General features: G+C 39.8%; 9 protein-coding genes and 1 long non-coding RNA gene across 13 annotated transcripts; 4 read left to right on the top strand and 6 right to left on the bottom strand.

Moving 5' to 3' along the window:
- Positions 1-6,804: 6,804 nt before the first annotated feature.
- mib2 (MIB E3 ubiquitin protein ligase 2) lies at positions 6,805-43,638 on the bottom strand. 2 transcript variants are annotated; one of them, XM_083895211.1, is made up of 19 exons: positions 43,581-43,636; positions 32,738-33,133; positions 31,452-31,623; positions 24,560-24,666; positions 23,187-23,381; positions 22,851-22,993; positions 21,814-21,921; positions 21,580-21,684; positions 20,708-20,870; positions 19,933-20,066; positions 18,042-18,190; positions 17,371-17,527; positions 16,593-16,747; positions 11,476-11,602; positions 11,019-11,279; positions 8,489-8,667; positions 8,092-8,285; positions 7,859-7,924; positions 6,805-7,661 (listed from the first exon to the last, which is right to left on the bottom strand). In XM_083895211.1, exons 2-19 carry the CDS (start codon positions 32,958-32,960, stop codon positions 7,420-7,422), a joined length of 2,880 nt encoding a protein of 959 aa, XP_083751337.1. In that variant the 5' UTR covers positions 32,961-33,133; positions 43,581-43,636; the 3' UTR covers positions 6,805-7,419. The 2 variants fall into 2 exon arrangements, with proteins under 2 accessions (XP_083751337.1, XP_083751338.1); XM_083895212.1 differs by lacking the exon at positions 32,738-33,133 and having other exon boundaries at positions 43,581-43,638.
- A 4,063-nt stretch (positions 43,639-47,701) lies between these two features.
- ubiad1 (UbiA prenyltransferase domain containing 1) lies at positions 47,702-51,170 on the bottom strand. Its single transcript, XM_083895679.1, has 3 exons — positions 51,041-51,170; positions 49,644-50,262; positions 47,702-48,549 (listed from the first exon to the last, which is right to left on the bottom strand). Exons 2-3 carry the CDS (start codon positions 50,200-50,202, stop codon positions 48,062-48,064), a joined length of 1,047 nt encoding a protein of 348 aa, XP_083751805.1. The 5' UTR covers positions 50,203-50,262; positions 51,041-51,170; the 3' UTR covers positions 47,702-48,061.
- Positions 51,171-55,658: 4,488 nt separating this feature from the next.
- Positions 55,659-63,135, top strand: mmp23ba (matrix metallopeptidase 23ba; the record flags this gene model as incomplete). The annotated part of the gene is made up of 8 exons (XM_083894474.1): positions 55,659-55,793; positions 58,441-58,577; positions 59,217-59,356; positions 59,841-60,008; positions 60,112-60,276; positions 61,287-61,397; positions 62,746-62,872; positions 62,961-63,135. The coding sequence occupies exons 1-8, from the start codon at positions 55,665-55,667 to the stop codon at positions 63,133-63,135; spliced, it is 1,152 nt and encodes a 383-aa protein (XP_083750600.1). The 5' UTR covers positions 55,659-55,664.
- Positions 63,136-64,457: 1,322 nt separating this feature from the next.
- Positions 64,458-78,771, bottom strand: cdk11b (cyclin dependent kinase 11B). Of its 3 annotated transcripts, none has more exons than XM_083895685.1 (20): positions 78,675-78,771; positions 77,650-77,780; positions 77,293-77,432; positions 76,939-77,066; positions 76,696-76,840; positions 76,410-76,570; positions 74,631-74,756; positions 74,404-74,502; positions 73,366-73,515; positions 73,206-73,280; positions 72,057-72,268; positions 71,788-71,878; positions 71,578-71,699; positions 71,379-71,484; positions 71,093-71,214; positions 69,407-69,514; positions 68,983-69,099; positions 68,442-68,590; positions 65,669-65,858; positions 64,458-65,072 (listed from the first exon to the last, which is right to left on the bottom strand). In XM_083895685.1, exons 2-20 carry the CDS (start codon positions 77,758-77,760, stop codon positions 64,980-64,982), a joined length of 2,445 nt encoding a protein of 814 aa, XP_083751811.1. In that variant the 5' UTR covers positions 77,761-77,780; positions 78,675-78,771; the 3' UTR covers positions 64,458-64,979. The 3 variants fall into 3 exon arrangements, with proteins under 3 accessions (XP_083751811.1, XP_083751812.1, XP_083751813.1); XM_083895686.1 differs by having other exon boundaries at positions 76,410-76,546; XM_083895687.1 differs by lacking the exons at positions 77,650-77,780; positions 78,675-78,771 and having other exon boundaries at positions 76,939-77,064; positions 77,293-77,414.
- A 1,359-nt stretch (positions 78,772-80,130) lies between these two features.
- smim1 (small integral membrane protein 1) lies at positions 80,131-80,514 on the top strand (the record flags this gene model as incomplete). The annotated part of the gene is made up of 2 exons (XM_083895625.1): positions 80,131-80,225; positions 80,391-80,514. The coding sequence occupies 2 exons, from the start codon at positions 80,131-80,133 to the stop codon at positions 80,512-80,514; spliced, it is 219 nt and encodes a 72-aa protein (XP_083751751.1).
- Positions 80,515-83,128: 2,614 nt separating this feature from the next.
- szrd1 (SUZ RNA binding domain containing 1) lies at positions 83,129-88,998 on the top strand. Its single transcript, XM_083895094.1, has 4 exons — positions 83,129-83,260; positions 85,827-85,876; positions 86,696-86,965; positions 87,130-88,998. The coding sequence occupies exons 1-4, from the start codon at positions 83,213-83,215 to the stop codon at positions 87,239-87,241; spliced, it is 480 nt and encodes a 159-aa protein (XP_083751220.1). The 5' UTR covers positions 83,129-83,212; the 3' UTR covers positions 87,242-88,998.
- Positions 88,999-89,621: 623 nt separating this feature from the next.
- On the bottom strand, positions 89,622-109,243 carry atp13a2 (ATPase cation transporting 13A2). The gene is made up of 29 exons (XM_083894571.1): positions 109,147-109,243; positions 104,819-104,895; positions 104,131-104,298; positions 102,820-102,878; positions 102,659-102,725; positions 102,495-102,574; positions 102,233-102,310; positions 102,079-102,148; positions 101,844-101,978; positions 101,684-101,750; positions 98,909-99,040; positions 98,509-98,670; positions 97,619-97,729; positions 97,436-97,482; positions 97,148-97,336; positions 96,834-97,040; positions 96,403-96,513; positions 95,773-95,929; positions 95,370-95,481; positions 95,087-95,211; positions 94,820-94,998; positions 94,099-94,191; positions 93,893-93,972; positions 93,203-93,355; positions 93,012-93,108; positions 91,474-91,697; positions 91,171-91,322; positions 90,837-91,009; positions 89,622-89,897 (listed from the first exon to the last, which is right to left on the bottom strand). Exons 1-29 carry the CDS (start codon positions 109,157-109,159, stop codon positions 89,730-89,732), a joined length of 3,486 nt encoding a protein of 1,161 aa, XP_083750697.1. The 5' UTR covers positions 109,160-109,243; the 3' UTR covers positions 89,622-89,729.
- A 1,156-nt stretch (positions 109,244-110,399) lies between these two features.
- LOC310932352 (succinate dehydrogenase [ubiquinone] iron-sulfur subunit, mitochondrial-like) lies at positions 110,400-114,025 on the bottom strand. Its single transcript, XM_083895659.1, has 8 exons — positions 113,867-114,025; positions 113,005-113,138; positions 112,817-112,902; positions 112,549-112,685; positions 112,330-112,446; positions 112,070-112,171; positions 111,121-111,243; positions 110,400-110,819 (listed from the first exon to the last, which is right to left on the bottom strand). Exons 1-8 carry the CDS (start codon positions 113,933-113,935, stop codon positions 110,736-110,738), a joined length of 852 nt encoding a protein of 283 aa, XP_083751785.1. The 5' UTR covers positions 113,936-114,025; the 3' UTR covers positions 110,400-110,735.
- A 2,560-nt stretch (positions 114,026-116,585) lies between these two features.
- On the top strand, positions 116,586-120,884 carry LOC310931349. Its single transcript, XR_014592915.1, has 3 exons — positions 116,586-116,680; positions 118,115-118,191; positions 120,711-120,884. It is a non-coding gene; the product is annotated as an uncharacterized lncRNA (long non-coding RNA).
- Positions 120,713-139,162, bottom strand: tmem240a (transmembrane protein 240a; the record flags this gene model as incomplete). Its single annotated transcript, XM_083894480.1, has 4 exons — positions 120,713-120,867; positions 131,127-131,335; positions 138,566-138,672; positions 139,106-139,162. The coding sequence occupies 4 exons, from the start codon at positions 139,160-139,162 to the stop codon at positions 120,713-120,715; spliced, it is 528 nt and encodes a 175-aa protein (XP_083750606.1).
- Between the last annotated feature and the right edge of the window lie 5,017 nt (positions 139,163-144,179).

Raw genomic sequence — 144,179 nt, 5'->3', positions numbered from 1 at the left:
ATCTGACAATTTTTATGACAAAAAAATGATTGTTCAAAATTTGACAAAAACGACATACTATACTATGTCGTCCAAAATCTGAAATTTTTTTGAATTTTTTTTGTTTAGCCCAAAATGTGACCAAAACGTCATACTATACTATGTCGTCGACCTCAATGTCATACTACACTATTTCCTCAAAAATCTGACAATTTTTATGAAAAAAAAATGATTGTTCAAAATTTGACAAAAACGACATACTATATACTATGTCGTCCAAATTCTGAATTTTTTTTGAATTTCTTTTTTTTTGCCCAAAATGTGACCAAAACGTCATACTATACTATGCCTTTGACCTCAATGTCATTCTACACTATTTAGTCCAAAATCTGACCATTTTTTTGAAAAAAACATTTAGGTCCAAAATTTGACAAAAACATCATACTATACTGTCTTCCAAAATCTGATAATTTTTTTGAATTTTTTTTTTAAGCCCAAAATGTGACAAAACGTCATACTATACTATGTCGTCGACCTCAATGTCATTCTACACTATTTAGTCCAAAATCTGACCATTTTTTTGAAAAAAACATTTAGGTCCAAAATTTGACAAAAACATCATACTTTACTATGTCGTCCATAATCTGATAATTTTTTTGAATTTAGTCTTTTAGCCCAAAATGTGACCAAAACGTCATACTATACTATGCCTTTGACCTCAGTGTCATTCTACACTATGTCGTCCAAAATCTGACCATTGTTTTGAAAAAAAAATGTTGGTCCAAAATTTGACAAAAACGACATACTATATACTGTCGTCCAAAATCTGATATCTTTGTGAAAAAAAATTTTTTAGCCCAAAATGTGACCAATACGTCATACTATACTATGTCGTCGACCTCAACGTCATACAACACTATTTCCTCCAAAATCTGACCATTTTTATGACAAAAAACGATTGTCCAAAATTTGACAAAAACGACATACTATACTATGTCGTCCAAAATCGGAAATTGTTTTGATATTTTTATTTTTAGCCCAAAATGTGACCAAAACGTCATACTATACTATGTAGTCGACCTCAATGTCATACTACACTATTTCCTCCAAAATCTGACCATTTTTATGAAAGAAAATGACATTTTTTTAGCCCAAAATGTGACCAAAACGTCATACTATACTATGTCGTCGACCTCAACGTCATACTACACTATTTCCTCAAAAATCTGACAATTTTTATGACAAAAAAATGATGGTCCAAAATTGGACAAAAACGACATACTATACTATGTCGTCCAAAATCTGAAAATTTTTTGAATTTTTTTTGTTTAGCCCAAAATGTGACCAAAACGTCATACTATACTATGTCGTCGACCTCAATGTCATACTACACTATTTCCTCAAAAATCTGACAATTTTTATGACAAAAAAATGATTGTTCAAAATTTGACAAAAACGACATACTATACTATGTCGTCCAAAATCTGAAATTTTTTTGAATTTTTTTTGTTTAGCCCAAAATGTGACCAAAACGTCATACTATACTATGTCGTCGACCTCAACGTCATACTACACTATTTCCTCCAAAATCTGACAATTTTTATGAAAAAAAAATGATTGTTCAAAATTTGACAAAAACGACATACTATACTATGTCGTCCAAATTCGGAATTTTTTTTGAATTTCTTTTTTTTTGCCCAAAATGTGACCAAAACGTCATACTATACTATGTCGTCGACCTCAATGTCATACTACACTATTTCCTCCAAAAGCTGACCATTTTTATGAAAAAAAAGATGATGGTCCAAAATTTGACAAAAACGACATACTATACTATGTCGTCCAAAATCTGGATTTTTTGGGATTTTTTTTTTTAGCCCAAAATGTGACCAAAACGTCTACTATACTATGTCGTCTACCTCAATGTCATACTACACTATTTCGTCCAAAATCTGACCATTGTTTTGAAAAAAAATTAAGGTCCAAAATTTGACAAAAACGACATACTATACTATGTCGTCCAAAATCTGAATTTTTTTTGAATTTTTTTTTTTTAGCCCAAAATGTGACAAAAACATCATACTTTGTCGTCGCCCTCAATGTCATACTACACTATTTCGTCCAAAATCTTTTTTTTGGTCCAAAATTTCACAAAAACGACATACTATATACTATGTGGTCCAAAATCGTACAATTTTTTTGAATTTATTTTTTTTAGCCCAAAATGTCCAAAACGTCATACTATACTATGTCGTCAACCTCAATGTCATACTACACTATTTCGTCCAAAATCTGACCATTTTTTTGAAAAAGAAAATTTTGGTCCAAAATTGGACAAAAACGACATACTATACTATGTCGTCCAAAATCGGAAATTGTTTTGATATTTTTATTTTTAGCCCAAAATGTGACCAAAACGTCATACTATACTATGTAGTCGACCTCAATGTCATACTACACTATTTCCTCAAAAATCTGACCATTTTTATGAAAAAAAATGACATTTTTTTAGCCCAAAATGTGACCAAAACGTCATACTATACTATGTCGTCGACCTCAACGTCATACTACACTATTTCCTCCAAAATCTGATAATTTTTATGACAAAAAATGATGGTCCAAAATTGGACAAAAACGACATACTATACTATGTCGTCCAAAATCTGAAAATTTTTTGAATTTTTTTTGTTTAGCCCAAAATGTGACCAAAACGTCATACTATACTATGTCGTCGACCTCAATGTCATACTACACTATTTCCTCAAAAATCTGACAATTTTTATGAAAAAAAATGACATTTTTTTTAGCCCAAAATGTGACCAAAACATCATACTATACTATGTCGTCGACCTCAACGTCATACTACACTATTTCCTCCAAAATCTGACAATTTTTATGATAAAAAAATGATGGTCCAAAATTGGACAAAAACGACATACTATACTATGTCGTCCAAAATCTGAAATATTTTGAAAAAAAAAAATTTGGCCCAAAATGTGACCAACACGTCATACTATACTATGTCGTCGACCTCAATGTCATACTACACTATTTCGTCCAAAATCTGACCATTTTTATGAAAAAAAGAATGTTGGTCCAAAACTTGACAAAAACGTCATACTATACTATGTCGTCCAAAATTTGACAAAAACGTCATATGATAGTCTGCGTCCAAAATTTAACAAAAACATCATACTATACTATATTATGCCGTCCAAAATTTGACAAAAACGTCATACTATACAGTGTTGTCCAAAATTTGACAAAAACGACATACTATAGTATGTCATCAAAAATTTGACAAAAACGTCATACTATACAGTGTTGTCCAAAATTTGACAAAAACGACATACTATAGTATGTCATCAAAAATTTGACAAAAATGTCATACTATACTGTCGTTAAAAATTTGACACAAACATCATACTATACTATGTCGTTAAAAATGTGACAATTTTTTTGAAAAAAAAATGTTGGTCCAAAAACGTCATACTATACTATGTTGTGCAAAATTTGACAAAAACATCATATTATAGTATGTCGTCCAAAATTCAACAAAAACGTCATACTATAGTATGTCATCCAAAATTTGACAATTAAAAAAATAATAATAATTTGTTCCAAAATTTGACAAAAACGTCATACTATGCTATGTCGTCCAAAATTTGACAAAAACGGCATACTATAGTATGTCGTCTAAAATTTTACAAAAAAGTCATACTATACAATGTTGTACAAAATTTGCCTTTTTTTTGGAAAAATAAATGTTGGTACAACTATAGTATGTCGTGCCAAATTTGACAATTTATTAGAAAATGTTTTTTGTCCAGAATTTGACGAAAACGTCATACTATAATATGTCGTACAAAGTTTGAAAAAAACTTCAACCTATACTATGTTGTGCAAAATTGGACAATTTTCTTAAACCTTGTCAGTCTTGACTTGGGACTTGAGGGCAAAGACTTGAGACTTACTTGTGACTTGCAAAACAATGACTTGGTCACACCTCTGGTAGTTACAGTACCATTATCATATGTAAATCTGACGATATGTCATCAAATCAAAATGTATGTGTAAGATATTTTATGTGCAGACATTCCCTCAGTTTTTTATGCTGAATAATCACAACAACAAACTGTGTTGACTGTATACTATAAGTGTTTAAGCACATGCCACACCTGTATGTACAACCTTTGTGTTTATTTTGGTTTCGTGAATTACCCTGGACGTGTGACATTTGTGACAAGAGTGCTGTGTGTTTGTGCTCGTGATCAGGACTCTCATCCTGTCCTCAGAGAAGACGTCACTGCTAAAGCGCTGAGTCATATGCCAAAGCCATCTGAGCTGTAAGACAATTAGGACTAAGAAGTGGCACGTAGCAACAGCAGCAGCAGCAGCAGCAACAGCAGCAGCAGCAGCAGTGGCAGACACCAATCAGATCAAACAGGTAAAAGAAAGAAGCTGCGTGTCTGCTGTTTCACCTGAACTGAGAGGAAACGCATGAGAAGAACATTTGTTTTTCAATAGTCAATATTGTTTTTCTCCATAAGGGAAATCAGAATGAGTTTTGATCAACATGCAAAGGTACAGTGTTGTTAAGTTTAACACCACCAAACAATCATTATCATTTATAAATGAACAGTAGTGATTGAATGTTAATAAGTTTTTTTTTGTTTGTTTTTTACTGAAAACAAGTCTCTTGTGATCAAATTGAGCAAAGCTGTGGTTGTGAGTGACATAATGTAAAGTATAATGTGATCTACTGTTTTCCTGTGGGTTTGGGCACTAACACTGTAACACCCAAGGTTCATGAATTCTTCATTTCATGCTACGTACAAAAGACTTCAGCACAATATTTACGGGAAACAGAATAAAATAAATCAAAACTCTGCACCAAGTCCTTAGAAAACAGTTCCATATTTATTGCAAAATATTTTTGTACAGAATACAACTGAGAAAAAAACATCAACAGAGGAGGAATGGACAGTAAGGCCAACATCAGAACTCCAAGAGCTGAACTGTACAAACACCAAGAGTAACATTTGCTGCTTTAATAGTGTGTTTATACATAAATTGTTTCCCACCTTCGCAGAAAACTCCATAAGAGAAAGGGGGAAAAAAAAACTCAAAACATCTTCCATTTTCTAAAAGGTTATTGCCTTCACCTATGGATCCATCAACTTAGAACACCAATGGACAATCCTCAAAATGGTGCAATTGTTTTTTTGTTTTGTTTTTTAAGAAACTTGTTGCTCGACTGATAATGTCTCACAAAATATAAATATATATACTCGTAAAAAGCTCCAAACAATATGGGACTGATAATGTTTTGAAAATGAGAGAAGTATCACCTGTCACTGAGGACACCAGAAGGTTTCGGAGCACTACAGCTAGCGTTAGGAGGCTAACGCCATTAGCTCAAATGCTAATGCCAGTAATGGAACCAAGTGTCGAGATAACTGCCTGCTTTTGAACTAAACCAAACGACGACGTTAACAGCTTGCTTTTAGTTGAACTTCACACAACTGGAATAACAGAACCCTCACTTTAGATGGGAGGTTTTTTTTTTTTTTAGATAAATTCGGGCGTTCATGCCCATGCACATCCTCATGCGATTTGGCACTGATGTAAAACTTTCTTTCCTTAAAGTAAACCACATGGTAAACAAATCTCATTCTCTCCAGTTCCTTCTCTTACGTATTTTCTGTACACATAAAAAGGCAAGAGTAAGACAGGATACATTCCCTCCCCCCCCCGCCCCCGACATTCAAATGTACATCTTTAACATTGGCTCTCCCAAAATTTGGGATCTAATGAAGACAAAAAAAACAACAACAAACAAACTCCTGTTTCTGGAAGTTTAGTGTAGAAAATTAAAATTAAAATTAAATAAAGATTTAAAATAGAAACATTTTTTTTCTTATATGCATAAGCCCTTCAAGAAAACACACCAAGACATTAGAAAGGATGGTGATGATGATGATGTACAATCCTGACCTCAAGAGGAGAGAGAGGGTTTCTTTCTTCTCTGAATTGACTCAACTTAAGAGGGCGGACAAGGTACTACAAATGCAACGTCAAGATTTTCTTTGCCCTTTTGAATTTTTTCTTACAATAACCTTACAATTCATTTGGGATCCCGACACCAGTCACATGACTGAGGTCAGTCTAAGACAATGCTCTCTGTCTAAAGTTAAACAGAAATGCAGCAGAGTGGTGATTCCTGGATGCTTTTTTTTTGCAATAAAATGCAGTAGAATGACAGTTGTGTTGCAGAAACTTAACTGCAAACATTCATTTCACCAATAAAAGTAATAAAAAAAAAACACTTTAGGGTTCATAAAATGTGTTTTTGTTGTTTTTAATGACCTTTTCTTTCCATGGCCCTCCACTAAAATTATCTGACAAACTAGCTCTGTGTGTGTATGGAGGTGTGTGTGTGTGTGTGTTAGCATGTGTGGGGGCTCTTCAACCTTTTTATGGATATCACAAGTGCTTTCAATAGTTTGATACCCTGAGTAGAGGACATAGGCTTGGGGTGAATTTCAGTAGAAACAATAACACATTTTGCCAAGCAAACACCAACAGAGAAAAGGACATTACTAAGTAACACCACCTTTCACACATAAATAAAAATCTGTACTTATCCGTACATGAAAAACCACAAATGTAACGAGAGAGAAATAAAACAACAACAACAACAACAAATCACCCATGACGACACAGTCATTTTCAGCTTTACAATATGCATATACTCATGCATATATAGTGTGTATTTCCCCCTTGCATACAGCGAGTGGCTGGGGAATATGAAGAGAGCCTTTAGTTATAGCAACTCCCTCTGCAGAGACTAACACTGATTATTAAGAGATTATTACAAATGAGAGCAAACAGAATTCACAGGACAGGCCGAGGGGGCGAGAACATGGGGACTGATTCTGTGCAGCCTTGTAAACAGAGGAGGGCAGACAGCCAGAGAGGATGATGGGTAACAGACATCCCCTTAAAGCAGCAAAGATTGGACAGATTAGAGGAGGCGGAGATGAAGATATTGAGGACCTCCTTCTCCACACTTACCAGTGTTATCAAAGTGGCAACTTCTCCTCGTCCGCTTCCTGTTGAGCTCGACGGGAGAAGTGACGGCAACAAAACAGTTAACATGATCAATGCTTTCCTGCCTGCGCTGCTCGAGAGCGAAACGACTCAAAATGTAACAAACGAAGGACGATGTAACGCAGCGTCTTATGGTAAAGCAACGTGGAGAGAGTGAGTAATTGATTGTGTGTGGTGAGGATGATCAGGAGGGTGCGACAGGCAGACACAGGTTTCTGGGTCTTTAAAAGAAACGGCTGCGCCCCCCTCACATCCTCACCCTCACTCCTTTCCAGCCTCCTTGGACATCCCAGTTCTGGCCGTTAAGAGCTGAGAGAACAGAGAAGCTCAGACAAACAACTGGATCCGCTCCCGGATGGTCTGCCTGCAGATCGGGCAGGTCTTGAGCGCAGCACTGCAGTCAATGCAGGAGGCATGTCCGCACTGGAAGACCAGCTTGATGTGGTTGTCGATGCAGATGGGACAGGTGATGCGCTCCTCCATCTGGCGGTAACGGGACTGCAGCTGCTCCAGCAGGTTGTGCTGCTCTGAGTTCTCATTTCCAGGGCTGCAGTCCACCTCTGTTTGGTCTGATGGGGAGGAAACCAACAACATGAATGAAGAGTCGATGACTGTCAACATTTGCTTAACAGCAGTAGATTGAAAAACATGAATGTGTGTGTTATTTTATCGTATTTTTGTTCTGTTGAAATTACCATACATTTTCATGGAAAAATGTCAGCATTAAATACAAAATACAGAATAACCTAAATTAGCTTAGTCTTACCTTGTCTAATTTTCTTAGTGATTGTGACTTGGCATTTGATGCATTTCTTCATTCGATGGGCACATTCTGTTTCAATGAAGACCAGGTCAGCAAAGAGACACACAGGGAATATTAAGCCAGGAACACCATGTGTAATTTTTACATTGATGATGTCTATAAAAACAGTTTATGACCAAATTATTATTATTGTTATCAGTCTGAATTCCCACTCTATGGTTTCCCATCAATCGCACCTTCACAGGCCACGCTGTGCTGGCAGGGGCAGAAGAGAACCAGCAGAGCCAGCTCAGAGCAGATGAGGCATTCACTGGGCCCCGGCGGTGTCGGGAGAACCAGGTTGGTCATGGTGTTGGGTGTCGTGTGGACCCGGCGCATGCTGGCACTGCTCAGGCCCTGTCCACTTGTGATGGCCTGCAGACGCTGCAACCTAAAACACAACGGTCAGATGTAACAGCGTACAAATTCAATAATTTTCATTTATATCGCAACTTTCAATGTCACAACCTTCAGTATCTACATACATCAGTCTGCCATTGTTTGATCAGTGGTTAACTGATGGAACATAAAACATGTGTTCAAAAGTGTATCATAATTGTTCAGCCCATTTTCTTTTTTTTGCTGATAACTCACCTGTGTTTCTCAGAAAAGCCCTTGATGACCTGCAGCATTGTAGTGTCTGAAACAAGGTCCAGTGGACTCTTGCCCTTGTGGTTGGCATAGTTGATGTCAGCTCCTTCCTGTGCTAGAAAACAGGCCATGGCCGCCCCAACACTCAGCTCAGTATTCCCCAGAAGACCTGAAGCACTCAGCTGTGGACGGGAGAAGAGAGTTAAGAGTTAAAAATCTCAATCATGTTTGAATTTGTGCAAAATTAGGGGAAGCTCAAGGCCGATGATGAGCAACAGAGGGGTAATTAAAGTAAAACCAGAGCAATTTGATACATGACCCCAAATCTAATCAGCACTGAAAAATACAATAACTCATCTGCTGACAATGGCCAAAACAGCTCTGAGCACCACCTTCAAGGCTGTGTGTGTGTGCATGTGGGCTTGGCAGGTTCCCAGGATGTTGAGCAGAGCTGCAGTGTTCGCGGTCGTGTAGAATGGAAAGGACATTCCTCATTGGTACAATGATATGGATGATATAACAATGATTTAACAACTGATGTTTAAGTATTTAAAGGGCACAAATACAAAGCACTGCACTGAGCCGAGAGTCGAGGTCTTTCAATGGGGGAATATTAAACAAGTTATTGCGAGTCTCAAAAGCATGAAGGAGATTAATTCATGAAAACTCTGATCCCCATTACCAGATGGGCTCAATTACAATCATAACATATTGTGAATGAATCCCTAAGTGGGCGTTTAAAGCTGCACTAATCAATATCTTTGTATTAACAGCAGATGAGATGACAGTGTGTAATAATGGGAGAATTACTGTATGCTCACAGTGATGAATCCATAGAAAATGATCAAGCAGCTCTGAAGTGTTTGCTCATATCTCAGCTCATTTACTATTTAGATTCCCTTCAGTTGATCCACAGCAGCAGCAAGCAGCACTTTCCAGCAAAGACACTGGTATAAACCTGAAGTGTAAATCAGGTATAGGCTATCACCCCAGCAGAAATATTTCCCCCAGGAGTGGATGAAAACATATTAGGGCTTAAAGTGAATATTAGACTTGCATTAACTAGGTGACTTTACAAACAACTCCAAATGAATGTTATCATAATGCTGTTTCTGTGTAAACACTGACTCTAGCAACTTTATAAGGTGACAAACTGTAAGTGATGTGTTAACAGCTTGTTGCTCTGTCTCTAGGCAGCGAAAGAAAACCAATAATGCCGATTTAATGTTACACAACTCCAGTGAAGAGTCACATGCAGCCTACATGGGCGTCATTAAAAACAAATATCAATAAAAAACAATAATATGTTGTTTTCTGTTGGCTGCGACAGTGATGTGTGGAAACTTCCTACCATAAAATGATTTTATAGAGAAACAAAACAATAACCCAAAATGTAAAACTAGACTGCAAAAAAGTAACAACAAAAGACTAATTTGAAATTCCCTGGATTCATACAGTCCTCTGAGGGAATATGACACAACTATGTGCGTTTACTCCTAATTTATTAGACATCTTAACTAAAGCATATTCATCTTGACACACTAAGTAGGCCTTTTTCACTTCTCGTTATGAACCTTTCAGCATTTCATCTCTCCCTCCTCATCACTTAGTATTTCCTTTTAAAATTCTTACTTGTTGTAATCCATGTGGTTATTAAGCTCTTAGGACTTTTGTTTCCAGACAAATTACAATATCGTGCCGTAACAATGATTTTAACTTATACACAGTATAATATCACTCCAGAGAGCACCCATTCAATCCCTCCTTCCAACCACGTGTAGTCTACTTACTCTCTCCTTCTATTTTTACACCTCTCTGAATGTTTGCTGTTCTCCTCTGCCTTTATTTACTCTCTCGCCTGTCTGAATTTAGCCACTACTTCATCCCGACTCGTCTTTTTTAAGTTTTGTTGTGTCTCTGTGGAGATCAGTCAGTCCCAGTGATTCCCAGAATGCAGCAGTAACACAGATTAGGTTGCATCATAACTGTTCAATTTATGTCAGTAATGACAGAAGAATGAATGGCTAGTAAAAAACAACAAATAAATGATTAAAATGAATACATTGATTAGTTTGGCTTATCAATGTATTAAGTCATAGCCTCTGCAATACTGAAAATTAAATATAGTAATAGACAGTGTTGTAATGTTACAAAGTACGTTGTTACTTTGTACAAGACTGGTAACAGAGTTAGATTTATTTTTCTTCTTTTTTAGTTTCTCCTTAAATTACATAAAACAAAGCAAAACCCATAAACTCCAGCAAGATTTACTGAGAGTGAAAATATGTGTTTCTTCAGTTCTAGCTAATTTAAAAAATAAAATAAATAAGGTAATCAGAGATGGCAGACTTCATCCCATTCATGCATCAAGCTGCTGTGGTTTATGTTGGTCATATTGGAAAGTGCAAGTGTGGAAGCACAAACAAACAGGCAGACAGAGCCACTGAAAATAATACTTCACGGCAGGGGAACACACAACGTTAACAGTTTGACAACATGTTACTTGCCCCCTTCCCTCCCTGTCAGTTCTCACCCTGCAGTAGAGCGACGTGGAAGAACAGCTCTCACTGCTCTCCTCGGTGCTGCTGGTTCCCACAGCAGGGTTGAGCATAACATTGGCCAGCTGTGGACGAAGGAGGGCCACGTGCATGGCAGTGTCGCCGTCCTCGTCCTCCATGTTGACGTCAGCGCCCTCGGCCACCAGAAGCTGCACCAGCTCGGTGTGGCCCTGCGTCACTGCCAGCTGCAGTGGCGTCTGATTGCGGTTGTTGCGGATGTTCATGTCACAGCGTCCCTGTGTCAGAGGCGATACGGGAAAAGGTTGTGATTTCCAACCACATATGTACCACAACATAAACTGTTGCATTGAATGTATTAAAAAGAAAAAGTGTAATAATAATTTACTATCCACAAATGTGGAAATTTGTTTTTGGATTCACAAGTAAGTTCACAAGTGTTTAAGGACTCATTTGCTCCTGTCCTCAGCTCACCTCCTTGACGAGGATTTCTGCGACGTCTCTGTGGTTGTTGAGCGCAGCCAGGTGCAGCGCTGAGAAGCCGTCCTCCTTCTTAACGTCCACTAGCTGCCGCGCTCGGGCCAGGATCTTCTCTATGGCCCTGCCACAAGGACAAAAGACACGACACATAATTAACCTGTGTCCAAAACAGTTCTCATGGTCCCACCTAAGTGAAGAACAGTTTTCATTTGTTGCCTTGCACATAATAGTATTAAATAGTCTTTATTTCATTATTTTACTTCTACTTTTCTACGTTGTGATTGTATGCTGCTGTAACACTGCAAATTTCCCCACGTGGGACAAATCAAGGATCATCTTATCTTGTCTCTTTGCTGTTAATAGCTGCCTGAATGGTTATACCAGTTTCAAAGAATTGCAGAATAATGAAGGTTATATATATATATATATATGTGTATACATATATATATATATATATATATATATATATACATACATATATACACACATATATATACACATTTTGATTGAATGTGAACGTTTTCATGCCAATAACTGAATGGATATTAAATATTTTTTTATTTATAATATTTATGTTTTATATTATATGTTTTTCTGTACTTATATCCTAATTTAGGTCTAGGCGTACATACTCACTACAAAGTATATAACAGGAAGAAAATGTAAACTTCTCAGAATGTGAAGCTTATTCTGTGTCACAGTGTACTTGACATGAGCTTGGACAGAGACGCAGCTGTTGTACAACTGTTAACAAGCCGATCTAACAAGAAAACACTGAGGCACAACAGGCCGCCAGTTCTGACTAAATATAGTCAACTGTCCTCCTGGAGAACAAGTAACCACACTGAAGAGGACTGGCCCTTTCTCTACTACACGCCTAGAGCCAGAGTGTTCAATATAAACTGTTGGTTTTAAACCTGAAATACCAGCAAATCACTATCATGTCTATTAAACAGCACATTAAAACATTACAGCACAGTTTGTGGCACAACTGCAGACATTACACATTCTTGTTTCTCAAGGTTAGAATTTTGAATTATCCTAACTGTGTCCTGTTAGCTTTATTGTGAGACTTAACAAAGGAACAAATGTCAGCTGCAGGGCATTGTGAAGCCACATCCGGTAAAGTGAGACTATAAGAAGTTTTTTTTAACTGATTTATGCAGCGGGCTGATGCTGCATTGCCCGGCTGGGCTGCACTGTTGAGCTGTCCTCTGTTTTGTAGCTGAGTTTGCTTTATGACGTGTGAAATTGAAGCCGACAGCCTTAGTGGGCTTACCACCATGGAGGCTTCAGTGTGATGTGACCTAAACTTTCTGTGGATGATAGGTTCATTTTTTAAAGTTAGCTCTGCTTGAGTTAACCATTTGTTTGCACCACAGGCTACTGCTGGTGATAGCAGCTGCCTGTAATAGAATGGAGCCATTAAAGCATAACAAAATGAAGAACACGAAAGATGCTTTCTGTTAACATATCGACTTTCATCACCAACCAACGCTACCTTAAATATAGCAAAAACTACAGGATGTCTTCAAAATACAGAAAAAACAATACATGTGGCATTTATCCAACACTACAACCCAAGCTATATAATTGACAGTCCTGTGATAAAAAGCATATTACTATATAATGAAATACAATACTTAAGTATACTCAAGAGCTGGAAAAACCAACAAGAAAATCTACTAACAAATAGTATTACCTCATTTTGTGAATTAAATAATAATATATAATCTCTCAACCACAAAAATGCCTTCTTCAAACAATACCGTCTCTTAATTTGTGTATTCATTTGCTTTTTATTTATCTGAAACTAGCTGATGTAGAAAAGATTAAAGATTATGTAAAGATTAAATATGCATTGGCATAAATTTCAATATCAACTGACTTTTACTATACTGAAAGTCAAGGGGAAAATTCAAAAATAAATCCCTTAATCTGAACAAAACCCGCAAAACTCAAATAACCAACATAATATGAATTTGAAATCATCCATTCATACACACACACATTCACACACAGGAGCAGATTAAGACTTATGTGCCTTGCTAAAGGACATTGTAACACACTCTCAAGGAGCCTGGGATCAAACCACGATTACTCGACAACTGCACTACCACGTGATCCACACCACATGATGCAGTACTGCAAAGTGCACTGGTTTGCTACATGTACACTCATACGCAGTTCATAAAGAATGATTGTTTGGGAGAAACTGTGATGAGGTCATTCGTACTTGCAATATGTGTGTGTGTGTGTGTGTGCGTGCGTGCGTGCATGCGTCATCTCCAGACAGAACTTGTTAATTTACTTACAGCTCTGAAGCAGCCACTCAGATAAGATAACAGTTGTCTCAGTTGTGCCACCTCGAGACCCACAATGCCTCACTCATCGGCATCATTTCCATAATCATTATTCTGGTGTGTTCATGAATATTCAGACTTAAGCTGATATTTTAAGTCCATTTTGTACCCTGTCTTCACAGCCAGGGGACATCTTGTGCACACTGCTAATGACGCAGGTCATCATATGGATATTTTGGAGATTTTGCATCATTCTTGTATGAAACTTGCTTCTTCATAAAGCCTGCTACAATCAGAAAACAAGTAGTAATTCTATGCCTTTGTAAGTGACAAAATAAATAGAAACAAAGTATTTTCATTCCATGTATAATTAACTATGAGAGTGATTATGCTGTGAAATTTGAAGAGAATGTTGGAAGAAATAGTTCAGCATCAAGGAGGTGAGATTACAGAAAAAAGAGCGAAATCTAGCCAAGTGCACCCTCTTCTCAAGTAGAAACCATCCTCTACATCTATTTGCTTCTTCTGTCGAGCTAAAAGCTACTGGAAAAAGTATGGCTTCTTGCCTTCCTTAATTTCTTTCCCAGGACTGTTTGTGAACTTGGCCTCTGGCCCTTTTTTCCATTTCCCCACAATAAATAAATAGACTAATAACTGTTCTCATCTTTCTGTCACAAAAAAAACAACAGACAGCCACAGCTGCTAACAGGAGCTCCAGAGCAGCATTAACGCTGAGGACAAGTGATCATCGATTTACCCAACACAGAAATATCCAAGGCGGAGGTACAAATCTTACTTAAACCCCTTAAATAAATACTCTTAATCTTCAATACTTCTATTAATAAATCTAATGTCTGGATATATATTCAACAGTTGATTACAATTTGTACAATTTAAGCCAAAACAAACTTGGAAAATGTACAGAAAACCCACTGAACCTGGACTATATCAGTGTAATGTAAGGCCTGCTGGATGATATATGAATGAACTGGTCCTGAATGTTGTAAATCCTGTGTCTCCGCTTTTGGCACAGCAGTTGATGTCAGGTTAAATGAATGCTGGTGGACACAGTCTCAACTCCCTACACTGCACATATGACACTTGCCAGAACAGACTGGACATATAATAAATTATTGTCTACTGTAGCCTCAGTTGCCTTTCTTTTCCCTCTCTCACAGGTATGCTTGCTGAAATCTTTCCCTCACTCAGTCAACATATTACACTCGTGCATACATCGGATCATTTCAAGAAGTGGCTGGTAGTAACAGTGACTTCAAGTCAGACTATAGATATTCAAAGTTTTCCTTTAGTGAGAAATATGTTAGTTTAAAGACCATGTCAATCTATGTCACAGTTGGAGAATCTTTACTGATGACAAGAACAGTCATCCCACTGTAAATTTCCTGTATATTATCCATCAAATCAAGCTAGACCTTGAGTTAAGTGTCATCTCTCAAGGGAGGAAATGTATGGTGAAGCAGGTGTTTTTCATTTTTGCTTCCTTCCCTTCATGGCATTTCTTTAAAAAGACTCAGGGATCTTGTTATAATTTGAGATGGAAAGTTCACATGCAGTTGTATAAGACCCCAAAGCTGAGAACCAGATACCTCACCATGGGCAGGCAGACTCAATCAGTATACTGTCAAAACAAAACAAAACAAAAATCAACTCTGACTCTAAATCCCTCAGACATTTAAAGAGTTTTTTTTACAGGTGAAAAATAGATTATTTAATCTGAGCATATGTGATGGACCTCACTTTGACTAGTCCTTGTCTGCATTAAAAACAATTCTATTTCACCACTAAGGTCCACAGATCATCCATTCCTCAATGTGTTCTATTGACATTTCCAGGCTTTTCATGGTGTGGGAGCTGATGTGGTGCACAATGCACAGGGGCACAGGCTGCACACACAGAGGGAGCCAGACATAACAATCATGTTGGGGGAATCAAACCTTATCACTGTGAGAACATTCAGTTATCTACTGCGTTTCTGCCCAGACAGGTTGGTGCCTTGTCTAGGACTGCCTTATGATTGAGCATCTACAGTGTCAACCAGCATCAAACCAGCGGCGTCAAAATACAATGGAGCTTTTGTGACAGGTGTCAGGGAGGCAGCCTTGATATTTGGCCTCAAGCACATTGGTATGGATTAAAATGAGCTGAGCTCAGCTGGTCTTTCGACAGCCCTAAAATGTTATTAGTTGTAGTTGCAATTTTCATAAAAATATATATGTTTTACCCATGACTCCTGCTAAGCTCCATGACTAAGCACAAACATATCCAATTGTCAAGTGCTGTAGGTGTTTCCTTATAAAGAATATCAGGCACACTTGTCTGGATGCATGTCCGTTCATGAATACCAAATCCACACTTCTATAAATAGGTTTGGGGGAAGACCTGGAGGACAACTGAGTGTGTAGGGAAACAGGATACAAAAGTAAATGCTGTTGCATTTTTGTCTTATATTGACTATCAGGAAGCCGTGTGGGAGATGAACTCTCTATTTGTAACGGATAGTGCTGAGATTTAACCATTCAGTTCTCAGTTAAACATGTGGGAGAGTTTCCCACACAAGCCTATAGGTGCCACTTCCACATGGGTATCACCTCCACATCAGATCCACCACTCACATCAAACACAGCTGAGCTGAAAGTACAAATATTACACTACAGGGACTGGTTTTGAGTGAAAAAATGGATGTAATCAGTGACGGTCACTTCTTATTTTCACTTCTTCTGACACTATATGGTTCAATTTCCAAGTTCAAAAGCAGATTTCTTAATTCAGTTCATGACTCCTACTCACAGTTTGTTTCCTTTAAGGGCAGCATGGTGCAGAAGGTTGAAACCTCTGTGGTTCTGCTGAGTGAAGTCAATGTTGGGTACCAAAACCAGGATCTCAATTATATTGCGGAAATCTTTAGCAATGGCGTCATGTAGAGGTGTGTCCCCATATGAATCCTGATTGGAGAGAAAAATGTTCCATACATTAATAATGGTGATGCAGGTTTTCTGGTTTCTTCTGACATGTGACATGATTCAGCAAAACAGAAAAAAAAAATCACATTAACTTCATAGAGAGTAGGATGCATTATTGTTTCTATAACAGTATCATTAGCCACTGAATATCTTCAGTATAACAGTATTGTGCTAAGGCTATTTGCTTTGATATACTAAAAATATTATATCACATACAGCATTAACTGGTACACTAACACACATGATTTTAGTAAAACATATTTTGCTATGACACAAAAACATTTATATATGCGAGACCATAAAATGACTGTATCACATCTCTGGACACCAACCCTCATATCAAATGTAAACAATGTTTACAAAGCCAATAGTATAGTATGCAGTCTAAAGTATTCAGTTGGCTGCATATTACACTATAAGATAGCAGGTTAGCACTCGTTTTTAATGCCACAGTGCAGAATTCATAGAGAGTAGTTGATGTAAAGAATGAAGGACTGAAAACAGACATTGAGAAAATCAAAACAAAAAAGTAACCAAAGCCTTGCTTGGGGTGTCAAATTCATCTGTATACATTGTGCAGGGTTAAGCAGATTTGGTCCTCTCACCTGGAGATTGACATCAGCTGAATGTTCAGTCAGCACCCGCACCACGTCAGTGAAGCCCTTGTTGACAGCAATGTGGAGCGCTGTGCACATGGAGTTGTTCCGGAGGTTGACATTTGCCCCCTTGCTCAAAAGCAGCCGTGCGATCTCTGCCTGATTACTAATGCAGAAGACCCCATATAGAGAAAAAGATAAATGCACAAATGAATCCTCACTGTCCTTCATGTACACTGAGTGATTCAGCTTGTTAAAACTGTATTTTGAATTACGTTTATAAAACCTCAAAAAGGTCTCAATGTTTGTTCAGAAAACACAAGACTGGAGATACAAAAAGCTCCTGGGCTGCGTTTTAAACACTGTCATTTTGTTCACATGGTTTACCACTGCTGTGAGATATCAGCATCACAAAGTCATTTTCAACAACAAACACCGACTTTCTGAGCAGGTGTTAATCTTGCAAGGGTAGGAAGGAGATACAACGGGCTGATTAATGCTGTCACTTCTGTGAATGGATTATCACATTACATGGGAAACGACAGGCTGGAGCTCTACTGCACGTGTCAGACAAAGGTTTTCTAAAGCCACAAGGAACACTGTGTGAATGTGTGCTACCTTTATACCTTTGTATTATGAAGTGTGTGTGTGTGTGTGTGTGTGTGTGTGTGTGGCCTCACCCAAAGGCAGTGTAGTGCAATGCCGTGTCTCCATCTTCATCCTTGACCTCGATGGAGCCATTGGCCTGCAGCAGGGCCTTCACCACCTCCATGTGGCCTTGATGAGCAGCAACCTGCAGTGCAGTCTTACCCTGGTTCTTTATATCCACCTGCCAGGAACACACACATGGTCGAAGATTCATTACAGATTATGGAGGCTGGGACACGGACACATCTGAATACAGACTGGCTAGAAATAATCTGAGCATTAACAGCCACTAATGTCATTCACCTGATACATCGTAATCCCAGGATGTTACATGGATAAGTAAATGGAAAGTTCATTTTGATTTAAATACAAAAATAGAAACATATCTCAGAATATATTCTGCTTTATATAAAAGTTTAGCAATATAATTTAAGCAATATGTTATATTAGAATACAAATCCACAACATGTTGTGCATACTGTAAATTTAATATGATAACTAATTAGAATTAAGAGTAGGCGGATTTACAACAAAATTGTAAGGCATCAAAAATTTGGTCATAATATACTATGGATCTATTAATTCTCGGTTGGTTTTTACTCAACTCTCATTTACATTTTGCGAGTTGTATCAGGATATAGATTGTGAAACATAGGTTTAGTATTAGGTTTTGTATTAATGTTGAAAAACAATTAAAATCTTCACACATTAATGACCTTTATTACAATATTATGTGTAATCCACACACGCAAACTCCCCTCATTCACATAGGATGATGTGGGGACTTAACTGTGACTGCTTCTACAAAATGACTGTGCCTGTTCTTATCTTTACTGAATTAATTATGAACAATACAGAGGTGGTGATATCTTAGCTCGAGATGCTTTCTTACTTTTATGATAGACATTATCATAATAACATTACTATTAATTAACATTTCCCACTGTAGCTATGAACAAAAAGTAAAAGAGATTCAAAGGCTGTTTCTCCCAAGTTAAATCTGCCATAAGTCTTAGAAATCGTCTTTCTCTTTGTCTCCCACCTTTGATCATTAATAATTACTATTGAATAAACAGGACCATATCATTATGAGAGACAGTTTCATAAATTAATTATAGACTGTTGTCTTTGTCATTTCCAGTCCATTCTTCATCTAATTTCCATGTTTATGTTTAAATATCACACATTAATGACCAAATACATGAAAGAAGATGTTGACTCGTGTGTGCCGATATGGGAGTCCCTGAATTTTCTGAGAATGAGGAGGGTGATAAGATATATTCACAAGAGTGGGAAGAGGAGTGCTACACTCTACGTTTTGATGCAGCTTTGTGAGATAACAGCACTGAAATTAGATTTTCTAAAAATAGTGGAGAGCATTCAGACTATTCAAAGTGTGCACTAGCATTTGCCACCCTGCTATACCCCGACAAATTATTCTGTGCCCCTGGAAAGTGAGCAGGCCCCAACCCTTTGTTTGGTTGGGATAGAATTGATTTTATGTATGTATAAGCTCAGATATTATTCACTTAACTTAATTTCTGATTCACTTATGGAGGTTTACTATTATTATTATTATTATTATAATAAGCATTATTATTTTAACTTTCTTTTTTATGAATATTTCTTGGTTACATGCTTCTGTGTGACCCTGGACAATGGGATGGAGGTAGAGGTGTGTGTGTCTATGTGTCTCTTATCGGTGCAAATTCAATGAAAAATAATGTAAACATGTATAGAGAATTGTGCAGCGTGAACATTTTAACACTAGGGGAACATTAAGGGATCTTCAATCCCTTTCGACTTGGCTTCCCATGTTACTCCAGCCCCTGATTTCCCCACTCCACAGCCTTGGTGGCATGGTGGAAGGAGCTCTTGGAACAAACAGTGGACTGCAGCACAGAGAAAGAGTGCTGCACTAACCTTGTCAGGATATTTCTGCACCAATTCCCGCACTTTGTTGGCACTACCGTGCGCTGCCTCAATGACCAACCGGCTGGGGTTGTCCTGCTCTGTGGACTGAGACAGTAGCTTCTCCAAAACTGAGATGACAGTACCTGCACACAGATGAGGTAAAAAGGGGAGAGAGACAAGGGAATTAATTTAGCTTATTTGGCTCAATTTGCCTGATGTGAACATGATTAGAAAAGACCTGCAGGAGGCTAAAATGGCACCACAAAGTCATGCTGGTTAATATAATTATCAGGAATGAGCTCAATGCAAATACCCCAGGAATGAGTCAAAATGTCCCTCCATGCAGTGCAATCTGACCAGACACACACACACACACACAGAGAAACACACATCACTTTGTGACAAGCTTCAATCCAGTGAAGTGAAAACATGCAAAGAAAAGGTTTAGTCACAAATAAGAGACTGCAGAGAATTTCTGACATGATGCCAAATGTCTGCTGTGCTGCCAAAGCCTCTTGTTGTCAACATGCAGGATCATGACATTTTTTGACACAAACGTTCCAAAAAACAAACACCCTGCTCACAGGTTGTTGAAAAAGACAGACAGGAAATGGCCATGACTGTAGCCAATCATAGCACAGCAGCAATCGGGTTATTCTGAGAGCATGCAAGGCAGAGGACAGAGCTCAAACAAGGACACGATAGGATGAATGAACGCATGCAGAGGTTAAAGCTTGGGCTGGAGGTTTAGAGATGAGTCCCCTCCTCCCTGTAGAGGCCTTACTTCCAGATTCGCTGTGGTTCTCGGCTGTCATGAGGTTGGCATCCACCTCCACAGGCTGTGCCGAAAGGCAAGCTGGATTAAACGTCCACGTCTGAGCTCCAAACGCCACCCGTAGGTCACCATCAGCATAAACTTTCAACACCTTCCCGACCTGGCCAAGCACCTAGGACACAAAAACAGAACAGTCATTTAAGTGGATGTGGCATGGGTGGGGATGAAAAGGTTTACAGGGACAAAAATAAGAGCGGAAAAACTAATTAACCAGCAACTATTTGTGGTTTTACAGGACATGTCTCTATGGCTCTTAAATTTTAGGTAAACAACCAGGCTGCATTCAGGAAACAGTTTTAAGCCTGATTATTTCCAGATGTACAGCCAATGTTTGTGAAGTGGCTAAGTCTGTCTAAGGGCCTTACTTTGGCAAGTGACACAGGTAACGTCACGCACACAGACAGCAACTAAGTAATTTGAGAGGATATCAAAGTACAGAGTTATCATGGTTTTGCAATAATCAGTATTTACAATATCCAGAAATCCACATCATGACCGTGTTCTAAATAAAGCATTACATTGTTTTGTTTTTTTGTTTGTTTGTTTTTTAAGCTAGTATAGTTTTTCAGGAACTAATATAATCTTAGTGAATTTAAAGCATCACAATTCTGTAAAGTAAAGGTGGATGTGTGAGTTCAAGTGAAATAGCCAGTTGTTACAGCCAGAGCCTGGTCTTTTTGTGTACATTTTGTAGAGTTAAAGTCACCAGTTAAGTCCAAAATCAAGACTCAACTCCACACCTTTGCCAGAATGTGACATAAAGTGAGCATTCAAGCTCTAATACAAAGAAGAGCTAGTATTATCAGGCTGAATGAGCATACAGGAGCCATGCTGTCTGTCCACTCTCCATGGCCAGCCTGCAGTCTCTTCACACTGTCCATATCCTCCAACACTCGTACGAGTTCACCAACTCCAAAAGTGTTCACCTAGGGGAAGGACGGATGGACACATTATGAACAAAGTAACACAGCAATTAGAATTAACTTAAGATACACTAATAAACCAATGACAGTTTATCGCTACCATTTAACAGAAACTCATCTATAAGTCAGTACCTTAGTGAGAGCCCCAGGATGAAAAGTCCAGCGGATGTTGTTGCTGTACTGGACTCTGACATCTCCTCGGTCAGTGATTCTATGAACTGTCCCGATCCGACAAATATACTGCAAACACAAATAGTCTAGACATTAATGTCCATCTGAAATGGACAAAAGTATTTGGACGCCTGAACATTACACCAACAGGGACTGTAATGATGTAACATACATATACTTTACTTTACAGTACATTGATAAGTTGGCCCCCCTTTTGTAGCTATAACAGTGTCCAGCTTTGAATTTGTGCCCATTCATTATGTGGAGCATTTATGAGGTCAGGCACTGATGTTGGAAGAGAAGACCTGGATCACAATCTCTGTTCCAGTTCATCCTAAAGATGCTCAATGAGGTTGAGGTCAGGAGTCAAGTTCTTCCACACCAAACTCAAAGTCAAACCATGTCTTTATAGTCCTTGCTTTGTGCACTGGGGCACAATCATGTTGGAATGCCTGAATTCAATATATTTTAATGTAAAAAGTCTATATGCCAGGGTTAATAGATGAGTTTGTTTTAACTTTACAAAAAATACTCGAACCAAGTGTGCCATTAGATCAGTGAGTCACTTCATGAGGTATCGAGACCCCTTCATTTTCTGCAGATCGTGTTACAGTCTTGTGAACACCAGTCACTGCTCATCACCCACATGACAACAACCATTGCTCTGGTGAAGCATGGTGGTGGCAGCATCATGCTATGGGAGGGAATTCTCAGCAGCAGGAAGAGGAAGAGGAGAAGACTCGTTAAAAAATAAAGATGAGGATGAATGCAGCCAAATCCAGAGAGGTCCTGTTCCACAGTACATGAAACAGGAGCCTATGTGAAACTGATTCAGTTCAGCAATGACCTGAAACATACAGCCATGACAGCGCAAAACTTAAACCCCACTGAACACAAATGAAGAGAGAGATTAGGATGACAGTTCATAAATGCCAAATCAAATAACGCAGAGTTTTCTATAGACTAAAGAATAAAAGTTGAAGGAAAGACTTTTGTACCTCTGCCATTTTTGGATTCCATCCTCCGTGGCCCTCCTGCATCTGTCGCAGGATCTCCACCTCCAGGAGACATTTGACCTTGTCGCCCTGCTGGAAGGAGTGGCCGTCAGCACTTTCCTGCCGCTGCAGCTCTGCGTGTTCTCCTGGATGGACAGACGTCAGCATCAACAATAGGTTCAGACTTAGTGAGATTTTAAAACTAACACCAACAATCGAGTTAGGTTAAACTCACTTTCACTATTGTCTGCTGGCATTCTTAAGCACATCGTTGTCTTAAATATTGTACATAATTACCTCCAAACATTGCAATAATAAAAAAATAGGATTCTTTCTTACCAAGCTTTGGTAGATGATCTTTGTAATAGAAGCCTCCTTGGCCATCAGACACATATTTCAGGTCTACCTTCCCCTTGTGGCCCATACGGTAGACATTGGTGGTGCCATTAGACCATGTGACACTAGCCACGCTGCGACCAGACTCTGTGTCCCAGCCGCGAATATCCACTACCTTCCCAACCTTACCCTCCCCACCTACACACACATGAACGCACACAAGCACATTAAAATATGCAAGAAACAATAACATAACAGCTTGTTCAAGAAAAGCATGGTGAGGTAAAGAGGTGAAAGGTGATGTGATCAAGTGGTGGCAAACACAATATTGAAACATCTGGTGAGAAGAGGGAAGATAGAGACTGTAGCATACGAGACAACTGAGATGTAACAGAGCTGAGGAAAATGTTTCTCATTTTCTAAAATAAGATTGGTATGAATGTTTTGTACCTACATCAAACATCTAACAAAGCAGTTTATCTTATTAATTCATATACAAAAACACTGAAAGTGCAAAGAAACATCATCATTAAAACTTTTTAATATTTCCAAGTGCCCTTATCGTGTCACACAATGGTTTTAGATCCGTACATCAGGTTGATGAGAAGATGCCTGAAATGATTTATGTCCTCAAGCCTCAGTAAGCACACAAAATAATCCAGTGACCCATAAGACTACATGGTGGGCTTGGGGTGTGTGAGCATGCTCAGAATATCCCTTATGCACTTACTTTGTACACCATTTAAGCCTGATGAGTGACTTAACCAAACCCTGGGGTGTTCATTTCAAAGACACCAAAAGGACATTTTGACTCATTCGCTCTAACCCAGAAAAGGGAGCGTTGCTATTCTCAGAGATAACAATGACCCCAGACCAGGAAACATAAAGACCCATTAACATTCTCTCTTACCCTAAAGGGAAAATCCAAGGGTTTTCATTTAGTCCACTGATGCAGAAGATTGTTTTCACTTATTTAAACAATTTCAAAGAGTAACCAGTCTGCACCATTTGTACATGACAGAGAAACATCATAGACAAACACAATCCAATCTCTGCTGCCTTATTACTTGTACCAACAACTTTATTTTAATGAGGGTAGTACTCAGTTTTGCTGCTTAACAAGGCTGGACAAATAAAAAAGACAAGCACATCTGTGGAGCAGACTCAAATGACTCACTGGCAATGTAAGTGCACACAGACACATGTTAATTCATGGGTTAATGAGACGTGAGGTTAGAGTGTTGTTATGGGTTGTGGATAGAGGAACACTTTGAAGAGGAATAGCTCCATACTCAGGCAGGCAGGAGACCTGTTGAGTTGGCAGTGCCAGGTTGGTGATATAAACAGTCTCCTAGAGACACACACAAACCACTCACCGTCTTGGTTGCCCCAGTCCCAGTCAGGTCCACGAACCACTTTAACCCCCTGGTAGATTCCTTTGAGGATGATCCGTGGGAGGTTCTGCCTCGGTGCCAAGCTTACTCTGTGATAAGAGCATGAAGACACAGCTCAACAAACCACTCAGCACACCAAGTTAAAACAATTAAGTCTGAGTACACATAACATGACCATAACAAAATATTGTGTGTATTTACTATAAAACACAGTAACAAGTCTGACACAAACCAAGCCACACAACATTTATATAAAGCGTATTGATAATTAAATTTGGTAAATCATAGTTAATCATTCAGATTATGGAAAAGGAGAAAAAAACATCATCAGACAGACAGAGAAAATTCAACAGATAGAACCAGTGGAATCTTCCAGAATCCTGAAAAACATACATGACTAAAGCTGTTTTCAGACATGAGCTCTATTGGAGACAGTTTTGGATACAGACATTTTCCAAGTTTTGCTGTGAAACACTGTGAAACCTCCAAAGTTTATCTTGCTGTGATCTCATAAGAGCTAAATCAGAATATAACACATTTTACACAAGAGTGCTGGCAGGAATTTCCCAAGCAACTCCTATGGATATTTTCCCTTCAGTACATGAAGCAGCTTCAGAGTCGTTTAGAAGAGCTGCATTTACACAAAGGTTTTCTTCACATTCAACATTTTGACAAAAGAACATTTGAAGAATTGCCATACTATGTATAATGAAAGATCATGACACCCGATACTGGTCTCCTTAGCTCAGTTGTTCAAAATACAGCCTCCAACAACCACATGCTGATTTTTGTAATCAAAACCTTATTGAATGAGTTTACTAAATGTTGTCTATCATGTGGTCAAGTTTTCAAGAGATAAACTTAAAAATGCATTAAAATATAAATAAAATTATTCTATAAATAAATAAATGCTAGTTTCAACACCTGCTTTTCTAACACTCAACAGTCTCAACTCAAATCACACATTCAGATACTCAGAGAATATTTGATAAAAATCTGTCATACCTTATGGTAAAGATTTGATCAGATCTTGATGCAAATGAGCTTCCTATTCCCATACTTTTTGATAAAATCAAACTCCAGCTTGCATTTCACGCAGAAACCTTTTTCGGATAAATTCAAAACCATTTAAAGTCCATTTGGATCAAAATAGTCTTGTGAGAGCTGTAGTCCTCAAGGAGCTTCTTAGAGGCTTTGCTGGCTTTCCAAGCTCCACGTCTCTCAAAACATGGAGATTTCGCTTTAAGTTTCCATTGGCTAGCTTCATCTCTCGTCACTGGCCAGATTTTTCAGGTTCCTCGTGCAACAGGAGTAAACATCCAATACAAGGGCCAACAAACTGTAAATCTCGGCGTAGGACTGAGATCTTTTCTGAGAAGATTTCAGAGCTTTGAGGCTAATCCCTGAAGAGCAGAGCTATCAGAAAGCAGGCCACCTCAGGGCAAAGTAAAAGCCACATATGCAATGTAATCCTTACACACATATGTGTAAGAATTTGTGTCTAGGTTTATGTAACTGAGAGGGTGGAAATTCTGTACATGTAGGTATAACATGTTAGGTACATATAAATAATTGCCTGCCCTGTTTCACCAAGTCAACAAGTCAAACACAACACACACATGTATAGATATACACACACACTTTTGCATGAACAAAAATATATTCAGACTTCAGAATTGAATAACTTAGACCTGTATATGACAAAGAGAGCTAGCTCAGCAAGAGAATACACTATTTTTGAACTCGACTAGTAATGATTTCTGAAGTAAAGAGTATATTACAGAAAATGTCCATATTTCACATTAAAGAAACAACCCCAGTGTTTTGAGTTGTTGATGTTTTGTACTGAAGCTACTCAAGGATCAAGATTCCAAATCCTTCTTGACCAAATGTCACCTCTGCTCCCAGACAGGATCCGCACAAGAGGCAAACACCTCAGGGCCAAGTCAACAGTCAGCCAAGGGTTACCCTGACTTTTAGAAACAGAAGCCAACTGCTTCTTTACAATAATCTAAAGCACCAACAACCATGGGTGGGTGTGTGGCTTGATATGAGGCCCAAAGGCCCCTTTTGCATGTGGCTTCCAAAGTCCCACACAAACAGCACTGACTGGACCAGACATAGAGTCATTGGACAACTTTGACTCATCCTCTACAAAACCTTTGCACATGTTGCAAGCTCAGCACACATCTGTCAAGTCCCTGAAACCCTTTTCAAATGTATGAAGACAGCAGTTTGGTGGTCTCAGCAAAGAGGTAGTGGGGACAGGTTTGAAGTGGCTTGAACAGTAACTATAGAAAGGGGCATTGACAAGGTCAGGTGGGGCAGTGAAGCTTGATATACAAAGGAAGGATTAGGCCTGGCGGTAATCTAATCGGTCCCTGAGCTAGTGAGTGCATGTGTGTTGTTAGTGAGATGAAGAGCCGATTAACCAACGGCATGCCAACCATCTCCTCGTAAAAACATATGGTACACACATATCCCACCCCGAGCACTGTCAGCACACACATGTGCTACAAGACCAAATGCACAACAGCGTGAGCCTTCAATAACACTGAACATCATAGACACAGTCAAATCCTGACAAAACAAAAAGTCACATAACACTGACGCAACGCTTAATGATTGGTGAACAGCACATAAACACAGCACCTTGTCACTGTGTGTTTGACACCTCATATCTATATGCAATTGAGAAAATAAATACTAATCTGCACAACTGACAATGTTAGTATCAAAGCTAAGATATGTGTATGCTTATCCAATAAAATCTGTTGTAATTACAACGCAAGGTAAATCTACGTCATATTTCGCACCATGTCCATGATGACACTGCTTTGGCGTCAGCTTTCTGCAGCAGTTTATTTTGATGACAACTTCTCAATGCTCAGTCCCTCAGGACACTAATAAAGTTTCTGCCTACAGAATGGCTATAAACTACAAATAGAGTAGAATGCCTGAGTTGCCATTAAACCCTCACACATGTTTAGTCCACATAAAAGGAGTCAATTTTAACAATTCAAAGCCCAAACCATTCTCTTCACATAAATCACTGCTGGCAAAACAAGAACTCCCACTCATTATGGAACCAAGCTTAATTTGCCTTTCCAGGCAAATATCACTGTGTCTCATGACTGCCAGATAATAAATCAGTCTTTAGAAATTCTGCCACTGAAATATGGGTCAGACTGGTCTGTAAATAAAGATGTGCTGTGTGTTTGATAACACACACTGCACAGTGCTCCTCCCTTCATTCATCTGATGAGAAAGGAAATGACTTTCATGTGATGCGATCCCAGTGCCAGGCAACAATCAAAACAATTTCTGAATGTATTTGATAAAATGATGAAGAGAGAACAGAATATAATTCATTATATTGATAGAAAAACATTGTTAGGATTGATTCATCTTTGTCGTGCTGGTAAATCTGTAAGACTAAGCACTAATGAATGTTAACTGCATTATTGGACCCACAACGAAGACACACAGCTATAAAATCAGGTAATACAATTAAACAAGACATTAAAAAAAAAAGCCTTCAAGCCTTTGCACCCAGAATTACATTTTTTTCAAAGTCTTGCAGTTTCAAGAAAGCTTCACCCTGTGGGTTTAATTTCACACTGCACTGTGAAACACAATTTATTTCATGTAATAGATGATACACATGTTTTATAAAAGCTGGTTTACTTCCAGCAGGAGTATAATTGCAAACAGGAAGTGGAGCAGAGAAATAAAGGTATAATAGTAATATTGAGAGGAGTAGAATAAGCATTGTTGTCACCAAGTGGTTGAAAATACAGAGAATAAAGTCCGCGTCAATGAGTTCACGTCACTGCTGAATATAGAACTTGTACATTTACAGTGCGGTCAGAGATGAACACCAAAACAACATCCTACACACTGTCTAAAAAGTCACACAATGACACACACGAGAGTGACTAGTAAAGACTTGATACACATCATGGCTGCCAAATGACTTCAGCTGATTCACAGTCTTTTGTGCCACTTCCAGCCATCAGTATACTATTCATGTTTCAGGCTCCATGGAAACCGTCTCAGTCAGAGTCATAGTGGAGTGAGGTCCAGTGTGCATCAGTGACGTCAATTCATTCAGAAGTTCTTCAGAGAATGATGAATGATGCTCACGTTTTTTAATATCTTTCAGATTAAATGGATACTCAGTCTCGACTATTTTATCAATTAATTGTGTGCTAACCACAAAACATAACGTGTCTAACACAACTGCAATTTGATTCATATTTTGCTTTCCTATGGGACACCTAAAATTAAATTGTAGTTCTGATATTAAAATGCCTCAGTCCAAAGTAATAAATCCTTTTACATACTAGATTAGCTTCGCCTCCAACAATTACTTTCATAAATTGATCAATTGATTATTTTCTCAATTAATTGAGTAATCATTTGGTCCATAAAATGTAAGGAAATGCTATTGTTTTTCATACCGGATTAACATGTTCTTAAATGTCTTGTTGTTTTGTCCACAAACCAAAACTATTTTTATTATATGAAACAAAGAAACCAGAAAATATTCACATTTAGGAAGCTGAAAATCTGATTGAATGATGAATCAATTATCAGAGTAGTTGACGATTAATTTAGTATTAATAATCTATTAATCAAGTAATTGATTATTAATATCAATTCAGTTTTAATGGACTGATCCTTAAACACTTTTTTATATAGATTCTTAATAATCATTGAATAAAATAAAGATTGTCAGTGAAACTGAGCCAGTGTTTGTGCAGTGTCGACAGATGGAAAACAATGACCTATTTGAGGGGTCACATAAATGTGTTTACTCTGCCAATAAAACATCACCGTCATGAAGGTCAGTGCTGAGCCAAACAACATTTGGGCCTCAATGATGAATCAATACTCAGGATGAGGATGAAATGAAATTCCTGTCAGAGTGCTAAATGATCACTCTGCTATTTTGTCTCAGTCCAGGCTTGAGAGAAAAAAGTCCAAATCCACTGCTCCATTTCCACACGGTATGCAATCAAATGTGGACCTGGCCCGAGTCCAAAATGAGACATTTTTCTGTTTATGGAAAGTGTGATCACAGAACGTGATAGCAGGAGGTGAAGACAAAAACAGCACAGAGATGGCAAAGATACAAGGTTCAAGTCATGGCCAGAGATTTGGAGCTATGGGTGTGATAACTGATTTGTTGCACTGTTGCTGCATGAAGTGATGTATTTCAATAACACAATAAAACTGTGTATTTAGTGTTCCCTCTGTGACAGTAGTGTTATTATTTGAATGAGTTTGAACTTTTGCTTCATACCCTACAATTCAAACAGCCCTTTTTAAGTCAGTAGAGAGGGGAAAAACACCACAACAAAACAACAGTTTTACTTGAAGACTGAATTGCACTAAGGATCATTTGCAGAATTCACTGTAAAGCAAATGCAGGAAAATTAGCTGGACCCGAAAAAACTCTTGACGAAATCTGGGTCATACATATCACCTCGTTAAAATGAGAACAGTCCATCCAGCTGACATTCAAATAAAGCCTGGAGCTTTTCGGTGCTTTACTGTGAACTGATGCAGAAGAGTGAATTCTGAGGAGAAGAACTCATTCCAGTAAATCTGCATATGAAGGACACTTGGAATCAGCTCACTAAACATTAACCCACAGCAACCCAAGCATGGTTTTAACCAAGCTCACTAAAACAGCATCACTCTTTACACCTACTCAGTGTAATTAATAGTAATTTTAGGCAGCTGCATGTAAGAAATGTACTGTAAAATCACGATTTTAAGAAATGAAACAAACATGTTCAAGTGAAATACTGGCTTCACTGATGACAATGGTGAGTCTAACTGAATCATCACATGCCTGTAACCTATCCTGCTTTAGACTGAGCCCCAGATCCTCCCACCTCATTAACATATGACACAGAAATAAATTGAAAAATAAATAAATTAATGAATCAATAAAAAAAATATTATTTTATTAATTTCTGTATTTATTTATTTATTTACTTATAGATTTGTGATTTTTCGTGCTCCACAGAGGGAACAACTCTTTCCCAAAAAAATGTTTGAATTGCAGTACCTATTTTATACTCTAGTTGCATATCTTGAATGCCGTTTTTTCCACTACATGGTTTCAGCACCTTGGCATGGCAATTTTGCTTTTCCATTAGCGATAGTACCTGGTACTTTTTTAGTACCTGCTCAGGAGAGGTTCCAAGCGAGCTATGCCGATACTATGCATGAGGTCCTCCTCATTTAGATTCAGTGAGTTAAGAGTCACTTGTACAGTATCAAACATCATCTCAATTACTAAAGTCAGAAATTTTGACTCTCATGTATCTATCTGCTAGAATGAATTGTAACTGACACTAATAAAGTGATTCTGTAACAGATAATACATTGGCTTCAGGTTTGAAGCAGAAGGAAAAAAAACAAAAACAACGTTGAAATAAAGACATCTCAAATCACTGTTTGTTGTATGTCAAAGGGTCAACAATGATTGATTACACTGTATGCTAATGTAAGGGTAGGAAGCTGTAGGTAGTCCATTAATGTAAAACCATGGCCTATCGAAGATTGAAATTTAAATACTTTTTCGGACTAATTAGGTGAGAAGGGATTGAAAACAGAACAGCAAGTTGAAGGTTTTCCAGCAGAAATGAACAGAGGTCAATCTTACTATGTGAAAGTCCCATCCTAAACTAATGAAGCTTAAACTGAGCTAGTAACAAATGTACACCTCCGATGAGACCAACTGAATGTGAACAAACCAAGCTACTAGAGCAGAGCTGTTGTAAATGATGATGCTCAAATTAATAATTTAAACAAGGATCAATTGTGGCAGAGAAGTGACGGTGCAGTTTGTACTCACGGCTGGGAGTGCGCCGTCTCATATCGCTCAAACGCGTGGCCCAGGTCATGCTTGTTGTTCATGTAGCACTGGGTGCACAGGTCGTAGTCGAAGCACACCTTGCACTTCCATCGCATTCCCATGATGCCATGCTTCTTACAGCTGTCACAGATGATGTTAGAGTGACGTACACCTAGAAGGGAAGGAAAGGAAAGGTGGTTGAACACAACACAAGTGAGTGGTTTCATACATTTATTAAATGTTTCCCTTTTTATGGCTTTCTATTAAATTTCTCTTGTGAAGAAATAAATCACGTCCAATATAACTGTGTCTCTCCTTTATGCATATAACTTGACTGAAGTAAGATACAGCATATCTTGTCTATGCTGATGTTACATGTGATGTCCCATGAGAATTGGAAGTAATGAGGCACAAACCGCATTAAAAAAAATACTCCCATGCCCTCATTTCCTAATTTTATTTCTCCGCTTCTTTTGCTCCATTAATTGAAGGATCAGCTACAGAGGCAGAAAAATGTCACTTTAAAACACTAAAACCCTGTATTAGTGCCTGTGCCATTCAAGTCCAAAACACAGCCGGATGTGGCTGACAATGAAAAATGGGGCGTGCTTATTTAAAACAGGAATCGTGAAGTCTGTAAAGCCACAATAACAAAAAAGTCACATAGTTGTGACCATCTCAGCTGACAGACAAGCTCAGCATACAATGCATCCGGTTGGTACCTGTGAAGACTACAATCCAGTATGACTTGAATAATAACTGTTTTATAAATTTTGCAATTACAAAGACAAGTATTCTAATACACAATATAGTTCTAGTTCAAGACCTGATAAAAACACAAGACCCTCTCAAAACTGTACAGGTGTCAACAGCAAACAAAATGTATAACTGTATCATAAAAACAAAATGGTGAAGAAGAAACCTGAATGATACACTGGAGTGTCTGAGAATCTGTTAGCAAACAAATCTGTGTTTGATGGAAAATTCAACCAGGTTCTTCATTAAGTCCTTTAAAAAGACAAGGCTGTTTGTGGAAAATTGTCATCATAGTGTTTATTCTGGGCTGGCAGTAGGTTTCATGAAGTTCTTCAAACATTTTTCAGTTTGACAATTCATGAGACTGCTAGCACTAAGGTCATAGCACTGCCGGCAACACTTAATTATGTTGTAATAATATTGAATATATCACATGATAGCTTTTAACTGCTGATAAACAGCTATAAATGGAACATGGCCAGACAACACACACACACACTGTATGTACAACTGATGACTGGAGTTCTTACCGATTTGAGCATTATCGTAAAGCAGCAGGTCGAAGGCACCCTGGTAACCAGTGCGGTAGTTGGTCCTTGTGCCACTGTCCCACTGTACAACCACTGTCTTGTCCGGTGTGGTTGTGCTTCCCTGCCGACCAATCTCCACTACAGTGCCCACGTGGCCTTCTCCGTCATCCTGGTTGCCCCATTTCCAGTCCAGGCCGCGCACCACACGCATGCCCACCTCCATGCTGCCTCTGTTGGGGCCTGGCCTGGGGGCTGAGCACGACGGGCGGGGCCTGGCAGCGCTGTCACTTCTGCTGCTGCGCCTCTGGGGCTTATGAGAGGTGGGGCCAACTCTCGCCGACGATATTGCAGGTAGAGAAGGCACCAGGGGGGTTTCCAGGAACAGATCGGGGGAAACTAGAGATAATAGACAAAAGTTCAATGAAAAACATAAAAGACAAAGCAAAGAAAAGGGATATTGTAATACGAGTTTAAAGTTAGCAAAGTAATAAACCTCGGAAAAATCTCAATGCCTGATATTCTGAGAAATGTCAAGAAGTGAGCTGAGAGCTGAATAAGGGGAGGTGATGATTAAGCTGGGGACACCGCACAACTTTTTTTAGGCGTTACTGGTTTTGAAAAGACTTATTAGAGGACACACTAAACATGACGACTGAAAGACCAGGGATCGCACATTTAATGACTGTGCCTGATAGAGAGAGGTCAAACTAGAGATTTGTCAAACCACCTGAACGCATCACAGTCTTGTGAGAATGACCATGGCTATGAAGACGACAGTTTAAGGGGTAAACAAACCTTGCCATTGTTGTTTTGATATTCCCGCTACTTCCTTTCGTCTTCTGACACTATTTCCTGCGTCCCACCCACTCTTTTTCTTTGGCTGTTGGCAACATGAGTTTGCAGTTGCGTTGGTAATCAGTACATACTACCTGATTGCACTCAGAGTTGGCTAGAGAGTGACCATGACTTAAAAAACGGATTTACATGTTTTAACTTGTCTAAACATAACAAATTGGAGAAAGCACTGCACGTGTCCTTGTTGGAGGTTTGCACTCTGTTTGCTAGTGTCAGGACACCTTATCTCAAGATAAAAAAAAATTAAAAACCTGGACCTGTGTCCAGATCATTACCAACAGAAAGATCATTTACAGAAAGACAAATCTCCTTGGTGGAGGTAACTGAACTGGTCCTTACTAACTCGTCCAGTCTTCACGCTACAGCCTTAAAGTCGCTTCAGTGGGACCATGCCACTGCTCTTAATCACAGTAATCAAACAATCTGTTCGTCGTCTGTCAGTGGCTGTTGAGGGACTCATGAAGCAACATGCCATATGTCTCCGTTTTCTGAGCAGGGTTGCTGCTGAATGTTTCACTGGAGACCTTGGTACGTGTCATGGCACATTTCTGAAGAGAGCAGCTGGACTCAACTGCTATGCCCTAGCGAGCTAATCAAGCCCTGACCTGACACATACGCCTGCACGTCACATCCATAACAGGGCAGTCTAGAAACCGGCATAACATCAGACATTTTTAAAACATAACCCTTCGAAATATGATAAGGTAAAAATACTCAGCACTATGAACATGAACCTTCTATAAACTCATCTCTCAGACAGACATTTCACACATTGTGTCTGAATGAATGCTTCTGTGTGTAGAAACAAAACTTAATGACAAACTTTTGCTGAAGAGCATTATACAGCATCAATCATACAGCATGCACATCCATACAGTGCACTTCCACCATTGCAATTATTGGTATATTTTAAAAGATACTTTCTTCAAAGGCTAGTGGGGTCTATTCATATACTGTAGGCAACAATATAACATTATAACTATAGTTTTGATTAATAACAAGAGAGTAAACCCACACTATGTAGTCATGTTTTACTCACGGCTTGGAGTGCGCCATCTCAACAAAAAGAATAACTTTAGCTGACAACAATTAAGTATTTATGTAAAGACACAGAATATGGTCAAAATTATTTATTGCTATTATTTTTTGGCATATGAATCATGATTGCACAACTAATAATTTTACCTCAACTGTAAAGGGTCATACACAGTCCCTCAAGAAAGTGGAGCTAACACTGTTAGCATACTGGATAAGCTCACTGTAACAGTGTACAAACAATCCCACCAATAAAGGCCCATGTGTTGTTGTGGAGAGGAAGGAAAAAAAAAAACTCGAGAGCACATGTATGGTTTTTCCAAAACCACAACAAAACCAGAGAGACGCACCAGCAACAGCACCTGCACTGTGTGACAGACCACACTGCAACATAAAAAGTAATTATAGAACTCGTCTGAAGTCTCATCACAAGCCCATACCCTGGAGTTGTGCCCCGTGTTTGTCAAAAGGGTCACACATCTGACCACATACCCGAGCAGATGGTGGTAGTAATCCATCATGTCCCAGTTTACAAGAACCACAGATCTAAATTAGAAGGACAAAGGAGAGTTGAGCCTTTTCTGTGGACAAAGAATTTCCAGTAAATGATCTATAAATCTTGATGAAGAAAGGAAACATTCCACATTATTTAACTTGGAATATAACCACATTTGCATTGAAAATATCCTTAGGAAATGCAAATGAAACTCACTTTATCGGGTTGTTTTCACCCGGTACTCTCATTAATACAGTTCAGTCAAATATACTTACAAAATGTTTTCAGAACACAGTGAACAAATGTATCTAATGTGGCAAGATTGCATGTGCATGCTCATCAAGTGTATTAAAGGCATCTGCTAATGAATAAAGGGGATCAAAGGAGGAAGAATAGGATTGTACTCCATTTTCTGCCCAAAATAACAGCCTGAAAATGACTTCAACTGTGATGTGGGGATTTTAAGTGCGCTGAAGACTAAGTTTAGTAGTAGTAGTAGAAGAAGAATATTCACTCAAATAATTTCACTGAACATTTCAACATGCAAACAGAGAAGCTGTGACAGGCACATAGAAGGGTGTGGATGGTAGCAGGAAATGCCAAGTTGATCTAGATCTACATCAACCAAAAAAAAAAGGCAAGAATATTTTGTCCAATTATTTGCAATCAAGCCAGCTCAGAACTAACAAACAAAACAGATACAGCACAGCATAGGGTCATTCAGGGGATAACTCTAGCCACACATCAAGCTTCTATCATACATCTACAGAGACCCAATTTCTGACTGTCAGCTTCATCTTTTTATCTCTGTACGACACAGCGAACAAGCCTCACTTTGACAATCACAACTTTAAAAAAAATAGCCAACACTCAGTGTTCTCTATACTGACGCATGTTTAGCAACTACACTTCTGCTCTGAACAGCATTAACTGCTACTTCAATTTTTGTATTTACTGCTACGTTCACACTTAGGCATTTCCATATCATGTGTGTAACGCTTATCTGCAGCAACAATCAGGACAAATTCCAGAACAGTTTCTGTGGACCTGATGACTGATGAGCTTGTTCTGAATGTTTTCTAGTTCATCGACTGGGGTGGTTCAATACCACGCCTTATGTGATACAATCTGCTAACCATTTTTGAGCAACTGAGTTGTTAATAACATAGATGTGTTGTCCATTTTAAAAACATAATGTTCCAACTGTGTAACAAATATTCTGCTTCTCCCATACAGGAAGAACTGACTTGCCCAGATGACTTAAAATGCTGCTTCTTCTTTGTATTACATTTTTTACAAACACAATTTCTTATTTTAGGGCTAGAATTAGTTCACATAGTTGTTTTTTTATGATACCCTTTCCAGTTTGTTTAGATACAGATACTGATACTCAGATTAGGTCATTCCCATCAGTGACAGTTGGGGGCACATTAAATGCTATACTGAAATCAGCAGTAGCTATAATTATTTGATTCTGGAGATCTTAACATTTCGAAGATCACTCGTGAATTAGCACACAAATGTAAACGCTAACCAAAATACATATCGATGCAGTATTAACAAAATGGACTCAAAAACACATTGTGACTGATCACATGCGGGTATTCTGAGACTACTGACAATTAATAGATAAGTAACCATGTGAAATCCAATTGAGTCTAATAATTGCCACATCTGTGACCAATAATAGCAGTTAACAATTTTAACTCTGTGATCTGAATTAAATTCAACAGAATACATTCTACTACAATCTTATCCGCTTTGTTAAGGATTCATTATAGCTTCCAGTTACCTGATTGGCAAATATACAGCACATGCAGCTCCACATGATCGTTTTTCTTCCAGATGTGTGCGTGTGTGTAAAGCAGCCTGACCAGGCCACCCGTGTTGCTGAAATGTCGCTGCCAATATGCGACTGAGGGCTAAGAGTGGCAAGATTACAGCTCCGTGCCTGTACTAACAGATGGGCTGGATTCCGTCATACACACAGCTGAGGGCCAGTCTGGGGGTTATGTCAAACACAAAATGTCTTCACACAACCAATCAGGCATATGGCCACAACACGAATACACTCACAAACCATAACAAATTAAACCTGTTTAATTAATTAATAATACCAGGTTTTATTGACTATTGGGAATGAGGTACAGTATATGTGACTGCACTGACAAAGTGACTGATTGGTAGGTATAGGTTAAAAAACAAATTGTTTTGCAGATGAATTTTAAAGATCCACTATCAGTTTATAAAATATTTAAATCAGTCTTTTAATATGTAATTTTCTGTATCTTCTGCATAAATATTGCAAAACAACATTAGTATTTTTAGTTTAACATTAGTTCTGTGAAAATCTTTCAAATCAAAAGCACAATTGGTATGGAAACTGAAGCAATCTAAATGAATCAATATCAAATAGAATCAAATCAAATGAGGAACAATTGATTTGGGATATCATTAACACTACCCAGCCCCACCGGTTGGCTTGAAGTGGTCACACAAAATGTTTAAGAATCAATGTAAAAATGGAACACTTGAACCTCTAAACCAGTGTTACATAAGACTCCTGGGACATGACAAATGACCAACGTGATTTCACTTCAGTGGGAGGACACATACATCGACTGTTCAATAGGCAGATACACTTCAGCACTTTCATAATTGTCACTGAGCAGTTTCTAAATGGAAAATGAGTCAGTAGTATTATTATTACTGACGGAACTAGTGCCAGCAGACATGTGCTACTGCCTGGGGCTTTCTCAGGCTGTGTGTCCTGTGACATGTGGTCTGACTGGCTTATATACTCACTCCAATGTCTAATAAGAATAGACTGTGTCCCTGTATTCTGGGTTCTTTTGTGCACTGCTGTGTCCATGAGGCCTACAGTAAATGCTTAGCAAAGTGTAATCTAAACACAGGCTCTATGACTTTAGCCTCATCAGCCTCATATCAGCCTGCTGTAACTGGTTCATGTCAGACACATCTGGTGGCCAGAGGACTTTGGTGAAAATCAATATGGACTCTGAGTAAATAACACATTTACAACGATTTCCTCTGCTCAGCCAAACTAGTTTTTCTCAAATCCCACTCCAAATATAATTGTATAAGACGATACAACTGTGAAAATCAACCCCCGAGTGTGGAAAATAATTAATCATGATCACATTTAATCAAGCACTCCGCTATTAAAACAAACAGATTGTGAGCTACATTGCCATTTTCAAATCAAGTACAAGTATTTTGAGCTTCTTCCAACACGGTCCTTAGAACGCAAATAATATTTAAAAATAAATCTTCTTGATACCATAACTGTTCCTGACACCAAACGTTATCCCTAAACCTATGAACATGTTCCCTAAACTAACTCTACATTTGACACAATGCTGAATTTATCAACCTAGAATTATTGAGAATTATTGTACTCACTCCCCATGATCTTCAGCCCACTTTTGAACATGTTGGCTGCTGTATGATTCCCAGTTTGTTGTGTCACCACCGGCCTTGGGGCTGCTGTTATCCCAGGTCTACACAGAGGGGCATCTGAAATCCTATGGAGCACTCATCGTGCTAACAGGGGAATGAACCCTTTTTTTTGGCAGATTCTTAGTATTGGGATTGACTTGAACTTTGCTCTTTGATTTGGAACATGCAATTCTTTTCTGCTTTGCCTGCTTGATCTTTTTTTGTTATTCAAGGACAGCAGGCGGAACTACATTATCTGAAAAACACGTCGTACATGGACAAAGGCTGGCTGAGTTAGGTAAAGAAATGACACACAAAAGAAATGTTGTGAGTCTACACAAGCGGACTGTGTTTTCGGTAAATATTTCACTTTGTATAAACATGAGGCATTGTTGTGTCACATAATCAGTTGTGAGGGGAGGCTAAGACTATCAAGTGTTATCTTAGGCTTTTTTTTTTTTCTTTCAAGCTGAGCCTGATTCACACAACTTTAAGTGCAAACTGCAAACTGACCTCAACTCAAGCAGCATGTCAAATGTCAGTATAGAAGCATAATGTTTGTACTTGCACATTCTCACTTCATTTGAGGCAAACATTAAAAGCTTTTATCCGTTAGGCTAAGCCCCATAGAGTAATCGGTCAATTCAGTGCTTGAGAAATGAAATTGAATACACTTTCATCAGCAACACAATGATCCTTCTTTAATGAATCCTACAAGTACAATATGTGATTAAGAACGATTTGATATTGATTCTCACTGCACTGTGGCCATAGTATATGATGTGTATGACTGTGCTGTAACTAAGCTCTCTGCAATCAAAAATCAACCTACTGAAACCCCAAATTACTTGCAGTGGCAGATTACAAGTAGGACAATTTTTTTTTTGTGTGTACTTTTGTGTTCAGCTGCCTTTATTACAGATGTTAATAACATTTGGCATGGACACATAGAGGTTCATGCCTGATGTCTCTGCACATGGTCTTTGCATTTCTGTGATAGTAAACAGTGAGATCAGCAAAACTGGTTCACTCATAACAGAAGCAGCCATGTTTTATTAAACGAATTAGAACATTGCTTTACGGATCACTATTTTTAAAATGCTAACTAATTTTTCCAAAATATTTCAAATATTAAAAAGCTGTTACGATTAATACATTCTCTGCCATCAGCAGCATCAACATGGTTTTCATGATCTTACAGAAAAATTAACTGCTATCATCCAAACGGACAAGACTGAGACAAATGTGTTGCTAAATAAAGCATATCCTATTTATCTGGTTTACCTGTTGGTATAGTGATGTGCAGCAGGGTGAATAAAGACACCGACCAAAATAGAAAAAGAACGGAAGCGGCTCCTGTACCTCTTGCTACACAAATGCATCAGAAGATGAGAAAGATATTCACTACCAGTGTGGCAACACCGGCTCCCAGTGAAACAACAAAAAAAGCCTCCTCAGGGCTGGAGCCGTGTTCTCATACACTGCCTGAACGAGCCGGCTGAGCAGGAGGAGGGGATGCAGGGGGCAGAGAAGGGGGAGAAGGGCGGTCAGGCCGGTATTCCGGAGATGTGATATACAGCTGCATGTAATGTCCTGCCGTACATGCGTATAGCATAGCCGTAGCTGTAGAGGATCAAAGCTGGAGGAGGATGAGGATAGAGCCCCGCTGCTAGAAGATGCAGCCAGCATTTAGTCCTTTGTGTGTTGTGTCAGCAAGGATTATCAGCGTGTAGGAGGAGGAGAGAGGAAAGGAGAGGAGAGGGAGGAGGACGGCCAGGAAGAGTGGCTGCTCAACGAGCTCTGCATTCAGGTCGACGTTCTCTTGCTCTCGCATTAAAAACAGGCCAATGGGCTTTGCTGTGCATAGGACTCCTCTGATGCTATATCCCAGCACTGGGCGTGAAGCTGACACACTTTTTTGACAAGGCATTGTGTATGAAAACATGTGCATCAAGCGCTACGGAAGGATGTACAGCCTTCTCCTTCATTGCCCGAGGGGACAACATTCACTCTACTGCCACTGAGAAGACAAGCAGAGGACATAGGGGAGGGGGGAGGGGCACATGTGTGTCAGTGGGAGGATCTGGATGTAGTTGTGTGGGTTTTTTTGTTTTTTGGGAAATCAACAAAAAAAAGGTGGGGTTGGAGTGGTTAACTGGTGAACTGGCCGTTTTCACTTATTTTCTGTTGCTGCTGGTGAGCTGGCATTACCAAACTCGAGTGTTCTCCAGGCTCACACACTATGGTGGAGGCGGAGTTTGCATGTATGCACGTGTGTCTTTTCAGGTATACTTCATGTCATGGGGACCTAAATCTGTTCATAGAATAATATAAGCTACATCCAGTTTACCAGCCATAATGTTTCAATCCCATTCAGTTCTGATGCCTCGCAGATCACGTTTGACAGCATCGCACTAGAATGAGAACATGATTGCATTGAAACCATTTAGCATTTTTTAAAAAGGTAGTCTCCAGTTCCGGCTCTGGGTCTGGACCGGACAGTGGTCCGCCTATTAGTGACCTATGTTATAAGTGATGTTATGACCACTAGCAACCTGGCCTTGTCACACTACATCAACACTCAGCACATGCTGAGATATGGCTTAAGTTTAGATACAAACACAGGTTTGGTACAGTTTACAATGCTTTTTCTAGCCTGGAACAACGCTCTTCATTGTGGGAGATATAAAAAATATGGCTTAAAAAAAAAAATGTTGGCGCACATGCATTAATGTACAGCTGCCACTGCCAGGGAATGAATAGTGCATGAATAGACAAGGGTTTAGGAAGCGGCTGAGACACAGGCTTATAATGATGTTTATCACGCCACTCTCCTATCTTGTAAATAAAGCCGCTACTGTCCATGTAATAGACTTGTTGGTCTAGATTATATAAAAAGAAGCTTTCAGTCACACAACTCCTCCTCCAAAAACACACACAGACACACTGTGTGAACATGGCAGTCATCAGACTGGGTTAACTATTGAAATATGGGGGATGCTGTAGCTTGGGAAACAGACCAAATTCATATGCCTGAGATGAAGCTGCAAGACCGTGTCTCTTATCAAATAAATTACTGACCGGTAACTGAGCACTGGAAACTCTATTATATTATAAAATGCAAAACAGAGCATTTAAATCAAATTATACAGTCAAATACTACTGTCTGTCTGTCAGCCTTGTCTACTTGAACAAGCTGTCCCTGCTGTATAAGTTAAAGCCCAAATCAAAATAAAGTATTAATCACCATTTCTGACTTAGAACCATGATATCACCCTTTACCTTATTCAGAAGAAGCAACGGTTTCATAATTGAAGTAGATGACTTTGCCTGACATGCTGACACTTTCAGGACTACATGTGGAACCGCCCCGACCCTCCCCCCCCCCTCCAGTGTAGGATAAAGCAGTTCATAATGGATGGATGGATGATACAATTCAACTCAAACTGTCACCGGTCTCACTATTCCAGGCGTGTGGGCTGGAGACTGCATGATTTGAATGTCCACTCCACATGCTGGACCTTGTTTATGGCCATATTCCATAAACAAGATTAGTTGTATTTAAAAAAAAATAATACACTATTCTAAATCTCAAAAAAGTGCCCTATACCCTGTGGACCCTTCAATTAATAAAATACACTCGCTTTTCAGGGAGATGGCTATTCAGAGAAGAGTTCTTTCAAAATACAAAAACAAAACAGCCGCCATAAAACTATTGCTATTAAAATGATAATTCACAACCACATGCCGCGTTTGCATTTTAATTATATATTAACCCATTACTAATTTCCAAAATATCCCACCAAATGTTTAAACATCTTACCTTGTGAATTTCCACATAATATTTCCCCCATTTTTCCTCAAAATAAATCAGCTGACCAGCTGTTCCTCAGAACCACAAGTGAATTATGTGATGTAAGTCAGAAAGCATTTGAAACAAATTGTGGACAAATGTTGCTTCAGTCATTCAGTCTATTATTTTCTTAATGTAGAACCTAAATTGAACCTAAATGTAGAAATATCAATGGGTGTTTCACAAACTGTCAACAAACCAAAGATATTAATTTTACTGTCATCGGGGAGCAAAAAAACAAACATTTTACCATTATGTTAATAACTGTCTATTCATCCCACAAACGGCATATCATTGATTAACTGATTAATTGTTGAAGCCCTAATCCTTACATCAATCAACAACGAAAGAATGTCAATGGTTGCGATATGTAACCTCGCCTCTAGATGCCTCTAAATTCAACACAATGGTACTTAAATGCTTTGATGGTGTCATGTGGTTTTTACTCCATTACAGAATGTTGAACTGAAGCTGACCTTTTAATTTACAAGAGTAACATTTATCTGACCTATCATAATTGCATATTTTATCCACTGTTGTAGTACCATTCAACAACACGGGTGACCACCAGTGCAGTGACTACAGTAAAACACAAGACACCTCCCACTCACCAATGAGCCCAGCATAGCCAGTTAAAGCACATATACTTTCGCTTTGGCGACGTAACAACAAACCCCGTTGAAAATGTAGCCGTGTAGTCACTTGTGTTTTACCGAAAAGGACACACATGTGACCGACAATGAGGCTCATTCCGTGGGTTTAATGAACATATAGTTGTGTATATCTTATTACACTCAGTGACAGCTCATTGAATTAACAGCTGACCTACGTAAACCACATTGCTATCAACTGCTTCCTGTCACCACCACCATCATCATCATCACACGCCTCTTCTCTGGCCGCCTCACATTTAAACCATGGCTCTAGCACAAAAGTGTGAACCATATTCAGCGTGTGTTTGCAGTGGTGGGTCTGTGTGTGGGTCTGTGTGTAGGACTGTGTGTGACTGTGTGTGTGGGTCTGTGCGTGGGACTGTGCGGACCAGTAGCCCTGTCTTACGTTACATTCACGCTAGCTAGCTAACTCACGTCTGTCCACCTTTTAATGGCATAAAACACAGCTTCTGTGTCGCTGTAGCTACTCACCGGGCCTTTGTCACGGTTGTTTACTTTGGGGTCAACTGAAATCCCGTGTCGCCGTCCACCACCGGCACTGACATGGCTTGTTTTAAGAGCAGTAAGTATTTAAAACACCGAGCGGCTCTGCAGCAGACAGCCATCACAACACGCCCATGCCTCACGTCACAACCGACGCTGCCTTCACGTGTCCCTCGGAAGAACCACCACACTTTCTGAACTCAACCTGGTTCGGTTTTGTCGTTGTAATCAATGCTGTAATTAAGTTAATAAACCCATTAGACATCAGAACAATAATGTATTATACTAGTAAAAACTGTGTCCTTTGTACAGCAGCCATTTTAAAACGTTAAGCACAGATTTTACTAATCTTACTGACAATGTCTGCGTTCAGTTCATGTACGTTAGGACACTGTGACAGTGAAGCAGCATGTCCAGTGAAACTGGAGAAAATAAATGGAACACAGCCATCATTAATTCGATTATTTATACCTCTGATGACCTGTCAAAATGGCTGCTGTGGAAAAGCACCATTGGATGTACTGGGTCAGTCTTTTTCTTGATACCTTTTTCTTTTACCTATTTAATTTCAACCTTTGGGGGTTTTTTTTCATACTTTCATGATGTATTCATGTTTATCCTAAAATGATCAATTATTTTATTTTATATGTGCTGTTATATTGTTTAATCAAACAGGAAAACAAGTGGATTAGAACTGCAATATTTATATACGAAAGGAGCAATGTATTCAGTGTGTTTTATTGTATGTACAGCTTTCTTTGCCCTTTGTTATATTTAATGTGTTCCTTGCAACTCATTTTTTGTACCACTGACCCTATTTATCTATTTATATTGTTTTATTTTTACATATTTTTTATACCTTTATTCTGTGAAAATCAAAGCAAATGTGCATGACAGTGATTACTTATGTTAATGATGGACTTTGGCAAAACAAATACACGAAATGGGAGTGACATTTTCATTTTTCAGGTCATGTGTCTGAAATGATAGAAGAAATAATATGGTCATTTGAATGGTGTGCTACTGTAGGGAAACCCAGCCATACCAAAATAGCTTTAGTGTCACACTGTATATGTGCTGTATTTTTAAAACATGCATTACATTATTACACAACCCCGTTAACACCTGTGCAGGTCTAACATTTGTCCAACACTGCCCCCTGCTGACAAATACACCACTACACAAATTCAAGTTCCCTTTGTTTTCTTGTAAATTTTGACTCTTTTTTGTTTTAGTCATGCGTCACAGGTGCGTTAAGGCTATGGGAAGTCAGCTTATTATGAGGCCTGAGGAAAATACAACTTCAGTACAGTGAAACACTGTCACTCATGTGAAAGAGTTGATCTTTATTCTCATAAACCTGCATGCAATATATGTCATATAACATCAAAATAAGATACTGTAAACCAGGGGTCACCAACCTTTTTGAGACAGAGAGTTACCTTAAGGGTAAAAAATAATATGGAGGGCTACCATATAATATTTTTTTGTTTGTTTACCATTTAAATGATTAATATTATGCATTCAACTGCATACACATTAATTCCAGTGCTTACTCCTAACGATTACCAAGTTTTATAAACAATATCAAAGATATTTTACTGAGCGATCATACGGATACATGCAAGTGAGGTGAAGTGAAGTGAGCCCGCGGGTACCGTATTGGCTGCCTGCGGGCTACCAGGTGCCTGCGGGCACCACGTTGGTGACCCCTGCTGTAAACTATATGTGCTTTCTGCCATCTCGTCTCAGGAATTTGATATGCACACACCTGTGCATATATACATTGCAGTGCATAATTACATTAAACATCCATCACAATAGCAAGACAGTAATAATAATTTTAAAAAAATTATGTCATGCATCAGTCAAAACACACGTAAATAAACATAAACCAAACCCTTAATGATTATATATATTGAAGGGAGTAGCAGCATCTGTTAAACTTTAGCAAATGCAGAGAGCTGTTCAGCTAGTAGATGTATTTTGAGCAATATTTTGAATTGATTTTTGCTACTTTGTTGGATGATCTGTCCTGGCATGCTGTTCCATTTACACATGGCTCTATATACGGTACTTTTTACTCTGTTTGTTTTCACTTTGGGTAGTGTGATTTTCCCTCCGAAGCATGTCTGGTTGTCTTTATCCATGTTCATCAGAACTGAGACACAAACATTTATACAATACCCTAGGTAATTTAGTCACTGAAATATTTCTTGTAAAATTAAGCAATGAGGCAGTAAATCTATTCTTCACACTTAACCAGGATAGGCAATTATGCATTTTATTTACGTTAGATCTATATGAACACCTTAATAAACAGCGTGCCGCCTTATTCTGAGCAATTTGCAATTTTTGTATATGTGACATGACAGCACCTGACCAAACTTCTGAACAGTAGTCTAGATGAGCTAAGACAATTGTTTTAATTACATTTCCTATCATATTTTTAGGTAGGAAATTTGAACAACTCCTTATCACTGAGAGACCTCTGCCCATTTGAATTACCACCTTGTCAATATGTTGAGCCCAGGATAATTTGCTGTCTACTATAATGCCCAGAAGTTTGGTCTTTTGAACTTGTTCAACTGCTATACCTTTAACATACAAATTCAATTTTGGATCTTTAAATAACATATGTTTAGTCCCAAATATAATGCTTTTTGTTTTAGAAGAATGAAGAACAGTTTGTTATTTGTTATCCATTCCAATGCAGATTGCAATTCCCTGTTCAAACCATTAGCAAGCATTTCAGTTGTGGACTCTGCCATGTATATTGTTGAGTCATCAGCAGCATACATCGCTGTTTTTGCATTCTTTAAGATTAAAGGTAGTTCATTAGTAAATACAGAATATAACAGTGGTCCCAGGCAGCTTCCTAGAATTCCACAACTTACTGACTTTACCTCAGAGTAACTTCCATTAAAGTTCACTGTCTGTTTCCTATTTGTTAAATAGTTTCTTGTGTCACATGCAGGAATCCTGTGCTCTGATACAGGATCCACACCTGCAGGTGGCAGCTTGTTGACAGAAACAAGGGCCTTCATTTTAAGAACAAGAGTTCACACAGTTCTCTTCTTTTATGCGGTCCAACAGCATGGTGATAAAGGTGCCGTCATATCATTTTACACTGCATATATTGTTGTTGTTTTTTTTAAGAAACTAGTGTCAAAATTTGAAAAAAAAAACGTCTTATAATCAAACCATAATTAAAAGTGTGCATTACTGTCATTAAAGCTCCAGTATGTGACTTATGTCGCCACAACACTTTGAAGTTTGCTGATGTCTGACTTTACTGTCGTAGCTGTTCTGCCTCCACCGTGATGTTAAACATGTAAACAAGGTCAACACAGACACAATAGCAAAACGCTGCTATACTGATACATATAGTCTTAAGGGGCTGATAGGCTGACTATGTAATATTAAGCAACATTTATTTGTGAAGTTGCATATTGCAGCTGAATATCCCTCACATCACCTTCCTTCCCAAGGGTGTTGAATAACCTATGCTTTCAGTTAGTGTCATAACTCAAATGATGTTTAGTTTGTCTTTTGTGGGCTATTATAAAAACATGGTGGTTCAAAACAATGGTTTTTGTAGAGCTGACCCAGCAATATAAAAGGTTCATTCTGGAGTGATGAAAGCAGCAATTCCTACAACAATTCAGGTGGATTGTACATCTTACAAGTATAATCATTTTGACTACAAAGGAACTCATAAGCTGGAAAGGAACAAAAGTGTGTTGGCTGTCGTAAGATGCATAACGCGTACGCACGTGGCCCCGAGCTGATCTTGCAGGGCGAGCATGCCTGTACATCGCTGTTTTAAACAAGCGCAGGGAGAGGAACAAATACATTGATGCATACTTTTTGCAGTCAAACTATCTGGACCAAATGCAATACCTCATGAAATTGCAATGAAGACTTTTTAAAGGCCCTGCAGACACCATGTAGTAAGACTCATGTCAGATTGGACCATCATAATTACAGCATATTTAAAGAAGAGTGAACTTAAAATGATCAAAACTGAGACACAGAACATCTGCAGCAGTGAGTTTTATTACAATCTGATATAATATAACTTGGCTCCTCAGAAAAAATGACGGTAAACAAAAAATTTACTATTTGTTCCATAATGTGAGTACAAGTGGTGTACATTTATTGGTTGTACTATTGTGTCATGACACATCTTGAAAAACTACAAATATGGCATCTGTCGGTTTATGTAAATAATGAAAATGTTGCCCACCTCTACAAAATGAATTTCTCACTTTTACAAACACATTAAAGCAGGCTTAAAAGCAAACCAAAACAATTCAACTGATTATGTTTGGATTCTCAATGAGGAGGTCCTAAACTAAATCTTTGTTCAACATATAAAACAATAAATTAAAGCCAGTCCTCTCACATAACTCTGTACATCTATTCTGTGTTAAAACAACAAAGTTTGAATTATTAAAGCTAATGAATCACAGTAGCGGCAAGCTGCTAGGAGGCGCCAGAATGATCCCGAACACGTAGAAAAGTCCCATGAGGAGGTTGAGCTTGGCTGTCTTCTGAGGGATCTTGGCATAGCATCGGCTGCGGAAGTGCCTCTCCAAAGTAAAGGCCATGGGCAGCGTGAGCAGAGGCAGCGCCATGCTGATGGTGTAACGGGTAGCAAGGATGCAAAAAAGCACGTAAGGGATGAAGAGCAGGAGGTTGTATAGGACATAGGAGAGAGTGGGGCCTATGAGGATGGCCAGGGTGACGATGCCTGCCTGCTTGTCAGAGTCCATGTCTCTGGTGTTGTTGCTGTGGAGGATGGCTTCTGTGTTGAGGGCAAGTGGGACGGCGTACACGAGCGGCAGCACTGATAGGTAGCCAACCTGTACTGCGTGGGCAAACATGACAGCCAGAGGACCAAAGGTGATGAGGATCACCACGTCTCCCAGCGCCACATACTTGAGGCCAATGCCTAGGTGAAGAGAGTTAACAAGTTACTTAAAGCTTTGAATGAGTGGATGTCAACACCTTGTTATCAAAGTCTGTACACAGCTACTTCATCCGTTTCTTTCATCCCTCTGGGTCAACTGTAGTGTTTAATCAAACACTCACAAGTAAACTCTGAAGAGCCATACAACATACTATATCATGTTTCAGTTCTTTTGATAGGGTCGACCACCTGTTGTGGTAATATTTAAAGAAATATTCCAGGAATTTAATGTTACATTCTCATAAAATTCAGGCACTTGAACAATTCTGACTTATCTTTTTTCAATAAAAAAAGAAATGGACCCTATACATCCCATAATGCATCAATTATCAACAGATCATTAGAGCTATGCTGCCTGATGTTGATGTAGCTTTTTAAAACTCCATGCCCTAAGAATGTAACTCTGATTATAATGACATCATTGGGTTGTTGTTTTTTCCTCCTTTTTCCACACTTTGGGTAGTAAATAACTATAAAGACCTTTTATGAGTTTACTGAAACTCTGTAGCAACCCATCATCAAAACCAGCTGCATTTCTGTTTTAACAAATACAATTCTGACTGTGGTGGAAGTTGTGTACACCCCTCCAGTCATAGGCAGCGATGATTGCACACTTTAACCACTTCCAAACATGCACTTCTTCATAGAGTGGAAGGTCAATAAATGCTGATAGAAGTGTCTTCCACATGTCAAGTTATTTAATATCAAGTCAGGGAGACGGTTCCAGCTCTACCTGTGCAGGTAAAACTTTCAGATCATTGAAACTTATATTATACTTGAACTTTATTGAGCCTGAGAAATTAGCCAATGATCTTGTCCACTTTAAAATCAGTTTGTTTTTTTGCCCTTTGGTTATAATAAAACATGACCAAACAGTTTTCAATGACGACAATGTCGTGTGTACACCGTTCCAAGGGATGTCCTTATCTTTCACACCTATTGCAGCCACTAAACGTAATGTTGCATAAGACGCACTGGTCTACATGTGTGAGACAATGTGAGTGCTTTTAGTGACTGAGGTGGTTTCCAAACAATGAGGAAACAATCCAAGAGATTAGAGTTAATAATATACTCACCTCCAGTGTATAAAAAAGAGCTTGAGAGTCCCCCAAAGTAAATAAGGGCAAGGTGCTCGAGTCGAAGCGTAGACAAGAAGTAGAGCAGAGTTGCACACAGGCATCCTAAGGAGTATAGCAATGCTCCAAACATGACTACATCCTGCGGTGCTAGTATTTCATCCACAAGAGTCCTGTCATCGCTCTTCTTGTGGTCAATCCCTTTGGAGAAGTCATAGTAGGTGTTAACAAGGTTGCCCGCCCCATGGACAACAAGGACGGCCACCGCACACACCATCAGGATAACCAAGTCCACAGAGCCCTCCAGTTTATAAGCCAAGGCGCTGCCGAGGGCCACTGGCGTAAGCGAGGCACTGAAACTCCACGGTCTTAATGCCAGCACATATGCTGCACACTTTTGCCTGACATCAGAGGTAACGCGGGACATCCTCGACCTGTGGTCGGCGCCTTGAGGGTGATTTAAGTGATTGATACTCGTCTGCCACTGCTGGCCATTGTGACCATTTGATCCAGACAGAGCAAATGTTTCGGCCATGCTTTGCTTCGGCTCGTTGGCCATTTCCTCAGCAATGTCTCTCGAGTACCTAAAATCTTCCCAAAACGTCAGAGTTTGATGTTGCTGTCGGAATAAAAACAAATCAGGAAAATAACAATGAGTGACAAAGCAAGATACACCACAAGTAACAGTTTCAATGCATAAAACGAGGCCTGTGGTTTAACAATGGTTTACATTTCCCACACAAAAACACAACATATCACCGCAGCCTTGACATCTGTAAGCAAGCATCAACATTAAAATGAAATAAAATACCCCTCAACTCACGACGCTCAAGTTAGCATTCTAGTCGGCAGTTAAGGGGGAAATTTGAGTGAAATTTAAATTATGATCGTGGAGATTGTTTTTTTAAGCCTCATTAGCCCTATTAAGACATGACTTTCAGATGCGCTTTCCAACGTACCAAAAACTGAAGGCACACTTCCTATTCAATCTGAGAGTTAATTGCAAGACAAAAAAGTGATGGTCTTCCTATTAAAACCCCACGGTAGGGCAGAGCCAGAAGCTGGTGCTTCAGGGGTTCAGCAATGTGAACCGTTAAAGAGACAATATCGTTTTTGACACTTCAATCTCAAAAGTGAACTGAGTGGATTCGTAGTTGGACAAAAAGTAGCTACTTGTTTAACGTATCAATACGTAGACATTTCCTAAATACAAGCGTCTCTCAAACGCTAAGAAAACTACCCTGGGGTGAAACCGGACAATTTCAGAGACAAAACATAGACACACGTACGTCTCAGGAACAAACGACCACAGACTGACGACTAAGATTATGGGATTAAAGCTATGCTAGCCCCCGAGCTAACGTTCTCTACACTGGGACAAAAGCAGCAGCTCTTACCAGCTATGTCGTCAGGATCCAAATCAACCAGGGCTTTTCTCTGCGTATAAACATAGTTGTGTGTCTGCAGCGCCCGGCACGGTGAGTGGACGGAGCGATAACAGTTAACAGTAAACGTGACAACTTCGAGGACACTTATCTGACTGCTCACTGTTCATACTGCTGCTGTGTACTGTACCTGTCGGACGCCATTTCCTCCGCTCGAAGTGCAACAGTACACAGCGGTCGAAGAAACAGCGTCCGACTGCATATAGTTCCGGTGTCGTGGCAAAAATGTGTCTTTTGGTAAACATACGTCTTTGTTTGGTATGTCCTTGTTTATGCATATGCTCGGAAACTACTGCAATTACAATTATTTGCAAATGTTTTAAAATAAATATTCCTAGTTATTTTTCACCCGTTTAAATATATGTAAAGGGCCAGTGCAGATAGTTACTGGCAGTACTCCAGTTGCCAAAAACTGACTTTGGCTCCTAGCTCTTGTGGCTGAGGAGATATGTTTGCTTCGAAATCACTTAGCTTCATTTGGGGGGAATATATTTCATTCTTTATGGACCACTCAGCCAATTTTAACTGTTGAAATATCTCACCTCTCACCAAAGTGAAGGAGTGTTCTGTTTACCGCAGAACTTTACAATTTTTGAACAAATTAAGCTTAACTTCGAAACAGCCAATTTGGTGACATCTCCACTCCACCCATATGAACACACAGCTTCTCCTCCCCTCCATGAACCTAACTTTACTTTGTGTAAAACAGAACAGGGAGCAGTATCAGGTGTTATCACTGACCAAACATTCAACATACTGATATTTTTGGTTGCATTTTGAAGATAAAAGTTATCCGTGATATCACAATAATAATGTGTAATTTGTTTGTTCAAATTGGTCTTGAGACAGGTAGCAAGTACTTATATTATGGAGAAATGGGGTCATCTCATGTTGTGTTATACATGTTTAATTTTAAGCAAAATTAATTAAATCTCAGGAGTTGAATATGAAATAGATTCTAAAATGGTAATTGACAAGAAAATATTTTAACAGCACAAATAATAGGCTAATGACACACAAATAACACGATTTCCAGGTCCAGTGGGGTTAGTGCACAGATGCATGTTGTGGTGAACAGTGGAGAAATTCAGTACAACTGAATGTAGAGCATCATGGGAACATAGAGTTACTCTCCAACTCTGGAAAGCAAATGATCTAACACAATAGGGTAAAAAGAAAATGAGAAAAAAACTTAATCATGTGCCTGTAAGGACACAAACAAGGTTAAAAAAAAAAGGCATGACTAGTTACATATGTCAGTATGTGTCATGCTGTTTGTTCAACCCATCACCTACACCCCAGTGTCATTTCTATTTCTAAAAACAAACTCAACTTTTCCATGTCCGTGCAAGTAATCTGTAAATTAATCTGCAATGTTGATGTCAAAATGTCCTTTCTGGACAAAACAAATACTTGCAAATCACAGACGGGACAGACGTTGTTTAAATATTTGGACATTTCATAGAACTCTAAACAAGGAAAGTGTTTTTAAAAAATGTATAAAGAAAAAAAAGAAATTAAAGCTACATGCCCATTTAGTTGAAACACTGGAATATTTTGTGGCAACATCCAAGAAAATGAAAACACCCAACGCTGGATTTTGTAAGGAGTCGTGGGTCGTGTGGTTCCTGACCATTCTCGCTCATTCCAAAAACATACTTTGTTTTCTTCCACCTCTTGAACTGTGAATGTCACAGCGTGACAAGGATAAGACTTCATCACTTAAAGGTGTAGTCCTTGTTTTTTGAAGTGTGGTTGTATGAGGAATTGACACATTACTGAAGGCCCACCAAATAAAACAAGTCAATCTATATTTATATAGCACTTTTCATACAAACTCACCAAACAAGGCTGCAGCAAACCAACAGCTCCTGTCCATTTCGTGGACTTTGGTTCAGGAAAGTGACCAGTTTTTAAATTTAGTCTTGAGTCACACAAAGCTGTTGGTGAACATAATTATTTAATATATGGTGTAGATTTTGAGCCTTCTGTTAAAGGTCCAATGTGTAGGTTTGGAGGTTTCATTGGCCGACATTAAAAATACTAGCATGTATACTATATACAGTGAGCCTTTTAGGCAAGGACATTGCTTCATGGAGGCCGCCATCTTTTGTTTAACTAAGCAAGGAAGAAACACAATTTGTCGTTTTAATCTTTCTAATGTCTAATCTTTTCATGCAAAAGCCACCGTAGTACCCAGTATATTTGGGAGAGCGAGGGGTGAACATGAAATGGGCCACAAGGGCAATTCCCCAGGGCAGCATTCTCTAGAGCAGAGGACTCAAACTTGCAGCCCGCGTGCCACATGCAGCCCTCCAGATGATGTCCTGTGACCCTCCACTTAATATCAATTTATAATTAGTTATTTCTGCATGTTTTTTAATGCAATAATTAATTTCACATCAATACATTTTTATTTTGAGTTATATGCCGTTCCATATTGACACCTTGTTTTGAAATTCTGTGAAATACCATCAAAAATATTGGGATTATATCATTTTCATATTGCCCACCCTTACTGAACAGTTGCTTTTCCCCAAAAAAGTTGGACTGTTTTCATTTCACAGGCCCCCTACTGACCAGACTCAATGCTCCAGAGCCCCCAGGTCATTTGCGTTTGAGGCTACGTTTACACTAGCAAGGGTATTTTTAAAAACGGAGACTTTCTTCTACGTTTGTGCCTTTCGTTTACACACAAACGGCGATTTCGCCTCTGAAAACGATTCTTTCTAAAAACTCCAGCAAAAGTGGAGATTTTGGAAAACTCAGTTTTCGCGTTTGCATGTAAACGGAGAAAAGCGGAGAAAAACAGAGTTTTAGGCAATCTGCGCTCCAAAAATGCAACCTTTTTACATTTGGCTCGAGAGGTGAGACAGACCACGTCACCGTCAGCGTCGCCACTTTTGGGTCCGACCTGGGTGGACTACTGTCTGGTGGGAGAACTTGAGGATGAGGTTATTGTCCCAGAGGAGTGGCGTGACAATTTTAGGATGTTGCGATCATCGCTGCTGTCACTCTGTCACTTGAATTGTTACGTCCATACATCGAGGGTGAGAGGTCAGTTGTTGTTGTTGTTGTCGATGAGGATTCTGATTGGCTTGTATGGCTTTCTTCTTCTTCCTACACTGCCGCCTACATGTTGGCGTAGTCATGATGGCTCTCGTCAGCTTATTTATGCGGGTTAATCTAAATGGAAACCTTTATGAAAACGATGATGTGTGCACAAAGTTATTTTGGAAAACGGAGGGAAGAAAATATCCGTTTTTAAAAATATCCAGCTAGTGTAAACGTAGCCTGAGACCTCTGCTCGAGAGGGTGAATTCATTTGTGTTCAGGTAATCATGTTATTTGGCGGGGATGAGTTCACTGATGGGCCTCAGGGTTACCTAACCCTAAAAGGCTAGTTGTCAATTATAACACAAATTTCAAACAAATAAAGCACATTTAATTCATAATATTGTATAATATTACACATATCACAGGCCAAGAGTCTTTTATTTCACTATGAAAATGACATAATGGCAACAACAAAATAAAGAAGGTCAGGGAGGTGGTCTGTCACTGGATGAATGGAGGAAGCCTTAGTTTGTTACAACCTGCAATCTAAGCAATAGGTGTCATAAATTCTTACACACTAGGACTTTGTTTTTAACCACTGTCCCTGCTGGCAGCCATGTTTATCAGTGAGAGTAAGTGTTCAAGTCCTGAGCTCTTTTGTCTGCAGAGTCGCCTGTTATATGTCAATAGTCAGCTAATAGACTTTATATAAATGTGGACGTAGGCTTCCAGTTTCAAAACGAACTCCCATTGTGAAGCCTCGTGATTCGATCAGCGCCCTGTCAGTCTCTGCAACCAGAAATTTGGAATGTCAACTGCAACCAGACACCTACTGGATAACTCTTTAACCTTTTAAAGACCTAAAAGTAACGACTGAGTCTTCAGGAAAATGTTTCCCGATGGTACAAATCAAATGAGAAGTAGCCTCATTTTTCCACTAGATTTCCAAACGAAAATAATATGCAGCCAGTGGAGTCGCCCCCTTGTGGCAAACTGCTACTTTTCATCCTACTTCCTGGGCTTCATTTTTTTTAAATACAATCCATGCAGCCACACTTTTAAAAAAAACAAAAAAAAACCTCTGAACTATCCCTTTAATTCCCTCTAAACAAAGCATCTGATTCTGCTTAAACTCCAGCGGTTTGATGGACAGGGGCGTTTGGTTTTCATTAGATTGTCTCGACGCTGACCCCCTGCCCCAGCGGCAGTAATGTGAAACCAGCCACTGGCAGGCGCACTGAGCCGAGCCAAGCCGAGCCAAGCCGAGCTGATGCAGTCTGCACAACTCTCACTACCCGCCGGTCCGCAGGCTGGACTGCGCTGCTCGGCTGCTGCACACGCCACCGCTATAGGTAAACAAAGGGCTAATATAACTGCAGAGGTGCAATGGAAAGGAAATAGCACTCACAGGCACTCATTGTTAATCTGTGTGAATCTTCGTGAAGGGATTTTATTTTTATTTTTCTATCATTATTTTATTTTTTTTATTTTTTTTTCCTGGAGGTGTGATATCGCAGCCATGGTGAACTGTCAGACTCCCACAAGTTTACGGAGAGGAGAGCGGGGCTTCGCTCCTCTGCTGGCGCTGCTCACGCTGCTGTTCGCAGGGATGCAACAAACCACAGCGTTTCCCTCCTGGAGGTTAGAGGTATGCTGTGACCACTTCATCACAATACCTTAAATGTCTGTCACTCACACCGTCGGCTCCATTATAGCGTTTTTTTTTTAGGTTTTAAAATCGTGAAGTTGTGCAACAATTCAGGAGCAAAAAAAAAACAAAAAAAACACCAAACCACAGTCAAAATTTTTACTATTTAACATTGAATATGATTTTCTATGAAGTTGCATTAGAGGAGTGATTCATGTGTAATGGTCTTGTATCATTATGGGTTTACTTTGAAATTCGGCATTAACACTATTGCAATTAAACACTTATTTAATACTGTAATGAAACGTTTTATCATTGATATGTTTTAAGTATTGTCCATTGTCCTCTACTGCTATTGTATTAGTTTTAAGCCTTAATGCAAGATTTTTCATTACCGGTGATATAATTCTTAGTCCTAGTTTCCAAATCAACTTAGCATAATAAAAATTACAATTATAAAATCCCAATTATAGCAACAGTGCAAATATTTAATTAAGTAGCCTAGATAAAGACAATTAAATACATTTTCTGAACAGATTTTGTCAGTAAAGTGACATTAAATGAAGACTAAGAATGATCTACGGAGGTGCCAGGACAATGTCATTACAAACAATATTCTATTTCATTCATTCATAGTCTCATTTCACTCAATTCAGTGGAAGTCCACTCAGCTTTTAAAGACTTTTAAAAAAGATGTCTACTGTCCATGCAATTTAACTCCTCTCTGTGGTTTCCTCAAATGTCACTGTCCCACAGGGAATGTTCATTACATTCAGTCAGTGTTTGGTCTAGTGGTTGGATGAATTCATGCAATTTGGTAAGAAAGGAATAGATCCCTGAACTGTAATATCGTCACTGAATTGCAACTCAGCAACTTCAATTACTGCCAACCACCACACACTCCTATTAAATGTCAGTCACTTGCAGCCTGCTGTGGAGGATTACATAACTTATTTAGATACGTTCGTTATAGACTGTTGAATAATGATGGGTCAAAATGCAGCATTTTTTTACGGGTTTCTTCCTCGTATATGAAAATAATATATACTCATATTTGTATGAATCAAAAATGTTCAATTTAAAAGTATGACAGTCCTCTGAGTGCTCACTCGCCCAGAGTTTTTTTTGGGGGGCCTTCAGTGCTGAGATTGAGATTAGATCTGCATTGAATATTAATAAACAACTGGAGAACCACTGAACACACAAGACTCCAGTGTGTTGAAAAACAACTGCTGCATCAATTAGTTACCTCAACATTAAAATGCAGTATAGAAAAATAATGTTGGCCAGACGTTGTCCGGTCCAGCAGCAGTGTCAGACAGTCTGCCAGACTGCCTGTGTCTGTTTCACTATTTTGGTAAGGAAATGAAGGAAGTACTGCTTGTCCTCACTGGGTGAAGCAGGACCAGAAACCAGAGGGTACGGTGTAGAATACAAAGGGGAGGGAGTTACTATATTTACTCTTAAAACCTACAGTTCTCCCCTGTGTTTTCAGAAAAGTCTGTAGAATAAATTGACAAAAAAAGGAAAATGATTGAAAATAGTTCAATTGGTAACATCCAAACTAATCGAGACGTGTGAAGGCAGCTCAATTACCTGTGTGAATGAACGTAAATGGGCCATCATTGCAATGTACTAGTTAGAAAAGGCATTAAAGTAAAAGTTTTGTTTGTAAAAGCTGCAAAGACGTTTCAGATGTTTCTGTGTGGTCTGATGCACACTTGCCTGAAGCAGACTGAAGCCTTTCCAACTTTGACAGACAATGCAACGACTTTGTTTGAAGGCTGAGATATTAACTGTACATATGCATCAGTCATATGTAAATAAGCGCAGATGGTTATGGTTTAAAAAGGTAAAATTGTCAATTCACAGAAATCAAGATTCAAGGTACGATTCAAGCCTGTTTCAGGCTTTCAATCTGCACTAAATTCATCAATACATCGAAGGTCTTCGTGTTCTCTTGCACAGAACATCCTCCTCGGGTCAGAATCGAAGCCTGACTTCAAGCGCTGGAAAGTGGATTCATCACTTAAACCCATCTTCATGAAAAAAGTTATAGATTTTATCAGCTGGTGCGACTTCTATTATGGAGCCTTGCAGCCAAGACAAACCACAACTTAACTTCAGTCGCAGAATATTTATGAAAGCAGTGAAATGTAAAGCTCCCATCAACAGTCTTTCAAAGGGAGAAAAATAGCCGAAAATCCAGGTTAGATTATTTGGAGACGATGCCCGTCCCCAAAGCGTTGACTGACGCAAGCTCCCGTTAAAAGTTTAAATAGCACTTTTACTGCTCAACACTTTCCTTTTCTTACAAGAGTTATAGAAATGCTCCTGCGTGACAATCTCACACAACTTTCACAAGCAAAATGCAGAAATGACAATAACTGTTGAGCAGAGCTTGAAGTGTCAGGATAACAAATGCGGTTCGTTGCCTGCAGCCACAAAGCGGCAAACTCACTCCAAGACATTGTAATAAGCAAAGCATTAAACGTCTCTCATTGAATTCCTTCAAAAAGCTTAATGACTGCATCCTCTTTCAATTACAGCGCAGTACCAGTTACAGATGTCTCAAGATTCTGTTGGGTTTTTTTGAACTTCACTTCTCACTGTGAGGTGATTAATTAAAGGTTTTTCTTTGTCCAAGGAAGAAGCTTACACCACTGTGTTGCTCATCGGGATCCGCAAAGAGGCCCGGTCACAGGTGCTTCACCTGTCCAGGAACAAGCGCTACACCCTGACCCCGGAGCAGCTGAAATGGGACAAGCTTAAACTAACATACAAGTAATTGATTTGAAATTCCTCCTCTAGTTAAGGCAGCAGAATGCTTTGTTGTAGAAAAGAGAGGCAGAAGGGAAGTTCTGATGGTGTTCGTCGAACACATCTGCTTGCATTTTTTTGTTGTAGGGGTAGATTAGGACGCGCGCAGTGGAATGCCCTGCAATCGCTTGGTTATAAAACATTTGGACAAACTATTTGGAGAAGTCCCAGGGATTTTTTATTCTTTTTGGAGCCGTTTTATGATAATCCCATAAATCTGAGTTCTTCAGAAGATAATTAGACGGATCTAGAGAGGTTCAAACCGTTTTCCTAGAATGTCCCATCAACTGACAGGACAGGAGACAAACAGTGGATAATGAGCCCTGACTTGATAAAATATTGCTAGCACCTGATACTAAGAAATATTATATTTGATCTTTACTGAGCGTATCAACATGAGTATAACTATTAGCTGATATACAGCATAAGAGAGTCACAGAAATGAGCTGTACTTCCAGGGCTTGTGGGAATTCTGATCCGTCTGAACAGTAGCCATTGTGTTTTGGCAGATCCCTCTGCTGCGGAGAGATGTGTTTAGAGACCTATTAACTGTGTGTGTGTTGGGACCTGTATTAACTACACAATGCTGTTGTTTCTGAGCAGGTTGCTCTCCTTCCCAACGAACCTGATAAATGCCAGCGACACGCGCCGAGGCATCGCCAAGGCTTTTGGCATGTGGAGCGACGTCTCGCCGTTCAGCTTCAGAGAAGTGCCAGCTGACCAAGAAGCAGACATTAAGATTGGTGGGTACGCTGCACGGAGCTATATCAGTCCTCAACAGATGTTCCTTGGCTCTGGGTTCCAGACTTCTGCTTTGTCGTTACTGGTTTTCTCTCTCTGTGCGGCTCCAGAATCATTAAATCACACCATTGCAACTATATTACCAAGCTTATATTCAGGATGATTTATAATTCGAAATGTGAGAAAAAAAAGAAATGCTCAACAACCGCCATACATGTCAGCTAATGGCGATGCCATGTAAATCATGCTTTATCTGTCCCTTTGGATGCAAACGCCATGACCCTGCGTCGTAAATTCTGAGTGACAGTAAGAGGAATGTTTGTCATCCTGCACTGTGAAGGCTGGAGGAAAAAAAAAAAACTCTGTCTTTTGTAATCCATCAACCCCCCCCCACTGTAGTCTACACAGAGCAGTAATATTGGAGTCAGGGTTTCCCTCCTCAGCTCTGAAGTATGCGTCTCTCTCTCTCTCTCTGTGTTTTGGCAGGATTCTACCCCGTCAACCACACAGACTGTCTGCAGTCCTATTTGCACCATTGTTTCGACGGCATCACAGGAGAACTGGCTCATGCCTTCTTCCCGCCAACAGGCGAGATCCACTTTGACGACCATGAATACTGGATCCTTGGAAACATGCGCTTCAGTTGGAAGAAAGGCATGTGTCTTGATCACGTTTGTTGAGACCAATCATATTTATCATCAGAAGGTGATTGAAGTTGCAAAAATAGCAAAAATAATCAACAGTGTCTTCGTTACAGGGGTTTGGCTCACGGATCTCGTCCACGTGGCAACTCATGAAATTGGCCACGTCCTGGGACTCATGCACTCCTTGAACCCGAAAGCTATAATGCACCTCAATTCAACTTTGACGGGGCGCAAGCTAATCACACAGGACGACGTGTGGGGTATACAGCGTCTTTACGGTGTGTTGACACACATGGACCCGGTTCAGGCCTGGTATTGATATTTGTTCTTTGTGATCTGATCGCGTCTACATCACACCCAAAACATAACGTCTAACAAGTACAGAGAGCTGAACTCTCTCAATCTGTCCTGAATGTGTCTTCAGATCGAACCGCAGAATCCACATTTGGAGGCAGTTTGAGGGTTCATGTGGCCACAATCCCAAACATGTATGAAAGCAATCCATCCTCAGGACATATCAGACCATGATCCTTCTGATCCGCGACTGTGTCTCTTTGTTAATCAGCTCTGATATATTCATTTATTTGAACTCCGATATGCCATATGAAAGTACTTTTTGTAATGGTTAAAAGGTTGTGTCGTGTCACAACACTGTAACATGCAAGACGATAACATGATTATAAATATTGCATTTCATTTCTGTTGATAGATTTCTCTTTCTTTTTGGCTTTGACACTAAAAACATCTTGTACTGACGTAGCCAATCATGCAAGACAATAATCTAGAGCTAGTAAATGAAGGAAGATATTATGCAATTCATGGTAAAGGTGAAGCACTGAAACGTCTTGAATACAATACACAACATCGTTGACTCCACGTTTTTGGTGATAAAAGTTGTGTAAGTTTTGACAGATGGAAGTTATGATTGGACCATCATGTTGTCTTTCCATGTCTCAGCCAAGTCAGGGGAAGAATTAAATGAAGTAGTGTCCATCTTGCAAGTCAAAAATGTTAATGTAGTCTGAGTCCAACACTGGGATATCCATGTAGACCCAGAGATACAAAACCTGCAGTCCATTTCTGCTCAGAAACAAACAGGGGAAAGAGTCTTTGACAAGTGACACTAAAAGACAACGTGGCATTAATGAATAGTATCTCAACTCCTCGTGAGTCACCATTAGTGTGTATTTTGGTGAGTCATTTTCATTGGAAGTTAAAGTAGATCAAGGATCCAAATTCTTGTGCTGCTGACTGAAAGCTGTTGTCTCCTCCTCCTTCTTTCTTCCAGGATGTTTGGACCGGTTATTTATCTGTCCAGCTTGGGCTCGGAAAGGCTATTGCGACAACAAGCGCAGGCTGATGCAGAAGCACTGCCCCTCCAGCTGTGATTTCTGTTACGGTAAGGGTTAGGGAGCAGCAGAAAACAGCAGCAGTCCAGGGGGAGGAAAAAAAAAGAGGAGAGTTTTCTCTCAATTGAGCAGCACAAGGAGCTGCTGTGAACCGTTTGCCAATGGAGCAACGGGAGCCAACAGGTCCAGCCATGCATAGCAGTGATGGGGGTTTTCAAGAATCTCATTTGAAGGGGAACTGCACTTGTTACCGAAGAGGAATGCATATAGCTCTGCAGAGTAGCAGCGTCTCCAGTGCAGGGGAGGTACCTGTTGACACCTTCACCTGCACCATATATCGATAAAGCATCAGCAGCCTAAGCCTCTTTATAGGCTTATTGTGGGAAGTGCTGGTGCCAGGTCTTCTGTTGCAAAACAGGAAGTGGCTCCTCTTAACCACCTCAGCTCATAGGCTGTTGTGGCCGTCTGAGATTTTTGTCAGCAAACGAGGGACAGCACGGAGAGAAGCAAGAGGATACGATTCCTGGCTCACAGTAATCTGTTCCTCATTGTTGATTGGGAGATGTTGTACGGCTGTGGAAAATTCCTGAGTGAGTCCAAAGCCGCTGGAATTTCAGACTGTGGCTTGAGGGTTAGAGACACACAAGGTCAATTTGGATTTTTGTGGCATTAACGAGAGTGACTGGTTTTAAGCAGAATTTGAGTTGATCACTCTATGCAGACTGCTGTGTTTGTTACAAACCAGATGGGAGCGATCATATTGATAAGGCAGTCATGGCACCAGCAGGTCAGAGGTTGTCTCATCTGATAAGGTTTGCATCAGATGTTTGTAAGATCATTTATTTTAGGAGTGTGACAAAATAATAATATATTTTAGAAATTATAATATAATGGCCAAGTCATACTGCCCACATCACATCACATCTCCACTGAGAGCTGTTTCGCATATCCACATGTGATTAGATGCTTGCGGTTCCATTCATACTAAATTACCCAGTCTAGCGTTCAACACATCCATACTAGGTCTCATATTCCATGACACTGGCAGCAATGTCTTACCTGGAACTCCCCCTCTTTGGTATTTCCTTGTATTCTTTTGAGTGTTAAAACGTACGTGTTTGGGTCCGTAATTTTCCATGGTTACCGTCTTGTTTGGGTGCCTCTTGTGACCTGAACAACTGGACTGGACACTGAAGTGTTGTGCTATAGGGAGCATGCTCACATTCATTGGCATCGAGTCCATGTAGGATCTCTGTGGGCGCATGGCAAAATGTACGACACCTTAGCGTACGTCTGCGTATGACCTGGTCGTAAGACGATCACTGTATGTACAGAAAGGATCATCAAAGCTGTGATATACGTGCTTCTTAATGTGGAATATTTCCTCTTTATCTACAGAATTCCCTTTTCCCACTGTGGCTCCCACACCCGCTCCTCCACGTACCAAAAACAAGCTGGTCATCGAAGGCAAGATGCTTACTTTTCGCTGTGGGAAGAAAATAGCGTCAAAGAAAGGCAAAGTATAGTGAGTATCCTGCCACATTCAGTTATTTGTACTGCTGCTGCTGTATGACTTCACTCTGCACTGTCTAACGTCCCGACTCCCATTCCAGCTGGTACAAAGACGGGGAGCTGCTGGAGTTCTCTCACCCAAACTACATCTCACTCAAAGATGACCACATTACCATAGTGGCCAACGCCATCAATGAAGGCACATACACCTGCATTGTGAAGAAAAAGGATAAAGTTCTCACTACCTACTCCTGGAGGGTACGTGTGCGTTTCTGAACGCCACAAACGACTCCTCTGCACACGGAACAGGACAACATTCACACACACACACGTGGTCACCAGCAGACCTCATTCACTAGGGCACATATTTCTGTATTTTTTTTTTTTTTTTATGTCTCCCTGTATCTTTCGTGCACACACGTCTGTCATCGGTGTCATTGAGTAACTGCATTTTCATATGTGCAAATAATAAATGTTCCGTGACAAGACGTATTTTTGCGAAAATACTACCTGACAGGCAAGTGCGGGCAATCATAGTGATTGCAGTTTGTGCTTCATTTGGTGATGAAAAATCCATGCATCCCTCGTCAGCTATTTTGGAATTAAGTCCACTCTGCAATCATCAGGCCTGGACGTCTCCAAAGCTGCTGAGGCAGTAATGGGGGCCCAAAACCACCCAGGACATTTTTGTTGTCATTGCAAAAAAAAAAAATGGGGACGATTCAGCAGTTGTGCAGTGCTACATTTGAACTAAAAGTGTATTAGCACAGTTGGAGAGTTTTCAGTTAAATTCTGCGAATAGGTCCCATGGAAAGAAATGTCACGCGAAATTACCCATGTCCCTAATGCGTGTCTTTTCTGAGGTCTGAAAAATTACAGAAGCCCTTGCTTTAGATGCATACCATTTGAATAATTTACGCACCGACCAAACTAAGCTAATAAAGCCAGAATAAGCAATGTTGTCTACAGCCTTTGGAACAATTTGGAACTTAAACCACATATGGAACACCTCAGACGTCTAGCGTACTTTACTAGCCTTGCAGTGAAGCCAGGAGTTTGTCTCCAGAGACTGAGCAGTCAGCTCCACAAGCAGCTCTCCTTCCAAGCTTATTCAACACATCAGGTGTAATAATCTGCAGAAGGGCTCCAGTGGGGTCGGGGGATAGATAAAACTGATAAATGAACATTTCCATTTAACAGTGGCCTTAGAAGTCCCCAGATGGGGGTATTTTTTTATGCGTGTGTTCCAATGAAAGCAGCCAGCAGGTCTTGCAGGCAACGACACTGTGCGGTTTATTTTTCTTCGGCTGAAAAATCAAAGAATTTATTGGGTTAATAGAGAAACTGCAGAGCCATTTAAAAACAAAGACAGCAGAGCAATGTCTGGGCCTCTTTTTCTCTGAAAGAACAAAGTACCGAGACAAAGTGTGCAGTGCAAAGAATGACATCACTTTTGGACAGCGAGGGTTCAAGGCTAGATTTTTTTTTTGTCTCAACTTCCCTAGATTTTTTTTTCTCTCCCGGGGCAGTGTGCGGTTGTGTTTACATAGCTTGTAGAATTTATAAATACAGGGAAAATGGCAGACGAAACAAAGTTTCAAACTTTATTTCTAACTAAAACATCATCCCCCTGTCAAGAGAACCACCAGCCCCCAGTTAAGCTCTAACAATATGCAGGATGGAAAACACAGCCAATGCTGCATCATTATACAGTAGCTTAGGCAGCGAGGAAATACCATCCATTTAGACAATCTGGTCCTCTCTCTCTGTAAAAAAATATAGTGAAATAAAACAATTCAAACATAAGAACTACAACTCTAGCAAATTTATTGTCGTCTCTTCTTCAAGAGCTAAAATTACCATATTTTGATAAGAAATGACTTGAAAGGACAGAGCACAAAAGCAAAAGATCTGAGGGGGGAATAAAATATCTGAGAATTCAATGTTTGAGCCACCAGTCTTGCTGTGAAACAGTCCTGACTGTTTGGTAACAGTTGCAGTAGTTCAGATGTGTATCTGGTTTGCAGGTGTAAACCTGTGACTCCATCGACTTAAAAGTTCCAGAACGCTTTGCTCCCTCTGTCTCAGTTCAACAGCCAAGTGTCCCTGCAGTTCCGTGCTCAGAATTTGAGGCTGAATCCTGGACCGACTGCAGATGCTCCCTGGTTGCTGGTTGTCAGGTGAAATCCTGTGTCTTTTAGGTCATCATCACCCTGGAGAGACAGTGGGTTAAAAAAAATTAACCTGCAGTCAATAATATTCCGTTTTATCACATTATTAACTCCACATTATTGCTTAAATATTTATTGTACAGGTGAAAATTGCTTAACTGGTAATTCTTGGAAAACCCTTAACAGTCTCAAATGAGATATGTACACCACAAGTATGCATGGACAAGCTGGACATTTCTTTAAAAAAAAAAAAAAATGTAATTGTTGATTCTAGGTTTCGAGTGCTGATGTAAACATAATCGGTTGCACGCACCCTTCAACCATGACAAGAATTAATCGGATATAAAGAATGAACACTGTGGCATTAAATTGTCTAACTTATTTGTAACAAAAAAACATCACCTGAAACTTTCACTGAAAAAATATCAGCATCAGCAGAAAAAAAACAACTTAATGGGGGGGTTTTGACTACTGTTGAAAACATTAAGATCTAAAAGGTGCTCATCATGGAAAACACAAGGAGGAAATACGCGGACACAAAGCAGAAGCCTGTAGGTCAGTAATCTATTTAACACAGACAGCGTGCTGAAAGCCTGGTAGCTGTATGTAATGGAGAAAGTGGAGCCTAATGTTCTTACCAGGTGACTATAGGCCAGGCCTCCCTCGGGTGGACGAGGACTGGTGCCTCTCTTCACCCTCTGCTGCTCGCTCTTGGCCGGCCAGGTGGGGAACACCGACGTGTCGATGGGCAGTGGCGTCTCTCTGAAGTACTCGTGCTTTAGTGCCTCATCTGACACAATCCTCTTACTGGGGCAGTAAGTTAGGAATCTGGAAAACAGTGGCAGAGTTTAGAGATGCTAATACACTTAAGAGACATTTCATTTAAGAAGCACAGGCAGCTCACAATGTGTGTTCATTGTGGGAGGGCTCGTCTTCCTGTGCCAATGACACTTGGGACCAACACAGGAATTTGAAAGAGATAATCCCCCACTTGTGTCTAAATGATTGTTTGCTTTCAAAGTCAAAGAATGTGCACTTGCTTCCTGTGCCTGCGAGTTTGCGCCTCCTCAAAGCCCCGCTGATTATTTTCTGAAGGCAAGCACACATGTTTTTAACACAAGGTGATGGAAACGAATAACTGTGTAGAGATCCAACACTACTCATATTCTGTGTCTTTGTCAATGCAATCTTGTTATTGCAATTAATTAAATCTGACACAATAAAGAAACCAAGTAACTGCTTGGGTAGGAGAGTAGTCACCTCCACATCCAAACACTACTAAACAAAGACAGGTGTGATATTCATAACCAGCTGTTACATCCACCTACAAACCTACACTGACCAGTCACTACATAACATTCACCTGTTCAACTGCTAGTTAAGACGGGTCGCATTTTGTGCGTTCTATGTCCCTGTAAAGTCACCTTGCCTTACTGCATGCACATACATGGCCACATTCAATTCTAGTATCGGAGATGTATTGCCTTGACATTACAAAAAAAACCAAGAACGTTTATACTCAAGCAGGTCATGTGACTCGTGACATCTGGTCTATTTGTATTTATTTTTGGTTGCTGCTGGCCGTGCTACACTTTCCCCCTGGGGCAAATACAACTTTGAACAGTCGGGTCACTCTGCCATGTTGGCAGGAAAAGTTTCTGAAAAATGAACGGCACCAGTGCCGTTTTCAAGCGTGAAGAGATCACTGCACACTTTAAATCCAGAGGTTCAGCCACATATCACAGAACAGACTGAATATATCTGATCCTAACAATACCCCTGGGTGCTATGCACGAGTGTGGAAACAGCCGGAGTGGACATTATTCCAGACATGCCGCATTACAATATCTTCAACTTACTGATTTACTTACAATTTCCCTCCTCCTCCTCCTCCTCAAGATAACACTTACACGTCGTAATAAATGCATGCTAAATATGCAAAATGCTTAAGTTAATTACAATTAGAGCCTGTTATGAAGCTGAAGGTGGCATCTTGATTCACAGCCTCCTAGTCAGAAAATGAACTTGCATTGATTTTCAGAGCAAATATCCAGTTCTCACTCTAGAGCATGTAAATACATTTTAATGTGTTGACCTCTTGCAGTCTGAATATGCCCCTGAGTAAACACTTTTGTGAGTCTCCTGACAGCTGGAAGGTTTCAGCAGCAGTGGCAATGTGCCAAACTTCCACTGAACTGTGATCCTCTGGTAACACAGTGGACATGTTGTGAGGAGAGCCAGTGGTGTGGTTTTGACATTTGTAGGTGTAGGCAAAAGTCTCTGTGGGTGGCTGAGGATTTGAGAGAGAGGAGAGTGGAGAAAATGCATCTCTGCTCTTTGTAGTCATGAAACAATGCTGATTTGTGGAATGTGCAAGAAAGAATTATGAACCCATCACCACCTGCATGAGAAGATTATTTTCCGTGTTTACAGTGTTTCCGAAAAACATTTTCCTGTAGAGTGAAGCATCACCATGGTGAGTGTGCATGCATGTGTGGGAGAAACAGAACAGGAGGATAGAACATGACTGCTGCTGAGGTATGCTGATGAATTACCAGTCCACTGCTGTTGTCATGTTTTAAGTCAGCTTGCCAGAAATGGACTGACTGAATATGAAGCTCTGGAAGGAGGAACAGAATCTGACAAGAGTAGCACTGTATTGATCCAAGCAAGTACTGATATTTGAGGTTGATATTTGCATTCACTGGCATGTGATAATAAATGAAAGCAGCCAAAATTGAAACAGGAGGGGGACCTTCAAATATCTGAACCTGCCAACCATGTTTTTTTTGATCTTATATTAAAATAGATTGCTTTAAAAGGTCCAAGTGTGTAGGATATAAAAATGGTTTATTGGCTTTATAACTTTAAACAACATTCTTGGTTTACACAGGCTGCCATGTTTCTATAACAACCTGAATGGACAAACCAGACAGAGCTTCTGTTTCAGGTTTTGAAGTGAATGCGTGCAAGAGAAGTTGCAAATGAAAAATATCAATGTTCTTTTTGATATGTAAAAGCCACCGTAGTTCCCTGACATGCTTGGGAAAAGGGAATTGGCACTCACTTCTACGTCAAATGATTCTGGAATTTTATTGACTTTAAATCTGAGTGGCATTAGTGGAAATGCAAGACCCAGGTGACCACACTAATTATTTATTTGCCTGCTGAACAGTGAAAAAAAAACAGGCCAGACTGGAGAAATCACCTTTGTTTCACAGGTTCACCCTGGTTAAAAAATATTGAGTATACAAAACCTGGTCATTTTAGTGTGGGCAAGGCTTAATTCTTATACACTGGCTCTTTCAATGTGGCAGACAAAACAAAAAAACAGCTGGAGCACCTGGATGAGATTCCTCGTATAAATGCAGTACGTTTGTGTGGAATAAAGACAGCCTTTAGAAATCCTACTTGTTCATGAGGTCAAAGCCCTGGTCTGAGAGCAGTGCTCCAAAGCGCTTTCGCAGGTTGTTGTATGGATACTCTGTGAAAGTCATCTTCTTCAAAGCTGGCAGCTCGTTGTAGCCAGGCCAGATCTTCTCACTGGGTGACCCCAGATCCTACAGTTGACACAGACAAGTGTTAGTGCAAGGACAGGAGAATCTGAGATATTTGGAAGAGGGGTTAATCAACCACAGACGAGGCAATAGACAAGTGTATTCTAGTACTTTGAACTATCACTGTGGGGACTAGAGGAGGAGGAGGATGAAGGGAGGACAAAGTTACATCAGTCCAGACATAGCTGGCATGCTTTAGGCAGATTATTTTCAGATAACTAAAGCGCAGCCTCTCAGTCATACAGCTTCAACAGCTGATCCGACATTGAACAATAGCAGCACACTGCAGAACTGCAGGCTGACAAAACAGCATTTACATGTAGTCACCTAAAGAGCTTTATCCTTTATGTTGAAAATGTACTTTATATTGCATGAGGGAATAGCAGAACATTTACCTTGAAAATCTTATTAATTTGGTCAATTTCAGACTTTCCGGGGAAAAGCGGTTTCTGGGTTAGGAGCTCGCCAAATATGCAGCCCACTGACCACATGTCCACAGCTGTGGAGTACTCCTGCGGAGAGAAGAACAAACACAGTGGCAGTCCGCAGAAACATAAAGTAGTCATACTTCCTGGCAAGTGTCTTCGGTTAAGTTTGTCTTGTGTGTGTCAGTAGGTGCGCTCTGACAGGCTGCTGGTCCTCTGTTGGCTGGTTATATACATGTATTGTGTCTTTGGGTCAAACACTTGATATATATTAGTGAAGCATGATGTCACAACATCTATTAAAGCAAATCACTTCCATTCTATGTAACGTTAAACTCAGAGCATTTCATTCACTTGTGCAATGTGGGAAGGTAGCGTGAAGTTGACTTCTCACCTTGGCTCCAAGCAGCAGCTCAGGTGAGCGATACCACAGGGTCACCACTATGGGAGTGTAGGGCTTCAGTGGGGAACCGTACTCACGCGCCAAACCAAAGTCTCCAATCTGCAACACAAAAGGAAAAAAAAAATGTTAAAGCAATAAAAAGAAAAAAATATCAGTTCTGTAGGTTACTGCAGGTAACAATTGTATATTTTGTCAAGAAACCAAATGACCATATTCATATACAGTACTGTGTATAAAGTCTTGGGCCACAACTAACTGGCCTTGCTGATACAAAACCATCATTTTATGTGTCAGTCAAATATTGTTATCTGCAGCATTTTGAACGGAATGATGTGACTGAAAGTTAGTCATATATACGAGTGAGTTAAACCCATACATGTGTACGTAATGCTCAAGCATGTCTTCAATGAACTTAGTGTAAGAGACCTTTAAACAGCTGCCATTTTGGCAATGGAATAGTTGGACAAACACAGGTGTCACATTAATTAGGGTTCCACGACCAGGTTTAAGAAAGCCAAGGTCCTGCTATTCTTCAAGTGTAAAAGGGAGGTCACACTAAATATTTGACACTTTACCTTATGGAATCCGTTTTCCTGAAAGAATTCTACTTTAATACTCCACACATTTGTTCCGTATTTTATGGCTGTTTTATAATAAAGAGACAGAGAAATAATAAAATATGGTCATTAGACCATTGTGAAAAAACAAATCCAATGGTGGACTTTTACACAGCTCCAGTGCAGCACCACAGTAATGTCATCTCTAATTTTAAAGGTTGTTCTTGTGTGATTTGTGTTTGCTACTGTCATCATCTTGCAAAGAATGTACAGTGGCAAATGTCTGTGCAAAACCTGGTTTATTTATATAGTGACAGAGTCTGTCATACATTCTGCCAGATGTTCACGGTCTAATTGACTTTTAGTAATCATGTACTGTTTGTGCAAGTGTGCTGTGGTGCTGCTAGCTTGTGGGAAATTTGTATATTGTCCAAAGACGAATTATAAGGAGAGTCATTGAGTTTGTTTATTACACCAAACTAAAGATTTTCCTTTCTCAATATATATTTTCAAGGTTACATTAAAGGTGAAGTAAGTAGTTTATAGTGACATCTAGAGGAGAGGCTGAAATTTACAACAAAGAACTGCTCATCTGCTCACCCCCTCCCTTCCCTGAGCGCTAGGGTATCCGCAGCGGGTCAAATGTCGTCCTCGTTGTCTACCTCCGTGTCAGCAGATGAGGTTCGTGAGGCGAGGGAGAGGGCGAGCTACCGCGGCCCAAGCAGACGAAGCGGAGAGAGTGGAGGCGGGACTTCCGCTAGAAGTAAAGCGACGCTTGATTTGTTCTCTCGCGTTTGTCCTTACAGGCTCCGGTAGAAACATGGCGTCTCGCTGCTAACAGTGGCTATGCAACCGCGGCCCGCGACCATGGTATTTTACATGACTTTTTGAAACACTACGAAAATTAAAAAAAACTATTATACAGCGACTAGACAATGCAGGAGCACATAATATGTTTAAAAAAGTGGATTTTGGGTTATGTAAACCCATAAATACTACACAGTGTCCCTTTAAGGAATAAAGTGAACTGAAAAAAAAGCAGTGAAGACACTACTCTGTTAACCACTTACTTAAATAATTCTATAATTCGATTCTTCCTGGAAGAGAAGCTGTTGCATACCTTAAGGATGCCCTTGTGGCTCAGCAGCAGATTAGACGTCTTCAGATCCCGGTGCAGGATCCAGTTATCGTGGAGATGTCTGACTCCATGAAGCAGCTGAATCATCAAGGTTTTTACTTCACCTGGAAGAGAAGCATCAGGCTTTAATAGAGCTTCTGCATGACCTTCACTAATGAAGGTAAAAGTTAAGAAAAATCTAGTATGTCATTTATATCATTTAAATAAAAACAAAAAATGAAGGGAAATGGAGCAAATGTCAATTTCTCTGGTGTTCAATATCAATCACCTGGCAGGAAGGGCTGCTTCATGGTTTCCATCAGGCTCTTCAGGTCATGTTCAACATAGTTCATCACAATGTAGATCTTGTCCATATTGCTGCCAACAACAATTTCCTAATATAGTGGAGAAGGAAGAAGAGATGAGAATGTTGCTGGAAAAACACAGATGAACAAATTAACGACTTAGCAATCAAAAGCTTTCCTCACCCTTACTGTGACGATGTTTGGGTGTTGAGCTTTCAGAATCGTATTGATTTCTCTTAAAGAGGTGATGGGAAAGCCCTCCTTCTCCTTCTCCATCTTTAGCCGTTTCAGTGCCACAATCTCATCTGAAAACATTCAACCACATTTATTGTTTCATCAGCCAATCATCTCTATTCACTCTGATCAACCAAATCCATTTGTTTAATGTTTTACCAGTCTTTTTGTCTTTGGCTCTGTACACAACACCATACGTTCCCTCCTCTATTCGGTTCAGACACTGGAATTCTTCAACACTGCGACAACCCTGAAATGCAATGGATCAATGGAACCACAGACTGTTTATAAAAATGTACATCTTCTAATTTGAAAAATGAAGCCAATTAAGTATCACGGAAGTTGCAATGAGCCATCAGGGGGCAACTCTCCTGGTTGCCAAAACAACTTTATGGGTCTTCAATTATCATACAAATTATGGTCCTGACCTGTAAAGCTGGCAAATATTTGGGCAGCTCCTTCTTCAGCTCCACAGGTGAAATAGGTGGGGAGTCAGGGATGTAGTTCTCTTCAGGAGTCGGGGTAGGGGAGCGGGCCTGAGACTGAGGAGTGGGGTCAGCTTCTCCTGCTTCATCCTCATCCTCTTCCTCCATATCTTCCCCATCCTCTTCTGAGTCATGGTCAAAGCGGGACTCTGGCACTGCAGGGGCAAAAAGTGAAGTTACTTTGGCACTGGTTAATGCAACTCATCAGAGCCTCAACAATTTAACATGGATTGTTTAGTGGCATTTAAATGGATCTGATGCATCTCTGAATGGAAACTCTGAATATCTATGTTTATACACTAATGTTTACGGTTACATGCGTCATAGGAGATGGATCTTTACTTGTGACTCACTCTGAGGTTTCCCCTAACACAGTTTAAAGTCTGACAATATTGCACTTTGTTAAGCCCTATGAGGCCAGTTGTGATTTGTGAATATGGGCTACACAAATAAAATCACACTGATTTAATTAATTATCCATTTTGAGCAGAGTAAACAAGTCTAGCCCTCTCCGCAGGCATAATCCTTCAATCATTTTTTGGCCAAAAAACATCCAGTGTATAAGTGAGAGTTAAGTGCAATACTTACAATTTATAGAACCCAGCCTAAATACAAATAGAATAATAATTTCGATATGCATGTGTGTTACAGTGATAAATGTAAACAGGAAAACATTAATTACAGGAGCAATAATGAGAAACCAACAGGTTCATCCTACAACTCAAGTCAGTATATCATCAATCACTGTTTTGTATAACCTATTCTCCACTTAATAGGAACATCATTTAAAAAATCTTGTGCTAGTGCTAAAGTCACGGAAGTAGCGGTCAAGTTAATTCCCAAGGAAAATCTTTATTGAAGTTATAATAAGTCAGAAGTAGGCTAATTTTCTCATAGACTTCCATTCAAACTTTGCAACCAGCAGAGTCGCCCCCAAGTGGGTAACTGCGCTTTCTGCCCAACTTCAGGGGCTTTACTAGTCTTCTCAACCTGGAAGACTATGTCCAGTTTTAAAAAACAGTCTCTGATCGTGATACGGAATTTTGGTTTCAGTCTCAGAAACATTACTTCTCTTATCAGTGGTGCACCCACCTGCTGGAATGTGATTTCCATTTTCCCCCTCATCTTCAAAGTCTTCATCTGAATGCTCATCTTCACTTACATCCTCTGAAAAGGAAGAAGCCGGTGTGTTAAACTTGTGATGCTGTCAAGCTGAACCTGTCACTGTGACAGTGTTTTTTAACAGTTTTACCTGCACTTTGCTCAGACCTCCCTGAGCCTGAGACAGACTCCTCCTCCTCCTCCACGTCTTCGTCTTCTCCTTCCTCCTGTCCACCTTCACTCTGACTGCTGGACTCCTCTTCATCTTCATCATCATCATCTTCCGAGCCTGATCCTGATGCTAGACAAGAATAGAAACGTTATAAAAGAAATCAAAAAAGAAAATGGGGCTGGGCGATATGGCCTAAAAATAAAATCCCCAATTTATTTATGAAAAAAATAATTACCGTATTCATATGATGTACTATGTGTAAATGCATGCCGTTTTACACACACATACAGTGTTTCAGAGTCAGTTATATAAAATATTTTAAATCGACCTCCATGACTGTAGCACAGACTCCGTGTCTGTGTCACAGTCTCTGGACTGAAATACAGTGACGCGTGATGCCATCAGACTACTGTGTTAAATATTGATATTAGACATTTCCCTGGTAATTGTCGGAGATTAACCCACATTTTTGGGACTGTTAAATATTTTTAAATGATCTACATTTCGGCACGGTTCGGCTTGATCCTTGTGTCAGAATTCTCCGAAGCAAAGACACTGTCTGGTATACAGTCACATACAGCGGTAGCTCACTGTTTGCAATCAGCGGTGCTTTCCCTATTTGTGCTACTGCCTTTTGTTAAAATGTGCTTAAAAAAAACTTTGCAGCGTGCAGTCACTTGTTCCATGTCTCCAATTAATCGATAAAATCGATCGCCCAGGCGACAAGAAAAAACTGACAGTGATTACTTGCTATTGGTTTTGGTAGATGAGTGTCAACTCCAGTAATTCCTGCAGTGTTTCTCATCTACTTAACTCATCTTAGAAATTTGATCTGCACAACATAACTAAGCAATATCTCCCATCTCATTTTGCATTCCATAAAAGAAGACATTCATCCCAAAGGTGTTAATACAATGACAACACTACAATAATTAGACATCTCGTACTCGTATGCAACAGGTTTGATATGCTAATTGCCTGTTAAAATGAAAAATGTAGATTAGGTTATTTTATTACCCATGGAGGATTCTGCTGTGCTGGTCTTCCTTTCATTGTCACTGATGTCCTGGAGATCCGCGAGCAGGTCTTTGATGTCAGGTTTCTCCTCCTTTAACGCTGTAGACAAAATATAGCGTGAGCTATGTTGAAATGTGCATTATCTTATTATTATAATAGGGAGTCGTACTATTAAACAATGACAGGATACTGTTAATAAATATAGTAAAAGCAAATGGTAAACTCACTTGCACTTTTCCTCTGTTCACTGTGTTCAGATCGGTCTCGGGGATCACGAGTAGGACTGCGACTGTGGTGACTTTGTTTCGTCTTACCACCATACTCATCTGGTAGCATCCGGTGGTGAGACGGAACTGTGGAATGAAAGGTCTCTTAATATTCATGTTTCACTTCACAAGGTTCACATCACATCCTTTGCTGATTGGACAACAATCCTAGATGCTGTGGATGTGTTTAGCCAAGCTTCAAGACAAAAGCAAACATTACAACTGTGAAGTAAAGAAATATGGAGTCGAGACTGAAAACAGTGAACTGTCCAGGGTGCAGCCCGCCTATCACACTACATCAGCTGGGATTTGGCACAGCGACCCCCACAACCCCTCAAGTGGAGGATAAAGCAGTAGAAGATAGATGGATGGATTGAAATCTGTTTCTCTCTAATCTTCTGTTCAGGATTTTAGGCGTGTTGGGGCACCAGAGCTAGGGCTGGGCGATATGGCCTCAAATCAATATCACGATATATTGAGCAGCTCTCCTCGATAACGATAAATGAACGATAATTCAAAGTCGCTAAATTACGTGACAGCCTTGTATAATTTGCCTGATTTAATCGCATGTGCGCCGTGACACGGTACAGGTATCAGTACTGACACACATCAGACATAACATATATGACTGAGAGACTGAGTGAACAAACATTTACATTTACACCCCGCTCTGTAAGCCAGAGGGTCTCCTCTCTGCTCTGACTGACTGCGAGTGCTATGGAAGGGGACAGGGATCCCGGCAGCATCCGCCGCTTGTTGAGCACAGTAACTGCAGAGGGCTTCGTGCTTTCACGTGAGAGTCTCCAAACACCACAAAAGTCTCAAATAACACCAGAAAAAGTCGCTAGTCGCTTTTGACAAAAAAATTGTTAGGAGGAGTTTGAAAGTCGCCAGATTTAGCAACAAAGTTGCCCAGTTGGCAACACTGCTACCGCGGCAGTGGCCGCGTCGTCTTTCCTCACCGTCTCTTTCCCTTTTTGTCACAGACTGGAGGGTGTGGAGTCACGCGATTACACGCGATGTACATAGCCGAGCATCTTAAAGGGACACGAACATTCCGGTAGCCTGCCTGCCAACCTACACACACAGCCAAAGACGACTTTTATTTTTATTTTTTTTTAATTAACTTATATATTGACATGGACGGTGATTATTGTCATACATTTTGATAATGATACATTTTCCATATATCGCCCAGCTCTAACCAGAGCCATAGTTAGAATAACTCCTCCTTAAATGCTGTAAAAGTAGAAAAACCCACAGCAAGCTTCATCAAACAGAAAAGCTCAAACCAAGCAGCGAGGCACTCTCACTTTATTATAAGTATAAAAGAAGAGCAGACCTGCTGTGAGGCTCCGGGCACAGCTCATAGAAAAAGAGAGAGCAGGACAGTAGCTAAACCAGCTCTGTTTGTGTATAGTATGGTGAAAACATTGCTTCTGTACATGTTAGTTAAAAACGTGGTTTGATGTTGCAGCGTTTAAGTTAATTATCTGTACAAACAAGAACAGCAACATTTAGCTTCCATGTTTCCCACTGAACATAAATCTGAGCATCTCTGTGCAGAGAATGTTGCTCATCATATCGCAATTAGTGTCGTAATTAGTCCCTACAAAATCAGAAGAGATGTTTTTCATTGCTTTATTCTGACTTCAATATAAATCAATGTCACAAGGAAATACTCGGATTGCTCTGTATAAAGTGAAGATATATACTCATTGCCAGCAAGTGTCCACTGACCTTCTCGCCGAGCACCCCTTTCTTTGCGTCGCTCTTCGACCCTCCTCTCTCGATCCTTGAGATCCCGTTGCTCTTTTTGCTGTTCACGCAGCTTTCGATCTCGCTCACGCTGGCGCTCTGCCTGCTCCAGACGTTCTCTGTTGGGGGGACACACAAACACACTATTTAAAAAAGAAAAAAACAAGAGAATTAACTTGAGGTTTGCTCAGACAGCCAAATTTCCAGTTTTGTCAAGATTTGTTGTAATTTTAATTGCAAGTTAGTCAACTGTAGTGCCAAAGCTCACCTCTCTCTTCGTGAATGAGCTCTGGCCTCTTCCCTCCGTTTCTGCCTTTCCCATTCTCGTCGGGCTTTCTCTTCTTCCCACTGGCGTTTCCTGCGATCACTTTCTCGCTCTTTTTCTTTGTCTTTGGGTCGCACGTTTTTCACTGCTGTAAAAGTACAGACCATGAGAACTGCCACACTCGCAGAAACTACTGTATTCCATGCTTGTATTATTCAGCTGCGACACGCATATTTTCTTTCATACCTCCTTCACCAGAGTGACTGCGATGACGTCTTTTATCTTTTCTCTTCTCTTCCTTTCTGTGGTGAGATTTGTCTTTCCTAGCCATCTGCTGTGGAGGCTTGATTGCTAGTGATTCATCCTCCTCACCTCTGTGTAAATGTAAAGAAAACACTCTTAACAACCACTGCCACTGGGTTAAATACATTTTTACTTAACTATTACAAAACACACTTTTAAGTTAAAACAACAGAAACATAGTTACATACGCCATTATTTTATTATTATTATAATTTTTTTTACATCAGAAAACAATTCAATTCAAATCAATACATTTTTATCAATATCTCATCTTTATTTCATTAAATATCCAAGTACCTGTCCTCTGTTGAGTCTTCCCGTGTATATGGGGAATTACGAATTGTTATTTCCATTCTTTGATCTTGTAGTTCTCCTTCCTCCGGAGTGTCTCGTTTGGATTCCCGATCATCCGCCTGTGCAACAACGCCTTGCGTGAACTGTGCAAGACAAAGAGAGCAAAAATGTGAGAGAAATCGTTAACATGCACTTGGAAGATGTTTACGGAAAAAAATCGCTAATTGTCAGGACATTTGACAAGTACTGTAGCTTCCGATATTTGCAGAAAGCAAACACCCAAATATGTCTTGAGTATGTCTTAGCATAAAGATGCAACCATAATCATATTCATCCTACATTAAGTTTGAAATACTTTACATTGTTCTGGCACTTGGGATCCGATTGCTCTTCTAATTCTCGTCTCCGTTTCTTCTCAAGTAGGATTTCGTCAAGAGTTTTAACTTTCCAGGTCTCCTTTTCGTCCCCCATCGGCTTCCACTCTGCGCTGCCTGCTCCACACACAGAGTACTTGTTATCTAATGTCTAAGTTCTGATTACAATTTAACAATAACAAATTACTAAAACATTTATTGATTAACATATAGGCTTTCTCCACAGTTGCATTTTGTGACTACACTGGCATAATATATTTTAAATACAAATAATGCATAAAGCAAAATTGAATAAATAAAATTCAGATTACATTTTTTTGGTGAGTCTGCAGCATACACGTTTCTGAGAACAACATGCATATTAATAACATAATATATTAAACATAGGAAATATATGTGGTCCATCTCTTTTGTACAACTAGCAATATATTATCAGGGCAGCTAATGGCCAAAAATCTTTTAAGTTTCATAACCACAAATGAGACATAAACTATATAGATAGATTATCTAAGCTGCACAATACATAAGTAATATAAACAAGTGGCATAAAATACATACATGTATGTTAATATAATGTTTTAATGCACTTTGCAGCATTCGTAAGCAAACCCCGTTCGGGAAAAACGTTACACAAAAAAATTAATAATTAATATGTTATGAATGGTTATATCTTGACCATATATAGCTGGCACACGACCAGTTACGATCGGCTAGTTAAGGAGACACAAGACATGAAATAATAATTATTATATAATCTGTATGAACGCAAAGATTAATTGTAAAGTAGGAGCATATATCAGCAAATTAAACATGAACGTATTTAAATCCATATAAATGTACCGTGTTGTGAGTACAGCGTGATGCTAGCACATTAGCTACCCAGTGGTAGCTAGCTAACACAAGTACGGTCGCCAAATAACTTCCGCGGCTAATGACATGACTTAAAAACTAGATACTAGTATCACTATCAGTAAATTAAATACAGAATTCATAACAGTAGTGTTTACTCACATTGAAAGCTTAGTCAGAGTAAAACATGAGGTTAATCACAGCACGCGAGAAACGCTTTAACAAACCTGAAATACGCGGAGCGGTATTTTGGCACACCGGAAGTGTTTACGCGGTGACACCAATCTTCTTCCTCTAATAATTATTCCCGACAGGCCGTACACTGAGAGTAGCAACGCTGCCCTCTACGGGAATAACACGTTTGTGTCCGCAGTTCAAAGTTCTTCAACGCAGTTCAATCTGAACAATATCATTATTTGATCAGTGCCCTCAGCTCCGGAGGGCTGTTCATCCAGCACTGGTGGAAAAAGTATTTACAGTAAAAGGATGAGAGTGAGAGACTGAAATTGCTGGATTGCATTACACTTTAATAATAGCCTCTGAGCCTCTGTGGAGGCCTTTGTGAGTTTTAAAGGTACAGTTATCATCAGGTCCTCAATATACATTGTGTAGTTTGGTTTGGTTGCAGTTGAATTGTTAAACATCAACCACCATTTTGTCTCAGACCCTTTCTTTCAAGAATTGAGTAATATTCACTGTTACTGCACCAACTACCCTACATGGGGCTCAGAGGCGATTCCCAGGGCAAACATTTGCAAAAATTCCCAGGGGCCCCTCCAACCAGTGCTCATCACCATTATGTTCGGCTCGGGGCCCCAAGCAGCTACCTTCATTGCCTGTTCACAAGCTGCGCCTCTGATGGGTCTCATTGTGCTTCATTTCCTTCAAACCTCAGCTCACACTCCACTTGAACTTGCCATTTCTCTTAACTAGAATGCAAATGACATTGTTCCATTTTATTTATATTTGACCAAATCACCCTTTCATGTCAGATGGAGAGCAGCCAATTATGAAAATGTATAAAAGTGAACATTGTTTTCACATTATACTCCACTATCTGCACAGGATGTGATGAAACCTGAGTGCAAGCTCATCACTCAGAGTTTAAATTCCTATTTATCACCAAGTGTGAGTCATATACGGAGGTGAAAATACTTTATGACAGGGTGAACCTATGTGAACACATGAACTATGGTCAAGGTCTCATACTAAGCAGGAGGAATGATTCTCTCCGTCTCAGTCGTGTCTTTAAATATGCTGCAAACCAGAGCTTTATGGACAGGGTGTTGACTGTTTCACATTGTTTGACATTAGGTGAGTACACATGAATCTCATTTCATCTGAATTCTTCTTTCCTTTATCACATGTTTTGAAGATTATATATGTACAGCATAAAGATCAGCAGCAAGTGACCTCTACTCCTATTTTGACACCATATTCAATATTGATTGTGTCACAATGCCTCACAGATAAATAGTTCATTATCACCTGAGTTGTGGACACTTTGTTGGACACTAACAACTCTGTTGTCGCTGTGTCAGAGCTCTGACTGTGTGAGTCCAGGCAGAGCAGTGAAGCAGTCAAAGTGAAGAAAAACCTCTGAGGAAGGCCTTCCCTCATGGACTCCAGCAACACAGGCGGAGTGCAGTATGATCGCTGGAATGAGGACAACATTAACATGAACGTAGAGGCATCGCAGTCTGCCACGATGAGGTGAGACATTCTGAAGCCTGACCCCACAAATGTTTATGAGATGAAACCAGATACTGGGACATGTCAGGATGAAAGTGATTTTATATTACAGTACAAGTTTACAAGAAGTACAAGAATTTATGGTCAAACTAAAGTTGATCTACTCTTAAACTCTTGCATTCATAGACTCTACAACAGAGTGTGTGTTGGCAGCATTGGAGTAGCAGTGAAGACAGCAGGTGCTCTGGCTGCACTGGTTTCCATCTACATCATTGGATACGTGACAGGATACTATGTTCACAGGTGCTGAAGTTATGGAGGAGCCAAGCCAGGGAGCAGAAGCGTGCAGCCATTCTGGATCAACCACATCTTTAGAACAGACCATGTTATCAATGAGGCAGTTTTATGTCGGAGGACGATTTCATTCTTGTTAAAAATAAAAAATCATGTTCAACCGTGTAAGTAAGTCTACATCAGATCACTCCCTTCACTGTCTTTCTTCATCCTCATGACATTTTAATTTATTTATTCTTTAGTAATGTAAATATGCTTGTTTTTTTGTAAGTTATGGAAATTGAAGTTGATGTGTTGCACCCCTCAACAGATAGTTGATATGATGTAATACATGGTTCACAGCGGTGTTTCCCAAAGATGACAAACTCTCTGACCCAATTTAAAATCCTGTATGTATCACAACAAGAGCAAATTTGTTAACTCAGTGATAACTTTTTCTGACTTTCTTAAAAACCTTATATTATTTTTATTAGTATTATGAGTAAGTAAATCAGACATGTTGAAGAAATACTGTACTGTTATACTGTATGTTTTGGTAAATTAATCAAAACGAAATTCTATGCATGTGCTATTTAATAAAGCTCAAGTAAAAGTCTATAATAAAGATTAAATAGATTAATAAATATCACCTGTGACCCATCTGTGGGTCCCGACCCAGTCAGTGGGTTCCAACAAAATGCTGCCGTCATTGGCTTAAAGATCATTCTGGTCATTCTTATTTTATCTAAGTGGATAAAACTATTGTATGTTAGAATGATCTGCATTCCAATATTATATCATAATAAATAAAGCATACTGATGATGATGATAATGGATCCATGTCACAGCAACCTGAGACAGCATTAGTTTGCTTACTTTTGGATAAACCCAGGATGTTTTTGGCCTGCAGGGCCAGAGCGTGTGCACAGCTGGCTGATTCAGCAGCCTATTAAAAGCTAATGAGTGACTGACTTGCTCTAATATCCGCAACTCTTGGTCTGTGATTTCAGTGAACACACTAACCTCTGTGAAGCAATGCTGAGATTCTGACACAACAACCTTGAAGGAGAGTTATTCTCAGGTTCTCAGTATTCATCATAAAACTTAGTATAGTGGGTTGTCGGTTTGTTAAATATTAACCACTACTTTATCTCCACTACAGCTCCAATTGCCTTGAGCTATATTTCCTTGAAATCTCAGCCCACATTGCTCCAGGCGTACTTTAAGGAACATTCTGTGACATTGAGCAACATTTATTGGTGATGTTGCATGATTGCAGCTGAATATCCCTCACCTCACTCTTCCCTTCCAAGTGTTTTTGAAGAACCTATGTTAGCCTTTAGTTAACATCAAAACTAAAAGGTGTTTAGTTTGTCCATTGTTGGGTCTTGTGAAAACATGTTGGTCCTCCATAGAGCTGACCCCACTCATTCTGGGGTACATGCCACATTAAATCCATCCATCCATCATCTACCGCTTTATCCTCCACCAGAGGGTCGCTGGAGTAGCTGTGCCTATCTCAGCTGACATAGGACGATAGGCGGGGTACACCTTAGACAGTTCTCCAGTCCATCGCAGTGCCACATATAGAGACAAACAACCATTCACTCACACTCTCACACCTACATCAGTTCCTCTGTATCCGCTCCAAATTACTGTGAGAGCAAATAAGAATCTCTTATCTCACCATAACTATGTCAAAGAGGAAGCAGACACCTTCCTGACAGCAATAAAGTAGGATATTTCCTGTGTGCACTCAGTTCTACGATGGTCAATGGACAAAGTCCTATATATAAAAAAACACAATGTGATTCACCAGTCTCTCTGTTTTGAACCATAAACACGTTTCCGATTTGTTTGTGATGTTACAGAATGGTTGTGTCACTTCACTGTCGCCTTTACCAGAACTTTACCTCTACTAGGAACCTTGCTCAGTCTCCAGCTGTTTTGACCTGGTACTGAAATAGCCAACCCTCCAGTTACAAGCCCAGTTCCCTTTCCACTTGGCCATGGACTGTTTTCCCCATTGGTATTTATGAATTGCACTTCAGGGCTATCATAGTATGATGATTTATGTATGTTGTGTAATATTCTGCGTAGGCCTAGTCTACGTACATCAAGCAATGCAGGGTATAAGGTGGCATCGTAACAAACAAGAGAGACATTTGCCGTCTTTCTTGCACAAAATTCAAGCACTTTCAATGACATGTCTAATTAGGGTGATTGTCAAAAACTTTCAATGGCCTTGCCCTTTCATTTTCATTTCAAGGATTTCAAGGACCTGTGGGAACCCTGGAAGGAAATTGATGAGGCTTTAAAGAATGGGCAGCCATTTTTTTCACATTTCTACACATGAAAAGCACAGGTTTTACCGATCACATTAACGGTGGCTAAAGCTAAATGGAATATGGCTGTACACCTGTGATTTTTTTTTGTTTGATTTGATAGAGAGAACATAATTATCTTGTCAGCTAACAACCTTTTATTAAAATAGAAGTGCTAATTGGCCCTAGCTCCACTCCACACCACTTGATGGCAGTAATGCACCATAGCGCTGTTTGCCAACGGCCGTAAACGACCATGAAGAAAAAGGGGTTCCGTACTGTGGGGGAATCCGTCAGTGTGACGTCATGGACCACAGACAGCAGAGAGGAGTCTGGAGTTGGAGCAGCCCAGGACTGACACCTCCTTCTCTTCTTCCTCCTCCTCCACAGCGTGTCTGAGCAAAATGAAACATGGATGAGGAGGTCGCCGAAAGTTGGGAGGAAGCTGCTGACAGTGGGGTAAACAGTTCAGCGGCGAGTTTACACTCGCTTCAATGCTTTTTAATCCGATCGGGTGTGTTTTTAATGTCCACATAGTCGGTTTAAAAGTTCCCGTAAGGTTTTCCGCGGTAACTACTCCCATGGGCCAACAATGTAGCTAATGCTAACGCTAGCTGTAAGAAACTTGGCAGGCTAACATTATGTGGCTAGTGAACGAAACTGGTTTGACGTGAGCTGAGCAAACAAACTAAAAGCTGTGCTCGTTGATATTTCAAATACAGCACACGAATGTGAGTTAACTTCACCCCGCATTAGCCCACAAAAAAACACAAACAAACACGACATGAACTGGAAGTGAGCCCACTGTTGAAGCTAATCGAAATGCTAAGGTTGACGTTAGCTAACGCTACACGGCTAGTCGATTATACGGCTAACGTGGAAAATGTGTCGATTAAACACGGAATTTCTCACCTGCTCACACGAGGCAACTGTGTCTCACATTCTTAATGGTCTCACTCACTTCGGTTGAATGTAACAACGTGTAATTGTATTAAATACTATTTTAAGAGAATGTTAACTTTAGCACTTGTTTCTTATAATACCTTTCTATGGACGACGACCGGCGGTTCCGTGAAATACTTAAACATCCTGATTGTGTGAAGTAACTTTGTGAAATAGTTTCTGTATATATTGACATATTGGTAAATGGTTAGTTTGTTGAATACAGACATGCTTGACTAAATTGGTAGTTTCCTGTTCGATTACGCGGGCAATTGTTTAGACATTATTTCGACCATGTGATCGAGTCGTGGTATGATAACATTTGAGTCATTTAACAACATCTATCCTCTCGTCACGATCTCTGTATCCGATGACGTTATGAACATTATGCGAGAATAAATTGACCGTGACGTCACCACTCATTCAACCAGAAGCCTCAAATAATCTTAATATCTTACTGTGGATATTGGTTTAAAAGCGCGGACATCCTTATGCTTGTAGTCATTGGCAGGTTATTATTTATAGGGATGTGTGATATTGGACTTTTTCTGATATGTCGATATATTGATTGGGTCATAACTAATAAATGTATACAATGCGTTTTTCTCTGGACTCAACTGCATCAAGTCATGAGGTCATTTATTATCTTCTGTAGTGAAACTAACAGATTATTTTGCCTACTCCTATGCAGCAGATGTAGATATAACCTTTTTTAATTGAACAAAATGAATAAACATAAAAAGTTGTAGAGGCTGCTGGCATTGAAGGGAGCAGCCAATTTAGCCTACTGTTGGAGTCATTCGTCATTTCAGCGGATCCTGGTGTGTTTTCTCATATCCGATTATACTGTGCATCCCTAATTATTTATAAATCAGTCAGTTATTGCAGACATAATATTACCAGAACTGTTACCGTTACAATAAGTCTTTCCTGCCTCAAGCCATCACACTGTACAATAACTCTACTCTGATATAGAACTGGTCGCTCTGCACTTTAACCATGTTTACATCCTAGTCTGTACTAGTTTTTGCACTGTTCTATATACATTCAGATAGCCTTTTACCAGCATCCAGTTTATAATTTCATATATTTATATTCAGAATTGAGTCTGCAATTACATGTCTTTATATATGTGTAATTTTGTACAAATTTCTATTACATCCTTCTATGTTTGTCTACTCTTTGAGCCTGGTAACTCCATTGCTGCTATAACATAACAATTTCCCAGTCTGGGATCAAAAAAGTACATCTATGTATCTAAAATTGTAGATTGGAGATTAGTTAGTGTTCAATAACTGATCACTGAAGTAAATAAAGTTTGTTTAACATTGGCCATTGGCTGCCATGATTTCTTAAAACTGGCATTGGATAAAAAAAAAAAACCTTGTCGGCCCGACATCTACTTGCAGGGCTGCACAATGTGTAATTTACATGTCGCAAAAGATCACTGTCCATATTACAGACAACGTAAACTGCAATTAATAGTGTTCCTCACCTTAGTTTGTTTGGCTGATAATTTGCCAGAAACTAAGGTAGGCGATTGCTATTGTATGTTTGTTTTTATGTTATTTGATCATTTTTTCTCGATATGGCAGCCTTGCACACGTTACTTAAACCCCCCTAATTTTGTTACATCCTCAGAAACCGAGAAATCTGTGATTAGCTGATTAGAAAATTGGTTGGACATTAGCAGAGACATTGCAGTTTAATTTTATGTATTAATTAAAAGTAAAACTTTAATGTTGGAATAGAATTAACACGTTTCCGTCTCCAAGTTATCACCAGTCTATTGTGAGTGCAAATTTCAAAAATGCACATCACATGTTTTCTTGAAATGGTGCAGCCTTAGTTGTTGGTATCAACATCTGCCAGCTAATGTTGGTTTGCTGAGCACTGTCTGTTATGACTTGGCAGCTGTCCTGCAAATGTATAAATAGATTGTAACTGAATCCTGCTTTTCCATCCACTCTCCTACTTGCTTAATACCTGCCACACTTTTCTTCCCATTCATCATCCCTGTGACCAAAGTTGTTTGTTTACATGAAGACATATTTGGCCTGTTTTTTCCCCCCACTTTCAACAGGAAATGGAAAAACGGTTAGAAGAGAAGCTAAGCATCAGCCAGAAAGAAAAGTAAGGCTTTCCCTAGTAGAACGAACAAACACAAAACAAATAAGTTCTTCATTGCTTGTAAAATTACAGTTTTGTTTGTTTCTTGTTGTAGTCTGTCCAGTTCACTGTGCAATTGATCGGGTTCATGTTGTTGTGTAAAGGAACTTGCATTCAAGAAGAAAACGCATGTTAATAATTCAGGAAGTGTGACATTTTTCTCTGTAACTTAATAATTCAGTAAATGGAGAAAAAGAAATGAAAGTGTCAGAGTTCCTGATGTCATAAGTTATTTTGACCATGGATGTGTCACCAAAGCTATTCTTGGCGCTGCTTTTCCATTTTGTATTTATTTATTGCCCTCCTTCTGTTTGCCTTTTCACTTATTTTTTGGACTGTGTCGAGGCCTGGGCAATTAATTATTTTCGAATTGGAATTGCAATTTGAAACCACAAAATTAGCAAATACAAAGGCTACAATCTGGCCTTTGTCATAGTACACCTGACTGCAAGTTTAGTCATTGGTCAATTGTCATTTTGTATTTTTTTAACACTGAAACAGCTTTGGATAATATTTATTTTTGATTACATTTTTATTTATAATTATTCATGCATGTTGGAAGCAATCCATATCTTGAAGTTTCCCTACTTGCATTAGAATACAGATCAGTTAATATTGTGATGTTATGTGAAGTTGTCATTTTGCATCATGGTAAACAAATATTGAACTGAGGCTAGACTTAAAAATTTAAAACTGCAAATCCATTTGCATTGTCAGAAAAATTGCAATTTTTACTTTTCCCCAAATCTTTCAGCTGTGTTTTGTTTTCTTTCTTTCATTCAGGGAATCCAGCAATAGTTCTCTACGATCTCCACTAAGGACGACCATGGTGATACAGGACGACTCTCTGCCAGCAGCGCCTCCACCACAGATACGCATTCTGAAGCGACCTACGAGTAACGGGTCACTGGGATCACCCTCCAATCAGAACAGGCCAACACCGCAGGTGAAGTCTCTGGCTCAGCGTGAGGCAGAGTACGCTGAGGCCAGGAAGAGAATACTGGGCAGTGCCTGCCCAGAGGAGACACCTCAGGATAAACCCAGCACTGACAGGTAATATTACACACACACACAAATGTGTACAATATTTTGTGTGTGGGAAGAAATGTGCTGAAATAGAACAACAGTCCTCGTGAGCATGTCCGTCTCTGGCATCTAGAACAAGGAAAAAAAGGCTGCTGTCTCTAATTTATTTCTGTTTCCTCTCTTTCTGACAGGCCGGGGCGCAATAACTCTACACTGCCGTCAGAGGACACCCGATCAACCAATCATACTGTCCGGCAGCCAGCCGGTCCAGATGGCACCCATGGCTTCCGACAGCACAGATAAGTAGGCCTCGGGGCCACCCAGCCATCGCGGAGAGAGGAGAGACAGCACTGTGTTTTTAAACGTCCAGTTCCATTTTCTCAGACGGGCAGTTAAATCTGCTGCTCAGCTCCTCCCACCAGCAGTTGTGTGGAACTGACGGAGCAAGGAACTCCAGGAGGAAGTCAAATATGCTCTTTTCTCTCTCCAGTCCAAGTCTGTTTGACACTGTGATTATGGACATCTTCTGGACTCACTGTGATGATCCCTTTAAGACACATCCTTCACCCCCATCTCTCTCCTCCTGCAGTACCCAGCGCCTCCAACAAGCAGAAGTAAAGACATTTGTAAAGGATGGCAGAGAGAGAGAAGTGATGGGCCATAGCAAAATGAGAAGAGCTGGTACTTGTGCAGCAGCTTTTCCCCAGCAATAATACCACACATCACATCTTTCATGTTTTTATTTTTTCAGCTGTTAGCGCGTTCATTTTTTTGTTGTTTTATTTCTTAGGGATGCTCTGATATCAACATTGTACAGTTAAACACACCACCAAAAACCTGATGGTCCCAACAGTATTTGATGTTAAAAGATGTTTTTAATCCACATATCTGCAGTATCAGAATATTATTATTATACCCATTATTTTTGCTCAGCAACTGAGCTAGTAGCAGCGCACCCCTAACATGTAAAATGTAATTTGTTTTAAAAAAAAATGGAGGGTAAGGGTCAAATTATATAACTAACAAAACACTCTGTTTACGTTTTTTGTTTTCATTGAAGCTTTACAGCGATCTTCCTTGGACTGTCACTTCATTATTTCTACTTCAATATAAAAAATAAAAAAGACAAGGAGATTGTGGATCGAGGGTCCATTTTTAAGTAGCTTTTCTGCCTGTTTGTATGAGATGGCAACAACATCCAAGCAGTATTTTAATCAAAATGCACCAAAAGCCCATTTTAAAACCAACCTGGAAACATATTGGTTAAAGCAGATGTCATTCAAAGGTGTTGTCGAAGGCTAAAATGGGAGAATGAATTTACTGTTGTGCTTCATAAGTCGCTCTGCCGCATCTCCGCCTCGTCAGCGGTGTCTGATCATGTCCTTCACTGATGTTCAGTACAGCAACTCAGGTGCAAGCAAACCAGACTGAATGAATGAAATGAACTAAGATTGTATTTTTCCAGCTTAAAAAGCAAATGTCCATATTTAAGTTTGGGTTGACACCTTGTTAAGATGCAGTGCTGCATGGATGCAGAGTGTGCAATGAATTGTAACGGAAACCATGGTCATGTCCTCTGAAGAATGAATGAATGTGGGTTTTTTTGTCTTAAATTTCACATCATGGTCACAGTATGAAACTGTAACACCAGTCACTTGTTGAGTGGCTGATGGTCCTGACATAGAGCGTGTCGACGCAGCTGGATGTGAACTACAGAGGTAGCAACTTAGCTGGCTTTCCCATTGTGTCCCACAGATGTTTTTTTTTTTTACATTTATCATTTATTTGTTGAAATGGAGTAGAGATGTCAAATGAAGCCATATTCAGTGGTGCACATCATCATTAGAAGCGTTATATTGATAGATAAATTCAGCTTGTGCCTCCTGATACACATCGTTACTTTGCGGTTGCTGATTTTTTATCAGTTTACTTAAAGAGGGAGAGTTTACTATACTGGTAAAGAGATTTTAGTTCAGGAAATCTAGCACGAGACAGATGGGTTTAGCTGAGCTCTGAGTGAGAACACAAACTGCCTGTAAATACTGATTTAATAAAAACGATTTGCCAAAATGTTGCTGTGATGCTTGCTCCTTAAATTAATTTAAGTCTGTGTAGATCAGGAGTGCGACACTTGCATGACCCAGAGATAAATGAGAATGATCTGGTCTGGTCAAGAGGGGGCCAGTCTAGAGAAAAATTGGGCAGTATAAGCTTAAAATTGGAACACTATATTCCATCATGATATTTCCCATAATTTCAAAGTGAAAGTGCTAGTTCTGATGTTGTTTATTTCACAATAAAAACATGCAAAATCAATCTGATAATCGAAAAACACCAAACAAGCTTAAATATGTACTCAATGTTGAATGTAACACATAAAATAATATTATTACAACTGAATGTCTTGATATTATAAAAAAAATACTGGTAGCAAATACATTTAGTTTTCTGTTTATATCCTCACCTCGCTCGCAGCCGTGCTCTGGTCACAAGTGCTGTGTTTGAAGGAAGCTGAACCACACTGTCATGATAACATATTAAGATAGGCTATATGTAATCACGGGGGGGGTCAGATAACACAATGCACCGTTAAAAAATAGATATGGTATTTATACAACATGACCCTTAATGACGGATGAACAGACAGTAGTTTAAATAAAAATAGTTTTATTAAAGTGGGTAAACATGACTATGCATTATTGGTCAAGTTGTGGATGTAGCTCAGACATCCACAGTATTGACTGGCTCTGTTGATGGAGAAATGTCCAGCAGAAAGAAGGGAGAGTCGCTGCTAGGACAAATGGATGACTGTGTGATCTGAAGGGAGCAGTGTTTGACCAAGGGGCGGCCATGATGGAGAGACGGACAGAGAGGCGTCCAGACGTTTATACTCTTTCTTGGACTGACGTCTGCCGCGAAGCAACCGGAAAATGTTCAGTATTCCTAGGTCTATCAGTACCTGGATGAAAAGAAACACACTGGTGTCATCTAAAGAATAATAAGCATACAAGAAAGCCCATTTAAAGACAAAGCAGTTAGCTGTACAGTAAGCTCTTTAATCGAATGTATTTATTGAAGCTCCCATAGAGTGGACCTATCGCACATATATGTGAGTTATGGAGGTCTTCTCACATACATTAACTTGTTTTTATGGTCAAAAACCTCCTCATTGCTGTAAATGAGCCGATAGAATTCTCTCCTCACTGAAGCTCTCGTCAGTCGCGCTGTTTCAGACTGAAATCTCACCCCAGAATACAGAATGTGTTGTGATTGGCCAGCCAGCATAGAGCTTTCCCAACTGTCTTGTGATTGGCCAATACCTGGAAGTGGTGTCATTAGCACGTCAGCTCTCAGAAGCGCACCTTTGGAATGGTGGATGCACTGCTGCTCATTATCATAACATTGTTTTAGCAATGTTTAAAAATGGCTTTGTCACGACTTCCCGCCACAGTCCCTTTTACACCTTTGACCCGGAGTCAGAAGACACTGTTGCTCGTGAAACACCTCCACAACAGACATTCTTCTTCTTCTGCGGTTCAATGTACGTAACTGGATGTGCTCGGACCAGGAGGATCCGCTGTTCAGGAGAAATGCTGTTTACGTAAGAACAGGTTTTTCAGAAATCTCGCTGAGCCCGAGATTACAATACAACACAGCCACTTCTCAGCAGTGGTGGAACTGTTTGTTTCAAACATTCAGGGCTTCATAAACGAGGTAACGGAGCAGATACACACAAAAAAACAGCGTTAATTGGTACTTCCGTTCTATGGGAGCTTTAAGATAGAAAAAAACAAAAAACAAACAGCCAAACAAAAGTTTTTAATGCTGAGGTTTCAGGTTTTATAAACGTAATTCTTGGTTGTTTGTTTGACACGTACCGACTTCTATTTACACTCACCTCTACAACAAAACAAATGAGGAAGTTGAGAGCAGCCAGAGCGACGAGCAACATTTTGTAGTTCATATCAGCGAAGTCGTACAACTTAAGTATTCGACAAGCCAAAGACCCAGGATGCAACACAAGCCACGTCATCACGGAAAAGAGGAGGATGAGCAGACAGAGGAAAGTCACTGAAAATACAGGGGGGGGGAATTCACTTCAGAGCTCAGGGTCCTGAATCCATGGCAAATACTATGCTCAATGAGGACTACAGTAATAAATAGCTGACCAGTTTATCATCATGTTTCTGAATCTCCTTGAGCATACTTCATACACATCACTGATGACTCACCATTGTAGTAGAGGGGTTTCTTGTGGGGGTAGCCCTTTGTCACCACCACAGTCATGAGTATGTACTGGAAACCAGACAAGGCAAACACACTGGTGTCCTCCATGTTGGGCAGATTGGCTACTCCAAATACGGTCGAATTAAGTGGACTGTACCTAAAATAATGCAATTTTACAGTATATTCAAGTGCATCAAGTGGAGCGATTATCATAGTTTGTCTAAATTGGAGACATTGGATGTTCTTTGAATGAAAAAAAACACAGGGAATAAAAATGATATGCAGCTATATTTGTTTTTGCTACTGACCAGTCCTGTGAGGTGGTGATGAAGAGCGCAGCCAGCTGGCCCAGGATGATCAGGCAGGTGTGGATAAAGAGGCTGCCCAGGACAGGCAGAGCCAGAAGGCTGGCCGCAGGCCTGCGGGGATGCAGCTGCTCACTGGGGCCTCCCTTACCCATCACGACAGCCAGGAGAGTCACCAGAAAAATGTCAAAGTACAGGAACTGCAGGTCAGCCAGGCTCGTCTTTATCTAGACAAACCACATGAAGAGGACATATTCCTTAGTGAGATCATAGTGAGCCACAAAAACAAGAAAAGAAGCTACACAAATTACACAAAACATTTATTCAACATGTTAGTTATGTTTAATATAATTGTTTTGAATAATAGAGAACAGAGATGGAGAAGCTTTTTCCACATCAAGTGTCATTTCAATGTCCTTTCAACTGCCGATGTTAATACATTTACCTCAAGCAGATGTTGCTTAAAAAAAGTAAACTCTGTGAAGAGCAAATAAAACTTACTATTGAGCTAAATGAAGCTAGATGCCACTGTGAGCTCTTAAAAGCTCCAGTGTGTAACAATTAGGAAGGTTTATTGGCAGAAATGTATTATTTGTTATTCAAGATATGATTGGAAATCAGCATATTCGCCTGACAATTAGTTAAAGTAAGAGAGTCAAGGTTGAGATGGTTCGGTCACGTGCAAAGGAGAGACAGTGATTATATTGGACAAAGGCTGTTGAAGATGGAGCTGCTGGTAAGGAGGAAAAGAGGAAGACCACGGAGAAGGTTCATGGATGTTTTGAGGGAGGACATGGAGACAGTTAGTGTAACAGAGGAGGACAGAGGAGATTGAGTCAGATAATCTTCTGAGACGACCCCTAAAGCAGAGGTCTCAAACAAATCAATTTCTTGCGGCCCACCGCTCTAGTTTGAATTTACATGATAAATATGTATAAATTGTAAACTATTTTTATCATTCAATATCCAAACAAACACTTTTATTTTGAAATGATGTGAAATGTCAGAAAGAAGAAGAAATTGAATATACTATGTGTACACAAGTTTATAATCCTAAGTGTGTGGCTGCTTTAAAATAGAGATCATTGTTTATCATAGCCTTAGATTTAGTATAATTTACGAGTTCTTCAGGCAAGGGCCTCGCTTTACAGAGACCACCATCTACCATTAAAATAAACTAACTCTTCTTTATTTAATGGGTTCAGACAAACAGATAGCTCTGAAATCCTACGTCTTCACCCTGTGTGTAAGCTGAGATTGGCTCCAGCTCACTGTGACTTTCATGTGTGTAGGATAAAGCCATAAACATGTACGAATTGTCTGAGGATATAACACATTTTATAATTAGTTTTCATATATTGCTGTATCACAATAATTTCAAAAGTTGTTTGTTCAATTGTGCATTTTACACAAATGGTGCATTTGATTATTTCACAGTGTCTTTGTTATTTTCCCGATATTGAACACTGGGCACCTGACTGAACTGGACAGACACACGACTGCTCTGACAGTGAGGGTGCGATGACGTCACTGCTACTCACTGTGTTAAGGATGAGGACGGAGCAGAACTGAATGAGGCTGTACAGGGCCATGAACCTGAACAGACTGAAGGAGGTGACCAGAGAACATCGGCCCTCTCTGTAGACCCAAGAAGGAAAACACGTTCCATTGGTTTGTTGGATTCCAAAGATGATATTTGCACTTTAACAGCACATTCTTTTAACCTACTCACCTGATGAGCAGTGGCACACAGCTGATGTTTTCTGTTTTGGAGGTGAAAGGTGAAGCGATTGAAGCCTCGGCTTCAGATAAGGACACCCCAACATCGGCAGCTCTCAGAGCCCCACAGTCATTGGCTCCATCCCCACACATGCCCACACGGTAGCTGCAGTTATTGACGAGGAGCAACCTGGTTAGTCTTATTTAAAGTCAGGCAGCAACACTAACCTGTGACACAATGCAGTGACTTTAGAAAATATTTGAACTATTTTTGCATTTCTTTGCATTGTCATTTTAATTATCAATTAATTAATAATCTCCACTTCACTTCAGGAACCATAATGACAATGACATTTTCTTTTTACGACACAATCAAACTGAAGTCCGTCACATGAACAGACTTCGTCGTGGTACACTATAGATTGTGATCAACTGAATCTTTGAGATGCTCGATGGAGTTCACCTATGGTTCCCTGAATTCACACTGTAGCCCTTTATTAGTAAATATTTAGCACATATTAACACCTTATGTCGGAAAAATCTTAATTCATGTCGTAGTAGAGGTAGAATAAGGTGTTAATAGGTGCTTAATGATTACTAATAAAGGGCTAGTATTCTACTTATACATGTTACTAAGCATCTAGTTAATGGTGAATATGTGTTCACCTAATCTAAAGTGTTACCATGTACAGTATGTACTAACTTCAGTTTCTGCAGCTCCTTCACCAGCTGGGTTTTCTGATCAGGGGTCATACGTGCGAATACTGTAGCTCGCATCAAAACCTGAAATCACAATGTATCAAGACACAAGTCAAATGCCTTTGTTTAAATCAAACTATAATGTAGTTTAATCACCATGCTGGTCAATACTTGGCATGAGTTTTGTAGTGCACTGAGAGTTTGCATTACCTTTGGCAAATACTCTGGAAAGTGGTCACAAAGGGCAGCAAAGGATTTGCCATTAATAGCCAAGTGATAACCACAACCACCCTGAAAGTCGCCCTGAGAAGATAGAAGGGAAGGACAAAATAACGGCCAGTAAAACTCACCCAGAGTGAAAAATGGCCATGGCCATGAATGTATGCTACTGAAATAATTATGCAATTATTGAACACGACAAAACCAATAAAAACAAGAATTAATCAATGCATGAATCTCATGGACTTCTTGAGGATGTATTGACATTTTATATAATACCCCTAAGTATGTTTTTAACTGTTTATTTACTTTACATAATAACTGTTTCCTAGCCTTACAATAAGCCTATTGTACTTTAGACAAGGGCGTTTGCTTTAAAGACGCCACCATGTTTGTACAGCAACCCAAGCAAAAAAAAACAACCAAAGTGTGCATTTTAATTCTGAAGCAGAAGCTTCCTAAGCACAAGATGTCATTCTAACACACTGGATCTTTGACCTCAACTAACTCATCCCTTACAATCACACCAGTGTCATCTCTCTGGACCTAGAGCATTGCCACTTAGGAGAGGACCATGATTCCAGCATTCCAGCGATTCAGTATGACGCATGATTAAACTCAAGGTCGTGCCTTATACAGTCCTCATACAACAACTGCCCAGATGTTGAGCTTGAAGAAGTGCACTGCAGTGTGGTGTCTGAGCAGGACTAACCGCAGTGATGATCTCTGTAGAGATTTCAGCAGCTGTTGTCACTTCATCTTGCATCTTGAACTTTAGTGTTGGCATTGACCGGTTGGTGTGGGGGGTGGCATTGACAAATATAACGGTCTCATTAATTCCCACCATCTTGCAGGATCTTGCCACATTTATTGCTGTCAAAATGTTGTCACCTAAATGCAGAATGCAAAGTCAATGCAAAGGAAAACAGGACTACTGAGAAAAAAGGAGTAATTGCACGTTAATAATAATTTCTCTCACCTGTGACCATGACACTGCGCAGGTTTGCCAGCGTTAGCATGTCAATAACACTTGCACTCTCTGGCTTCACCAAGTTCTTCATCATCAGAAAACCCATGAACTGCATGTCTTTTTCTACTTCCTCTCTGTGGGCAGACACACAACTGCATTAACACACTGAGAGATCAATTTAATTTGGCTTCTCAGCAGTAAAGAATCAGAAGTGTTTTATTGTCATTGCCCAGTGTACAACGAAAGAGTCTACTTTGGTAACAAACGAGAAAGTAACAGACTGGGTTCTCACCGTTTAATGGTCCTCAAGTCAGTGTTTTTGTTTAAAGGTTTATAGGCAAGTGCAAGAACCCGAAGGCCTTCACTGGAGAAGGTGCGTAGTTTGCTGGAGAACTGTGCTGGCACTGTAGACAAAACGCATAAATTAAACAATGTAAACATCCATTGTGTAAAAAAAATAAAATGAAATAAAATAAACGTTTATATTCCACATCACTAAAATACTTTGTAGTACTTATAGTACTAATTGGAGTAAAAACTTATTTTTTAGGACATACATCTTATTTATTTCCTGCTGTTGGATATGTATGACAGTGTTGTCTTATGTGCTTATCTCTGTGGATGGTTTGAGCTACGAATGAATTGCCCTTTTGGGATCAATAAAGTTGTTTTAATTGAATTGAATATTTTCTGACCAGTTTCTTCTCGGCAAAGACTAGCCACCATCTCAGGAGATCCTTTGATGAAAGCACGGGCCGATTCACCCCCAGGAGCCACTGAGACCACACTCATCCTCTGCAGGGCCGAGGAGAAGGGAAACCTCCGAACAATTGCCACTGCCTCACTTGTGGACTGACAGAGATGAGAGAGAGAGGCGTAAGTGTGTGTTTTTCCATGATGTCTTTCAACAGCTAAGGGTACAAAACAGTTTTTAAAAGATCCAGTGTGTAAGCATCAGAGAATTTAACAAGCACATCAGAGAACTACACTGGCATTTGCATAACAGAAAAGATACAAACACTCATTAACATCCTCTCAACTCTCCACCCTCTTCTTTGTTTTTGCATCAGGTTAAGGAAGGTGAAGTCATTCTTCTTTTTTGTGTGATAAGGTTCCACTTATGAAACACATGTCCCCATTTGGGCTGCTGTACAAACATGGGTGCAGGGTGGCTATCTTACAGCAAAGCCCTTTGTATATAAATGATTTATTCGGAGCTATGAAAGCGAAACAACCTTTATTTCAAAGCAATTATACACCTATACAAAGTGTATAACACATGCCAAATGTTCAGTCTACACAGGCGTGATGCAAGAAACACTCACAGTGCCTAAATCGTGGAGCTTCAAAGCAGGAGGTCTCATAACAGCCAAAACTTTGTAGCCTCCAAATTCTGCATCCAGCACCTCCCCATTCCCCTCTGGCTCCTGGTGGGTCTGGAAATTAAATGATACTGTGAGTTTGTGTTCCAGATGTTTTTTTTTTGCATCACTGATTATGTATGTGAGATTGCATCAAAACATTATTTTGGCATATATACAAAATTCTGATACACTGTGAACTGGGAGTCGAGCATTAGGCAACCTCAGTACTGCTGTGATGAGAGTCAACATGAGGTTGTTATTTCATGATATGACAGAGGGTTTTGTAGTTAAGTTATTAACCACCAATTGTCACTAACTTTATGTATGTTACTGAACATTTCCAAGCAAATTAAAGTTAAATAATGAGTTAAATAATCTTGATGTTCCCATACCCAATCAGTGGACTCGAACATCTTGAGCTCCAGCGGGTCTCCGATGGGCTGCCCTCGCAGAAGCGTCACAGTGTGACAGCAGGCCAGGCCCGAGAGCATTGGCCCCGGGGCCAAGGACCTGGGCTCTGGGACCAGTTCTGAGAAACCAGTGGGTCCCCCCTCCATCACTCCCCACACATCCAGACCCTCCTCCGTTAGAGTTCCTGTCTAGTAAAATAGGCAGTAACTCTAATGAACGGCGATTTCAGCTTGTGACGTAGCCATGACTGTTCTTCACATAAACTGAAAGCTTCAGTAAATGGATGAATCCTCACCTTGTCAAAGCAGAAAAGTGAGACCTTGCCGCAGACATTGATGCGTGGGGGACTAATGCAGAAGACTCCCACTTTTTTCAGTCTTTGCTGAGCGTAGATCGTGCCGGTGGTGATGGCAGCAGGCAGCGCAGCAGGCACCGCAATGGTCACAACGTCTAGGCTCCTAATCACTAACTGAAGCCAAGTTACCTAGACACACATCATGAGACGGTGATATCACTACTTGGTTTTGTCCAAAATGTTTTAAAATAAATTTACCGTCTTAGTATTTTGTATTCACATATTTACATTGGCTCTGAAGAGGATCACAAAGTTGTAAATGGTGCCAATAAAAGCTAAAAGAGAGGAAGACAATAGTGGAAAATAAATTGTTAATGTTCATATTAAGCTGTAGAGTGAGATTTCATGATAATCAACTTAAGTGCTTTCATCCACTCGTGATGTAAAACATGCTGTTGCTGAAGTTCTTACCAACAAAACTTAAGATGAGCAGGAATTTGATAGTGTCTTGGTAGAAGCGGAAGTTGATTGGCTGAGGATACATAATGGAGCTGACCAGGTTTCCCTTGGCTGTGAAAAACCCTGATGATGACAAAAAGCCAGATGATTGATTTGACTACGAGAACTAATGGAAGTGTCCCAAAACGTTAACTCACATCACACTAAGGCCCTGTTCAGACCTGGTGCCAACATCAGTCCTCACTGCTCTGACAGTTCATAGTACAACTGTTCACACCTGGCACTAAACTGCGTCCCCTGTGACCACATATGACCAGAGCTAGGTTTCTCCCTCCTTTACTCAAATAAACAATGATGTCATGTCTGTTTGTGAGAATAAAATTATGTTTCCAACAGGTTTGACTATACAGATGTGAGCATCACTGCGTGAGTGTGCACGTGAGTGACAGAAAGAGAGACATGCTGTGATCTGAAAAAAAGTTGTAACCATTAGAAAAAGAAATCAATATGTGATGATCAGTGTTAATAATGTAACAGTGAATAAAAATTAGTGCTAAACAATGTATCAAAATGTTATTAAAATCGCAATTGCCTCTAAACCCTAACACATATGTTCAAATGAAAATTAGAATAATTATGTAAAAAGGACTGTTCTCTCTCATATCACGATCACAATTTCAGTCAAATAATCGCAATTCCATATATCGGCTAAGGAGCTGGTCTTCTAATAAACCACCCCTGTGAATGTGGTTTCTATGATCTGATCTCAGGACACATTCAGAATGGATTCAGACTGGTACTTGGTGTGATGTGGACATGATTGGATCACTCAGGATGGATGCTAATACCAGGTCTGAACAACAATAAAAGGGTTATATAATCAGATGCGTTTCTCTACTCACCAGTGCTCGTCACCACAGCAACAGCACCTCCACCTCCCGGCCCTCCGCCTTTGGCCTGAATGAGCTGGGTTCCGCAGAAGAGCGTGTGTCTGCGATCAGTCTCTGAATTGTACTTTTCCTCACCGCCAGGCAGTGGGGTTTTCAGCACTGGGACGCTTTCCCCTGGACATAGCACCAGAATCATACAACAGGTTATTAACATATACATGACTGTACAAACAGTGTCGCATGTTTAATAATTATTTTGCTGTTAATGATCAAGTTAAATGAATACCTTAGTAACACTTAAAAGTAAAATAATTTTTAACAGTTACCCTGTGATTTCTGAAATATTCAGGGTCCATTAGGTCAAAACATTTCATCTACAGTTACATTCCGCCTAGAGGTGTTTGGTGATCACCTGTGAGCATGCTCTCATTGACCAGACACTCCCCTGCCAGCAGGGCGGCATCACATGGCAGCAGCAGACCTTCCTGTGGGATGATAATGCAGTCGCCAGGGACCAGCTCTGCCGAGTTCACATACTCCTCCGCTGAGGGACACACAACTCACAATTAATGTCCTTGTACAGACATCTGGGTTTAAAGTTGCAAAATTATTTTGTTTGGCGTGTACATCCGAGAATGGGCTCTGTCGACCAAAACTATCAGACCTGACAGAGGGAGCGTTTGTATGTATACGCTAGCGCAAGAAAGGACAGGGTTGTTTTTTTTATGTTTTCAGTCATACTCCAAACTGTTTGCAGCCGCCTCGCTCTCGTCTGTCTTGTCATAAAATTAATCACTTTCTGTGTGCAGACGACATGATATCTGAAAACACTAAACTGAGCAATACAGAGAGTCATTTGGAGATGATCAGCATTGTGTGAACTGTGAATTGTGTGAATTTGACAGTAGATTAAATGTAACAAGAAAAGTAATGCAGTAGAGTTTTAATGCACAAAACATCTGCCACTTTATTGGGTAAAAAATGGGTATACATTTTAGGTATTTAAGTATTTATGAAAAAAATAAATATAATATTAGGTTCAAATAATTATTATGTTTACAGTGAAGAATAATTGGAAACTATGTGTAGAAGCTCAACTCTGATCAATTGATTTTTAGTCCTGACAAAAGGGTGCACCTATTTACCCACTGTCATTGACTCAATTCAAACCTGTTATTAACATGAGGACAGCAGTGCTAAGTAGGTCTCGCTCTCACATGTAGAAAATCTTTTTTTTTAATCAATGTGACTCCCTAGTAAAATAAAGGTCTGACCACATGCAAATGCACCCTGAATGTAATTTCAGATAACATACAGTTAGGCCCATAAATATTTGGACATCGACACAGTTCTCTTTATTTTGGCTCTATACACCACTACAATGGATTTGAAATGAAATGAACAAGATGTGCTTTAACTGCACACTTTCAGCTTTAATTTGAGGGCATTTACATCCAAATCAAGTGAACGGTGTAGGAATTACAACACTTTCTATATGTGCCTCCCACTTTTTAGGGGACCAAAAGTAATTGGACAAACTAAACAATCATAAATCAAACTTTCATTGTTTAATACTTGGTTACAAATCCTTTGCAGTCAATTACAGCCTGAAGTCTGGAAGGCATAGACATCACCAGACACTGGGTTTCATCCCTGGTGATGCTCTGTCAGGCCTCTACTGACACGGTCTTCAGTTCCTGCTTGTTCTTGGGGCATTTTTCCTTCAGTTTGGTCTTCAACAAGTGAAATGCATGCTCAATCAGATTCAGGTCAGGTGATTGACTGATAACATTCCATATTGGCCTTAAAAAACTCTTTGGTTGCTTTTGCAGTTTGCTTTGGGTCATTGGCCATCTGCACTGTGAAGCGCCGTCCAATGAGTTCTGAAGCATTTGGCTGAATATGAGCAGATAATATTGCTGGAAACACTTCAGAATTCATCCTGCTGCTTTTGTCAGCAGTTACATCATCAATAAACACAAGGGAACCAGTTCCATTAGCAGCCATACATGCCCACACCATGACACTAGCACCACCATGCTTCACTGATGAGGTGGTATGTTGTGGATCATGAGCAGTTCCTTTCCTTCTCCACACTCTTCTCTTCCCATCACTGTGGTACAAGTTGATCTTGGTCTCATCTGTCCAGAGGATGTTCTTCCAGAATTATAACAGCTTTTTTAGGTGTTGTTTGGCAAATTCTAATCTCGTCTTCCTGTTTTTGAGGCTCACTAATGGTTTGCATCTTGTGGTGAACCCTCTGTATTCACTCTGGTGAAGTCTTCTTTTGATTGTTGACTTTGAAACACATCCACCTACCTCCTGGAGAGTGCTTTTGATCTGGCCAACTGTTGTGAAGGGCTTTTTCTTCACCAGGGAAATAATTCTTCTGTCGTCCACCACAGTGGTTTGCCGTGGTCTTCCAGGTCCTTTGGTGTTGCTGAGCTCACTGGTGCGTTCTTTCTTTTTAAGAATGTTCCAAACAGTTGATTTGGCCACACCTAATGTTTTTGCTATTTCTCTGATGGGTTTGTTTTGATTTTTCAGCCTAATGCTGGCTTGCTCCACTGACAGTGACAGCTCCTTGGATCTCATGTAGAAAGTTAACAGCATCAGATTCAAAATGTAAATGTCACTCCTGGAATCAACTCCAGAACTTTTACCTGTGTCATTGAAGATGAAATAATGAGGGAATAGCCCACAATTGTCCATGAAATAGCATTTCAGTCAATTGTCCAATTACTTTTGGTCCCCTAAAAAGTGGGAGGCACATATAGAAAGTGTTGTAATTCCTACACCGTTCACTTGATTTGGATGTAAATGGCCTCAAATTAAAGCTGAAAGTGTGCAGTTAAAGCACATCTTGTTCGTTTCATTTCAAATCCATTGTAGTGATGTATAGAGCCAAAATAAAGAGAACTGTGACGATGTCCAAATATTTATGGACCCAACTGTACACAAAAGAAAACCACATTGGTTGGTTTGGAGATGCATGCATCCTGAAAACCACATCCAAATGTGAGGACAAGGTCATAAAGACCTGTACTTCGCCTGATCTGGATGAATATTAATACAAAATCTGAACAGGGTCTGAACATCGTACTTAGTGCTGTATACTTGATATCAGATTTTGCGGATGTTACAACTACTTTTATTATGGTTATATATATATATAAAAAGCACTCACCTCCAGAGCTTCTGTGCACTGTAACAGTTGTGACCAACTGGGCCATGTTGTGAAGAATGACGCTTTGCTGTGGTGTAAAGTAAAAAAGAGATACTCAAATACTATCAGTGACAGCAACATGCACACTTGTACATAAATAAGCATCTCAGTGTATACTCACCTTGCGGGTCTCATAAAGGGAGACACTGATAGAGAGAACAGATAAAATAAAAATACATATGGCGTAGAAATAATATTCATCAATAAGCCACAGGGTGATACTGAAGATTTGGAACACATAAAATGGGTTGAGGACCTAGAAGAAGAAATAGACAGAAAGCAGATACATTAATTTGAACAAAAGCAGTACAAACAATAAATCTGTACAGTAAAACACAGATTACCATCTATCTCACCTCCTCAAACAGCAGCTTTAAATAAGGCTTCACAGGGACATCAATAAAGTTGGGTCCATAAACTCGTCTCCTGAAAGAATTCAAGTCATGACATTGCTCAGCAGTGTGCAATGAGATTAAAAAGCTTATTTCTCCATTAGTGGGTGCCTATTACCTGAGGCACTGCTCCTGGTGACTCAGACCCTTTTGGAAACCATACAGATCTTTGCAGGTCCAGTCCTCACTGAGGACACTGTAGACAGAGATGGACACACTCAACAACTCAACATTGTTATGACTGAAAAACTGTCATTATTCAGCTGAAGCAACAAAATAATAAGACATATTTGACTATTGACTGCAGGGACAAAATAAGGCAATCTGTGTTCAAGTCATAGTCAATGAAATCCTGTATTTCTGGTTTCCTGTTTCAATACCTAACACGACAGAAGGCTCCCTTCTTGTCCAACCAGATGTAGCGGAGCCCTTCAAACAGGTAGTAGCGCAGCATTGTTTTCTGAAACACATCATTCAGTTCACCATCAGTCTACAAAAGATCGCACAGCAACTTATTCTGCAAATTATACCCCTTGTTCATCACCTCGTCCTTATACAGCTGAACTGTATCTCTCCACTCAGCCACATCCATATCTCCCAACAACTCTAAACTGGAAGGAAGATTTTAGAGTAAGCAACAGTTTTAAACAATTATCTGATATAGTGTATGCATACTGATGAAGGACAGAGAGACATGGGGCTAACCTGCCGTCCTCCATCTCCTCTGTGAGGACCTCCACCACATGATGCTGCCCACAAATGTCCTTAAAAGGGAAGATACAATACAAAGTGACCTAACAGGAAGCAGCCGATGCAGTGTAAACACTGATGTGACAAATTAAAGCTTCAGCCATGGTCCATTTATGTGAGGTGATCATATGTCATGAGAGAGCAAACAAATTTAAAGTAAAGCATATAAAGGACATGGGTTCATCAGCTTTGGGGTTGGCCAATTTGCAAATAAGACAATGAGAATGAACATAGACGGACAGTAGGCAGCCTGGATAATAAATAGTTGTCAGGTGAAACAAGACCAGCTCCAACATTACAACAGATAACTTGTATTGATGAGAGCTGAAACAATGAATAGATAATTCGATTATTAATCGATTACTAAATTAATTGTCAACTATTTTGATAATCGATTAATCGTTTAAAACCTTTTTTGATTATTAAAACAAGATTTCTGATTGTTTAGCTTCTTAAATGTGAATATTTTCTTTGTTTCTTTGTTCCACATAACAAAGAAATAATTAAAACTGAATCATTTCGGTTTGTGGACGTAACAAGACGTTCGAGAACATCGCCATTTCCAGGTTTGACAAACACTGTTCAACGTTTTTTTAACATTTTCTGACATTTTATGGACCAAACGATTCATCGGGAAAAAAATTGACAGATTAATCGATTACGAAAATAACCGTTAGTTGCAGCTCTAGTTCTAATGTTGTGGTCGAATGTGGTTGAAGTATTTTTCTGACTTGCCATGAAAGTTCTTACTTTGCTGGTAGTGGCAGTCTTTTCGACCGCCCCAGCCTTAGGTTGATTGCAAGATTGTGAGATCATGTTGTTTGAGCTGAGTGGTATACAGTGATAGATACTTTTATTAATTACCCAGAGCTAGTTACACGTTTTTTAAATTTTGTGGATGATCAGTGAATATTTTAAACTGAAGATTTTTTCCAATGCATGTATAAATTGTGGAGGTAAGCATTTCCAACATGATTGAAAAAGATCAACTTGCAATTAACATAAAATTTATTTTACGGAGAAAGGATAAAGTGCAAGTTTTAAAATGGATATGACTTTCCAATCTAACAATGTGTGCCCAGGGCTGCAGTTTCTGTTATGAATCCGACAACTGTCTCTTATTTCTCCTGAAGAACAAAACAATGTGTGATAACATTACTCATACTTCAGGTGCACCTGTTGACACAAAACAAATAGTTTTAGTATTCATGTCTGTTACTGCCCGCAGGTTGTAAATTTGAGGAGGATCTATTATATTTCCCTCACTTTTATTAGCAGAATATGTGCCACAGCCAGAGGACAGGAGCAGCAACGGGCACGGACACCGAGCCGCGGCCGCCAGTGAAACACAATCAGGAGGAGACCCAAGGTCAGCACGGTCGCCAGATGACACAACCACACCCGCCAGCGCACCCACTTATAGCCCTGAACATCCTGGTGAGGCAAAAGAGAATCAGCACCACATCACATGATAAAAAGCCAGATAGTAACAGGTTTTGGATGATCAGTAATTAGATCATCCAAAACCACAGGTTATATTTTATGATATTATAAAGTATAATCTATTTCATGGCCGGACTGAAAGACAAATCAGATTATTTTCTTCAAACAGATCTTCTCAAGCAGAATGTCTGCACTGTTAAATTTCAAGGATTTGTGCGTAGTGTGACATATTGACGAAAAACAACGTGTGGCAAAACACGAATACTGGAAACATGGGAATGCACCAACTTCCTCTCGATCATTCTCACAAATATCAAACAGTTGCCACTTGGTTTGAATCAGATTTGAGAGCAAAAAAGAAATAAGATTTTTTCCAGTCTGAAAAAGGCTAAAGATTTATTTTTTTGGAATAACTGTATTCATCCCAATTTGTCTTCTTTATTACATATAGTTGAGCTTTTCTTGTGTTTTTCCAATTCTCCACTGCCATAGTAAAAAATCATTTTCTTACCATGTGTGAGTCAGGACTCAGTACACGGTCTTGAGGACAGGGCGATGGGAACCCGCTCGGCAGCACCACCACGCTACCTGCAGAACAGGTTGATGTTCCATTAACACAACAGTTCCTCTGATACAATTATATGTGTGACCCGGACAGCAGCACAACACAAACATGTACAATCGATGTTGACAAAAATATGTCAATATTTGCTCTGACTCTTTTACTTTCATACACGCTGGCACAAAGCAGCAACCTTCTGTGCACTGACACTACGTCACTACATTTAATCTAGTAGCCTATTCACCTATCAGTGTATCTCCCTCTTAAAAGTTTTTCCAACACATACATAATTGTTTTAGGTTATTTCTACTAAATTTTCTGTAAAATTTCTACATAGACAGTTTTACAAGCCGATACAGAGACAAAACAAAGAATTCCACTACATTGATAACATGTTTATTTCTGAGTACAGTGCATGACTTGTGCTACAATCTGTACACAACATATGTATATAGACGCATGACTATAATACTGTATATTTTCAACATATCATACATGCGTATGCACTAAAACTATATCTGGTTTCAATGTTATGGATGATGATGTGTGTATGGGTAAAACAGTAAAACTGAATGTCTTAACTATTTATTAAGGATGGGACGATGCCACTTTTTGTGTCCAGTACAGATATCAATATCACAAACTACAGTATCTACTGATACAGATATTAGTCTGATAGACTAAAAAACAAGAAATTAACAGATCAAACATGCTTTTGCTGATTTTAATTCACATTTTTAGTTTTGAATAGCAATGGATTTTAAATTGTCATCTGTCCGATATCTGATCCAGTGATTTTTGTTTTTTTAACAACTCTTACAAAATGTTATGGTGTATAGCAACCACCTAGAATTTGTTATAAGTCATATTTTACAAAAGGAACATACACAAATGTATAACCCTACAGACACACCGTACAAGGATGATGACTTTTGCTTCTAAGCATTAGAGGATAAAACAAGGAGAAAGAGGAAAAATCAAAACAAACCAAAAACTGAGTAATTAAAATCAGAACAAGACAAAAATATTAAATCCAGTGATCTTGACCGGTATCGGACCGATACTGACTGATACCGATTCTCATCCCGACTATTTATGGTGCTGTTCAAGTCTTCTCACCATTTCCAGTAAGGACTGGGCAATGATTCAATTACTTTATATACTGCAATATAATTTTACCTTGGTGTTAATATAATAAGAGTTAATGTAGACATTAAATGTTGTTGACTTAAATGTAAATTAAGAAAAAAAAAAGACATTTAAAAACAAAATTAACTGTATTCACTATCTTTCACTAGCCTTCTTGTTTTATTGTTCTTTTATTTATTTTGACATTTGATGATTTTATTTTGGGATTGTTGCCACCAGGTTGTCTTACTGTCTTGTTGAAATATCATTTGCTACATTAATAATGCGTGATCTGTAACCGTTCTTCATCATGATAACATCCAGCCCTAATTCCAGTTTCATATGAAGACAGACAGGTTTGGAGAATGTGAGATGACGTGAGATGCTTGAATAGCTGCCATAAGCTGACCTGAGGTCAGTTAACACACCTGTTAAAGTGAGCTCCTGCATAAACATTATCTTTATAGTTAAAGGAGACAGACAGTAAACTCTGTCTGTCTTTAAAGATGTGTATGTTTATCACCACAGCAAATGACCGTTTCTCCATATGTACAAAATAATCTAAGGGAGTAGAAAACACGTATTAACGTGTCAAACCGGAAACTACTCTCTTCCGCTTCCCAAAAAATAATGGGAAAAGACTAAACTCGCACCAACAGAATACTTCGGTGAAATCGAAACACTTTGAAGAAGAAACTGTAATCTTACCGTCAACTCGACGACGGAATATGTTCCGGAAAAGTTTATGTATGAAGGAGGAAATAGGTTTCAGTGCTGCGAGCTCACCTGCGCGTCTACAGCAGCAGCAGCAGCAGGAGCATTGGTCTCCCCTGTACCTGAGAGTGGAGCCGTGAACGCCTCACACCCACCAAACTCAACTCAAGTCATCTCACCGGCTTCTCAAGCGACTGTGGAGCACAAACGCCCACAGCCAATCCTGACCAAGAACCGACGTGGTGTCAGAGACAACACACGTGGAGAGAAAACACGACATTACCAAACCCTCTTTCAGTGCCTTCGAATTCAGCTGGGCTGAACAGATGTGAATGCAGCAATTGTGTGCTCCCTATTGAATATGTACTTAATGTACGCATTTAAATGTTGTTCTTTAACAACCTCATCCGTATAAAAAGGTATTTATAATACCTTTTAAAATAGCCACCCAATAGATCATAACCGATCTGTACTCATGCTGTAATGTCTACTAGGCCTAATAGACATAAGAAAAAAAATACAGGTCACTGCACACTACACAAGCAACCCATGATCTGTGTCATCTGCTTTGTGATTATGCACATGATGTTTGTAATTGAATCATGTGGAGAACTGTGAATGAGTAATGCTGAATTAATGCGCTGTCAGATGTTCAAAATTCCTGAAGTGGAATGTCATCGTCCAACTTTGGCGAGCGTTCACATGCTTTACAGTGTCTCAACCATGAGTATTTATTTACAGTTGTTTTTTTGGTTCATAAACAATATTCACAATTCGTTTACTGTGGCAGACTCATGACGCCGTGAGACAATACTTGACCTATAGCTGCCAGTGTTTCAAGTAATACATTCCAGCTGGTTTACAGTAGCCACTTCCTTCTCTTACCTCACCTAACTATGTCTAGAAACCATCACTGTGTCCAGGTTACCTTTGCCTCAGGCATAAATCAATAATTCTACAGATAATGTTTTGTCCTAACACTCGTCTTTACGTTTCTGGCTACGTCCAACAATGAACTGATCTGATTGACCCACAGAAAATCACAGCTTTCATTTTAAATCACACCGCAATACACTGCAATCATCTGCTTAGCTTGAAAAAAGGAAACGAGACCAAAAAAATAAAAAATACACACAGCATAACCTCAGCCTCATACAATGCCAACCATTTGGGGTTTGGAGTCTTGTTCTATTAAATCCTATTCTACTTAATGCCACTTTATGCCACTGTGTTACACTTGTTTGTAAGTTGTTTTTGAGTTCAAAGCAACAACTGCTATAATTAATTTATAATAATAATAATAATAATTTGTAAAGGCTCAAATTGACTTATTTATACCTTCATCACCATCATCTTAAATCCTGTTAAGACAATAAAATATGCGCTTAACTTCTCTGGAGAAGGTGGTAAAATTATGTGCTAAATGGAAATGGTCTTGGGGGGGGGGGCTTATCCCACTGTTTTATAGCTTAATATGAAAATGACATAATAATAATAATACATACATAATACACCACGTAAAAAGATATACAGTACCACTAATTTGTGTTGTTTTAGCAATGCTATAATGTTCATATGCTGTAATTATGAAACACATCAAGAAAATACAGGAAAAATAGCTTCTACAGGGTGTCAAGAATCAAATGTCAAGTATTTAGTGAGACCTACTCTTAGCATGACTCAGGCTAGTAGTTTGGTAAGAATGCCCTAATTCTGGTCAAACTATTTTATTTCTAGTCGATAATGGCTTGTTAAAACAATGTACTGTATTGAGTGTGTTATTTCCAAATACATTAGAATTACTAAAGGCTACATCAGTGTAATGCACATAAAAAATTTGGCAATTATCATGTTATACATTTGAAAATTCTTCCTAAAAAACCTGTTATATCAAATGTACAAAAGACACCAGGAAGCATCATGATTATAAGGCTTTTCATTGATAGTAGAATATCATAACTAACAAAGTTAGTTATGGGTTAGTTAAGGAGATAATAATGCAAATACTCACATAGAGATGTTTCTGTTGTTTTTTGTTGAATTTAATTATATAATTAAACAAATAAACCTAATTGGTGACAAAGGTGTATTGAAAGCATCTACAGCATTCTTTCTGTATAGCTTCCTTTACGTTGTATTTATTTTCTCTATTACTTGTTCTATTATCTTCTTGAACTTAATTTCACAATGTTGACTTGTTTTAATACGTGCTTATGTTGTTATACTTTGTGCTAAACTGTTCAGTAAATACGCTTTTGATAAGTACATAATGGATAATGTTAAGTTTAAAACATAAGAGGAACTGATACATGTTGTTTTCCACAGTCAGCAGCACAGAGCAGATAACAACTGCTTATCTGAATGTTAGCAAAAGCACAACTGTGCGGCTATATCTCAGTACTCTGGAGCAAACCACAGCATTTAAACACTCTTACCCCGTCTGTCCATTGTCCCGTTACGACGACAACCTCCACATCGTCTTACTTCACAGCATTTTGGTCTAAATGAAGAAGCTCAGACATGAGTTTCTCTGTCAGACAGTTAGCTACTCCAGCTACAAATACACCAGTCTACGGAAAGCCGCTTAGTCCAAAACTGTCACAACCATGCATGTGAGCGGGAAGAGCGCTGAGATCTGTGACAGCTGTTGTATTTACTCCGTTTTTAATTACAGCTCAGCTCATCTCTATGCTTATTGAATTTTGTCTCTGATAAAGAAATCATAACCCTCACATGTCTCATAGTGACACTGCGTTATATATATTTGTAATATAAATATTGTACTACTTAACGACATTTCATATATTTAGTTTAGTTTATTTTTTAGATTTTTTTCTCATATCCTCTTATCCTCTTTTTTCCAGATTGTTGTGCAGTCGTTAGTAATTGCAATTATACCATTAACTGATACGAAAGCTTTTTTTTTTCAATCCTCCTCCAGCATGTGCAGCATCAACCTCATTTCTGTTGAGACCCTGCCCTGCTTATTTGCGGTAATACATCCACACAACTGAATTTTAATATCAGAAATGCTTTTTGTTGACCAAAAAAGGTTTTTTTTGGTCAGATTCCCAGTTGTGCTGCCCACGTATCTCCGAGTGACTAAATCTAACCTAAAGAAGAAAGGCATATCCACTTCCTTCTGGGGGGGAATTCCAGACATAGTCTCAATGTTCTGGTTTCTGTCATGGCTTTTTCTTTCAGCTTTCTCTCAATCACTACGTGTAAACCTGGAGGCCATAGGCCTATATTTGAGGTGATAGTTTTACAGTAGAAAAAAGTACAGGTGTATTTACCAATGACAGCTCAGTTCTTTCTGTTTCCCAAGTTTCAGCCACTTGCTGATTCTCTGTGACACTGTCCTGATTTGATTTGGCCTGGACAGAGCCATGCTTAATGTTATCAGTAACACTTATGCTTTTCCCGCTGGAACTTATCAAATGTTTGGTGTGATAAAAAGCTATTTGGGGCATATGTGACAGCACAGGGGCAGACAGAAGTAAGAAGAAGAGAGTTGGGAAGAGCGGACTGGCCTTATTATCTTTGTGTGAACTAATTTCAACATGCTTTAAATGCCACAAATACATTTCTGTATATAAAAAAAGACACACAATTTTCAAATAAAGTTGTAATTCACTGGAGCCTCATTAGATTCTTCAGTGCTGTTTATTGTACAGTTGGTTGCAGAGGCAATCAACAAAGGAGATAGTCATGTGGTTTAGGATCCTAAATTACATGACTACCTTTCACAATGAGCGCCATACACCTTTAATCAACAACAGAAAAAACAATATTTACAGTATGAATGAATAATTATGAAGGATCCTATGCACACATATACAGAGATGTGGTCCAACATTACTTGAGAGTTTGTTTCTTCACCTTTCATGCAGACTTTCTTGCTTCTTTTTTCTTCTTCTTACATAATCACACTCACACATCCAAACACTTGTGGAAAAACACATCAGGTGCTGTTCTTCTCTTCCTTCTTTGAGGATCTTGAACAAGCTGGGTTTAGTGATGTTCATGAAGCTGTTGCTGCTTTCTTCTCTTTGTAGGTCGCCATCATTTTCTTGATCTCTGCAATTGCTTTTCCTGGGTTAAGTCCCTGTGGAGCAGTGATTTGAGCAGACAGTAACAGTAAGAACCTTAACTTCTGTAAGACTGTGTGTGGTTGTCACATCTCTATCTATGGTTGTGAGGCAAAATTTTGGTCTTAAAAATACAAAGGGCTTTTTGAGGGTTAAAATGGAAGTTTTAGGAAAGGATTAGGTTAGTTAGGGGTGAGGTTAGGCTTTATCTGAGATGGTGATGGTTAGCATAAAAGGGTATGGAATAATTATGTATGAATGTCCTCACAACTATAGAAAGACACATGTGTTTGTGGAGGTTTGTTTTGTTTATAGTACCTTGGGGCAAGTCTTGGTGCAGTTCATAATAGTGTGGCAGCGGTACAGGGAGAAGGGGTCCTGAAGTTTAGACAGACGTTCTTCAGTGAACTCATCACGGGAATCAATCATCCATCGATACGCCTGAGGGAACATACAGTTTTTAAAAATTTATTCCATCAGGAATATTTCGATGCACAATCGCAAAAAAGATACATATCTTGATTCACCGGGATGCTGGGAAGATACAGCAGCTTTTTTGGATCTAGTATCCACAGTCAGTTAAAATCCACCACATGATAATGACATTTTTTATTACTGAAATGGACATCTTATAACTTAATACTATAAAATTTAAGGTGTGAACAAAGGACTCACTCCACTTACTCTTGAGTGGAACTACGTTGGACAACATCAGTCTAGTGTTCACCACATGCATACTACTCTCATTCCATTGCTGTGGTGGCAATTTCTCGCCAGAGGTTTGCCCACTTCTATTCTTTGTATTCTTTGAGTGCTGTTGTACATATTTCGGTGCAGGAGGACCTGCTCGCATAATCTCTCTTAATTAAGAGTACGTCACTAACTGGGCTAGAAAGTTCTGTGCTACAGGAAAAAAAGTCCAATCCACAAACCTATGTCTTGTGCACCACCGCAGACATAGGCGGATGATTATGTCGCACGGTCCTTACTGTGCCTCTGCTGATGTGTGGCTATATCAGATATGACCCAGGCCTAAGCTCCCACTTCAAAACATAAATCTGGCTGCTTTTTCGATTCTGGCTCTTGTGGAAACATAGCTGCATAATATAGCAGCCTACGTCAGACAAGGCCCTTGCCTAAAGTACATACTGTATAATTTATTTATTATTTTATTTTAAAGCACACTTACACAAACATTATTTGTAAAATATATTTGCTTAATGTTACACACGCTTAAGATGCATGTTTTCAAATCATCTTTACTCACCTGCATTAGGACAGCAGGTCCCAGGTATTTGTCTCCGTTCCACCAGTAGCTGGGGCAGCTGGTGCTGCAGCATGCACAGAGGATACACTCGTACAGGCCGTCCTGTTGAGTCAAGGAAAACACCTTATTCTCATGGCCTCTATGGTGTTTCATGTCTCCTCAAATGCGATTATAAAACATGTTAGCTGCCAGGACAAAGTCATTACAACCAGCAACATAGCAAGAAATCAATCATTTGTGTCAGCTTCTGCTGCACTTACCAACTTTTGCCGATCCTCCACTGACTGAAAATACTGCTCCTTCCCTTCCTGAGCTTCATCCTTCTTTTTCAGGTAAGGCTCAATGGATTTGTATTGTGCATAGAAGTTACTCATATCCTGCAGAAAATCAAACAAAGACAAAACCATGACGGACGATCAAACAATATGATTTGATGTACGTGTTTTATATTCATGCATGAAATCATGATAGTTACTTACAGGCACTAGATCTTTGACCACATACATGTGAGGGAGTGGGTAAATTTTGGTTGTTTTGTTTGTGTTTGTATCAATTTTGTTAAGGCACGCCAGTGTGTTTCCTCCATTGATGTTCATGGCACATGAGCCACAAATACCTGAAGAAAAAACAGTCAACGGGACACTGACAGTTTACATAATTCACTTACATGTTTAGATTTCATTTGTTTTAAATTAGTTTATTACATTGTCAAATGCAAGGTGAATCCAGGTGATTTTTGTTTCTTACCCTCACGACAGGAACGTCTGAATGTGAGTGTGGGGTCAATCTCGTTCTTGATCTTTATGAGCGCATCCAGAACCATTGGACCACATCTATTTTACAAGGAAGATGCCAGTAGGTTATGACATGTACTCCATTACCATAAACACAGCTCAGCAATGTTGTAATAACCAGACTTGGTCACCATCACTTACGTGTTTAAATCAATATCATAAGTCTGCATTCGTGGTTTGTCTCCAGGAGTGTCAGGGTCCCAGCGGTAAATCTGGAACTTCTTGATTCTGGACTCAGTAATTGGAGCGGCTGCAGTCTGAACACACCGCCCTGCCTAGACACAGATAATAAATATGAACCCCTTATAAACTGTGCCATCAGATGTGCAAAACTTTTACAAAGTGGTTGCACTGTAAACATTAGACAGTAATCAGGACGACGCCTTTGCTCTTACCTCAACTTCTACACACAACAATAAGAGCATGATGTCAAAACTCTCAGATAACGATCCATTTTATGGATTAAACAAAACAAAATGCTATTTTAATCATTAGACATACTATCACAGTAAGAATCGGTGTTTTGTTTTTAGGCTGCCATGTAATGGTCAGTTATGTAGTATTGTACCGTGGACTCCTGTTTCTGTAAGGTGTGGCGTCTCCCCCTAGTGGTGGCTGGGATGAACTGCGATGACAGTTATATCACTGTGCAGTCTGAGATTACCTAACTGACTTTACGAAACAATGAAAGACTAATTTACACACAATAACCTGAGGTTGATGATGTGTGTATAGTGGATGCTTACTACCATTGCTCGTTCACACTATACAATGGCATTTTATCAATATATAAAGAATGTGTCAAGTAAATGATCGTATGTTCAAAACAGCTTCAAAACTGAGGAGGAACTACATAATATCTCAGCTTGTTTACAGTATAGGTTTAAAAAACATCGGGGACAATGTATGAAAAATTAAGTATTTACAAACCCTTTTGTGGTGAAACACAAACTAACCTGTGAATGATAAAATACAAAAATAAAAAGAATGGTTTTGTACTTACCACCTTAGTCATGACAGAATTCTTGGCAGCCGAGACATTTCGACTCACGGCAACACAAACAGCAAACATGTTAGTCACTGGTCGTGGGTTAGACAAATGTGTATTTCCACAGAAAATGCAGCTAAGAATGCTTTTTTATTCTCTCCGACCACAGCAAAACACGCGCAGTTCAAAGGCAAACTTCTAAAAGACAAATCCAGTCTGAATTGAACAGTCCAGGCGCAGAAGCCACGCCCCTCTAAGTGCGTCACAGCTGATGCCTTCACGAGCTCCCGCCAAACTCACTCACAACCACTTCCTACACGGTTTGTGCTCCCAGTCCCAACACACAACCTGCATGTTCTGCATCAGCCGCACAGAAGTAATAACACAATGAGATTCAATCAAGTCACGTGCTCGTATACAAATCAATATTTTACATTATTAGGTGTAATTTATAAGATATATAATAACTACCCGATAGCACGTGAAGGCACCATACGCAAAACTCTCTTACACAAGTGTCATTGTTGGAAACAAGAGTCAGTTACATATAAGCTATAACAATAATTAAGAAACACACACTGCTATGATGAATAATAATAATTATTAGTATTTTAAACGTACAAGCTTTTGGTTAGTTAGAAATATTTCCCCAACATTATCAAGTATTTTTTGTATTATCATCTTAATAAGTTATATTATACATGCAGTATATGCATAATAAAGCATATGAAGCAAGGGTTTCTATATTAAAAAAATACTTAATTGCACCCATTATTATTATTATTTTTTTTTTATAACAGAATCTGTAAAATTACATTATCGGAAAACCATGACTATAACATGCGACACTCCAAGCTGACGTAGTTGAAACAGAATTCAAACTAGTACACTCTAGTTTTAGCTTAATGTAAACGTAAATTAAACCATGGTGATTTGAGTCAAGAAGTGCTCATAAGAATATAGTTAATAATATCTCTGTCCTCAAGCTATGACTGAACCAATAAAGAAGTAAAGTCAATACGATTGACCTGTTCATGGTTGAAACCTCATTTGCAAGGTGGAGTGAGAAAATGCAGATCAGGGAACAGATCCTCTTGAAAGACGCTGAACACTGGCAAATTGTCCTTGAGGCTACAAGGTGAAGGCAAAATGACATTCCCCTCTCCTTAATCCTCTGGATAACTGGCATGTTATCGCCCACAATCTGTCTCAGCTGTAAGAAGCTGTTAGACAAAAATCCCAGAGGGCAGCAGTGAGTGTAACTGCCACAGTGGAGGTAGTCGGAGTGATAATTGTGTTTTATTCCTGGCAGGATGGCAGGAGCAGTGTTCGGGGAAAGAATTATGGCTGTCATCGCTGACTAGGACAAACTCACACACTGCCACAATAAAACCATGTCCTGTCACGCTTTGTCACACCTTTAACACAGGAGGACTGCACAGGATTACAGAGTCATAATTGATATACCGTACATTATGTTTGAGAATGTGTGTTTGCTTTTCCTTGCACGGGTCTCTGGGTTGACTCTGTTGTTCAGGACGAGTGAATTACAGCAGGAATGCTACAGTGGTAATGTGGGCACTACCTCAGGCCTAATTTTGGGAAGACCTCACTTTTCTGAAGGACCTCCAGGTCAACAGTCCAGAAACCGGTCAAGGCAAGAAACTGTAGATAAAGCTGGAGAAGATGGATGGATGGATGGATGGACAGACAGACAGACTGAAGGGTCTTGGAATCCAACAATCTCTTCTGAATAGAGAGTATCCCTCTGAGTTGGGTCTTTCAGGGACATGGCAAGACTCCTTCCTAGCACAGTGGGAATGCATAAATGGGACAGGCTAGCAAGTGTGCATTGCTGTGTCATTGACTGACTGACTGACTGACTGATGACTAGCTGTTCTTGAAACACTGGTTTGAGAAAATGTAAGTGGAACTGTTGATTTTGACGATCCATTCAAGGATACTTCCTTGATTTTGGAAACAGAGCTTTCCCCTATATGATCTTTTTCTTTTATGCTCTCATAAAGTTTTCTGTAAACACTGTGTTTGTTTCAAGAAATGCCTTCAGCCACACAAAACGGCTCTAAGCACTGTAGTACATATGCCAGGCCTGTACGTGGCGCTGTAACACTACTCTACACAAATAGAGCAACTGCACTACATGTTTAAGGCAGATCCATCGCCTGCCATGGGGCCACATTACTCTTGTTGGGATTAGACCTTTTAGCCATATTTTCCCCACAAGCTGCTTTAGTTTCACAGAAAAAACAAACAGAGGAAATCGTCTTTCACTGCAGTTTCAATGTCTATATCTGTCACATGTCACAAACAAGTGCTGTGCATTTGCATGTATCTGTATCAATAAAATGGTATTAAAAGCTTTAAAGACTGGTTAATTTTTCAGCTCATACTCTTTGATATTCTCTGATTCTGTGCACCATCTCTCTGTTTGTAGATGACGCTGCTGTGTTTCCACGCAAAGTGAGCAACAGGGAGTTCAGCTGCAGTACCACTGCCATGGGGGATGAGTGTTCACCCCATATTATATCCATGAGTCATGCGTTTTACATTGCAGGAGAGACTCTGTGAGGACCTCAGAGCTACCTTTAATACCTTCCTCTACCACACTAGGGAGCAGGGTAACAAGCTGTCTTACATTATTCACTGTGCATGGCTGAGCTTGAAAAGGTCATCATTGTGACTGAAAAGGTCACGGGCCAGCTCCAAGTTGTCTCGTTTTCTCACCTCGGGGTTCATGCTGGAGCTTGTGAATAAGAAACTGTCCTGCTACACGACTAAAGACTGCACTGATGGGGTGTATTTATCACTGTGAGTTCATGTACATCATTACCATAAACCCAGTGTAGTCAAATGCTCTTTTACAGTTTTCGCTTAAAGCTGCAGTGCGTAACCTTTGGGGATTTTGTTGTTGTTGTTGACGTTATTATTCTGCCGCTGTTTGGTCATCATAAATGTAAGCAATATATCATCATTTGTGATGTGCAGAACTGTAGTAATTACAGAGGTGTAAAGTTGATCAGCCACACAATAAAAATATGGGAAAGAGTTATTGAAGTGAGCAGCAGTATGGATTCATGCCAAGAAACAGTAGCACAGATGTGATTTTTGCTTCGAGAGTGCTGATGAAGAAATATAGAGAAGGCCAGAAGGAGGTGCACTGTAGAGAAAGCTTACGACTGTGTGCCAAACGAGGAACTGTGGTACAGTATGAGGAAGTCGGGAGTGGCAGAGAAGTATGTGAGGGTGGTGCAACACATGTACGAGGGCAGTGATACAGCGGTGAGGTGTGCAGCTGGAGTGGCGAATGGGTTCAAGGTGAAGGTGGGATTACATCAGGGATCAGCTCTGAGCCCCTTCTTGTTTACAATGGTGATGTACAGGTTGACAGATGAGGTCAGGCAGGGGTCTCTGTGGACTATGCTACTATGTTGTTTACAGATGATAGTGACAGGTGGAAGAGATCCTGGAGAGGTGAAGGTCTGCACTGGAGAGAGGAGGAATGAAGGTTAGTAGGAGCAAAACAGAATACCTGTGTGTGAATGACAGGTTTAAACACCTGGGGTCAATCATCCAACGCAGGGTGGAGTGGGTGAAAGTGTCAGGGGTAATGTGTTACAGGAGCACAGCAGCAAAAGTGAAAAGGAAGATCTACGGAAGACGGAAGTGAGACCTGCTATGATTTATGGCTTGGAGACAGGATGCAGAGCTGAAAGTGTCATATATGATGTTTCTGACATTTTTCGTTGGGAGTGACCAGGATGGACAGGACAAGAAATGAGCAGCTCAAATTGAACGGTTTGGAGATAAAATAAGAGAGTCAAGATTGAGATGGTTTGGTCACATGCAGAGGAGAGACAGTGATTATATTGGACAAAGGCTGTTAAAGATAAAGCTGCCGTGCAGAAGAGAAGGTTCATGGATGTTGTGAAGTAGGACATGAGGACAGGCGGTGTAAGAGAAGAGGACAAAATAGAGGGCAAGATGGAGGCAAATGATCTGCCACGGTGACCGCTAAAATGAGAAGCCTAAAGAAGTAGAAGAAGCAGAATATATCTTGTGTGTTTGCTGCTTCCATGAGCTGAAAAAAAGGCTCTATCAAACAAGACAGACCTGACCTGAGGGAGCGTTTTTGTGTATACAGCAGCAGTGCAGTGTGTATCCAGTCAAACTGCTGAAAAACCGGTGTTTCGAGCAGCAGAATTCACTTCTGAAACTTTTCATGGGCACTTTGTGTTTTCACAGAAAAGCACCCGGAGAGTGCATACCTCCGCCAAGGCAGCTCAACCACCCCCCCACCCCCCACGGGTCGTGGCAAAGAGGTCAATAATATAATTAGAAATGTAATATAAGATTATCCTTTATTCATCACGCATGGGAATGGGAATTTGCAGCTGTCTCGCTTTATTCACGCAATGTTGCTGTTGCCTCCGTCTGTAGCATGCGATCCACCCAGGTGGCTCTTGGACTGTGCTGAATAATGTAATGAATTTGGAACTTTCCTGAGGTAAATTTGTTTGAGTGGACTTTCTAATGTATTGTCAGTGGTCTTCAGTTGCTCTGCACTGTGTCCCTGGTTTTCTTTGTTTATTTCACTGGATTTTCATGGTTCCTGTTTTAGTTTGCAGTTTGCTCCCATAGTGTCTGCCTTGTCTTGTTTTATTCCCTGTCATTGTCTGGTTTCCCCTAGTGGTAATTTGTCTGGCTGCCCTGATGTCTTTCACCTGTGTTCAATTATCCCTGCCTCCCTCCTGTATTTAGTGTTTGTGCTCCCTAGTCTGTCCAGTCAGTTTGTCTGCTCTGTTTTTTTTATTTACTTTCTTGCTGCTTGCTTCATCCTTGTGTGTTTTTTAACCTTAAACCATTTTTCTTCTGTACTGGAGTGGATTTTTCTTTTTCCTTTTGTCACTTTGTTACCTTCTTATGCATAAATTTCCCTTTTAAATGCACAACAACAGATTTTAAAATGAATGTTCATTTTTCAGTGTCATCAGAATGTTAACCTCTGCCGATTTATAAATGTGACATGGAAAATGTCTTGTATTATATGCTTAGGAATTTGGATTTGACATTTCACCTCTCATACAAGAAGCTGTATAGTTGTTACTGATGTACAGTTGTTGGACTGTTTATCTAATTTTCCTGTTCCAAATGAAGGCTGTCTCTCTTTCTTTTCAAAAATTGTGAGGTATCTATCATTTTCTTTCACACACCACTTGGTAAACAAAAATATTTCATCACAGTCACTGGATCTCTCAAAGATGAGGATTTTCTTTTTTTTCGCCAACCCTTTAAACTCAGGCTCTAGAAAATTGCTATGCATGTTTGGATAATCAATAATGAAAATACGTTTTTTTTTTTTTTAAATGAATATCAATTTAAAGAAAAAGTCCACCCAAGAAGATAATATTAATTTAAATGTCCTTGCTGCCACTGAAACACATGACATTGTGAGCCATTGTGAAATTTCTATATGAATTCATAATAAACAGAGTTGTCGGGCGGAGTTCGCTGTATAATCTAAGTCTGTTGTTGACTATGAGAACATATTGTCTTCTAATCTTGGCTCATATGATTGGAATGACACAATCAAACATCAGAGGTCACTGTTGTGCTTCAATGGCACTTTTAATAAAACAGACATTTCATCCTCACAACAGCAATGTCTGGACAGAGAAGGCGAGGGGGGGCCGGGTGAGGGTTCCCTCTGCTGATAGGCTGGTTGCTCCTGATAAGTGAGAGGGAATTGGATAAAGAAAATTGAACTGTGCTGCTGAGCTCAGTGCGGGGAAGATGAAGAGGGATCTCTCTCTGTGTGTGTTAGGTGTGTGTGTCTGTGTGTGTGTGTGTGTGTGTGTGTGTGTGTGTGTACCTGTTGACTCATCTTGGCTGGCATTCATTTGTTCACTCTCATGTCTGTGATAGCATGATGAAGCAGCGAAGAGAACCCAGACCGCAACTGTACACGCTCCCCTCCCCCTCACATATTTACAGAAAAAAAAATAATACATTCAGTTAATTCACTAAGTAACAAAGCTAGTTAATCTGTGTTTTAGCAGAAATCACATGGTTTCACATCCAGGTTTCCAAACAGACTCGTCCCTCTGTCACATTCCCGTAATCTTTACCCACACACTCCTTCCACTGCTTTTCTATCAATAACCAACTCACACCAACCCCCCCGCCCCCACCCCAACCATCACCACGACAACACACCCCACCTCTTAAAGACAGTCAAATCCCATTTGCCCATATTTATAACTATTTACAGAAGCAGCAATCTAACTATCACAAAAACCCACCCACCCAACAGTTTCATTCCCCCCTCCCCACACCAACAAAGTCCCTCTCCCACCCATCAGAGAAAAAAAACATCAAGACACCCATCTTGCCACCCCATTCCATACACTGCCCACATCTTACCCTGTTCTAAAAGAGCATGCCAAGTTTAACAATGAACACAGAAAATGTCCCTATACAGAAAAAACACCCTTAAAAATGTTTTTTTTTCCTTCTTTCTCCCACAATGGTGGACATGGACATAAGACAAGATTTCATTGGCAACAAATAATCGTCATCTCGCTCCGTTTTGGGATTTTTTCTTTTTTTTATACCTGTGCTGACAGGTGCCGGGTTTTAGTCATAATAAAGCCCTGTCACGGAAGTTTAAGTGGGCCGCGTTATGACGAGTGGAGGGCAGTTTCCAGGGTCTCTGAGGCAATCGCTGGCCAACGAGCTGTTTGGAAAGATACGTGAGGGGAAAAGGAGAGTGTGTTTTAGAGAGGGGGACTGAGATTTTTTTCTTGTTGTTGATTTTGTTGTTTGTTTGTTTGTTTTTTAGAGTCAGAGGTGACGGGGACTGGGGTGGCCATTGTGGTAGAGCTTCTGTTTGATGTGGACCATGTTGCCGCTGGAGTCCTCCATTTGTCGGAGCTGGGCTCGACGACGAAGGTCCCGGAGGTTGCAGAACTGCGGCAACCATGACCAGGACGGGGTATCTGGAGGAAAGAGATGAGAGGCAGCACAGGTGTTACAGGTTTTACATGTACTGTATATGATTTACTCTGATGCTACATTAAAGGCTCAGAGTATTAGAATTGTTGTTTTTCATCACCCCAGAATGAGCCTTTTATATTTACATCAGGAGGTGGATCGGCTCTATAGAGGCTGCCATTTTGGACCGCCATGTTTTCACAGCCCACGATAGACAAATTAAGCATCTTTTAGTTTTATAAAAGTCATGTTTGTTTCTCATAGTGTCAGCATCCTCACCATAGAAAAATACTGTGTCAAAGAGTTAAAACACATCACTTTGTTACAGCCGCTGTCACTTCCTCTACTTCTGGGTGAGAAATTCAATATGGTGACATACAGTAGTTGTGTGTCTGTCTCAGACCTTTCTACTTTTACATCCACGGAAAATTAACAGTTAGATAAAGTTGTAGTACGTACGCTATAAGAGAAAAATAGACAGCAAAATGTCAAACCTGTTGTTAAAGTGCTTTCCATTTAGTACCGATACAAAGACTACAGTGGCATAACAGTGTCAGGGCTGATGTTTTGATTCATATCAGAAGCTTTCATGTTATTAAATGAATAATTTCCCACACAAACAAGTGTTAAAAGAACAAGTTGCCCTCTTGAGAAGTGAAAAAACATGGAAATAAGTTCATGTTTTATCAATCAAATATGTGGTTTAAATCACATGAGAAAACATAAATAAATAAAAATATCTTAGTGATAGAACACATGCCAGTATTTCACAGTCAGTAAGAGTCACACAGTTGACTTAACTGACAGGAAGCAGAATTTCAAACAATCACAATATATCAAAAATATTGACTATTTCCCCTTCCGTACTTTAACACTCATAAATATACATGAGAATGTTGTTACTGTCTAATGAAAATGTCATGTTTATATTTTGTCAATTCTTTTTTTGCATAATCAATTTGGTCAATTTATGTTTGTCAGTGGGTTTGTGAAAATATTACCCAATGTAATTTTATTTTATGTCTGACAGAAACACCTCCTTGTTACTGTTTCCTCTGGATTATATATGAATAATTACGGGCTATGCCGATATAGACGTTGTCAATCCCTGGACACGATGCATTGTTTTTATTGTCATGCTCCATTTCACATATTTCACATCCCACATATTGTTGCTTTTCTACCCCGCATACACTGATTATACTATACTATGACTGTGTGTGAACAGTTCAATTTATCAGTAACTGCAGAATGGTTATTATATAGTATGTATTATTTTCAAAATAGGCCAGGTAAACAAAAACAAAAACAAAACTAATGAGATCGAGAAACAGTTATGAGTTGCTTACAGGCAACAGTCTGGAAAAGCTGATGTTTAATATCTGTTTCTTTTATACACCAGGTTTATCATAGCTGTTGCACCTTTTCTGTGGAGTAGGAATTGACTTTTTACAGCAAGGACAGTGACAGACAGCAAATAAAAGCTTGGGACATTGAAGTTTTGGATGAGGAAATGGTGCCCCACCACCACCACCACCACCTAACACATGCTTGGTTGTTGCCCATGTGACTGTTCCTTTTACTTCTCAACAATTATTATTATTATTTTGGTTATGACCCACACCTGTTTTGAAGTATGAGATTTTGCAAACAGACCAGGCCCCCATTGGTCAATACTAGCTGTCAATCACACAGGTGTCCTCTTATATGGGCCGTGCTTTATGATCTAATTTCCTGTAAGACCCCAATTTAGCGACTGAGATCATTGATTCCTTAGGGAAATGGTTACTGATGTTATAAATCAGATAGGAAGTAGATTCATTTTCCTGTAGCCTTCCATCCAAATTGAGTTCTTTTTGCAGGCAGTGGAGCCAGTAGCCACTTGTGGCTATTCATCTTAATTCCTGGTTGTCTCAAGGAAGAAACCAAAAGAATAAAATGTTTTTTTTTGTTTTTTTTTATAGGTCTAAGGGGCAGCCACATACAGGATACACAGGCTGTACAATAAAAGGGCGGACCTGCTGTGAAGTCAGGGAATGTCTGGAAATGAATTTCATGAATGTGTGGTTTATAACGTGAGGAGGGGAACAGCAGAGCAGACAGTCAGGCTTGTCGAGGTTATAAACTGGAGGCGGCGAGGCGAAGCGAGGTCCACAGAGACAGCAGAGCGAGAAGGAAGGAGGGGAGAGCCCCAGACAGCAAAACACAGCAGCAAATGGCTCTGCTAAAGGATGAGCGAGTGGAGGTGGTGGTGCTAGTGATGGTGGTGGAGATAGGGAGGAGGGGGTGAAGGGTGAGGAGAGAGGGAAGGAAAACGAGAGTTATTTATAGCTGTGAGTGAGTACGCTGTCCACAAGGACTGCTCTGAAGGGTATCCAAAGGAAAAGGGGCAATGGAGACAGGTTTTTTTTCTCATTTGAATAAAAGGATGGCGATGGAGTCGGGGGAAAATGATAATGCGGGGAGGAAACGGGGAGACGAAGACACAGCTGTGGAGGAGGAGAAGACGATAGAGGAAGGGGTTAATGCTGAATGCTATGTCATAATCTTTCGGAGGAGTTGCAGCAGGAAGCGTTGTGAAGGAAATGACCAAGAGTAGATTCAATAAAGTGAGGGAGGGAGCGATGGAGATGAAATTAGGAGTAGAACACAAGCAATGGGAATCTCAATGTAGTGTGTGTGTGTGTTCTCACTCTCTCTCTCTCACTCTCTCATTCTATTTATAGCACGAGTAGAGTGAATGTGTGTGTAAGTGGGGGGTGGGGATATGACAGCATCTCCATCCTGCACCCCCAATACCCACACACACACACACACACACACACACACACACACACACACACACACACACACACACACACACACACACACACACACACACACACACACACACACACACACACACACCGTCAGCCTCACCTTCACTCCTCATCTCAGGGAGGCTAAACGATTGTGACCTAGCATCAGCGTCACAGCACACACTCACAGAGGGGATATTCCCTTGCAGTACAATAGAATAAGCCTATATCCTCCAGTCTATAGCTGCTGTTAATGAATATAGATGCCCCTCCCCCCTTTTTTTCTAATAATGATGTATTTCACACTGTTGTACACTGCACTGGAGAAAAGAGCCTTGTCTCGCAGTCAGCTGCTGCAAAATCTTCCACACCTCAGTGCAAAGCAGAATCCTGCAACTATCAAAGCTTGTGAAAATTCAAACACGCAGTTTGCTGTTGCAGCATTTAAAAACACGGGGGGGATGAGACTACATCACATCTCCTCTCCTTAATAACATATATGAGAGCACTGTCAAAAGCTTCAAACCAATAATCATCATCCTCTGATTGTTGCTTGATGCTTTCACATCCTTGCCTGAGGAGCTTTTCCTAGGCGGTCCAAGAATCCAGGTCACCCATCACCTACTTTATCATTATTGTTAAAACTGAGGATCCAGGCCAACTCCATAATACAGGCTGAGAGCACGCAATATCAACTCTGAGCTCTTGCCAAATGCTGTTTTTTCTTTTTAAGAAATGCTTATATTCAGTTTTCCTTTCAAAAATGAAATCCAGCAGAGACGAGAAGTCAGTGAAACGCTAATCCAGGTCATACTCAGCTCATGTGAGCTGTATTTCATATTATATGTATTTAACAAATACATATATTCAAACAAACTATCTTTTATCTGTTACTCAGAATAGATTTGACTTAAATAGGTAAACCCGATATGATATGTTAGTAATGTTAATGGTAATCATTTTGTAATAGTAATAGTAGGGTAATATCACTTTATTTCTATAGTAATGACCAAGTAATGGCTAGGTAATAACAATACAAAATAGATATTCTCTATTAACAAGTTATTATTTTGGAACTAACATTACAGTAATATTGTTGCCTTATTACCGCACTATACCACCATTGTAACCAATATGTTTGCTGTACATATAAATCAAATTAAAAGGCTGGAAAATTTGGTAACATTTTATATTAAGGAACATATTCACCATTAACTAAGTGCTTACTAACAAATAGGTAGCATACTCGCCCTTTATTAGTAATTATTAAGCACGTATTAACACCTCTACTATGACATGATGTTAGTAAGCATCTAGTTAATGTTGAATATGTGTTCCTTAATATAAGTTATACAAATATATTAATATTATAAAGATATAAAGGGTTACTGAAAATTTTTACAAATTGAGTGTGGCGGGCCTGACTGACAGCTCAGTCAGGCCCGCCACACTCAATTTGTAAAAATCAGTGTCCTGATACTGATACCTGATAATTAGTGGTTTATCATATGTTTTACTCTAAATGCGACAATATTTTAGAAAATTAATTGAGACCATAAACTCCTCAGGAAAATGTCTGCTGAAAAACAGGCTATAATTTAGTCGTCAGACACATCAACACTGGGCTACATCCATTTTAATATGCAGCCTGTGGTCACTTTACAGCACATGTGTCAAAGCCAAGGCCCGGGGACCACATGTGGCCCGCCATGTCATTTTATGTGGCACGCGAGTGATTAATTGATCTTAAAATTCTGTGTTAAAATAGGTCTATGCTGCTTTAAGGCGTGCGTTGACCATAAACTACGTTTCCCACCAGATCGCAGTGTATCATTGCGACGAGTGAAATTGAGATTGAGACTGTGATCGCAGCAGAATGTGTTCACAAAAGCCACAACCAAAAACGATGTGGCAGTGAAAGCTCGCTTTATTGTGGCTGAAGAAATCACCCGTGCTTCAAAGTCTTTTTCTGAGGGTGCGTTTTTGAAGCAGTGCATGCTGAAGGTGTGTGAGCAGGTCTGCACCTGACCAGATACAGACTTTTAAAACTGTTAGTTTGTCAAGAAACACCATTACGGACCAGGTTACATCTATAATGCATCATATTTGTAACTTAAATAAGTAATAAATACAGAAAGCTATTTAGTAATATGTTACGGAGTAGTTACCTTTATTTTACATTATATTTGGTTACATTCTGTATGACAGTTATCTGGCCCTTTGAGGGTCACCATTATGCTGATGTGGCCCTCAGTGAAAATGAGTTTGACACCCCTGCTTTACAGTGAGGACACTCCCATTCACATTATGCTCAAAATTGAGTTTCCATTATCACCTCAACTGACTTCGGACTGAAAGCGCACATGTAACATACAACACACATAGAGATTATACCACTAAACAAGTGTTCTCCACCACTGACTGAGAATGTCATGAGCTGAGTGTGGACAGAGAGAGAGTGGAACCACAGAGGTCACCAGTCTCTTCAGGACTGTGTGGGTATATGAACACGCTGCCCTTGACTGACAATCAATTTTTTTTTTTTGAATGAACCTTTATCTACAAACTGCACAGTGCTGATTTGTACCAGGTGGGCGTGGTTTCCACTCCATTTCAATTTGGCGAATAAAATGGATCGATATCCGTTAATCAATAGCTGCGTCAGCTAAAAACAACTCAACATGAGTTCCGACAGCAATACAAGCAAATAAGCATTATTTTTTTTTGCACAGCTTCTTTCGCTTTCATCGAATTCAAAAAGAAAATTGACTGAGTTACAGTCTGATGCAACACTTTTAAGTCAGAACATTTTCATGAGAAAATTCTTCCATATCAAAAGACCATTTGAAATCCATTTAAACTCGTTCTCCCAACTTAGCCATTACAACTGAAGCAGCATGGCTAAATACAGCACAGCAATTCTGCCTGGTTAATATGAGTCCACCAATTTCAACCTGAGAACCCTAATAATAAGCAGGACTTTTGGAAACACCAGAAATGGTGTGAAAGCTGTCAAAGAATTGGCTTTTCTGTTTTTACACAATGACATTTTGACATTAACCAGTTCCTCATAAATTAGGTTCTGCCTCATCAGGACCAGGTTTTGACTACCTCATGACTAAAGGTCCTGACAGTAACTGAAAAGTAAATATGGATTCTATTGTTCAACCCCTGAATGTGACGCTGTGTTACTGAGGGTTTATGGCAAAAAAAAAGACAGCAAATTAAACAGTAAAATTAGCATGTGTAAAAGTCTCACCACAACAAAGTACAATGCTTTAACCACTCAGAAAAACGCCGGTGGAAACCTCAGTGAAGCTACTGGAAGACGACACATCCAGGATTGCTGTGATTTATACGACCATGAGGGGCACTGGTTACCGTCCTTATACACAACGTACACATGGATCACATGCAGGAAATATAAGTCGTAATTCCTGCATGTGGGCCATATGTATGTTTCGTTAAAGGATAATCTCCAGGGTATATGCAGGAAAAGGTCCTAAAGAGGTAACACACGCACACTTATGACACAGTAGAGCAGATCCATGGTGAACCCTAACAGTAACACCTGAGCTTTTCACAGCATGACAAGTCGAAAATGTGTGCTGTATAATAATAAGGCCATATATTATAACTTAATCCTGTTTAAGACTTCTTCTGACTTAGAAATGGGCACAACATCCATTAGCTGTGTGTGTAAATGGGTCAACACTTCATCCTGGCTCCCAGGCTTCAGTGTGGTGCTAGAGCACACAGATCAAAACTTATATGCCTATAATAACCACATCATATCTGTAGGATATAATTACACATAATTTCTTTAGGAAGAGTGACTTTTTTTCTGCAAAGCTGAATGAAAATGGAGTCAGAGTCGGCAAGTGGATAGTACAGGGAAAACACCAGAGGCTCAAAAATGCCCCTTGCACCATCACTAATGCTCGATAATTAATTTTTCTATCAAGTGCCGTGACTGATGTCTTGTCATTACTGTGTACTGTTGCTCGGCAACCGGTGGTGACTGCACCCAAATTAATTGGTGTAATTTTCTGGGGCTGGGACGATTTGCGTTTGACAGATTCAATTCTGAACATTGCCATTCTTCAGGTATTGCAACTCGATGGTATCGATATTTTCTTTTCCTCCTCAAACCAAAACTGAATGATACATTTCACGAGTCATATTTCCAAAATCAATGCACTTCAGAAGTCAGTCTGTTTTGTACACATGTACAGCACAATGTTTAAAGAAGTTAAAGTCAAGGTCAAGTAGGAAATAAAGTGTGTTTTAGCTTTGCCTACTCATTGTTCACTGAGCTATAGTGCTGTAATAAAATAAAATAAAATCCTGGGCCAAAATGAACAGCACCTCTCAAAACATGACACAGCACAAATGTCTTTTCGAAACACTGGATTGCAGAAAAGGCTGTAAAACAGAACTTCCAATACCTTTTGAGGTTGGCAGAAATATCACCATTCTGGTGGATTCTGGTGTGAAAAAAACAAAAATAAAAACAAAAATCCACCCCTCCTATAACTTTCCTTGGCCTTAGCTTGGCCGTTGACAGAGTGAACCATAGAGTTTGTGTTTTTTTCTGGCTTACAGTTCTTATTGACCGTGATCTGTTGGAAAGTAATCATGATTTATTCAACTAAAGACGAGATATTTCTTTTTCTCGCTGCACTGGAGAAGAGCATTCATGCTTTTACCTGTTCTACACTTGATTGCTGTGCTGAGCTTGTTACCTCAACAGAAAAAAAAGGCCATCAACTTAGTACAGTTAATTCAGAACAGTGCTCAGAGGTTAATCACACTTTCTGGCAGTAATGGCCTAATCACTTCAATCCTAGTCCGCCTTCACAGGCTACACGGCAATTTTAGAGCTGATTTTGAAGTTTAAAATTGTCAAACCCCCCCCCATGACCTTGACTGCTGCTTGAGATTCCTTTCAAAACCCTTTGGACAATCACCATGTGTCCTCTCATCACCATGGGAGACGGTGGTTTGCTCTATGAAGGGACAAACCCGCCCTGACATCACCGATTGCTTTGTGAACGGAGGTTGTTTGAAACCAGAAAATCAACCATATTTGGAGGAGATGGTGGTGAAGAAGTGATGGGATGATCTTCAGGACCAGCAAATCAACACATGTGGAATCTTCTGTCAACCACGCATAACCTAAAATATTCACAGCTTGTCTATTTCACTCTGAATGGGACAATAATTTACTCAATACTGTATTGACGACTGGAAACCGTAGCAAGTGAGCAAAAATGTTAACCAAAGAACCACAAAACAAATGTTAACCACTAGAATCTGTTCATTAAAATGATTCGTTCAAAAGATTCGTTCACCGAATCGTTCACTGCTTAGCAGGAGCCCAGTGCCCTGCTACGTGACTCAGTGCAGTACGTTCGCGCCGCGGGTCATAGAGTGAGTGACAGCGCGGACGAGATTCATGTCCTCAGCCACAGTTCTCCAGCTCTCTGTGTCTCAGTTCGTTCACGAATCATGACTGAGCACGAACGAATCACAGCAGCACGGCAGACACAGTTCTTCTTACTAGTCACTCCCTCCCCGCTCGGTGCACATTGGCTAGCGTCGTTTGCCGAAGATTCACCAGTGAGTGGCGTCGTCGGTGAACGACTTTGCGAGTGATTCACAAAAAAGGGTCCTATGTTCCCCTGTCACATACAAAGTGGGGAACATAGGATCTTTTTTGGAAATACGGGGAACATAGGACCCGGGGAACATAGGTACGACCCCGAACGAATCACTCATGACCGACACAACACTACGCTACACCAGACAGGCAGCACCTCATCAGCAGCAGAACATGGTGTTATACTGAAACAACGAAGTTGGTGTCCATTCACTAATACGCGAGCACATAATTATTTGCATTAGCATGCTACTATTTTGCTACTAAGTTGGCAAACCTTTTTCCAAACGTGAGCTAGCGAGGCTACAATTAGCATTAGCGTAGGGCTAACATAATACAAACACTGGGTAACCTCATAAGGCACAACACAATTTTTTAAATGTTCGATTAGCATTAGCGTAGCTAGCTGTTTTGTAACTGTCAGCCTCATTAGGCGTTGTGCCTAATGAGGTTGCACAGTGTTTGTATTATGTTAGTCATTATGTTCCTTATCATGTTACCATCATTTTAAAATCTTCTTCAGCTCCCACTATAGGAATACATACTTCCTACGGGCACTGCACTAGTTCAAGAAAATACAGGTCAACTTAATTAGGTCATGCAGAATTAATCACAATTTTATTACATTAATTTGCATCACTGCTGCCTTTAAACCCAAAGGCCAAATAATTTTTTGTTCAACTTTGGGTCGGTCTATTCCTAAAAAAATATTTTTAAGTGTTATTGTCTCTGATAAGAGACTCTGATTTTATTCTGTTTTGTAATTTGAAGATACGAAAACATTAAACATCACGACTGACAGCAGAGAATGACTTGTTTATTTGACTGTGGGTTTATCAGCAGGACCTGGACGCCCTCACATTCACCACAATGCAGAGTCGACATCCAAATCACATCAGCAGAGCACGCAGGCAGCGGGGAGAGTCGCATTGTTCATCTTCATAAACAATCTGGCTAATACTGGAAACACTGTCAGGTCATAGCAACAAAGAGAAATGGTCACACTACAGCGGCTTATCAAGTTTTATAAAAGAAAAAGGCACATTTCTACCATTTTGATGGCTTGGTTTTATTTTCTCACAAGAAGTACACAGAATTAATTAAAAAAATAGACCAAAATGGGAGAAAACAAATGAAACAAATTACTTATAAATAAGTAAAACCCTTGTATAAAGGGGTTAAATGAGACCAGTGCAGGTCTTGCATGTTTCTTTTGAGTACAATTGCAGCACTCATTACTCATAACATGTGATTTTATGTTGCCTTATGAGATCATTTTAAGTTTAATATATTCAGATAGTAATTGGACCTAATGACTGTTCTATTACATTAGCATAAGACTGCAAATATTTTCTGAAATCAAATCAGGAAGATTATTGGTGCAAGGTATTTAGGCTTTCCGAAAGAGAAGACAGCCAAGTCGAGTGTAGTTTCACCTGTGCCGTTAGGATCTGAATCATCAAACAGTTGGAAGGTTTGGCTCTGATTTCCCAGGAAGTCACAGTAAATTAAGAGGAAAAAATCAGCGGGAAGAGCCAAAATTGGGCCAAGCATTGTGGGGAAGGTCATTTTGAGCTCCACCAACTGCTGTGTAAAATCTGGCAGGATTTCACAGAAACAGATGCATGGTGGATACATACTGTTTATACTCTCTATGTTTCAAGCATTTCGCTAATAAGACGTGCCATCATAAATCCTACTATTACATACTTTGCTTTATTTCACTCGACAAATACAAAATGTTCAAAATGTCTTTTTTTTGTGTGTCTGTGATACGTTAAGAGTTTGTGAATCAGCAGCTTACCGTAGTAGCGGCTCGCCCTCCAGGCCCTGACGGCACAGTGTAGGACTCCGTCCAGCCACAGCAGCAGCCAGCTAATACAGAAGCCCAGCAGCAGCCCGAGCATCAAGTCCATCTCCTGCTTGGTCACACTGTCACTCACAAAGTAGTTCTCTGATGAGTCCACCAACGAATGGTCCCCATCATATGGGATTACATAGTGGACATGATGTCTGTTGACAGACAGGGGAAGGTGAGGAGAGAGTTAGATTTACAACAACAGTAGGAATGTATGAATCTTTTTAATAGTCCAACATGAAATTCAATTATTACATATAATAACACTTCATATTGCGATCTATCCAGGATGTGACCCCGGGTCTTTCACCCTATGTCAATTGGGATTGTCTCCAGCAACCCATGACCCTCATGTGAAGGTTAAACAGTAGACAATGAATGAATGGATAACAATTCACAGATTTCTTAGAAGAAACATAAGCTCTATGAATTGTTGTAAAACACGCTCTAGGTATTGTGATGCTGCTGGTGGAGAACACGTGTCTGATAACTGTGAAAGCTGTAACCTATTCTTGCTATGATTTTCTTACTCACAAAACCATTTAGTAACCCCCTTCCACCCTGCAGACGTATTAGGATTCACCTGCATTCACCAGCCATTTTATTAGGTACACAAGCCATCCAATAAAGAAGCAGGAGTGGCACCTGGTGTGGTTTGACCTCTCTGGTCGTTCTCCTCTGACCTCTGGCAGGGCGTGTTCTCACAGAGAGCTGCTACACACTGGATATTTTCTTTCGTTTTTGGACCATTCTCTATTTACCGTAAAGAAGGTTTGTGCTTGAAAATCCCAGAAGATCATCAGGTTGTGAAATACTCAATCAACCACACCCATGTTCAAAGTCACTTGAATCGCCTTTCTTGTCCTTTTTACTCGATTGGGCACACAGTGTTGTGATTGTTTGGATTGTTGCAAGAAGGTCACTGGTTTGAATCCAGGTTAGACCACATATAAATAGTTACCGACACCTTATCATCTGCAGGCAGTTCAACCCAGGGCCTTTCTGTGTCTGTGTGGGGGTTCTCTCCAGATCTCTCACTAGATCTAGGTCTCACTTGTAAAAGAGATTTTAATCTCAATGTGACTACCTAGTAAAAGATAACCAGATGAATGTGTGCACCCACTAAAATGGCTGGTGAGTGCACCCCCAGCTTGAAAAATGTACTTAAAACTCAAAGTACTTTCCCCAATTCAAAGATTTTGTGCTTTTGAATCAGCAGAAAGAGCTGCACATTTACACTACATTTCACAAGGGTTAGGGTTGCCTTTACTTGAGTGATCATCATTACATGTAATTATCATGTCAAACTAAAGATCGTGCTCTCTTTATATTTGTTCTCAAATTGGAGAAATATGAAAGAACTTTGTGTAAAGTGAGTTTTAATTGTTTTCTACACAGCCAGGCGTTCAGACCTCACATGAGAAGTTAGAGGAACAGCAGAAGGAATGCGTCCATGTGTCACTAAAGTAATGTTCATTTAAAGACACCTGATGATTGCTCAGAGATTCACAAAAAACGATTGGTGTGCAGTAGTTCGTGCACCACGAACAGCTGCAGTGTCAAAAACCAACAGCATTACAGCAGTTACTGTCCAACAAACTACAACTTTCGTTCACTGTGACACTGTAAATATCAGCACTAACTCTTCTCCACTGTAAAACCTAGAATGATTTATATATATAAATATATATATGTGTATATATACATATATCTTGTAACTATATATATATACATTTAGCATCAGATAATTATTATTTTAGCTACTATGATTTAAATGTACACATTTTTGTCATCAGAAATTAGATAAATGCTGCTACATCTCTTAACTTTATTGTAGTGTAGTTTTATTGATGACCTAATATCACATTTATATGTTATTTTTATTCAAAAATATATAAGTACAATGCAGTGCAGAGACAACATCCGATCAGAGGTGCAGGCTACTGTACTCAGACCACCGCTAATGTCATTACACTGAGAAAGAGAGTACAAAGAGTTGTTTAAATGTAGAAGTTATGCAATGCAGCTTTAATGCATGTTTAGTGAAGTTAAGCAATTGTGTTTTCTAGTTGTTATTATTTCATTGTTATAATGAAATAATAACAACTAGAAAGAAATAGCATTGTATATTGTCCATCAGTCATGAGCCCTGGATTATATTGTAATATTATTAATATATGAATATTTTAATTTTGCTTTATTGTTCGTTTGTTTTATTAAAGACTTGCAACCTGCATTTTGGTCTTTTTTTTTTACACTTCCGTTACACCCCTGATTTCCGTGGCCTGATTTAGGAAGTTCTGCATCACCAATCGGCCATACATAAACCACCAGTGGTCGCCCTCTAAAACCAGTGCATCCAGTATATAAATAAAAGTCTTGCTGTGCTGGTACTACTCTACCTGCTCCACCTAAAAGCTTTGACCACAAACGAACAGCGCACTCACACACTTTGGGATATTACTCTGAAGGCTTTGGACAAACGCAGGTTTTGAGAGCCAATATCTAAAGTTTTCATCATGAAAGAGTACCCCAGCAGTTTAGTATTGCACTCCTGAAAATTGAAGGCTACGGTTTAAAAAAACAACAATGCATGGTCAAAATTTAATTTCTGTAATGCGGCATCATGATAGCCTTTAAAGACGCTCCCTGCTTTGTGAGTGTGCACTTTTAAGTCACTCCGCACCTGCTTAGCTTCTCTTAACTGACAGAACATCTGAGAGCTACTGTCATTAGCTCACTGAAAATATGCGTAATATCCTGTTTGTCATAAAATCATGGCCAGCTGTGAACAAAGAATACATCTCTTTCCTATAGAATGATGCAGCTTTAGAAAGAGACACTGTTGTGCAAAGCGGAAACACACGTTATAATAAATCTGATCTCGCAGTTTAGCACCTTAAGTATCTCACTAAAGAGATATGGTCACATGGGGGATCAAACCCACTATTAAACCTCACTGACCTGCGCCAGGCTGCCACTGACGTCCATTAACGGCAAAACCTTTTTTTTTTCTTCACAATAAATAACGCTCAGCTATAAGTAAAGATAAGACAGAACATTCCTCTGGACCTCTGTCTCTGTCCCTGAGGTGGGCTTTTGCACATAAACCAGTAAATAAAATGAAGGATCATTATTTATGGCTGCCTGTTTATCTTTACACTGACAGAAGTCCTGTTCACCTGTGTCCTACCAATATTTGAACTCTTTTGAAAAGTTGAAGAAAGCAGTTCATTGTGGTTTTGAACGTCTTTATGGAGACACTTTGCAAATGTGACATTGATCGAAATGTGGTTTTGTGTCACAAGTGCTTCCGTCAGAGTCTGAACTGAAGACTGGCCACATTGAGGTTTTGAGACCAGAATTTTGTAGACATCCCCTGCTCTTCTTAGATGATACCAGCTGTCAACCTCACAGGTGTCCACTCATATGAGAACATCCATTCATTCATTCATTGTCTACCACTTTATCCTTCATATGGGGGTTGCAGGGCCACTGGAGCCAATCCCAGCTGACATAGGGCGAAAAGCGGGGGGGGCACACCCTGGACAGGTCACCAGTTCATCACAGGGCAAACATATAAACAAACAACCATTCACTCTCACACTCACACACATACGGGGTCAGTATAGAGTGTCCAGTTAACTTCTGCATGTTTTTGGAATGTGGTCCCCTGGGAAAACCCATGCACACACAGGGAGGACATGCAAACCCACTTTTTGCTGCAAGGCAACAGTGCTAACCACTAGACCACCATGTGACCCCATAAAAAAACATACTTTTCTGTCAATGTGGTTATGAATTGTTATACACAAAGCACACACCTTTGTTATTTAAAGGAAATAATATCATGATATTGTACTTTAAGTATTGCCCAGCCCAACTCAGGACAATTCAGCATGACACCAAAATAATGGCTCATCTGCCAAAACACACTGTGTCCACTATAGTGATCTCCAAATCAAAGCACAGACAGTAGAGGCTGTCAAAGAAAACAACACTGGCTGTGTCCCCAAGCACAGTGGGCGCCATGACACTTCCATGCAAAATGCACAAGTTTTGCTTTACTCACCGCATGCCCCACATTTCTGCTGTTTACGGAGAGTTTCCAGGTCAGTGAGATTCACTTTACATTTATAGTAACCTGAAAACTGACAGAGGGAGCACAGGTGTGTGTGTGTACTGCTTATGTATGTGCTTTATTGTCATTGCAGATAAATAGACAAAGACGCCATCATCAGCCTGAAACCACTTTACATTCTACATTTTGCATTCCCAAACGTGGCTCTTTAAGACTCAGTGGTGCATGATCTCAAAATAAACTCTGTCTCCAAACATGATTTGGAGTGAGCAGAAGGCTTTTTCCAAACTTTGACTCTCACACTATCTCACACCTTACTATAAAACCCATCTCACAGCACCTTTTGGGATTTACAGGCTTTACAAACACAGAGGAACTGGCCTGTTAATGCTGCTAATGAACTGCTAGTAGGCTACATCAACCCCCTCACTGCAGCACTCACACTACAGACTGCTGTGCTGGTTTCATATGCATCTCCTCAGTTTGCACGATTACGACCAGTGACATTTGCTTTCCTTAACCACTAATCACTTTTGTAGCTATGGGCTGTCTGTAGGACAAGGGCCAATCCCGATCCAATATCTGAGGACATTATAGAGGTAAATCTATTGGTTACAAGATCTCTCGTTTTAAATTGTGTTGCTTTACCCTCAGGTGCCGTAGAGACGAGGCATGGCTCTATACCACTTTTCTGTATCTGATATAATACCGATATCGCAATCTTGAATTTCTACGGATACTGGACAATGTAGCTGTTAATGTGACCTTTGTGCTGATGCATTTACCACTTAGTTATGACCAGTTATAAAGCAGACTCTCTCACTTATGTCCTTGTACTGTACAGGATTTAATTTTTTATTCTTTTTACAATACCCCATCGAGTGAGTTTGGCCGTATTAGATCGATACCGAGAATCATATCCAGTCATCAGTAGTAGATTTATTTTATGATATGAAAATGTCCCTTTATTCTGACCGAAATTATTCCATTTTATGATTATATTAGGGATAAGGGTAAAATATATAATGTACTGTAGTTTTTTTTTTTTCTTTTAAATGCTTCAATGTAAACAAGGGGAGACAACTGTCCAAACCCATATATACTTAAATATACAGATAAAGACGAAGCTAATTATAAATGATACAAAACAATACTTACATGCTTTTACTTATATAGCCAAAAAACATTACAGTGTTCTAATGTTACAAAAACATCTTAACACTATATTTTAGTTAACCATTTTAGTGAACATTTGGAATTGAAACACAATGATCTCATTCAGGCTCCCCCTTGTGGCACTCACAAATAAATCACTAGGCGTGTATGTTGGCATGCATGATATTTTTCCGTCATTTGAATTAAAAATATTACCACTTTATAACAATGAATGATAAACAACATTGCTTAACATTTGTTGGACAACAGTTATAATCTGTCTCATCTAACTGAAAATAGCCTGTGTGTAAGAATTAGTGACATCTATTGGTGAGACTATAGACAAAGTCACTGACACTTGGAACTACGGTGGCCTACACAATCCAGGTCTGGCTGGTTTATCCATGTTATATTATATATATGTATATATAATATAACATTATATTATTATAATATAACAGTTACAATATATATATGTTATATTTGGGACTCTGGAGGCCCTATGAGTAGGCATAGAGTGAAAAAAGATGACTCACTGATGTTTTTTGCTCCGCCTCAGGAGATAAAACGCAGTGTTACTTCAGCACTCATTGCTACATCACAATGAGCTCCTCTTTGTCCCTAAAAAACGCGAGTGTGCAGGCGAGGGCAATAGTATCCAGAAGAGCTAAAGTCTGCGACGTGTTCTATTCTTGGCTGCACAGTGCAGCACAGAGTTCTACACAAACTTCCAGCCTCAGAGGATTCACGTTTCTAGTTGATACATTGTATACATGACGGCAACGTGCCGGCTAGAGTCGGCAAGTGATCGCTTTTCCAAATTCTAACTGCTGTTAGCTGTCGGAGCCTCAGTGACGCTGACGTAGTTTCCTGTGTCTCATTTGCATTTAAAGAGACAGGCACTCAAAAAAGAGCGTTCTGAACTGGGCTGTTTTGGCAGGGTGATTGAACTGCTGTGGTGTACTGGAACCATTAGTGTTACCCTTGAAAAACCCTTTCTTCGGGAAAGGGTTTTTCAGAAGCAAATGGGTACCTCAGCCCTTGTAGAGGGACAATTTTGGAACCCTTATTTCTAAGAGTGTAGCTTAACTTGGTGAAATAGGGTATAATATGTCTACTTTGATTCATAAAAAAAACTTCCTCAAATAAACTTTACATTAAAAAATAGTGACTGAGGAACAATATGTATCACGTTTCTGGGAACAAAATGTGCAAACATATAAAACAGAAATGTTCAGCCTATTAAATAATAACCAACAGATGAAGATTATTTTAAAAATGGCAATAACCGGCTCATTAATCGGCCTGCCTCTATAGCTGTGACTGATTTTTATTGCGGTGTGAGATATTATTGTGTGTTGTCCTTCCCTACAAAGACTGTAATTAAAATAGCAGAGGCCCTTTGTGTCTCAGCTCAACATTTGCCTGCTGTATTTCATGCTAAACTGTAGCTGCTCAGTGTATAACAATGCAGATTAAATCAGAATGAATATATTAATGAGTGTCTATGCTGCTGTTTTTCCTCTCTCACTTCCAATCTGCTCTCACAGTGTCAGAGAACAGCAGGTGTATACACCAGTAAATACCCTCAGCCATGTACAGCTCTTCTCCAGTCTCATCTCCACCTCACAGCAGCATCAGCATCACACACACACATCCATGTCCATAACTGTGCTTTAAACAGGTGTGAGTCTCCGTGTGCATGGCACACTTGATGCTCACATTGTTTTTGAACAGCCTCATCATTTCTCTCATGGTTCATTACCTATTTATGGCTCCGACACACACCTTCGCATGCGGGCTACATGCTGCAAAACCCCCAAACCCTCGCACTATAGAGCTTATACATGTGTAATAACACACACATATGCGACCAAACATGTCATCGTCACACCGTGTGTGTTGGAGCGAATCCGAAAAGCTCCAGTTGCTATGTAAAAAAAAAAAAAAAAAACGCACAGACACCGCGGTGGCTTTGCGGGGCTACACCGCCACAAATCTTCGAGGCCTCTTCTTCAGCAATTAAGAACTGACTGGGTGAAAGGGAAAACACACACACACACACACATACATCAATCTCTCTCACACACACACACACGCATATCACCATGTTTATCCCAAATAATTGTGCGAGGACGGTGGCATTTACCTCCCACAGTTGCAGTGACAGACGCGGTCCTCCCCTCGTAGATGCGGTAAGATGTAGTTGTGAAAGCGATCCAGTAGTGCGTTCATGTCCATTAAACAGGCTATCGCCTGCAAAGAACCATGCCAGTCAGCTGGGACATGTCAGGCAACAGACTATAGGCTACAGACAGCGAATCAAATGTCTTTTTTTTATTACTATATTATTATAAAGATAAATAACAACAGAGAGTCATCAAAAGGGGGGGTAAAAAAAAAAGGACAGAAAATATCCTTGGTGGATCCTCCCGATTCTAAGAGGGGGACTCTCTTTTGCCTCAAAACGGAATTATATTATTTATTTATGACAGCAGGTAATTATAGGTGGACTAACCTACTTCCACATGTCACTGATAGGCCTCCTGCTGCTGCTGGTAGGAGGTTATAGTCACAAAATGTTGCACATTTATGGCACGTTTGTAATAATCTGATAAAAACACTGGCCTGGGTGAGAGTGGATTGGAAAACCACACGTTGTGGCATAAGGGAGGTGAATGTGTCTTACCATTACAACTGAAGCACCAAGAATCATAAAAATCATGGTGGTTGTGATCATATGCATCAAAACTTCCAAACTGGCCGCCGTCCTGTGGCCCCGGGGCTTTTTTTTTTTTTACCCGCGGCTGTGCAGACGCTCCGGCTGGGCTCTGGGCGCTCTGTCCCGGCAGGAGCCGCTCATGGAGCCGCTGCCTCGCCGCTCCTGGCTCCCCGTGCCCGGTCTCACTGCCCTCCTACACCCGGCAAGCGGCTCTCTCTCAGCCCGATCACTGCGCCCTCTCCATCCAAGTGTCCCCCCCACCCACCCCGCCGTTTGTCGGATGCGGCTGCCGCTCGCTCCAAGGAGGCTGTCCTCTCCTCTAATTACCGATGCAAAAGTGATCCCTTCTTTCCAGACGCGTTTCAGCTTCTATCCCGGTTTAGAAAACCATGATTAAAACAAGAAACGTGCTCCTTTCTTAATCCTCCGTGTCCTCGTCTCTGCTGCTCCAAGTTATTCCACACCGGCGCTGCGCTTTTATCACCACCGGCCGATTCTGTTCTCCATCGGCGAAAACGGTCGATGTCTTTTCGCCTGGACGTTTTCAGAAAACTGCACCAACTCCACTCACGACCATCGCCCTCGTCTTTCTTCCACTTGATACCATAGACATGAGGTCCAGAGACACAGCCGCTCCGGTCAGGAACTAGACCCACCCAACGCACCGAGTCCAGTCAGGATCCAGCAACGGCAGCTGCATCAACGCCCGCAGCCAGACACGCAGGATTATCCCATCCTGACTTCCACGAGCATCCACTCCCACCCCTGATACAAGTGCGCGTGTGTGCGCGTGCGCGTGTGTCATAGAGATAGTGTGTGTGTGTGTGTGTGTGTGTGTGTGTGTGTGTGTGTGTGTGTGTGTGTGTGTGTGTGTGTGTGTGTGTGTGTGTGTGTGTGTGTGTGTGTGTGTGTGTGTGTAGAGAACTGGCCTACTGGCTCATTATTTATAGTGGATACCTACAGATCTACTGGACCAGGCTTCAAGAATCACATTCTTCATGATGATTCAACCTTTTTTTTAGAGGCTTAACCCCTTTTTAACCCCCCATCACCACACGCACGCACGCGCGCACACACACACACACACACACACACACACACACACACACACACACACACACACACACACACACACACACACACACAGGCAGCTACTCTACTTTGTAAGGACACTGCATTGACTTCCAGCCTAACAAAGCCTTATGCCCACCCATAATCATAACCAGTTAATGCCTAACCCTAACTTAATAGTAATTCCCTGAACGTAACCAGTTCCTCAGAAATAAGGCTCTGAAGCATTATGACCAGGTTTTGGTCTCCATGAAAACGAAGGTCAGTGTTTATTCCAGAAAAACTACTCACACCTATTTTTGTAAATGGACACAATGTGTCCCCTGTCCACTAACCCTAAGGCTGGGGTCATATTTGTGTTCAAAGAGGTCCACTAAGGTCCACAACTCTGCCTGATGTAAATGTCTTCTTCTTCTATGGAGTTTCCACGACAGCTTTCATCCATGATATTGCATTAGTGCCATCTTCTGGAATTAGAAAACTCCTACACCCAGTCCGTCATATTCTTCCTCTTCTCTTCAGTCTCTTTCTCCTTGTTGTCAGGCGTCTATTGACACACAGGCCCTATGCAGGCAAAAGTGTGCACACATACAGTTTGATTGTGTGCAGACCGTACGCGCCGACTGCGCCTGCTCCCTGCAACACAACACTTTCCATACCCAAGTTTGCGAGGGCTCTCTTGTTTTGGTCAAAAGACACAGCGAAGAGGAACGGTAACCATGGAAACATGAGGCTATGTGAGGAAATCTGCTATTACCCACACATGTACAACTGAAATAATACAAGGAAATAGACATTTTCCTGGTGAGAAATTGCAGCTTCAGTTTGCATGTGTGGAATGACGTTTGAGTTTGAAAATAACTTCTAGCCAGGACCCTGTATCAACTTTAATTCATTTGTACACACTATAAATTAAGCCTCATCACTTACCTTAACATTGAACAGTGTAATAATTAGTGACACCAATGTGACACTGCAGATTGTAACAAACGGATGACTCTGCTGCTCACCCCCCCCTTTTCCAAGAAAATCAGGGCTCTATCTCGTGGCTTTGTATACCTGAAACAATTCAGTTCTTCTTCATTTGTGTCGTAAGCATCCATTTCAAAACATGAAATGCATTTTCATTTGTCGAGACTACTACTACTTTCTGCTGCCACCAGCAAACAGAATGAGGCCAGGACGGAAATGAGGCCTCTGTCATCCCCAAGTCTCTGGCCACAACAGCCTTCGCTACAGGCTGTGGCAAACCCAGTGATCCAGATGGATTCTGGCATTTAAAGACTTTTTACTCCTTATCTTTTGTAATTGTGTATTGTATGTTTCGGGTAGGATCCACGGTTGGTGTAGTGGTTAGCACTCTGGCCTTTGCAGCAAGAAGACCGGGTTTCGAGCCCTGCTTGGAACAACTTCGGAACAAGGGCTTTCTGCAAGGAGTTTGCATGTTCTCCCTGTGTGTGTGGGTTTTCTCGATGAGATGGACCGGAACTGTCCGAGATAGATAGATAGCTGAGATAGGCACAGCACCCCCCACAATCTCCCCTGGTGGAGAATAACGTGGTAGATAATGGATGGATGTTTTTGGTAACATCTACTGAACCGTCTGTCCAGGGAGTGGATCCCTCACCTGTGGTTCTCCCTAAGGTTTCTACCGCTTTATTTTTCCCTGTTATAAGGGTTTTTTCCAGATAGTTTTTTCTTACCCTGGTCGAAGGTCTAAGGACAGAGGATGTTACCAACCCTGTGAAGCCTGTGAGACAAACAGAGTTTTGTAATTGTGGGCTATATAAATACAATTTGATTGGATTTGTCCATTTGGGCTGTTGCAGAAACTTGATGGCACAACATGGCGGCCTCCACAAAGCAAAGGCCCTTGCCTAAAGTACATACTGTATAAGAAGCTTATTCTAAGGCTATGAAAACCAAAAACATTTTTATTTTAGTGTGAATATACACTTGTACAGACATACTTATTGATAGTATATTCATATTCTGCCTATGAACCTTACTAAATGCTGCACACTGGACCTTTAATGCCTAAACCTACACTCTTAAAAAGAAAAGCGCTAAGTAGAACCATATAAGGTTCTTCGGCTTGTCGGAGAACCCTTTTTGGCTCCAGGTGATAAAAAGTTTCCACCTGGAACCTTTTGGAGGGTTACACCAAGAACCCTTTCAAAACTCTTTATTCAGGAAAGGGGTTTTAAAGGGTTCTCTGGGTCAAAATGGAACCATTAGTGTGACCAAGAACCCTTGAAAAAGCAATTGGTGCCAGGTAGAACCTCAGCCCTTGTAGAAGAACACTATATATTTCTAAGAGTGTATTCCTAAAGGTTAAACCGCAACCTCAGAAATAAGGTCCTGCCTCATGAGGACAGAGCTTTGGTGCTAATCGGGACGACTGGTGCTAAAACGTTTGTGTTTACACTTGGAAATGTCCTATAGAGGTAACGTAAACGAGAATACATACACACAATCTTAGTCAATATATATTATATATATATATAAATATATATATATATATATATTGACTTATATTAGTCAATCAGTTCTAACCTAACAAGCCCTAAAACACACCTTTGTCATGGATTTGAATCCCCATTGTAGGCAGTTGTGCTTTTTGTCTTCATAAGGAAGACATGATGTGACTGTATTACTGTAACAGGTCCCGCCCACATACACACACTCATGCTGCCTGGCTTTATATTTCTCTTCCAGACATTGCAGTACTTCAGGTTCTGATTCTGCACCATTATCCTGCATGATGTATGCCAAAGAGAGGCTCAAATATAGATTTTATACTTTTTTTGGAACATATCCCCTGTGACTTGTTCCTTTAAATAAGCAGATATTTTTCTGAAATCCCACATTGGTGTAACATACTTTTCCCTCCAAATTTTGCAAACTCAGAGACTCAAGCTCTTCCTTGATATGATCTATTTGCCACAGATGTCTGGGGATTCTTTCTTTGTATTGTGGAAAAATAAATGATGAAATGTGAATGTGAGAGGTTGAATATATTATAGCTGACATATAGAATCTTGTTAAATGTGAACATGAGGAGAAATGTCAAGGGAAATCTTGACCACGATACATACTGAGGGAAGCCAAACTAATCAGTCTCAGTAAACAATTTAAATAAACTGAATAAATTTACAGCAGTTCAGAACCACGGACAGTGACCACACATCTGACTGCTAACATAAAATGCATACCTCTGTACAAAGAATATGCATGCCATGCCAAACACAGAAAAGGAAACAGTCTTATTCACTCAATAGCCACTCATATTCTTTATTCTTGATCTTTGAGAGTGTAATTCAAGAACATCTGCTAGTCTTTTCGACTTCCCACAGTGAACTAACACATCTAAGTAAGGCACCAGTGTAGCAGGCTCTAATTGAAAAATCCTCAGGGGGTAGAATGGTGTTAATGTAAATGTTTAACTGTAGAAATAAAATAAAAAGGCCAGAGCAATACCAAGTATAGCTGCAGTTACATTACAAACATGGGTACAACCATTGGGTTGATGTGGAGTTTACGAAAGGTGTAGTCAGCCATACAGTAGTTGGACCATATCAAAATAGATGTTGTCCTTCTGAAAACAACCAGGAAGTCAGGATATATTATTCGACATAAGGGAGCGACACTGATTGCAAAAAGATGTTTGAATGGAAGTCTATGGGGAAATAATCCTCACTAGATTAATAACGTTAGTAAAGTTTTCCCTGAGGTGTAAATGGTCTCAATCACCAGCTTCAGAGTCTTTTTCTCAATAGCACATGATGTCAGTTGTGTAAATTGTGTTCCTGTTTAGAGGAAAACAGACAACATGAGTGGGTCCCAGTGTGACTGACAGCTGGTATTGTCCAGTAGGGTTTCAAGACAGTAATTGAGATTCTTATTGGTAATCCGGTCACGACCGGTTGCCACTTGGGTCTGACAAAAACTTACTAAACACTACAAAGAA

Source organism: Microchirus variegatus (assembly GCF_963457635.1).
Source record: "Microchirus variegatus genome assembly, chromosome: 9".
Taxonomy (NCBI): Eukaryota; Metazoa; Chordata; class Actinopteri; order Pleuronectiformes; family Soleidae; genus Microchirus; species Microchirus variegatus.
This window is presented reverse-complemented; position numbering and strand designations above follow the sequence as displayed.

What these genes read in the sequence shown, in the direction of transcription:
- atp13a2 (XM_083894571.1), bottom strand. An exon ending in TTCAGCTGTATAAGGACGAG is followed by an intron (nt 102,575 to 102,658) that starts GTGATGAACAAG and finishes GATGTGTTTCAG; the next exon opens with AAAACAATGCTGCGCTACTA. An exon ending in TCATTTGTTTTGTTGTAGAG is followed by an intron (nt 89,898 to 90,836) that starts GTGAGTGTAAAT and finishes CTTTTCATCCAG; the next exon opens with GTACTGATAGACCTAGGAAT.
- szrd1 (XM_083895094.1), top strand. Translation starts at nt 83,213, where the DNA reads ATGGATGAGGAGGTCGCCGAAAGTTGGGAGGAAGCTGCTGACAGTGGG. An exon ending in AGGAAGCTGCTGACAGTGGG is followed by an intron (nt 83,261 to 85,826) that starts GTAAACAGTTCA and finishes CACTTTCAACAG; the next exon opens with GAAATGGAAAAACGGTTAGA. An exon ending in GATAAACCCAGCACTGACAG is followed by an intron (nt 86,966 to 87,129) that starts GTAATATTACAC and finishes TCTTTCTGACAG; the next exon opens with GCCGGGGCGCAATAACTCTA.
- LOC310932352 (XM_083895659.1), bottom strand. Translation starts at nt 113,935, where the DNA reads ATGTTTGCTGTTTGTGTTGCCGTGAGTCGAAATGTCTCGGCTGCCAAG. An exon ending in CAGACGTTCCTGTCGTGAGG is followed by an intron (nt 112,686 to 112,816) that starts GTAAGAAACAAA and finishes TTTTTTCTTCAG; the next exon opens with GTATTTGTGGCTCATGTGCC. An exon ending in GCACCAAGACTTGCCCCAAG is followed by an intron (nt 110,820 to 111,120) that starts GTACTATAAACA and finishes ACTGCTCCACAG; the next exon opens with GGACTTAACCCAGGAAAAGC.
- mib2 (XM_083895211.1), bottom strand. Translation starts at nt 32,960, where the DNA reads ATGGAGGTGGGCATGCGTGTGGTGCGCGGCCTGGACTGGAAATGGGGC. An exon ending in AGATCATCTACCAAAGCTTG is followed by an intron (nt 22,994 to 23,186) that starts GTAAGAAAGAAT and finishes CTGTCCATCCAG; the next exon opens with GAGAACACGCAGAGCTGCAG. An exon ending in CCACGTCGCTCTACTGCAGG is followed by an intron (nt 8,668 to 11,018) that starts GTGAGAACTGAC and finishes TCCCGTCCACAG; the next exon opens with CTGAGTGCTTCAGGTCTTCT.
- ubiad1 (XM_083895679.1), bottom strand. Translation starts at nt 50,202, where the DNA reads ATGGCCAACGAGCCGAAGCAAAGCATGGCCGAAACATTTGCTCTGTCT. An exon ending in CTCTTTTTTATACACTGGAG is followed by an intron (nt 48,550 to 49,643) that starts GTGAGTATATTA and finishes CTCTTCACCTAG; the next exon opens with GCATTGGCCTCAAGTATGTG.
- cdk11b (XM_083895685.1), bottom strand. Translation starts at nt 77,760, where the DNA reads ATGGGGGACGAAAAGGAGACCTGGAAAGTTAAAACTCTTGACGAAATC. An exon ending in CAGTCACTCTGGTGAAGGAG is followed by an intron (nt 76,841 to 76,938) that starts GTATGAAAGAAA and finishes GTACTTTTACAG; the next exon opens with CAGTGAAAAACGTGCGACCC. An exon ending in AGCCAAAGACAAAAAGACTG is followed by an intron (nt 71,700 to 71,787) that starts GTAAAACATTAA and finishes GAATGTTTTCAG; the next exon opens with ATGAGATTGTGGCACTGAAA.